The 144,179-nt window shown below is 43.5% G+C and overlaps 2 protein-coding genes across 3 annotated transcripts; both read right to left on the bottom strand.

Annotated features, from left to right (window-relative positions):
* Window positions 1-42,908: 42,908 nt before the first annotated feature.
* On the bottom strand, window positions 42,909-65,738 carry TCAIM (T cell activation inhibitor, mitochondrial). 2 transcript variants are annotated; one of them, XM_084279901.1, is made up of 12 exons: window positions 65,663-65,738; window positions 64,599-64,782; window positions 63,441-63,516; window positions 60,103-60,238; window positions 59,407-59,560; window positions 57,963-58,209; window positions 56,278-56,400; window positions 53,644-53,741; window positions 50,975-51,066; window positions 47,550-47,782; window positions 46,872-47,003; window positions 42,909-43,436 (listed from the first exon to the last, which is right to left on the bottom strand). In XM_084279901.1, exons 3-12 carry the CDS (start codon window positions 63,467-63,469, stop codon window positions 43,211-43,213), a joined length of 1,470 nt encoding a protein of 489 aa, XP_084136027.1. In that variant the 5' UTR covers window positions 63,470-63,516; window positions 64,599-64,782; window positions 65,663-65,738; the 3' UTR covers window positions 42,909-43,210. The 2 variants fall into 2 exon arrangements, with proteins under 2 accessions (XP_084136027.1, XP_084136028.1); XM_084279902.1 differs by lacking the exon at window positions 64,599-64,782 and having other exon boundaries at window positions 65,663-65,730.
* Window positions 65,739-71,007: 5,269 nt separating this feature from the next.
* Window positions 71,008-108,351, bottom strand: TOPAZ1 (testis and ovary specific TOPAZ 1; the record flags this gene model as incomplete). Its single annotated transcript, XM_084260663.1, has 20 exons — window positions 71,008-71,221; window positions 72,433-72,616; window positions 73,555-73,758; window positions 74,194-74,358; window positions 75,645-75,810; window positions 79,673-79,773; window positions 81,286-81,460; window positions 82,452-82,518; window positions 83,810-83,925; window positions 84,176-84,268; window positions 84,409-84,560; window positions 85,608-85,671; window positions 88,582-88,719; window positions 89,401-89,471; window positions 91,648-91,754; window positions 94,015-94,058; window positions 96,016-96,146; window positions 98,473-98,540; window positions 103,370-105,767; window positions 107,211-108,351. 20 exons carry the CDS (start codon window positions 108,349-108,351, stop codon window positions 71,008-71,010), a joined length of 5,799 nt encoding a protein of 1,932 aa, XP_084116789.1.
* Between the last annotated feature and the right edge of the window lie 35,828 nt (window positions 108,352-144,179).

Genomic DNA, 144,179 nt, shown 5'->3' with positions numbered 1-144,179 from the left:
TTTCGCTCTTTCTTCTGGGGGCGTTGGGTTTTTTCCTCTTTTCCTTTAAACCTGTGCTTGTCGGGGGGGAAGGGGAAATTTCGTTTCAGTTCCCCCCTCCACTTTTGCAATCCAGAGCAGCTCTAGGAGAGAGAGAGGCACTGAAACACAGTGGCCAGGAAGACTTCTCCAGCTCCAGTCCTCCCCCGCCGACGCCTGCTCCACCACCGCATGACTGGGGGGTGGGGATGGAAGGCGGCGTTGGTGCCCACCCCACCGACAGAAACTCACGCTGGCGGGACGCAGAGGAGGAGTAGGAGAAGACGGGGGGGCAAGGGGGGGGGGGGGGGGGGGGGGAACAAAAGGGGGAAAAAAAAAAGGGCTCTGGGAAAGGCTCAGAAGAGCGGTCCCTTCTCAAGCGTCCCGGCTCCCGCCAGCCACCGTCCTTTAAGCGGGGCTCCCCCGCGGCGGGCAGCGCCGAGCCCGCAGCGGCCCCGCCACACGCGGTGCCCGGCGGCTCGGGTGGCTCTCCCGGCCGGCGGCGGGCCGGTTAGCTAGCGCCGCGGGCTCGGCGCGGCTCGCACACGCTGCGGCGGCCGGGCAGAGGAGCAGCGGCAGGTCCCCGCCGGCCGCCCTGAATTATTCATGGGGGGTGTATTATATTCGCTCGCACAAATTGGAGCCGCTGTGCAATGCTATCCGAGAGCGCTACGCTCGCCCCCTCCTCCTCCTCCTCCTCCTCTCCGGTTCTCGCTCGCTCTGAGCCCCTGCAGCGCCTAGGATCACATTTCCTTTGTCATCTCGCCTCTTCGCGTGGTGTTTTACTGAGAAAACAAAAATAATATAAAACCCGAAGAGCGGGAGGGAGGAGGGGGGAAAAAACGGCAAAAAACAAAACGCCCGCCTCCCCCGCGATCTGTAGAGCCGGAGCCCACCGGCCCCGGGGGGTGAATTAGCAGGAATTACTCACTGATGCGGCAGCACCGTCCCGGGCGGCGTGGGATCCGGGGAGAGCCATCGCGCCGGGCGCCTTCCCCCTGCCTGGAGGGGTGCGGAGGGGCAGAGCCGGGGAGAGCCCGGCCCTCGGGGCGGGCGCCGGAGGGGGTGGGGTAGGGGGGAAGAGATCAGGGCGCGGGGCAGCGCATGGCCCGCCTCGGCGTGGCCCGCAGGGCTGGCGGCGGCGCTGGCTCCGGCCCCGCTGCGGCCGCCGGCACTGGGGCGGCGCGGCGTGCGGGAGCCTTTTAAGCTCCGACGGCGCGGGCTGACTTCCGCCCGGCTGCGGGGGGCGGCCGGGGGGCGGCGGCGGCGGGCAGGAAACATTCGCCCTCCGCCTGCCCGACCTGCCCCCATCCGCCCGCATCCAGCCCCGCCGCTCCCCGCCGCCACCCCCACCCGCGATTTTTTAATATCGCTCATTTTGGCACCGGGGGACACCCCCCCAAGCCCTTTGGTTTGACGCGCTCCAGCGGTGGTTCAGCCCCGCCGCGTCCCTCCCCTCCCCTCCTTCCCTCCCTAGTCCCCCCCCTCGCCCTTTTTCGGTTTGAGATGCGAGCGGGGCTGCGGGGCCGTGCTTTGAAAGCGGCATCGGGGCGTTAATACAGCTTTAAACATGAAGTCGCTCGATTAATTGTTTTCTTACGCCCAGCCTAAGGGTGAGCTCCGGCTCCTTTCTCCGTCGCTGCCGGGTCTGCCGTGCCCCGGGCAGGGCGAGCCCGGGGTGTTTTGCTGCTAGCCAGGGGCAGACGTTTCCTCTCCTTTAAACTGACGCGATGAAGTTAGCAAAAATCGGCGGCGATGCCGGTTTCCAGCGCCGCGAAGCCGAACTTAAAACAAAACCGCAACAATTACTTCGGGTTATGGAAACACCTCGGGGCCAGCGGGCTGCTGGAAGGAAAAGTTTTAGCCGCGGCACGACCGAGCGGCCACCCTCTTGTTTCAGTGGGGCTTGTGCTAACAAGAAGGGACACATGGTATTTTTTTACCCTTAGCCAGGCGACTGGAAATGCTGAAAAGTTTTAAAAACGAGAAATTGGCTCAGGGGTTGGAAAGCCAAAGGGGGGGTAAAAGAAAAGAGATTTGTGAATGAAAAATAAAAATAAAAGGAAAATATAGCATATTTATGAATGAAAGCATGTGTAAATAAGCAAAATAAACTCAAATTACTGTCAAGTTATGATAATTTTTTTTAAAAACTAAAATACATTAAAAGAACACTGGCTACTAAAATATATTGAATAACGTTCCTCCTTTTTTGGGGGCCACAAATAATGGTAACTTAAATTGTCTGCTTAAAAATAAAACTGTCTTGCTGACAGAGATGAAACAGAGCGATAAGCTATGCCCATGAGGATCTCTTGCCAAAAGCCCCACAGAGAACTGAGAAATTCAGGAGCATTACGGTCCTTACATGAGCCCACACATTGGGAATCACTGATGAAGTCCATGGGGTAACTAACATTAAGTTGTAAACAATCATGAATATTTATTATGCCCCTCAGTGGTATACTCAGCTGGGAACTTGCCTTATGTATCACTAAAGGATTTGGCTGGGGGGCTGTATTCTTTATGTTACATATCCATATGTTCACATTTGACCATGCAGGTGAAACCCACCGCAGCTTTGACTACCAGAGGTTAAGCAACAACAAAAAAAAAAATCGTTGAGCCTTGCCTCAGCTCTGTTTGTTTGTCCCGTGGTTGCTGCAGAGGGTTATGATGCTGTGGAGCTTGTCCTTTTCCAGATTAAGCCAGTTAGTTGAGAAGAACAATAACTTTCCGAACAACAAACGTGCAGTTGATCTGTTTGGTTTTCCCAGATAACGCTTCCCACTCGCTCCCTCCATAGAAACCGTCATCTTCTGCCTTGAGAAATACTTTAATTGGGCAGAAATTCCCAGATGCATGTCTCCAGGCATATGACACCCCTGCCTTCCTCAGTGACAGCTGCTTGCTTTCCAGCTAACTGGCTGAAGAGGGGAATTCTGTGTGCCCATGCTTCAAATGTCTCTAACAGGTTCACAGGGCTACCTATACGCTGCAGAAGGTCCTTTTTGCTGACAGGATCCACTGTATTTGTGCCAAAGCTCCCGAACCTCGTTTACAGCTTATACCCTCCCCGAGCTTGTAAAAACCTATAAGCAATTCACTGTCCCTGAACAGTGTGTCCTTATTCCCCAGCTGTCATCCTCGTATCTTTGAGCACCTCTGTCTTTCTGAATCAAAGTCTTCCTTTTCTTCTCCCTCCACCACCGCGGGAGGAATGCAACATTTCGAGGCTTCCTCTGATTATGGGTGGCTTTCCTTCTTCGTTATGGGTGGCTTTCCTTCTTCGTTATGGGTGGCTTTCCATCTTCATTATGGAAAATTCTGGAATCAAGCTAAAGGGAATACACCACTATTACACTCTGAAACGTTAGCTGCTGGAGCACTTGCATCCTCAACTACACAGCAGACAGCACCCTGCATTTTTCTGCTTAGAGCATTGGCTTGATGGTTTTCTGTCCAATTAACTTGTTCCACAATTAAAAAGCCCCAAACCCCTCAGCTATCCTCAGGCAGAGCAAGGCCTCGATGTATTTCATTTGTTTTCTAAGCCGACAAACACGTGGGTGAATAACAGCGCCAGGGCTATAGGTGAAGTACAAGAGGTTTCTCCTTCCTTGGTAGACAGCAGGATGAGAACTTATTTTTATGATTTTTCCCTGGGAAGCTAATGCTTCACATTTACCCTTTTTGTTTCTTAAAAACAAAAGAACAATAGCTATCCTGGTTAGCGGGGGCTATTGTCCCTCTCTGCCAAATAAATGAAATCTCAGTGCTTACGTGAGCGGCTGAGGCATTTCTCTGCATTCTCTTCGCTCTCCTTTGTGTCTCTCTGCTGTGGTTTCTCCCATTTCTTCCCTTCTCTCCGGTGTTTTTCATACACTTCTCTCATCTTTCTTTTGTCCTCCACTCATACGCTGTTGCTGGTCTGAATTTGAAACGGTGCCGGTTGTACTAAAGGCGAGCCCATCATTTAAGCTGTGTCGAAATCATAACTGTGTCAAGATCACATCAGAACTGTGTTAAAACATTAACCATTAAAACATTCTAACAGTGCTAAAATCTGGGCATGGCTGGCCAGGTCTTCAGAGACACCGAATGAGCATCAAAACAGCTCTGAAGATACGAGCCAACTTCCACCTAGTTGGAAAATACCTGACAGCATTTGTCTGTCCTAGACTAAGTGACCAGCCACTGCAGCTAAACTATGCATTAAAAATAGTGGGATTTTTTTTTTTTCTCTTTCTTTACCCTTTGATTTCAGTAGAAAATAGGACATTGGGGCAGGAGATTGCACCTGAGTCGTTCTCTAGCATCTGCTTCCAATGTCGGGATATGCTTTCCACTGTCTGTACTTGGAAGCTTTGTTTGCTTGAAGGAAAGCATCTGCTTTCCACCAGAAGCACTACAGGACAAACAGAACGGTGTTCCTGCCAAAAGCAATACAGCTGGAAAAGCCAGGGGTCTGGAGGTTAAAAGCTTTGTTAAATAGAACCAGGTACAGTAATTGTGGGTTTGGGGATATTTTACTGTAATTTTAGAGGCAAGCATTCACAGAAGGAGCTCTCCCATATACCACCTGCGTAAAATGGTCCAGCAGCAGCTAGGCTGAAAGCTAAGGCAGCACTCGAGCTCCACGCTCAGCAAGGCTTGTGAACAGAAGTAGCTGGTGCAAGACCCCAAACGTGCATGGGGAACAATAATAAGCATGTATGACTGAACTTCCATGGTCACGGGTGCTGTTTTGCACCTACGGATCCAGGAAGCATTTCCATCTCCAGTCGTGCTATACCAAAGAGGTCCGTGGACACAAAAAGCCAACGGAATGGTGCATCCCTTCAAGTTCTGCATAGTATTTTCTAGGGATTATAAAGACCTAAAGCTCTCCCTGTCCTGTTGCACCCGAGGATCCCTTTCTTTCTTTTATTTGTTAACAAAAAGACAAGAGACACAGCATTGCATCCTGCTTGGGTCTTTGCCTCCCACACTCAGCAATTTAATGGGTAAATCACTGTACAAAGGGAGCACTTCCAACAGTTCTATCCATGGGGGAAGAGCTTCAGTGAGACCTTGACGCTCACATAGTTTTTGGGGATTTTACATTTGTCAAATAGTCCACTGGGGTTAAACCACCCCAAAAGTGGAAGGTTTTGCTGTAGTTTTTTTAGCTTGCTGTTAGCAATTTATTCATTACACTCAGAGGAATTTTTTTATTATTACTTTTTTTTTATTATTTGCTTTCACCACAACTGCACCCTGTAGACAACTGTGCCACTTAAGTCCAGCCACTTTAGCGCTGATTTGTGCGCTTTTTTCCCCCCTTTCCTCATTTTTCCTCTTGTGAGCACAAACTTCTAAATTTGCCTCAGATGCCAAATTTGCCATGCCTGCTCTTGCACACTGACTCTCGCTCAACCGTATATCTGTCATTGGATCCATTAGTAAGTACAGTAGTAAGTTCAACTTTCTGCATGTGTTGCTGAGCTTCCTGTATGGTATGCTGGGTCTTGAGCAGGGTGGAGGGTTGGGGAGCAAAGAAGCAGTATGTGTTGTCCCCACGGCATAAATCATTGGGAATTGGCTTGCTCAGCATATTAATTCAAGCCCTTGACACCCCCCTCCTCCACCCATTCATCTCCCCTACAGCAGGGTCACCTTGAGTTTAAAGATGTGCTTGTTAGGATGTGATGGGATCCAGAGGGGAACAGAGATAGCCTCCCCTCTACACATGTGCAAGTCAAATCTATAGCTCTTGTTGGTGTGTGTCTTTGCATCGCTACACCCTTCAAGGGCTGGCTTTGGGAAGCAGGGACCTTGCACTCAATCAGCTGAGATTACTTTTGACCCTAGAGACAGGACCAAGTTTAGGGACTGATCTCCACTCTCCCCTCCCAGAGAGGATTAAACACCTCTTTTCTTGCCTTACAGCGCAGATATCTACAGGCAACTGATATAAAGGTGTCATTTTTGGGGGTGCCAAAGAAGGGGTGGGTTGGTTTTTTTTTCACTTACATTGATAGTCTCCCTGAGCACTTTTCCTGGTTAAGCCTCACTGTAGCTCTCCTACTTGGTATGCATCTGAGAGGAAACTAAATGACTTTTCTTTTTTTTTTTTCTGTGCATCCTGATTCATTCCTTCTTCTGTTCAAAAATTCTGGCTGAAAACCATTCATTCCTTAGCATGCAGCGGGATTTATCATCACAAGGACTTTTAGCACCTTTGCTTCCCGATGACTGTATCTCTGAGACTAAGTTTGCTCTTCTAGACATCTCAAATCTCTCTCTATTCACCATCTGTTCAATCAGATTTCTTGTTAGACTAAGTACCTGTGTTGGCGTTAATCTCTGATGGTGACAGTGAGACTGTTGCCCTCCAGGATGGGCTCAAGGCCAGAAGATGCAAATGTCTGTTCTTCTCACCCTGACTCTGCTCTAACCCTGTCACAGCTTTCAAACGTGATGCCTAGCATTAAGAATGGTCTAAATCCAGGCTTTGGTCCACAAGAAGTGACTTCACGGACTGGATGTCGTACTCTATGAAACACACGTCAGAACTGATGCTGGAGTAGTTATTAAAGGCTCCCAAACTCACCTTCTACGAAACGTCCCGTCAGATCACGTTTCCCTCCCAGAAGGGCTTGGCAGAATAGCCATGCCTTGTAAACGAGCTCTGCAGGTCAAGAAACACGAGCTCCGAGCAGCCGGAGGTAGAAAGCAGGTGCCAACAATATGGGGTAATAATTGCAAAGGTTTTGGCGTTAGGCTCCTGCTTCCTGACACCGCTGCTGCTCTGATGCCTCACGCCGCGTTTATCCTCTCCGCACGGTTAACTTGGCCGGGACTCAAAGGTCTGCCCTACCTTCATTCTCCTTCACATCCCCAAGATCCTCTCCCTCAGCCGGGGGAGTGCTTTTAACTGGGAGAGGTGGTATACTCTGACGCTTCAGGGAGAGCGGCTTGTCAGCTGCTAACGCTTCCACACAGCTGTGTAAACTCTGGGCGGGGGCAGCTGTTCCCCTCCATATCTGGCTGCAGGACCTGGGAAGCCTGGCACCCTCCGCTATCCGTTCCCAGTCCCTGGTTCAGCCCCTGAGCGGGGACGCGAGAGTGACCCCACCGCGATGGCTGACCTTGTGCGGAGAAGGATGAGGTGCTCCTGCAGCCTGTTCAGAGGGACACCGGTGTCTTCCATCGCTTTCCTTGTTTACAGAGAGACATCGTCTACATCTTCAGGCTATCTGCACCCAAGTGCCGCCCATCCCCTTCTGCCTCCTCCTCATTCCCTGGGGAAACTGGACAGACGGCTCCTCCCTCAGGGCCAGGAGCACTGGCAAACCATGACCCGTGCCCTCAGATGATTCCGTGTCACGTGCAGCACTAATCCTGACGTGTGTTCAGGAGCTGCTTCTCTCCCACAGCTGCTCTGACCAAGGCAGGTTGGTTCCAGGGGTATATGTTGAATGCTGAGAGAGAACAGTGGAGGTGTTTCTGCATGGTCCTGAGCAGTAAACAGTCCTTTAACAACACTGGACGTGAAATGAAGTATGTTGAAACCAACACTGGGCAGTGCAAAGGGAGTACTCTCCTTTACGAGAGAGAATGAACAAGCCAGCAGCTGTGCAGGGTGATAATCAAAGTTTCTGGTTCATTTGAGCATTTATTGTGGTTATAATGGCATTTCCTGTAGGGAAAGCTGTAAGATGGACTCAGAGGAAGTTTTCCTACCTTGCATCGCGCGGTTCCTCCAGACTCAGGTTACAAGATAAGGCTGTTGGGTGCTTGCACAACATGCGAAAGGTTGGAGTCTAAGATCCTGGCTTCTCTGCAAAGTTCCTGGGAACACGAAATGACCCGTGAAGAGGCCTTTCCCCTCCTCGCTGCTCCATGAAGGAGGGAGAAACCCTTCCTTGGACAGCTTTCCCTGGCAGCAAGAGTAGGTGACGGTCTCTTCTCCTATGTGGGACCCTTATGGCAACCCTGTGGTCCTTCCTAAAAGTGGACTTGGAAAAGTAGCCCAGCACTGACATCACAGCCCAGAGCCCCTCTCACATGCCACGGAGAAAACATGTGGGTGAAACCCTTTGGGTGAGAGCCTCCTCCCAGAACATGCACCGTGAGGAGCTGCATGTGCCTTGGAGGCTATGAAACGTCCCTTTGCTGCGTGTCTCCTCTCTGTGAGCAGAAGAGCCCTGTGCTGTCTGGTGTAAATCCTTCCCAGTATACCTCCACCACAGGAACTATAAATAGGCTGGGGGATAAGACAAAGGGAAGCTTTCTTAAAATGGAGGATGCCACAGGCCCTGTTTGCAGGAGTGGGAACTTTAAAGGGCAGGCAGGGATTCGGGGAAATTTAAACACTGTTTATTTGGCTGATGCTGTAGGTCTCAGAGAGGGGAACGCTGTCACTCTGAGGGTCCTTTCCCCTTTTTGCTTCACTAAAGCAGGGTGCTGCCTCCCCTTTCAAGTAAAACCCACGCACGTTTACAGTGACGGATGGCTGCCGGGAGGAGAAGTTTGTGTATCTTCTGTTTGCTAGCTGCAGAGCAGTGGCGTTGCGTCGAGCCTGACAGCCCCTTTTGTGAACCACTGCCTGGCAGTACAGATGCTCATTTGTTTAAAGAAAAGCAGCCGAGGGGCTTGTGTGGTCTCTGCAGTGCAGACCCTACTCTTCCTCGGTGTGTCACAGCTACTGGCCTCTGGATGCTACTGCAAGCCGGAGAAGTGAAAATAAGGAAGGCGGGAGTGAGCCTCAGGAAGCCAAATCAAATGGCGGTAGCGGCATCTCAGGAAGCTCGCCCAAGGTGGTGGGGTGCAGGGCAGGTGAAGAAGATCAGAAGCGTAGGAAATCGGGGAAACAGATGTGGCTGTGCCAGGCTTCGGGGAGGGAGCTCCCGAGATGCGGGGCCGGCATTCCCATGCGTTCCCATCTGGCGGTGAAGGAAATTATGTAAAGTGGAGGGGCCGGGGGCCCCCTTTCTTTTTTTTTTTTTTTTTCTTTTTTTTCTTCTTCCAATTCTTTTCTCCCCTCACTTCCCATGATGCAATTAAACAGCCATTGCTGACATCATCATGCATGCATGCTGAATGCAGCCATTGTGTCTGGGCTGCGGTGCTGTACTATATATAGATTAGTTGCCAATCTCTGCTATGTATCAGCAGGGAAGACACCCAAGGAATTAAGTGAGCAGTTGCAGGACTCCTGGCTTTTGTCCCGTGGCCTTGAGACACGATGGACTACACAGTGGAACTAGAAATAATCGATGAAGAGATTCAGAGACCAAGCCAGGAAACTTTTTAAGGATTGATTTGCAGCAGTGGTAGGAAAGGTGGCCTTCTAGGTTGCAACACGTGCAGCGGGAAGACACTTGGACCCATGCGTGTTGCTAGCTTCTTTTATGCAAAAACAAAGGGTTAGCCAGTCATCTCCCCTCACCCATCTCTGTGCTGGGCAGCATTAGATACCTGCAGATCCTGTTTCCTTGGCCTTAGGTAGATGGGGGGAAGACATCCACCTGGGAATTGTGGTTTTGCCCTTCTGGATGCTTGAGTGACAGTTGGCGACACCCCCCGCTGTGGGTGGTAAATGCGCACCGCGGCCTGCTGTGCAGAGACCAAGCAGGACAGACAGTGCCTGTCTTGGCACAGGCAGTGGCATGTGAGGGTGAACATTTGGGGATGTCTGCTGCTACATCTGCAGCCACCACTTACCAGGCAAGCTCTTCCACACTGAGACTGCACCAGTGATGTTGTCAGCACGAGGTTAGAGAGATTCAGTCTCGTGGATTTCCAACAGTGGGATTTTCTTTTGCAGCCAGACAGCTCCATTAGCCCATTCTCCCTTCCACCCTCCCACCCAGCCCTTTGGCAGGAGGTGACAGGAGGTGGCTAAGCCAATCTGACAGCTCAACACTTCAAAAAGGGGCAAGTCCTCCTCATTTCCTCTAGCTCCTGCTCTTTGCTGCTTGTCTCTGGACACCCTGGGCAGCTGACAGCAGGGGCTGATGAGTGCTTGATCGGAGGAGGTGGTGGGACCAGGGAGTTGGATGAGCAGGAGAGAGCTGGGGTCCTTGGAGGTAAGCACATCCTCCCTGTTCAGCAGGGAGCTCTTAGCTTGACTCAAACAACAGACAGTTTGCGGGTGTAAATTGACCCTGAAAGGAAAGCTTTGATGTTAGGCTTGGGGTTTTTTTTCTTTCTTGTTGACTTCACTCCAGGCTAAATTCCAACTCAGCTGTGGCCACTAGCAGCTTTCTCAATCATTTCATGAAGTCCCATACCAAGGTGATGAGACCAAGTGTTGCCGCAGCCCCAGGCACTCACCTTCCTGCCCTTACCCTGCCCTTGGGCCAGTTGCAGCAGCCTCTGTCCCTGAGAGAGTGTAGGCATTTACCTTCGCTCTGTTGCTTTGGCTCCTGCTAGACATTTAAGAACAAGCCAAGTTAAAATGTTCATTTCCTGCAGTTCCTGAAAGAGTGGTTGTTGCATTGGTAGCAGGTGGAGAAAAGGCTACCAGGGAAGCTTTAAAAATCTTCAGGGATGGAGGTTCCCCAGCCCCGCTGTGTCCCTGGTTCCGTGTCAGACCCACCTCTCACAACAAAGCAGCTTTTTCCCTACATCCAGGTGGGACTTCCTTTCCTGCAACTCATGACTGTTGTATCGTGTCCTTCCAGTCTTCTCAGGCTAAATAAACCCAGCTCCCTTAGCTTTTCTTGACACACAGTTACTGGTTGCTTCTCCTTTAAGTTACTGGTTATGCACTTGGCAATCCTTCTTCTTTCAGTTACAGGTTATGCACTTGCCAGTCCAACCCAGTCTGAAGTTAGCCTTCATCCCTGTGGGACTATGCTGCTGGTGCATGTTCAACTTGTTGCTCACTGGGACCTTCAGATCCTTTCCTGCAGAGCTGCTGCTGGGGTAGCAGGTTCCTGCTGTTTCAGGGAGTTATTCCAGATGAAGCGCAGGACTTTGCATTTGTCCTTGTTGAACTTCATGTGGTCCCTGTTGCCCCATTTCTCTGTTGTGTCCAAGTCCCTCTGAACAGCATCCTTACTTTCCAGGGTAATAACATCCTCCTGCTCTGACACTGTCTGGCAACTCAGTGAGGATGTGTTATCTCCCATTGTGCAGGTCACGGGTGATATGGGTGTAAACCAGTTCTGATCCCTGTATTAACCCCAACACTCACAACTCTTAATTGGCTGCCTGATGGACTCTGAATCCATGACCACTCCTTCTGGAGCCTAATCATCCAGAGAGTTTTTCACCCACCTTCTTGTCCATTCATGCAGCCCATAGCACTACAGTCTGGCTACAAATGTTACCTGAGACCGTGGTGAAAGCCTTGCTAAAGCCAAGGAAAGCAGCACCCACTGCCCTTCTTGCCCCTGTGGAGCGGGTTGTTTGCTTCATCAGAAGGGCAGGAAGGTGGGTCAGGCACACTTTGCCCTTGGAGAACCCTTGCTGGCTATTCTCAGTCACCCTCCTGTCCATGATGCAGACACACAGTTCCTCAGGACTTGCTTCATAATTTTCCCAGGCAATGGGTTGAGTCTGACCAGCTGACCCATTCCCAGATTCTCCTTTCAGCTTTTTGGTGCATCCCTTCTGGTCCCACAGACTTATGCATATGCAGCTTATCTCTGTGGTCCCTAGCTTCACGTTCCTATAGCATGGACAGTGCCTCTCTGTCCCACTCTGTGGAACTGGGCTGAGACCTTGCTACTAAAAGTGAGGCAAAGAAGGCGCTGAATGAGGCTCTTCTGTGTCCATTGTCAAGTGTCAGCTAGGTAGGAAGCTGTGCATCAGGGCACATCACAGCTTGGTGGGGTTGGCCCTCACCCTATACGTAAGCCAGGAAATTAGATGTCATTTAAGTAAGTACAGAGCAGGTCATTACAGTCCTTGCCTGGCAAATGAACTCTGCCTTTCTCTCAGGAGGTGGTTGAATAGTTGAAGGTGCTGCTGCTGAGGAGTAAAAACATCTCAGTTTATACAGACCATGGGCGTTCTCATACTGCAAGTGAGCATGGCACTAGGTGTCCCCCTGCCACTCAGCCCTGTCTTGCTGCATGGACCTGATGGTGGGGCATGGCAGAGCACTCCCCAACATAACTCCAAACTATTCAGCATGTTCCTAAATCTGGGTTTGGGACAGATGAATGCCCTTCACCAGCAGTGGTGTGTGTGCATGTGTACTGCATGCTCCATTGTGGCCAGGTGTGCTCTGCACTTACCCAGGCAGAGAGCCGATACAATATCAGGTTTTGTGTCTCAACAACCAAATCCGAACAGGATGGTACATGGGCTGATGCAGACAGCAGACCTCAAGTAGGGCATCAATCGTCAGATCAAACACAGAGCTTGGTTGAAGCTGATGGGTGTACAAAGCAGCCTTCAAGTAAGATAAAAGGAGCAGGTTAAGATCCCTGTGCAGTGTGACAGCTGCTACTACAGAAGCCATCGCTCAGAGCATCACAGTGAGCATCACACATCCTGTGAGACAGCAGCCCAGCAAAGCCCCAAATACTGCTTCTGGGGGACATCACGACTGCAGTTAAAATTGCAGGATGTTTGTGGTTTGACCACTGACCAATCCATAGTGGTACAGCCTATTTCTCAAAGAATTGAGAAAATCACCTCAGTGGGTTTACAGATGCTCCTCAAGTGGAAGAAGAGGCGTTGTCCCACACCATTGTTACGGTTAATAGGCCTGTGTGTTTCTGTTTCTGCTTCTAGTTGTCAGTCTTTCTAACTGCAAGTACATTGCTGAGTGGATGAGAGACACAAATTTGGATATGAGAATCTGATCCGGTTTAAGTCTTTCTGATGGGGCTGTCTTCACCACTGAAAGCACAAGCAGCATCAGAGCAGCAGGAGAATACTGCAGTATTACTGAAGGTACCGGATCCTGGATGCAAACAGTATTTCTACTTGGTGGCAGTTACACCACAACTCATCCTTCTGTTGTTGTCTTTTTAAATCCCAGATACAGAAAACTTCAATTAGGATTTTTCTTAAACAGGTTTTGTGTTTTATCTTGATACTGTTTGATGCCACACTCTGAAAGCTCCCAGCTAACAGGGGAACTATATTTTGGTTTTAAGATGGAAGTTTTTTAAATTTCCCATAAAAGCACCTTCCAAAGGTACTTTTAATATTGGCCAAAAGCATGGCCAGGGCATGACTGACTACTGACTACTTCACTTTCAAAACAAAACTCCCAGAGCTCTGAGCACCCCTGAGAAACTGGGCATCTCAGGGAAACCAAAACACCCAACCTCAACACCAGGAGCTGATTGTTGAGGCAATATCTGCCCTTCCCTGACTGCCCTTGGGCTCCTTGCCATGTTGGCTCTGGCATGCAGCCACTCTGAACTGTATTGTCTTTTAAGATGAATATTTGTCTTTTACGGTGAAGTTTTGTTGGACTTTTATTCTCATGCTGTGCAGATCCAAAAGTTCAGGAGGAGAAAACCTGATAAAACACCTGCAGCTCCTCAGCAGTGAAACAGAAAAGCACTGCCAGTGATTCTCTTCTGACATGGTAGACCAAGGGTGTCTCCAAAAACCCATAAACAGCTATCTGATCCCGGCAAGAGTGATCTGCAAAGCTATGAGGCCATCTCTGCTTTTCAGGTTTCTGATGCAAGTGCCTTGTGTAATACCTCAGGCTTCCAGGTCCAGGAGCTGTAGCCAGCCCCTAAGGCTGAATGCCATATCTTGTCTACCTTGAGGCTGAAATAGCCTGACCTTTAGATGATCTTCAGAAGATGATGAATAATGTATCACATCTCCCAGAAGGCTGATTTCTGCCCATACAGTAACCGACAGTTTTCCTGACATCAACCGTGCCGGCTCGTGTCTTTTCTAAAAAGGTTCGGGAGTCACCGAGGGGGAAAACCTGCCAAGCAGGGCAAGGACTGCTTCAAAAGGAAGTAAAGAAGCTATTGCAACCATCAGATGGGAGCGAGCCTTGGGACAGCCCTGCCACCAAGCAGTGCCTGCGATGTGGGGATTCTCCTGAGCACAATAACATCTATCAAAGAAGAAAGAACAGCAGGGCTGGAGAGAGACAACAGGACCTGAGGGCTAGAAGAGCACTTCCGAGGAGTTAATTAGTGTTACATGGGTGTTTGTGGGTGAGCAGACTTGTGAGCAAGGGCATACATTTATGACATCATTTAGAAACTCCCAAAGAAGCTCTCTTTGTTGGCAAACAGCACCAGGGAGACAGCACTGACACACAAACTAGCTGAAATGAGAGATAATTTAGATGTCACTTGTTATGGAAAAGGCATTACAGGGTGGAGTTGAAGTCCTTTGGTTCACAAAGAAACCTGCGGGACCACTTCAGGAGCTAGCTGCCTGCCATCTCCAGCCATTTCCTGCTGGGTTCAGGCTGTCCCCAGGAGTCCCCAGGGCCAGTTAGGTCTTAGCAAAATGTCTCCGTGCCAGGGGACTCAGGGCAGGTTGTGGACCAGCACCCTCCTGTGCAAGGAAAGGCTTGTCTCCCTCTGCTCTCCCTTCTCCTGGGGTTGCCATTAAAAAATTCTGGAAACAGCACTCTCCCCATCACGGGTTACCAAAGTGACTTTTAAGCCTAAAAGGGAATTTTCAAAGTGATTTAATGCTTAGAAGTTTACACCTGTTTGGGGATGGATAAAGCTCCTAAGCCCTGCTGTGCCATGCCAATAAGCCACAGATGTGTTTGTAGGGTAAGAAGGACACTGCTTGAATTTCCCCAGGGCTTCTCCCGGGAGTGAGCCCCGCAGAATGCCTGAGCTGTCACTCTCATAGCACAGTGTAGGTGTCATGGCGGCAGGAACAGGCCACCTGTCCTTCTGGTGTGGTTTTTGAGCCACAGAGCTCTTTGATGCTCTGGTCTGCTCCCCTTTCCACCATCCTCTGTGCTCACCAGTGCTCCAGCGGGCCGTCTGCCCGTTTGCTCTAGCCCAGTGCTCGCAGCAAGGCTGGGGTCATCTTAAATGCTGTTAGTAGCAGGCTGGTTGCTATTAAATGAAAATACACCTCTTAAATTAAATTAAATATTTAGATATGGCAAATGCCTTAGCTAAAGGGCTTTTGGGGAACGGCTAAGTTGCTGGGAGCCACGTTTTCTGCCAGCGTAACTTCACTGGAGCCAGTGCAACATGCGCTCCTAGAAAAGCAGGGGATCATATCCATCAGCAGGATTCGAACTACTTGGAAGTAAGAGCACAGACTTCTTTTAAAATGCAATAAAAAATAGTGTTTCTTTCTGACTCACCGCACATGCCTTGTGCTTAAGCTGTCAGCACTCGTGTTCCTTACATGCTTTGCTCAATTGCAATCTTAAGCACTTGTATGATTTTTTAAGACCCAGAGAGCTTGGCTGACTTCACCGGGTGCTGTTTGTGTTTAATGTGATGCTGGGGTTATGCTGAAGGTAAATGCTACAGTCTAACCAGGTAAAACTGCTTTTTTTCTTCACACAAGCATGTTTGATCTCTTATTTCTCTTGGGTTTTTGTCTTTGGAGGTGGTTCTCTGAACTAAGCGTTGCTCTAAGATCTTTTCCATGCCTTTGGTAGATAACATCCATCTTGTTGGGACTTGCTGCTTAAACCACAAGGGAATGAAGGACCGTTTGGCTCGCCAGCCTGCCTTAGGCCTGCTGCCATCCTTTAGCAGCTGGGGTGACAGAGAAGGAGCTATATGGCTTCCAGGGTTTGTGCTGCTCTGCAGAGAAGATGAATGCTTAACCGGAGGAAAGCAGGGGTGAGAGAGGTGGGAATTCAGTGTCCTGTCACTAAGGGCAGCTCCAGAAACATGGCTCTGAGTGTACCCAACAATTACAGGAGAAGACTGCTGAGTGGGGCTCCCCCTGTTCCTCTGACCGGCAGGTCTGTGCTCACACCCCTGAAGTTGGGATGGACTCCCATTTCTCCCTGTGGGCTGCATCCTCCTGGCTGAGCTCAGGCTGAGGCAAAGCCTGCTCATGAGGAGGGATGAGGGTGGACACGAAACCTTTCTCAGCCACTCTTCAGCCAGCATCTTCTACCACAAGGAAAGATGACAAATTGTTTGCTAAATAATTTAAGATACTACCGACTGGTTATGAATTATTAAAATGTTTATTACTTACCATTTGGAGGGCAACTCGGTGCATAAAGTCACAAGCCTTTCAAGAAACTCAAGGCCATCCGCTGCTTGCCAGACATGCCGGGGACCCGGGGGTGAGCCGAGGTGGTGGGCGCAGCAGCATCTGGCGTGAGAAAAGGCACGGCTGAAGCCTGGAGCATGTTGCAGCCTGCGCTGCTGCAGATGGCTTTGCCACCGGTGCTGCAGTCTCACAACCTCCTGTCACTCCTCCCAGTGCTATTTTTGTTTAATATTTGCTTGATGGCAGTGCTAGGGACACCTTTGTGCCATGCACCGTATGAACATACTGCGGAATACCACGGAGACAATCCTTGCCCCAGTGGTTTGCTCCCTCCTGCTGTAATTAAACTATCTTTAGGTAGGAGGAAAAAAAACCCTAACCCCCTCACCCCCTACCCCAATACACTAGAAAGCAAAAATAATCTAATTCTCATCAGCAAATGCATATGTTTGATGGTTTTGTTCTGTTGGAGATATTTGAAGGGGTTTTTTTTTTTACACCAGCCCTTTTTCCCTCCTTTCCAGCCTCCTCCATGTTTGGGGTTTTTGCTCTTTGTTTTAATGTTCCTGTTCCTTGCAGCTGAAATCATGTGCTGATCATTAAGACTTGTGTTCAATGCGTACTTATCCTTCGTGGTCACCATTCAAGAGTCGGAGATTTGTGATCAAAGGACGAGTGTACCTTATCTTCCAATGTTATTTTGAGAAATACAAAGCAAGGAGATAAAAGTAGCCAGTTTGGACATGCAGCTTTGCCTAACAATACCTCAATATGGGTGTCGAGACAGTCAGGATTGGGCGTGTGGTTAAAATATAACCACACAACGGAGCACAAATTCTCACCAAGGAATTCTGACTACTTGACATGGCTGCTAAAAAAATAAAAATAAATGAGGAAAATGTTCACAACTACAGTGTTTTGGCTGAGTGAGAGGGGTTCGATTTGCAGGCACACGTACATCGTGGCATCCAGCATCCACAAGGTAGTCGGTGATGGCTGGAAATCTCTGAAAATGTTTGTGAATCCGGTCAGCTGAATGTGTTTGTCCTTGAAACACACTGTTTCTTAGTTAGTATCCTGTGTTCATTTTTTTTTTTCTCCCTCGCAAACATTTCAGTCAGTCAGCCCAGGAACTGATTAAACCACCCAGTAAACACAGTACAGATGTCAAAGTGAAAAATTCACAAGCTATTCATAACAAGCCATCTGCTGAAAATAATTTGTCTAAACTATTTGGGGAAAATTTACAAAGCAATGAAAACGCTCAGAGATATTTGGGAAGATTCTGATTACCAGGAAAAAAATCAAGAGAAGGACTAATGATATGTTTTGGACTCAACTGAAATCTTTACAGAAATCATTGCAGGATTTGGGATAATAAATGCTCTTTAGCCTGCCATGGTAAGTTCTGGCTGCTCACTTTTGAGACAAGTAAACCTGTTTCATGTTCGCAATTACACTGCAAAAAATGAGCAGTTTAGGGGTGGTCTGATTTACATTCCCAGGATGATAAACGGCCAAACTCCCATTCAGGCTGTATTTGGGCTATATGGGAAGCCCAACCTTCAGAAATCCAAACCACCCAAACAATAACATACAGCTTTGCTCAAGAAAAAGCGTATCTAACCTTGAACAGTTTTCATTCTGGTAAATCATTGCTTCTTTGGCTTTTCAAACTCCGTATCCCAGTTTTCAGAGCTCCCTGCTGGATCCTGGAGACACGCTCTTTCCTCTGCCACAGCTCCAGGAGCATATCTCTCTGTGCTCTACATCTCTTCTTTACTTTGTTTTTACACGCTGCTGGTGTGACAGGCACCTGAGCTGGGCGAAATGGTTTTTATGTATGAAATGCAGATTTGGGTCCCTGGGAGATGTATTACTGTTAAATCAGAGATCTCAGCCTCAAGCCACAAACAATTTCTTGAAGAAAACCTAAAGAGAAACAAGAAAGAAGGGAGAGAGATTAGCATCTTCACTTAAATCATCCTTCCCCATATATGTGCTGAGTAAAGGTTAATCCACACCTCTTCAATACACGCGTTTTCAGGAGGAATTTCTCTGTCTGAGCATTGGCAGCCATGCAGAGAGACATCTCAGAGCTTAATGGCCAGAAGTCAGTAGACACCTAGGTCTGTCAATGTCCAGTGGCTATAAAAGTCACCCAGGGACATCACTGCTGTGTACATGTGGGATGGGGGCTTCCTTTGTTGGGGGGACCATGTGGACCAAGCAGAAAGACCTTTATGAAAGCCTGCACCAAGACGTGGCTGTCAGAGCTTTCACTCTGGGATTAATGGACCTGGGGTCAAACAGGTAGGTGCTCGATTAAGTTTTTGGTAGATGTTACATCTGAAGTCTGTACTTAACTGAGTTGTTCCCTTGTCCTGTTTCTTCTTTTCTTTGGAGACTGTCAGTGTAAATATTCTATACAGACCAAAATGCCCATGAGTACAGCTGGCTGCTGAACTTCACCAGTGACGAACACAGGAAGACTTGTTTGATGCTTGCTGTAAGAACTTGCTTCCCGTGTTTAAGGTGAATTCCGATGCCGACGTCTCAGTTATGTACTTTTAATAGAGATGAGCTAATGCATTTTCCAGCTGCTCTTGCTGCTATCCCGTGTGGCTTGATTGTTGCCCATCTGCTCTTTGCCAGCCCAAGAGCAAACACCCACAAGTAAGACAAAAATATGACAATTGAGAGAATTATCCTGAAGCTACACAATCTGGTGCTTTCCATCTAAAAAGTTCATGCCATTCAAGAAAAAAACATGAAAAAACTACAGTAGCCAGGGCTACCAGAGGGTCAAAATGAACCTGCTTTATGAAAATATGCTGCAAAATGATGCTACCAAATTAAAAGTTTCACACCCCCTGTTACCCTACTTCCCTTTTGGTGCTGGAAGGCTTAAGGTGCTGGAATGGGCTCCCCAGAGAGGTGGTGGATGCCCCGTTCCCGGAGGTGTTCAAGGCCAGGTTGGACAGGGCGCTGGGCAACCTTGTGTAGATCCAGGCCTGGAGGTTGGTGGCCCTGCCTGTGGCAGGGGGTTGTAACTCTATGATCCTGGGGGTCCCTTCCAACCCAGACATTCTATGATTCTGCCCTTTTTTAGCATAATCTAACCACTTGGATCCAGACGGATAGTTGAGCGTTGACCTCTCACTGAATCCAGCAGGACGAAAGTAGTCAAATGCTGTTACAAAAGCTCAGTCTAAGGTTCTCCAGCTTAACCCTGCCAGGGTTTTGGCACATGGTTTGACTCCTAGGCCTGGCCGTCGCTGCCTGGTGCCGTAGCCTGCATTTTCGGTGGGAAAATGGGGGCTGCCGCCGCAGGGCTTTGAGCAGAGGCCCCGGTACCTTTCCCCGGCGCTGGGGCTGGGAGGTCCCGGCCCCCACCGCGATGAGGGCCAGCGGCTGCCGAGCGCTCAGGCTTGTTTAGGGGACAGAAAGCCAAAGCACGAACTGCTGCTGTCGCGTACAGGAAACCTGAGCTGTGAGCCGGGCGATGCTCTCAGGCAGTGCCGGTCCCCGCCGCGTCGAGAGCGGGAATACCTGCTCGTACCGCCTCCCTGGAGAGAGAGAGAGAGAGAGGGGCTGGTGCTTTGCCGCCCATTTCGGCAGGTTTGCTTGCTGAAGGCTGAGGCGGGCGAGGAGCCGGCGGTAGGGACGGCCGGCCGCAGCCCCCCGGGCAGGGCGGCCCCGGCAGCGGCTGCTGGCGGTTCCCTCCTCGGCGGCCGTTTCGGCGGCAGGTTTGGCAGGACAAGAGTGGCACCCAGTGGCTGGTGCCTCCATCACAGGAATGCTGCCCTCGCCCCGCTCCCCGGGTTGCAGAACGGAGGCCGGCCGGTCAGCGTTGCCCGGTCTTGGCTCCCCGGGAGCGGGACGCCGCCGGGCCGGAGCTGGGTCTCCAGCCCAGGACTCCCAACCTCGGGAACGACTCGTAAACAGCCTTTTTTCTTTAAATAAATAAAAGACACACACACACACACTAAGAGGTGGGAGAGGCCTGAGGAAGCCATAGGGAAGGACTGAGCTTGCTGCTCTGCTGATGAGCCGGGGTGGGGGGCAGGGGTGGGGAGGTGGAGAAGGAGCTACACGCTTTGGGACTTTTCTCTTGCTATTACAAGTCTCTGAGAGAAGTGTTCCTTCACCCGCCAGTTCTGTCCTGGGATAGTCCTCCCGAGGTGGGGACAGAGGTGATCCAGGTCTGGTTTGCATGAGGTAAACCTCAACTTTCTCTGCCAACAAGGGAAGAGAAGACGAAAATCTGTCAGACTGAACCCCAGTGTCAGTCAGCAGCGTTTCAGTGGAGCTGCTGAGCTCACCAGAGTGCCTGGGTTGGGAATACTGCACTTCAGAACCGAATTTCTTTTCAAAAATAACCTAACCCAGTGCCTTAGAGTAGCAAAGGCTGCATTAACCATGCCTAGCAAGTGATGGTCTGCACGCTCCAGCCCCAAATCCCTCAGGAAGCACGGGTGGTGTCTGCTGCAGCACAGCCTTGGGAGCCCACGGGCCACCAAACCCTACTGGGAGAGCAGGAGCCAGCCCGTCACTCACCTTCTTCCTCTGGGCCTGATCCAGAAGACAGCTCCAACTGAAATGGTGCCAGGCTCTGCCAGTTTTACTCCAGCCAAACTCCTGGGGCGAGTGGATCTTAACCCTGCCCCTGTTCAGGGCATTGAACGTTGCTGTCTTTGTAAGAAGAGACTGTTGATAAGGACGATTCAACTACGGTTTTGGAAATGGGATAAATAAATGGTGCTCAAGTTGCACTTCCACTGCAATGGAAGTGGAGTTTAGTGGAAAAATATTTTAAGGAAAAAAAAAACCCCTGTATTTATTATTGGTTTTAATCTTTTTAGCATGATTACAGTCTGGGCAGACAATCTACTTTTCTTGTGGTGTAAAAGAATCCTCCTAAATGAATAAAATATGGGATATGTTAGAGCTCAGCTTAAAACCTAGGAAAAAAAGAGGAGGAAAAAAGCAGATAGAACACAGGCGAGTCCCCATCTCAGCTCGCATTGCCATCTGAGAATTCGTGGCTGGGATCCTATGAAAGAACAACCCCTGGTGGGACAAGAATTAAAGTTAGAAGAAGAAGAAAAAAAAATAAAATGCGAAGTGACCCATGAAACCTAGCCCAGAAAGAAGGAGGGCCACCAGAGGAAATGAAGTTAAGGATATGTTTGGAGGGAGTTTGTTTTCTCATAGCCTTCTGTTTCACTGTAGCTGATTTAAAACGAGGGTTGTGTTTCAGTGGGAGCAGCTGTAGGAGTACGAGGGGAGCCTGCTGCCCCGGCCTCTGCTTCGCATGGGGTTGTTTCTGGGACCACCACTTACTGTCTTGAAAAATGGCTGTGGAGGACACTGGAGGAAGCCACCTGAGGCCCCGTGCCAAAGAAGTCACCCTGAGCTGGTGCTCGACACAGCAATTTCCCACAAAGAGATCGGGGATGGATGCAGGAGCAGAGAAAGAAGGGCACAGGCTCCCAGGGCAGAAAGCCAAGCGTGCTGCATGGTGATGGTGGTGAGACAGCTCTGCTCCTGGTAGTGAAATTGGTGTAATCAAAATTTCAGTGTCACAGCTGAAGTAATTTTCTCCTCATGGCCAAGTGTTCATTCAGCAATGCCCTGACTGCCTGTTGCATGCTTTTCCTAAATACATCCAGCAACGGGAGGGGCAGGACACCAAAGCAGGCTCAAAAATAACACTTTGGGAACTTTCTGTGAAAATTTCACTCCTCTGCAAACATACCTGGCCATGCAATGCACTCCGTTCCCCAGGCTGGCTGTTTTCTAAAGCTCAAGGAGTCACAAACCACTAACAGCAGCACTTTTGATCTCAAAGTGCTTCTCCAAGCTGGTGGCATCTGGGCTGCCCTCCACCTCCAAGCAGTCTGGGTGCCCATCACAGACCTCCTTTTCTCAGGACAATCCCACGCCAGCCAGGGAAGCCTTGCTCCTCCTCATGTTACCCCTCTTACCTTCTTAATCACAAAATGCTTCTCTTCTTTCCCATGTGATGAAACTCTGTGGGGGCAGTGGCTAAAATAAATGACACCTGAAGATTTTGTAGCTCATGGCTGCATCAGGAGGCTTGGATTGAGAGATGGTCCTGCAGCAGCAAGGGGATGAAGGTGTAGTGGTGCCTGCTGCTCCATCTTTCTCAGTTGATGGCAGGAGCAGCCACTTTTGCTTCCCAGTGCCCAGGCTCCAGCCCTCCTCGGGGTTGTGATGGGGGTACATGATGTCCAGTGATGTCAGCTGGAAGTTGCTGACCCTGTTAAGCAAACACATTTCAGGGAATGATTGAAATAATAGATAAATTACAGGTAACTTTCTGCTTAGCAAGGATCTTTACACTTGAAATTCCTGTACTACTACGTCTGAAAAGAGCGGTGTGGATAGAGAAAAGTAAATTACACTGTCAAAAGCCAAAGCTGAGTAAATGCTGCAGTGGGGATGTTTCAACTTCATTAGCTCTTTCCAAAGCCATACTTATAGCAAATGGGATAGAAACATATAATTCAGTGGAGGAGTGCAATCCTGCCATCATGGTCCAGAGACCAAAGAGCCTGGTTGTCCCTTGCAGTGGTTGCAGGTGCCTGGGTGCTGAGCTGCACTTTGGAGCACAAAGTCTAACTGCACGTCATGGCTGAGGACACTTTATTGCTTTCTGTCAACACTCTAACACCAAGCTAGGAAGTAATATGTGCTTCTAGTGATGTGATGCCTCAGATGACATTTTAAATCAAACTTCTGTCTGTGGGGAGGCATGAAAGATCCCATGACACCATTTTTATTTCAAGAAGAATAAAGGCATTCATCTCCACAACATTGGTTAGACTCACTGCCTTATCCCAGTAGGGCATCTCCACATAAACAGTCTGGAATAGCAGTCAGGGGTATGAAACTTGCGCCAGAAACTCAGGAACTAATTTTACTTCTTCACTAAAACTATCTGTGTTTTATTGCTCTGAATCATACAATTGTTTAGACTGAAAAGGACCTTTAAGATCATCAAATCATTAACTCTGCACTGCCAAGTCCATCACTAAACCATGTCCTGGAAGCACCACATCTACAGGTCTTTTCAATGCCTTCAGCGATGATGACCCAACCATGCCCTGAGGCAGCCTCTTCCAAACCCTTTTTGTTAAGAAAGTTTTCCTAGTCTAAACCTCTTCTGGTGCAACTTGAGACCATTCCTCCTGTTCTGTCGTTTGTTACTTGTGAGAATAGATCAACCCCCATCTCATTACACCCTCCTTTCAGGTAGTTGTAGAGAGAGAAGATCTTCTCTCAGCCTCCTCTAAACAACCTCCATTCCCTCAGCTCCTCCTCACAAGTCTTGTGCTTTAAACCTTTCACCAGCTTCGTTGCTTGTTTGGACCTGCTCCAACACCTCAGTGTCATTCTTGTAGTGAGTGACCCAAAACTGAACACAGTATTTGAGGTGTGGTCTCACCGGTACCGCGTACAGGGCAATCACTTCCCTACGCTCACTAGCCACACTTCTGAATTCAAGCCAGGATGCTGTTGGCCTCCTTGGCCACCTGAGCACACTGCTGGCTCATACATAGATCCTTCTCCAGAGCCTTCCTACCCTCAGGCAGATCAAGTCCTGCACAACTTGGTGTTATCAACAAATTGACTGAGGGTGCACTCGATCCACTCGTCCAGATCATTGATAAAGACATCAAACACAACTGTCCCCAGTACTGAGCCCAGGGGAACACCACCTGTAGCTGGCCACCAAATGGATTTAACTCCGTTCAGCACAGTTCTTTGGGTTCAACCATCCTGCCAGGTTTCTACCCAGCAACGAGCGCACACCCATCCAAGCCGTGAGCAGATAGTTTCTCCAGGAGAATGCTGTGGGGAACAGTGTCACAGTCTTTACTAAAGACCAGGTAGACAACATCCACAGCATTTCCCTCATCCACTAAATGGGTCATAGAAAGAGATCAGGTTAGTCAAGCAGGACCTGCCTTTCATGAAAGAGAGAAGCTGGCCGTTTTGTAGTGTGACTCCCAAATAACGGTACTATTTGTCTTTGAACTCCAGAGTAAATTTTATTTGAAAGTTGGCAGCTGGTATTTATGTTTTCAAACCCATTCATGGCCAGGAGTGTGAGAAGGAAATCAAAAGCAAGCTCTAACCACTATTTTCAAGGAATCTGGCCAAGCTGTGGAGGTCAAATTTCAGTTTAAAGCTTTAAAATGCAGTTTTAGTTTGAAAAGGAGAAAGATTGCACCAAGGCAACCAAAAGAGCAACAGTGATAAAAATTTTAATATCAGTGGAGATAGCAGATTCGAATTAAGTTTCTTCTCTCAAGACAGACAGCAGCCTTTATATGGGCCACATGTCTGCTATGGTGGAGCTTCTCATGACCATTAATAGTCACAACCCTCCCAGAAGCTGTGCAAGCTTTGAAAACATTATCCCCATTTTACAGATGTGAGACTGTGGCCCAAGACTTGTCCCAGGACATCCCAGAGGGCACTCAGCAATCCTGCAGTTAAGTCAATTCCTAAACTTCTGGGAGTCAGCCCCATACCCTGCCTGCTCACCTCCCTTGTCCCGTGCAAGCATCCTCCAGGCTGGATCTCACCCCCTACTCCTTGGGCTGATGAGAGGCCTCAGACGGATGTTCATGTCCTGGTGAAGACTGGCTCAGCTTCTTTGTTATGAGGGCAGAAGAACCAGAAAGCTTCTCAGGTTGGGCTGATTTCATTCTCCAAGCAGCAGAGAATAAAGATAATGAAGAAAAAAAAGAAATAAATCCTTGTGAAAGGTAGAAAGTAAAGTCAACGAAGGATGAAGGTATTTTTACTCACCACAGCCTACGGTGCACTTAAATAACACAGCAAAGATTAAAAAAAAATCTCAATCCTTTAATTTTAAAAGTAAGTGTTGCATGTGGATGAGTTAATCATGGATGTTATTTTTAGTTCTTTGATTTGTTTACACATTTTGAAAGTTGCTTCAGCCTCTATGGGTCTAACAGCCCAGGAGGACAGGGAAATGCAAAGCACGTTGGTCTTTCATCTTTTCTCCTTTCCACGTTTCCCATCAGCCTGATCTTTCTTTCAAGTGAGTTTACATGATCAGTAGTTTGGAGCTGAGCACATACATCACCACAATGTTAAGATCCAAAGCAGAAAAGCCACAGTTCACTCATCATGGCTACTTTGTAAGCGTACATGTAAGAACCACTTTGATTCTTTTCACAGGCTCAACAGTTTCCCTTGGTACTGGCAGCAACTGGGGATAAAATCTGTAGATGAGTTGCTTCCAACGTGACCTGTCCTATTCCCATCATGGGATAGGATTTCCCTGCCTTCTCTCAGCCTGCCCTTCGCAGAGTTTTATACATAGCATCAGTGTTTCTCCTGGCTCCCAGCAGGTCAGACTGCTGGAGTAAGGGGAGAGCTCTCCGTGCAACTACCTCTCCCTCCTCCCAAGGAGGAGAGGACACAGAAGTTGAGCATCTCCCACCTGGCAATAGAGGTGTTTATGCTACATATCTCCTCTCCTTTTGTCCAGAAAGCTGCATTTCTCTCTCCCCAGGCCTGGAGTAACTTCTGAGGAGCAGAAATCCAATGCTGGGGTGTCCATCCTGCAGAAACTGTACCTTGCTGGAGACAAGCACTGTGGATGGCTGCAGCTGCTCGAGCCAGCTGGGAAAGCAGCTGCTGACCCCCACATGCCAGCCCAGTGGGTCAGGTGTCCTCAGGAAGGAGAGAATTAGCGAGGACTTTAATGCTGGATTAGGCTGCCCCAAGTCTTCCCTTTTTTCTCCTACCACCAGCTCAGGCTGTGGAAGCAGGCAGTCTCCAGTGTGGGTTACAGCCTGGGACAGCCCCTCAGAGTGGCCATGTCGTCTCCCTCCCAGCAGACCTTAGTGGCCCTTTAGGCCCGGGGGACACAGCAACATAAAGTTGTGGCCTTGCTTTCGCGCCGCAGAGGAGTACAGGCCATTCCCACTGTGGTCAGAGTTGCAACCATCAACGTAACCACTAGGAAACTGGAGCTGATGTGACTGGTTGAGCAGTATTTTGCAAGCTTCCTGGATGGATTTAGGTGGCCTGGCAGGCTGCACTTCTACAGCAGTCATGTGGAGAGCCACGGAGAAGATACGGCTATTATACGCTGCCTTTCTGAAAAGCCTGGTCGGTGGCTGAATGTGCTCATGTGGATTTAGGATGAAAATCAGAGTCATGCATTGCAGAAATAAGTATTAAAGAAGGACTGCAGATAAGATTTTTCCATGGGCCTTACAGATTTGTCGAAACCACTGTGTGCTGAAAGCCATGAGGACGTGTAAGGAAAAGACCACTTTGCACTTACCCTGTTTCTCATCTTTCTTCTTTGGACATCTGCCACTTGTTGCTAGAGGGAGGTTTGGGAGACACACCACATCTGACCCACTGTCGTCATTCTTTTTCTTTCCACTACATATCATTCATTTTTTAACCCCAGTTGACTTTGAACAGCTCAGCAAGGCTCATCCACCACCCTCCTTCAAGCTGGCTCTGCACCTTCTGAGAACGCCCAGCTGAGAAGTTTTCTTCCTGAAAATTCATCAACATTTCCCAAAGGTTAATTAAAAAGCTTTTGTTAAAAGATGTCAGGTCTGTCTTACTGGATTGGATGCAGCTTGGAGGCATTAGTTTGCTGCATCGTGGGTTACAAATGTGTCTGCGTCAAAAAAGCCAGAGCATGATGACACTGGTTTGGCTCTCAGTTTTAGCAAAGGTGCCAAGTCCTCAGGAAATGTGTCTCAAAAGAGCAGATTCCTCCACTTTTTTGTGGTCTCAGGTGACCAGTGTTGTCCTCTGGGTGCCTGACATTAGGGGAGAGAACCTCACTTGTGCAGCCTGGGAGAAGGTCCCCTTGTGTCCAGGCTGAACGGCAAAGCAGCAGAAAGAAACTTGACCTCCATGTTTCAGAGGTATCACACGCTTCCCATCAAGCATTGGGAAGAGTTATGCATGCAAAAAGAATATTTGACCCTGGGTCCTCTCTTAAGCACAGTTCAATACCAGATCCTTTCCAGCCAGTGGTCCAACACGAGGAACTAAGTACACCGAGTCATGCTTTAACTTGCTGAGGAAGGGTCTAGGTACCTGAGAAAGCCAAATCACCTTCAGGAGGGCACAAAACCACAGCCAAACTACCTGTGCAAGTTATCACCAATTGAGACCTGGCCACAGACATGTCTCATACACCCCCCAAGGAGAAAACCAATTTAGTGGGGAGTGAGAAGGATGGTACTTCATATTTGCTATGGGTAAAACCAGATGTAGAGGGCTTAGCAGCCTGACTGACAAGCAAGGAAGAATTTGATTGGTGACTACTCTACAGGTAGACACAACCTTGGAAGACAAACCTCTAGCCCCAGAGGTTTGCTTTTGATTTGCTGCTCTACAAGTGCAAACAGTTCAGTAGGGAAACTGCACCCAGGGTGATGGCTCCTGACCCTCTTCCTGCCTGAGGTGCAAGGCAGCAGAAGCCTGAAAATCGTGGTTGCAACACATGAACTAATTGAACTCCATCTGTCCCAGCCACAGCTGTCTGTGCAGCACCACTCAGCTGGTGGGATGTGAAATTTCTCAAGAAGGGTTGGTGCAGAACTCATACTCCAGGAAGCTGGTGGAGCTTAAGGAGTTCACGCCAAGATGCCATGAAGAATCAGTGCTTTTCCACAAGAAATATTCTGAAGCAAGCCCAATTCTCCTTTAGGCAGTGTGATTTTCATTCTTGTCTAAACCAGGCTTCTCTCAGGAAGTTTCCATTTCCAGCACACATTCTTCTTCGTAGGATGAGTACGAGGAGGTGGGACGATCTCATGGTATAAGCCCTGGGCTGAATTACAGGGTACGCCGTGTCAATTCCTATCTCAGGCCACAGACCCTGCCTGTGTGTAACTGTGCCAACTTGGAGCAAAAATTTGAAGCAGATGGGGCATAAGCCTGCTGGGATTCTGTTGAATGTGTCGGAGGCCCTGACACGGGTTTCATACTGGTGCCTGCTGTAATGCTTCGTGCACCAGAACCCACGGCACCACACAGCTCCACGTTCTTGTTCCCCCACAACTTACTCTGCAAAGCTGCTGTTGTGTGTGGGTAAACGCCTGAGGGCCTGGCCAAGGTCAGCCAATGCTGTGGAAAAAATAAAATAAATAAAATTTAAAAATCTCAAGAAAAACATCCGGAGCTCAGCTCGCCAGCGTGGCTCCTCATCTGCCTGCAAAGGTCACGCTGCACATCACAAGGTTTGGGTCCAGCCTCCCCGGGTAGGCTTGGTGCCCCTGCTCAAGCTGCTCAATAGGTTCAGCTAAGGCAGATGTGGAAGCAAGTTTTCCTTGCACAAGCAAGTCAGCTTTTAGGAAAAGCCCTCATTAAATTTCAGGAGAAGTTGTAATCTACGCTCATACAAATCCCCACACTATTTTTTGGACCAGTCACGAGGTAATCCTGTGACGCCAGGGGCGACGCGGCCCCACGCACTTCGGCAGTCATGGCTGACAAGACGCAGTTGGATGGATGAACCCCCGTAACTCCAGCAGGAAGAGTGAGCCCACGACAGCTCCCCCAGCTCAGTGAGAACAAGATTTCGATCCCCAAAAGAACATTCCCTTCTCACCAGCGGCGTGGGGCTGCTGTGCCAGGGCCCGCTATGCCAACACATGTGGTGCTCAAGGCTGAGGGTGCAATGCCACAGTGGCAAACATTTCAAGCGGTTAAGTAGCCATTTTTCGGGGCCCTTTTGCCCCCAAGCCCCAGAGAGGACAGAGCAGCAGCACTTTCCATGCGCAGCAGAGAGCAAGGGACTCTCTTGCCACGCAAGGGGCCGCACAGCATCACCAGAAACCCAGATCCCACCTTTCCCCTCTGCAGAAGAAACGTGTTATCGGAGCTGTGCCCACAGCGATTGTGCTTCACCAGCTCCTGCACCCACAGGCACTGGCCAGGACATGGTGTGGATTTTGTCTGCCTTTGGGATGCATTGAGCTGAAAGCACCCAAGGATGGGGTTTGCTGCACCGTTATGTTCTGCTGCTGCAAGAAAATGAAGCCATAGAGTAAAATGCTCCTGATAAGAAACATGAAGACCTGCAAGAACATGGAGTGGGCTTTTGTTACCATGCCAGCTCGGTACATGCTGGTAAACAATGAAATATGGCGTCTTGTACTGCAGCTCTCATAAATGAAGACTTGCTGCTGGCGGAGGATGCTCTAAGTGGCTCTGGTTGGACCCAGAGGGTGGATGTGTGCTCCTCACTGCACCAAAAGGGGAGACAAGGCAAAGCTCCCGACTCATGCTGGCACAGAGCACATATGCATTACAGTTATCCAATGTTTTCAGAAGTTATTTGAGCAGCGGTAAACCAAAGGAGGATAGAGGAATTCCTCACCAGCTGGGAAAAATGAGACTGTACTTGCAAAGACACCATCTCCTCTGCCCTCCCCAGTATGGTTTTTGAGTTCCCAGCATGAAACACACTGCTGTATTACAGTATGATTTGGACAAAATCAGTTGGACCAGTGTGGCCACGTGGACCAGCCATGGAAACTCAATGCTTGTGGGCTCACAAAGGGGAAAGGCTGCATGCTTCCCTGAGCCCACCTGGCATGGAGTGGGGCTCAAACACCCCAAAAATCAATGCAGCTCTGGCAGGAGCCCTGGCAGGGTGGGTTGGCCTCACGTGGCGACTGCAACAAGGAGCAGGGGTGGAGCCCTCTGCACCCGCCAGTGCTTCTCCCCAGGCGAGGAAGGAGCTGGTCGCAGGCAATAGTAAGGAGGATGGGGAGGGATAAAAAGGAAGAACCCCCTGACCAGAGGCCACAGCTGATGGCCATGCTCAGGGCGTGTGCCCTGGCCGCTTCTGGTCCGGAAACGCTGACGGGAGGCCCAGCAAAGGCAAGCCACGTGGGGAGAAAAGCAGCCTCAGAGCATGTCTAAGGTCATGACACTCGACCTTTTCATTTCTTTTCCTCTTTGAAACCTGATTACATCTATTTTTAGGCCTGTGCTTGGGGAAGAAGGGGGGGAGCATGGGTGCCCTGACCCTGCCCGATAGCACAGCCCCACTGCCTTCCCTCCCCTGCGCATGTTGCATGTCGCAACAATGGCCCCGTGTGCCCATGCATGCAGAGTCACTCAGCACACCAGGTTCGATACTGGGGTGTTTTCACCACCCCAAAACCCCTGTAGACTGATGTCGGCCCCGTCCACTTGGTGTGTGTAGGGAGGGGGATGAGCATGTGCTACAGCAGCTTTGGGCAAGGAGCGGTGCTCAGTCACACTGATGGCTTCCAAGGGGAGTCGGTCTGGGTGCTGGGAAGAAGGATGAGGCTTGGTGGAAAGGAGCACGGCCACTGCCAGATGTTTGTAAGCCTGTGTGTGCTGCTGGGCAGCAAGGGGCTGTGGGCAGGTACTGGAGGGGAGCAGAGGAGAGGCTTGGTGATGTCAGAGGCAGAATGGGCAGGCACTGGAGGGGAGCGGAGGAGAGGTTTGGTGATGTCAGGGGGAGAATAGGCAGGTACTGGAGGGGGTGGAAGAGGCTTGATGATGTCAGAGGCAGAACACAGAACTCAGTGATGTAGAGACTGATTGTTGCAAGCCAATACAGGCTCTGGGTTCTGGGTTTGGCCTTTTTCTTTTTTTTTTTTTTTCATTTAAGATGGGCAAAACCATGCTTGCAGAAACAGGCAAGAGGGGTGAAACGATCATAGGTGATACTAGCAAAGCTGGCTCCCAAGAGAACACCCCCTTCACTAAGCATAATGTCTGTTTTACCATTTTCATTTAGCTGAGCCACCAGAATATAAAACCCCTCAACCTCATAACCTCCCAGCTGACTATTTTTCCAGGCAGATACTGATTTTCTCCCACTCCAGCTACATGCTTGCCAGGAGCAGAGCAGGACCTGTCAGCCCCCAGTGGGGGCTGGGGTCTCCCTCCCCTTCCCCAGGGTAGGAAGGACCTGGGCACATGTTCCTTCACCCACTGAGTTTTGTACCCTGCTTTTCCCTCATCTCCAGCCAAAAACAAGCTGGGACCAGTGGTGGTGGGAATGAAGCTTTGGGTTTCCCCAGGGTTTTGTGTGGTTTTATACATCAGCATTTTGGAAAAATAAAACCACCCCAAAACCATCTGGAGGCCACTTTGGTGGCTACTGGCTGGAAGAGGAGGGACTTGGATGCCCAGGAACAAGCCTCCATGACTATCAACATGCATTTTTTTCAGGGGATGCAAGATCACAGCCTAAAGAGACCCTTGCAAACCCAAGAAAGCACTGTTTGGCCTTGCTGGTATGGCAGAATCATTCTCTTTCTCCCTTTTTTTTGTTTATTTTAAAGCAAACGTTATCCTGCTCACCTCAGCCCTGCCTTGCTCCACACCACCCATGCAGCACCGCCTCACAAACATTCAACAGGGGGAAAAAAAAACAGTGAAGGTCTCCATGCTAATATGATATTTACACAGTATTTCATACTCTCAACACACACAGAGCTTTCTGCTTTGGGTTTTTTTTTTTTACTTTTGGTTTTTTTTTTTTCCTTTTTTTAAAAGGCCCAGGGTATGGTCAACCAATTCTCTTGGCTGCTTAGCAACAGGCAATTGAGACTGCCTATCAATTCTCAGTTTATAATAACCTGAGGCAGACCTAGATTTTTGTTTTCCCCTGAGCTTTTGTCTTCCCTTCCCTCTATAATAAATACCAGAAACGTCGGGGCAGCGTGTGTCAGAAATCCCATGGCGGAATATCTTTCATCGCGCTCGCGGGGCTGCTCCTCCGGCAGGACAGAGCTCTGGGTCTCACATGCCCTGTCCCCTTTGCTAAAACATTTTAGAGATTCATTCTGCATTAGGCCACACCTTGCAGCGGAGTTATCTTTAAGACAGAGAAGTTAAAAATTGGCAAATTCTATTTTGCATTAAAAAAGAAGACCCGGGGTGTTCGCCTGGACAGACTTGAGTGCAGCCCTCAAGACATACAAATAACCTGGTTATTTCTGCCTTTGAATGTGCTATTAAAAACCCAAAAAAAGACCAACTATCACCCATTTTACTGGCTAATGGACCCCAGAATGGTGCATCCGACACTGTGATTCAGGGGGCTGGAGCTGAGGGGCCTGTCTGTGCTCCTGGGTGGATGTGGCAGCGTGTTGGGAGCCTGATACTGTCTGTGGCGAGTGCCAGGGAGCTGCTGCTTCGCGTTTGAGGCGGGCAGCACATGGCAGTGGTGGAGACATGGGGTATTCAGCCTGTCCCAAGAGCTGCCTGGTGGTCAGTGGAGAAGCATGACAGGGTTTCTACGAGCAGCTTTGCTGCTACAGTATGCTTTCTCTGAAACCCTTTTGTCCTCCACTGGTTGCACCTCAGGGATGCTGCTTGCTGACTGTCGCTGCCCCTCACCCCACCAGGACATACCTGCTCACTGTAGGTCCCCAGGATCTCCAGGCTTTGCCAGTCCATGACCCTCAGCAGCAGCAGCAGATGTAACATCAGATGTAGCATCCAAATTGCAGATGACCGCTGTGACCAGCAAGCAGCACTGTCCCTTGTAACCAGGCTGTCTGAAGGGGACCTGCAAACAAACTGCTGCAGTGGTGACTAAAACACTCACTTCAACGAGGTCTCCACAAGTCCTGCAGACAGACTCTGATCCTTACCTGATCTCCATTGTGTATACATCATGAGACCAAATGCTGTTTCTCCCCAGAGCTCATGACCCAGACACTGGTCAGAAACTGCAAGCATGGAGGTGGTGACAGGGAAGGAGGAGTGGTGGGTCTACACAGTCCCAGCACAGCCCATGTGCTTACAGCCCTTCCCTCCAGCTCTGGAATGGAGCCTGCTGACCTCTCCTGAGGTGTTGCATCACTTAAAGCCATCACTCATCATTCGTTTGCTGGAAAGTTAGCAGAGGATCCAACTATTTGAAAATCAGGAGGCCTGGAAATGAAACATACATAAAATATACATGGGGACTGACCTAGGTGTCCACTTACCCCAAGGGTCCTGTTGTCCTCACAGAAACTCTTTCACCTTGGGCGATAGGACGTGCTGCATTCATGGGTTGCATGGCTTAGTAAGGTATGATTAGCAAATAAGCACACACATATTCACGTATGCCTGCAGTGTAAAGGCACACCTGGAAAATATGTGTGTGTGTGTGTAAAAGCAGTACTTGGGGGGCTCCACTTGGTCTAAAAATGACTGGTTTTATCTCAGCACGGGTTAATGAATTAATCATAAGCAAAGCAAGTAGAGGAGCTACCATGAGCAGGACGTTCCACCTCCCACCCGTCAAGAGATGGTGATTCCCCCCATACAAAGAGCAGGAGCATTTCTAAAGCCCGAAGGGACAATCTGGCCAGGAGGATTAAAAACTCCTTCCCATTTTAAAAAATGGACATGGAAGGTGGGTGGTGGGGCTTGTCTTGCATCATACCACCATCAAATATGAGCCTGGCTTATCAAAGAAAATACTGGTCCAGAAATCCAGAGCTTCTCCCAGCAAATCCACCTGAGCAAGTCATCTGGGAAAGCTGCACCCTGCCATCAACCCAGCCCTCCTGCCCTTGCATCCATGACAACAGCGGTTGGTCGGCTCCCCTCAGGCCTGCAGTACTGTGTCACCAGCTGCTCACCCGGTGCAGGCCCATATCAGCGGGGCTGTGACTAAACGGGTTTTGGAAGTATCAGTGAGCAAATACCCAGCGCAGACACGAAGGGAAAGGGCTCAGTTCGGCGTTTGGCCATTGTGAGCTCCTCTGCCAGGGGAGAGGCACATCGCTGGGAACGTGAGCAGTCAGGACCTCTCTCTCTCCAGGAGAAATCCTGCAGGAAATCCCCGCATCTCCACGTGACAAGGACAGCCGAGTGACTGCCGAGGTTTCCAACAGCAGTGCCTGCCTTCACAGTCAGAGATGGACAGCGTGAAGTTTGTGGCACAGTGTTTCCTTCTGGGCTGTCCTGCAGCGGGAAGGAAAAGCCACGTTTGCTTTTGTCCAAAGTTGGGTTGTAGCTCTGTCAGAAGTATGAATCGGTCTTCTCCCTACAAACCTCTCCCTTGGCTTGGCCCTCCTGTTAGGGCAGGAAAATCCCAGGACAAAGGAGGCTCTGCCCTTCAAAATGAGAAGTTAAAACAGAAGAAAGAGGCGGGGGGGGGGGGGGGGGAGGAGAAGAAAAAAATTATGGGGTTTTGTTTGTTTGTTTGTTTGTTTTTAACAAACTGTGAATTTAACCAGTTCATAGCAGGAATTAAAAATTTATAAAAAGAAATCCAGGACACTTGGTGCCCCATTGTTTGCGATCACTGAAGCCATGCAAGAGTTTGTCATCACAGAAGCGATGGCATTATCAAAGAATCACAAAACGATAGAGGTTGGAAGGGACCTTGGAAGATCATCAGGTCCAAACCCCCCTGCCAAAGCAGGTTCCCTAGCACATATTGCACAGGTAGGCATCCAGACAGGTCTTGAATATCTCCAGAGAAGAAAATTCCACAACCCCGCTGGGCAGCCTATTATAAGTGTACATTTAACTTGTGGTGACCCTGGTGTAATGTCCTGCTGGGAACCAACTTCTGGAACAATTAACATATAACTCTTAGCCATCAACAGACTTCAAAAAACATGTTTAAGGAAATACAACCACCAAAAAGAAAAGGAAACACTAGAACAAGTATCCATACAAGAAGCTACAGTGTTTTAACCATCCTGAATTTAACTCCAGCTCCCAAACTGGTGACATTTTCCCAGTCAGACCTTTCCCAGAGACCCAGCTGCACATCTGATGTGTCAGGTGGGACAAGATCCTTTCCTGCAGCGATGACGTAGTGCTGGCAGCTCCATAATTAAACAGCTTATTTGAGGAAAACAGGTTTGCTTCAAAAAAACCACCTCAAAGCCCACAAAAAAAAAACCCCAAACCATCAACAATTACAAAGTTCAAACCAGAGTAACATCGAAGAGAGAAGAGACGTAATCGCGAGTGCAAAGAGCTGAGTAAATGGGTCTGGCATAGGAGACAATTAACCATAATGATAATTTGCATGTTAAACTATTTATTATGCTCAGGCACATGGTGATATATTAAAATTCTCGTTGGCAAAATGTCCATCCGAAATTAAATGATGCTTTAGCCTCACCGTGAGGATTTTCCCTACACCAACTCATGTTTGCAATAAACTTTATTAAATGCTATAAAATATGACACAGTTCAAACAGGGGAACCCACCGGGGAAATCACGGCTGTGTCTGTTAAACAGAGGAGCAGAGCCTTGCTGCTGGCATTAGGAGAAAGGCTCTGAGCTTCGCCAGGGAGATGTTCTAGAAAATCCCTGTAGTTCTTAATGAATAATTGAAGATGATATATAACCAGGGCACTTGTTTGCTACCTCCAGAGTTGGATCCTAGAGGACCGTTAAATTAATTTTTAATAAGGTATCCTACAGTTAAAGTTATGGGGGACAAAATTTCCCTCTATTCTTACTGTATAAAGGATAGTGCCAGGGTTACAACCCGGGTATAGCAGGAGGTTTGCAATGAACTAATACAGCAGAGAGGGAAGCATTAGGAGAGCTTACAGTGACTCAAGTTTGGTTTTCACGTGACGCTCGTTCATGCCTCTTACCTAAAGACATCTTCCATGACTTTCAATAGTGCACTGCAATGATAAGGCTGGAGTTCTCCAGCACAATTCTCCTCACTTACAGGGCCACTTCTTTTCTTTTCTCCTCCAAAGTCTAGGAGGAGCAGCCCTGTGAAGCGTGCAGGCTACGCGCAGCAGCCTACCCATTTTCGCTATTTGTCACACGCGGCCAGCGAGGAGCCAATTTCTGCTGCTGCCTCAGGGCGATGCTGAGTGCGTTTCACAAATTCATTATCGGAGGAGAATTCAGTACAATAAGTTGTCTGCAAACGAAATCTGCACAGGGTAATCATTAGGAAATCCAGCCCATTTCCAGTAATTGCTAACTGCGCCTAAGTGACCATTAATCATCGCGTAACAGCGTTCCACCTACTATTAACTCTCTCCCCAAGAAGGCCAGGTTTATCTTTGGAATCAACGAGCATCCAACACCAAGGTAGCAACAAAGAATGGCAAAACAGCACATACCTTAAAAAAACCCCCACAATAGAGCAGTTACCAACAGCCCTGTGCCACGAATAACCCTATAGAACAAGCAGCACGTACTTAAACACAGGTTGAGCTGAGCCATTTTGTAATGCTGTGATGGAGCACAAGGGCTTAGGACACAGAGTGACAGCCTGTACCCAGTGAAGCTTTTATTTCATCAGGAGGAGAAAGCAGTTTTGGAAACCTTTCTTGCCAACCTCCTTGTCGCCATTGAAGCCAATGGTCCATGCTGGCTCGAGATGGAGAAGCCTTTGCCCAATGCCACTAGTGCTTGAGACGACAAATGGAGAGGAAGGAGGAAGACAAAGATGTTCTCAACCCCCAAATCCCTTCATGTTCTCTTCTTCACCACTTTTGAACACAAAGTCAAACCAGTCTACCATTTGTACCTACCCAGAATAACCTGATGAAAGAGAAATACAGGAGACACAGGTACCTAGCCAGAACAGCAGTCCTTTTCTCTGAAGTTTGTTGCGCAGACACTCCATGCTCACTATGCAGCCTTACAGAGTTTTACTTGGGTAAGAGTGTCTTTTCACAGGTGATTTCCAAAACAAAGACATAACTAAGTTTCAAGGCTTCTAAGAGAGACCAGCGAGATGAGAAGGTCTGTTAGGACTTGTTGAAGACATCTGAAGGGCAGGAAGGTCTCCATGGCTTTCAAAGGGCTGCCACCCAGGTAGCCACCCACTCCTAAATTATACCTAGAGATCTCAGCTGGAACCTGCTCTTAAGATCAGTGGCCATTCAGTATTGGCCATGACAAGTGTGTTAGGAAGGAGGTGGGCAAAAATTGAGAGTGCCAACCTGCAGCAATCCTGAACCTTGTTGTTTCTTTCCCTTATTTATAGACTAGGACTTAAATTGTAGCCAAAATGTGGTTCTTACCAGATTAGTTACAGTTTCCATACCCAATGAAGATGGAATAAACCATACAGTAGTGATATATATATATATATTTTTTTTTTTTTCAAGTTCTAGTCTTGTCCAGGAGAGGTTCAGACCTTTTGTCCCACACATTTTTCACCATCTCAAAGTTGAGGTGGGGCATCTTGGGTTTCAACACTGATTTCTGGCTAAAACCAGAATGCATGCATATCATCCAATTTACAGAAGAGGCTCTCTTTCCTCCAAAGTATTTCATACCAGGCCAGCAAAGATCTGATCAGTGAAAAAACATTTGCAACTATATGGACTTTTAATTTGATTTTTTTTTGGTGTGCAAGAGACTCAGCTAATTCCAGGCATCATCCAAATACCGACCAAGACAAGATTCCCTGTTGCTAAAACCTTTCTGAACTGGTTAGTCACATTTAAATGAATGCTTTGTGACCTTTGGAGAAAGGTCTCACAAGATCAAAGATTAAACAGAGAGGAACGTGATTATGTGATACACCAATGGCCCCATCTTTAAATACCACCTGGCTAGAGGGACTGTCCATTTTGAAGACTGCAGCATCATTCTCCAGGAATCTTCTCATACTTGAAAGGTGCAAAACTGGACCAGAGAATTGGCTCATGGCAACACGAATTGTTGCTACACCCTCAACACTGCTACAAAACCAGGTAAGAGTTTTGGAAAGGCCATTGCTCCTTTCTGGTTTTGTGGAGGGGTTGGGGTTTTTTTTGGTTGGTTGATTGTGGAGGTTTTGGTTTTCTTTTGTTTTTATAAACGAGCAGGGCTTCTCAGACAGCCCCCACCAGAGAGGCCGCCTAGGCAGGTTTGATGAAGACAGTAACAACTCAGCCTTGGTAGTTGTGCTTCTGCAAGCCATCTCCACCTTCACAGACCCTTGCTGGCAGGGTGAGCCCCAAATCATGCAGACTCTGTACAGCACAAGAGAGAAAACCAAGGTTAGCTTTATTGCTCCCTGCTAAGTACTTTCTAGCAATTGTGATTAAGTGTGAAATTGAGGTATTTACATTTTTTTTTGTTTGTTTTTGAGCATTGTGTGACTGTGTAGAAGTTACAGCTGCAGCTCAGTGGACCACCTGAAACCCACACAAGCTGAGAGCAGGAGTTACCCATCCATGCCCTCAGGTTACAGCCCGAGCAGGACTCAAAAACCCACCGACTTAATGAACTTGAAGCATCCCGTTACAAAAAGCAACGACCCGGGGGGAGAGGTTCTCAGGGGCATGACAGACCGAGGGGTACAATAACATGTGGGCTGGACAGAGCGGTACCAAGGAAACACCTTGATCTTGGACTGTGGCTGCCGGATCACAGAGTGGCCTTGAGGGAGGACATGAGGTTCTCATCCGATTGCTGCTGTTAGGAAATGGTCCCAGAATATCCAGTTACAGCAGAGGGTCTGTGCAGCTACCACAGGCGTTAGCTGACTGCTCAACTATGCCCCTACAACATATAAAAACCAACTGGCAAAGCAGACGATTAAGGAGGGATAATAATAAAAAAAGAAATTAAAGCTGTTCTCTTAAGTTACATCAAATCACCTTTCATCCCCCTGAGCAGGTAGGTAGGGGTGTTGGAACTCATTTAAGAAGAAAATTGTAACCCTGCTCCTTTTATCTAACCCCGACATTAAACACTATTTCATGTTGTCATTGCAGTGGTTACCTTTGGCACAAGCCTTGGCCACTCTCACTTTCCCAAAATCCCCGCTAAAACCCCAGAGCAGTTTTACAAGGGGGTTAGCAGTTCAGTTTGAGGAGTGTTTGGGCTGCGTGTCCGTAGTTAGCACAGTTCCCAGCACAGATGGGGCTAATTTAAACCTCTGCTCTTTTGCTAAATGCATTTGGAGAAGCAAGAAGCTTCAAAAAATCCTTCAACTTGTTAAAATACAGTCACATGATCACCAGAAGCTATGGAAACAGAAGACTTAAAGAATGTAAGTGTGAGGAAGAAAAAAATTGTAGTTCTGCTAAACAAAATCTCTTCCAAAGCTCTTTTTTGTTTGGTTGGTTGGTTTTGGTTGGTTTGTTTTAAAGACATCACCGAGATCCTAATCAATCAGTCTGGCTGCTGAGACATACAGCGCCCCGTCGGAGGATTTAGCAAAAATGAAATACTAAATTATTCAGCATTTCAGCAATCGTGTAAGGAATACGTGGCTGCAAAGGACAAACTGCAAAACACAACCATATTTCTGTCACTTCAGTATACACTGTACTTTTAACAGGCCTTTCCACAGAGATATCTTAGTATTTTTTTCTTTTTTCCTCCATGCCCAGAATTGAGATCCCAGTTTTTAATCCCACAGGTTAAAACCTAAACATTTTTCTTGTGTTTACAGCTTTCTCTTTCCCAGCTAGCTCTTTTGTTTGTTTAAGGCTGCTCTGCTGTTAGAAATCCATGTGTTTGCTAAGCTGATAAAGAAACATGAGGGAAGTCTCACCTTTGAAATACATGTACTACACACGTACAGCACCTGCGTACGGCCAAGGAATCACAGAGAGAACAGTGCTTAAATACCACATGCTCAGAATGACAAATTTAAATTAATGAGCTTTTAAAAAGTGTCGTTGTTTCCTCAAAAAGTGTGTGGGTGGGTTTGGTTTTTTTAGCTGCAACTAACACAAAATTGATGTTCTCCCAGAAAGCTTCCCATGAGTTTTAGATATGTTTTGATAGGTGAACTCCAATCTTCTGGAAAATTCTCCCTTTTAAAGTCTTTCTTAAGGCTCGTTATCAACATCTCAAGTGTCTTACAAAAACACAAACACGAGGGTATTAGTCCCTGAGACTGTATCACTGCAGTTAGCGGCCAAAAGAACAGTGACAAACTGGGCATTATTTCACACAGTTTCGTACAACTTCCATACACAGCTCTATGAATTAAAAAAGAAAACAATCACATAGCAGACAATTAAAACACAGGCAGGAGCTCACAGCACTGCGATTCATATAGAGCTGATGCTTTAAAACATTCTGCCGACATCGGGCTGCTGTTTGCCAACGCGTACAGCTCAAGGACACAGTATTAAACAGCATCAAAATAACTCATTAAGGGGATAAATTCTGGTGTGAGTCCCCATCCCTTTCATTCTAGCATCAAATCTAGCATTCAATTTCCTTCTGGCAGCTGCACTAAACCATTCTGAGAGGTTGAATGACACGATCTTGGCATCACGGTTTATTGACTCATGACGGATGACCAGCGCACGCTTCCAGCCTTTGATCGCTGGCAGAGACTCTGACTTACCTTTCAAATGTCTATGGCAAATTTCTAAGCTCAAATCCAAGCCAAGCAAGAACGATTAAAGCAGTAAGACATCAGCTCCACCCAGTTCAGCCTTAGGATTTGTTTTTAGAGAGAAGGCTTTTCCAAACCCCGCACCGAGCGCGGTTTTGGTTGCTGGCCACTGAGCGAGCAGGAATCCTGTACTGAATGAAACTGTGCTAGGTGTTAATTTAAATCGATCTCCCCAGAGAGCTGGCAGCATAGGGTACATTAAACAGAATTGGGGCTGTTCTGCCTTGTTTAAAAACAGACAAAAGTTTAGAATTCTTCTCCGCTTCCACCCTGGCACAGCGATAAAAGGCTTTCACACAGCTCTATTATTCCCCTGTTCATTAAAATGTCACAAAGCAAAATAATTCTGACAGATTTAAGCCATCTATGGCTACCTAAATGGACAATTCTGTTACTTTCAGGACTACTCCAAACAAGACAAATTGACAAAGTAAATATCTATACTGCACACATTGACCATTCTGCAGTAAAAATGATTTACACAAAGTACACAGCAACAGGACTCTATGAGCCGTGCTGAATGACTGAACTATACGCAGCCTTCGCTTTCATATTGCTCAATTTTTGAGCAGCTTTAGAGATTCTGACACGCATCTTCTTTGGAACTTGTGAAAACAAACCCCACAGCCTCACAGAAAAGGGAAGACACTGCCCCCCCCCACCCCTGAGCTGACCACTTTCTGGTGGGAGTTTTTGGCTTATGGCACAGGTTGAGACTCCCAGCTTTGAAGCACCTGCCACAAGAGCAGGCTGCCACACCACCCTGAGGGCTGACACATTTTGTCAGAGGGTTTTGGCTACCTCCCTGTTAGAAAGTATGGTGAGACCCTTCAGCTCTATCCCAGACTGGACGTGTCTTACACCTACTTACTCCACTACTCCCATACTTAACTCACCTGCGCTCCCCCTTGCCTACACCTATCCCCGTTCTGCGCTGGGGTCCCCGCTGCCCCCTTTTACTTGCGGAAACACCCCTGCTCGACTCCATAAAGGCTCCTTACAGCTTACATCTCCCTCAGCAAATTCTAGTCTTCTCTGCACTGCAAAGAGTAAGGTCCCTAGGTCTAGCTGTAGCTTTCTGTGACGCGTCAGTCCTCACCATCACATCAGACTCTTGGTCAAGGCTACTCACCTCCATATGTTTTCTCTCCTCTACCATCAAACTGGACAGCTGCTTCTTGCCTGAAGAGCTGTGAGGGGTTATTCAGGCCAGGCAAGAAAAGAAAAAGACTCCACTCACCTGAAGCCGCAGTACTTTCAGAGCACTGATACAGGGAACGTTGCTGGGCTCCAGCTGAGACAACTGGCTCACTTAGCACAACTGGGGATGGACGGTATCAGCAGTGCTAGATGGAGCGAGGGGAGGCCACATTAATGACTTAGAAAAAAGCCTACCAACTGACCTTCAGAACCTACACAGCAATTGGTAGAAAGTAGGCTGAATTAAAGGCCTGAGAAAGGCACAGCTTCTGTCTCTGTGTTTTAAAACAGACTTGTTTGAGCTAACACCGAGGGGGGTTTGTTTTAAGTTTGGCAACACAATAAACACCTTGACACCCAGCCTTTCACCAGGGGAAAATGGAGAAACACAGTGATTTCCCTGCTCAAGACAAATGTAAATACAAGGCAGCTAAGCGCTTGGTTAGTTACTTTTTTCGGGTTATAGATATGTTGAGAAACACAAAGCACTTGGTTCTTCTCAAGGGATATTTTGCAGAGTAGTAACCCAAACACAAGGTGCATCCTGGCACATATTACCATGAGAAAGACTTGACATACAGTCACACTTTGTATCGTTTTTTTCAAGGAATAAGGAACCAGCAAAGATCAATGTGCTTGCTGCACTGCAAGCTCCTTGCTTTCACTGAGAAGAACTTCCTCTCACAGACAACCCCACACAAATCAATGACCCTTTTCCTTAGATGTCACATTAAACTACTCAGGTTTTAAGTATGCGAAAGGGATTTGCAATCCGTTGTAGTGTAAGTGAAGAGGATTGGCTGTATTTACAGAGCAAATGCCAAAAAACAAGGAGAGAATGACATCTCCTCTAAAGTAACTGCAGGCAGCACAACTGGCAGATTTTGAAATTCTAAGGCAAGGATATCTGACCATGTGAGTTACTGTACTGCCGCCTTCTGCAAAGTAGGAATACTCCAATGTTTTCCACCCCCTCCCCACCTTTTTTTAATTCAGTAACAGGTAGTTGTATGGAATGCCAGCAGATAGCTTACACACTCAACTTCTGTGTTCAGCAAATCCCTTAAGATTCCATGTAACACTCACTGGGTTTCAGCAGTGTCACTATTTAAGATGATTGATCTGGCAGTATCTGTGTATATTAAAAAACCAAGACACACATTTTTGCAACTTGCAATTTAATATACTCTAATAATTCACTACAAAAACATGGTTTCACAATTGCTACCGTACACTGGGACTCCTACAGTAGCATGGAGGATGTACAGGTGTCTCTCCCAGAACTGGCAATACTGTGCAAATTGTCCAGGAGACTCCAATCCTTTCTGAGCAGCAGTTAGAAGAAAATTTGCAGGTTGAATACTGATATCAAAATACAGATTTAAATAATTTACTCTTAAAAACATTCATATTTATAGCCTCTTACAGAAAATAAACAATTCATCTGATTATCAGGTATGTCCTCAGTTTTTCCAGTTCCAAGGTATACACAGGTCTCCATCCTGCAGCACAGAGTAGAAGTGGGAAACGCAGAGGTGCATGCCTTGTAGGTATGGGAGTGATTCTTCCAGCAGTCGCTTACAACAGTCGATCATCTGTGCGCTGGAAACACTGGGCTCCTTGTACAGCCGATCCAAAGACAGCTTTTCAGTGGAAGTATCAATGAGCTCCTTTTCTGTCATCATCATCCTAGCGAATGAAGACAACATGCAGTGACAAAATTAGAACTTAATCTAACTAACCCCCCCCCCTCCTTGAAACAAGCCCACCTGCGGGATACAGGCATGTAAACAAAGGTGTCACTTCACGTACAGCTACGGCACAGTTGCGATTTTTGGGCTGGTTAATACCCATGGCCACGTCAGAGGTGAGACTGAACGTGCTTCCGTGATCATGGGCACGAGTCACACCTGAAAGCCTGCATCACGTTTTTTGCTCATCAGGTAATAGGGGAAAATCCCAAAATAAAAATCCTACTGGGCTCTACTTTTCTTGCCAGGGATGGAAGTACTTAAATAACCCTAAAAGCACAAACTTTAGGAATAAAATCATGTTAGTTACTAACATGTTAGTCAACTTACTGTTAACTACTGTCTTCTTGACAGTTGTACTCTGCATGTCATCAAAGGCACCAGGTGACAGCTACTGCCATCTAATGCATATTAAATGTGTTAATTACTAATTGCAGGAAGTATATGGACTATTGGATTTATAACTAGGATGATTTTTTCCATTCACCCCAGACAAAGTGGTAGGACACCACATGGCAAACTCAAGCTACTCAGAAATAAATTTAAGGGGCAGAATTACGAGTCACTGGAACTGTGTATGATCTGATGCAGACATAGCCCAGGTTCAGCAAGACTTACTAGCTCAGGCACCTTGCCACGTGATCACAGCTATGTGTGTTCCAGATCCAGCCTGGTTACAGGAACAGCACTATCGCTGCCCTACAACACAGATCCTGAGCTAACAGGGCTCTGCAACTCCAACCTGACTTTGAGAGAGGACCTAGGAAGCAGCAGCACGTTTGCAGAGCCACTGGGCCATGAATCTGCTGAAGCAGAGTACAGGCACAGCTATTTCACTCACACAAAATCTCTATTGAAGGAGCTCAGCACCGCTTTTTCTCAGGAGTTGTTTGGGATCTCCATGTACTACACTGCTGAAGCACTCAGATTGCTGGTAGTCAGGGCTGAACCAAGTCAGTGAGTTAACCTGGAGCAAGCTTGCCCTCTCTACTGACCATGTCCATGCCACCCTGCTGAACATCATCTCTAACCCCTGAGCACCAAGCTCTCCCATTCTGTGACATCTCAGGCTCCCCGGAAGGACAGAAAGCAAGCTGCACAAAGCAAGAACCATGGGTTTATTTCTAGTCACTTCCACAAGGAGGCTTGCACCTCTACCACAATACAAACCTGGGGAGGGAAAACCAGATTCCTGATAAATCCTGTGTCACTGGGAGCCTAACATTATCCACACAGATAAGACTACTTCCTAAAGCAGCAGCACTGGAGCTCTCCAGTGCATCATGTCATTCCAGTGGCACTATGCTACTTAGGGTGTGAAACGCTCATCTGTCTGCACAAAGTAAATCCAGCACAACTCCAAATACTTTCCTTTACCTCAGGGCTCCTGCAACAACCACAGGAGGCTAAGGAAAAGCAGAAGCACAGGACAGGCTCTGTCTAAGGAAATGTTAAGTGAAATAGGAATTTTCAGCTTCAATAAAAAGGCAACTAAGGGGAAATACAACGTATCCACAAAAACACACAGAGGTGATAGAGAATGACTTTGTTTTTCAAACAGCACAAGAACTAGAGAATGCCAAATGAAATCAGCAGGCTGTGGGTCTATACAACAAAACACACCTCTTCCCTCCTTCATTTACACATACATGTAATTCAGCTGTGCAGTAGGTTGCCACAGGTTTTGGAGTCATAAGGTGCAATCTGGCTCAAAATTAGACAAGAGGGAAAAAGGACATCTATTGAACACTCTGAAGATGAGATGTTTCCAGCTTCAAGTATTTTCTCAAGTGCAATCAGTCAGAAACAGGGAAGAGGTAGAGTAAAAAACCCACCCTATTTTTTGCCTCACTCAGTCTTTCCGTAAGCTGATGGATGATGGGGTGAGACCCACAATAGCGGTTCTTTACTATTTTATACAAACCAGAAATCATCCAACACACAAGAGAAAAGCAAAGATACTTAGCTTGGCTCTTACATTCACAGAATCACAGAGTTGTAGGGGTTGGAAAGGACCTCCAGAGATCGTCGAGTCCAATCCCCCTGCCAAAGCAGGTTCCCTAGCACAGGTCACACAGATAGGCGTCCAGACGAGTCTTGAGTATCTCCAGGGAAGGAGACTCCACACCCTCTGGGCAGCCTCTGACAACACAGATGCTTATACTCTGAGGGGAGCCCCACAGTTCTTTCACTGCTAGTCTAAAGATGACATGCTTCTTGAATTAAGAGTCTTCATAACACGGTGTAGCGTGAGGGTTTTTAGAGAGAGAGTTACCCAGCCCTCTCAACCTCTACAGACAATACTTTCTCAGCTATCACATATGGGCAACTAGGTAGTGGGATATTCAGCAGTTATTGTATGGCAAAAATATCTTGACTTAAAAGCTGGACTAGGGTTATGCAAGAATTCCAACCAACCTCCCTGTTTTACCAAAGTCCACATTGAAAATACATCCTCCCAAGTAATCAGATCTTAAGAGAGCTCAACCTATAAAGTCTTCAGTAAGACTCTCAACTAAAACAAATTTCACGAAACCACGCCCACACTTATGCCACCATGTTATTTCAAAAAAACACTAACAGCTTTCCAAAGCAGAAAATCTACCTTGTAGTAGCAGTGTCTAAAAGGACAGTAATACCCAGTTACCTACCACAGTATTTTATTCAAAATAAAGCCAGTAGCTCTACTCCATGCTCTTAACCAAAGACACGTACAACACAAGGTCAAGAACAACATCTGCAGTTCTGAAGGATATTACAAGTCACAGACAGCATTAATTATGGTGCTGTGACTCACTACTGTCATCTCTCTCCTCTCACTCACATCTGTGAAAAAGCACCAAGGAGGTATTTCTCTCACCATTCTACCCCATTTTTTTCTTCTTCCCTTTGTTAAGTGGTAACCTATCTTTTCCTAACTGAAGACAAGCATAAATAACAATTCTCTAGTGGGTCTCAGTTATTTTTAGCTTAGGTTTTACTGTTTTCCTGTCACAATGTTAGTAACATTAATATAAGTCTGTTGCTTTTCTTATTCAATAAAAAGATCTGCTCCTTTAAAAAACAACCCCTCACATTTCCTTTGGGGAAGCAATTGTAAAAAAATGACGTAATTTTGCCTTGTAAGCAACCATCTTTAATTTCTGAATTAAGTCCAACTGTTTCTACAAGGTGAAGGATGGTATTTCCTAACAACTGCTTTGTTCACTGAACACTGAAATTTTAAACTTAAAGCTGATAAATTCTGTTTTATAAACAGGAGTTTTTTCTACCACAAGAGCAGGAATAAATTATTCAAAGTTCTCTTCCTCCAAATAAAACATTAGGCAAAGATTTTTATGAGCTAAATGCATTTAGTCACATAAACACTTACTCTTCCTTTCTCTTCAGATTTTCTCTTGCTTCCTGTGCTTTGGCAAAAATAAACCATTGAAGGGTTGCTGGGTCACAAATTGTTGGGATCGTGAAGTGTCCAAATTCGTGTAAGCTCGGTGCGTATCTGTCGCTAAGAAACATGATGGAAATGAAAACCAAGGTATGTATATCTTTCTTAAAAATACACATATTTACACAAATTACTTTCAGAATTAAGATTAAAGAATAGAAAATAAAACCTCAGAATAAATGGTAAAAAATGAATCAAGTTCAACTGGTAAAAAAGAATACAGAGGTCTCACATAAAGCTTTTTTAAAATTACATTTCAAATGCAATTCTGTTGACAGTTCTAAAAAAAAATATAAACAGGAGCACCATCACACACATCTGAGCACAGACCCTGCAGCATAGAACCTTTAATTTAACGCTGCACAACACTAGGATAAAGACAGAACTTTGATTCTAACTTGAAGAGGCAGATTTTCTTCATTCTGACTTCTTTATAACCCTTCAACGACACTTAACTTTTAGAAACAAAAAGACTTTGACATAATTGAAGTTTGAGATTATATTAGTTTCTTTCCTTAGTGAAAACAATAATCAGAGTAACAAATAATAATAAAAAAGAAACAGCAAAGCCTTTAAAAGGAAGAAACCTTTCCTGCAAACACCTACCTTTCCAGAATCATCTGCAGGCCTCGCAGACTGCGGGGATGGAAGGGGAGTCTGCTGTCACGTAGCTTGTTATAGAACGAGTCCAGAGTCCTGTAGTACTCTTCTAGAGTCAGGAGGGGTTGCAGCTCTTCGATATAGATGACTTGTATGCCTCCCAGAAGTTGGCTGATCCGATCTTCCAAGAACAGCAGCCTCTTTTGGAGCTTGTAATAATTTGGCAATCTCTCAAAAATCTGCACACACACACACACACACACACACAAACATTTCCTATGTTAGAAAGCATATAGCTTCATTTTAAGAAAGGAAAAAATAACAAGAAACTATAAGAGAGACACTTAATGCAAACTTTGAACACATGGGGAAAAAAAATCAAACAACTATCAAGTATATGTATGTTTAGGGTAGGATATAACAGAGTAAGATCAAAGGTATTTTCAGTACTTAAAGGCACAAGAGAGTCGTAAAAAGGTTGTTGGATGTCCTTTATCTCTCTATATACAGAAGTTAATAGTTCCAGATTTAAAAAAAAAATAATCTGAGACCTAAATAAAACATTTATCACCACAGTTACAGCAGCAGACCTACTCCACATACAAAGGCAGCTTAATTCTCTGTTGCTGGAACAATTTCTTTCCAAGGGCTTGGGTGACAACCTAGCTCGCCTAGCGTCTGAAGGGAGAGGAGAAAAGGGGGGCAGCACCAGACCTCTCATTGACAAAACCTACCCCAGAAGAAGTTAAGAAGTGATCAGACTTCTAAGTTGAGACATAGACAGTGTGATAGGGGCAACGCTGAAACAGGGCAACAGGTGAAAAAGGAAAAGCCTGCAGTAACAGTCACTACTTACTATCTACCCAGTTATTACTAAAACAGTTTTCCAATACAAAAAATACTGCTGCTGGAACAAGCCAAGTGATTTCAGAATTCTTTCTTTAGAAATCCAAAGCAATAGCAGAATCAGAGCAGCTTTTAACACATTTGTTCAGCACTTTAAAGACTGACTTGGACACTCTAACATTGCTTCCTTTTCTAATTAGTAGCAAAAGTACTAGCACTTAGGTCTGCTTTCTAAAATGGGTTAGAACTGGACAAAAATCCCTGCTCTCTAAGAACCAAGTGGCTAACCAACCTCACCAAGATTTTCACTGACTTTTGCTGTGTATCAGTTAACACAGACTCATAGATTCTTTGAGGTGAGAAAAGACCTCCAAGATCATCAAACTGTCAGTCCAATACCATCATGTCAACTAAACCATATCCTGAAGGGCCATGTCTACACATTTTTTGAATGCCTCAAGGGATGGTGACTCCACCACCTCTCTGGGCAGCCTGTTCTTATGCCTGACCAATCTTTCAGCAAAGAAAATTTTCCTGATACCCAACCTAAACCTCCCCTGATGCAACTTGAGGCCATTTCCTCTTGTCCTATTGATAGTTACTTATAAGAAGAGACACGCACCTGGCTACAACCTCCTTTCAGGTAGCTGTAGAGAGCAATAAGGTCTCCCCTCAGCCTCCTCTTCTTCAGGCTAAACAACCCAAATTCCTTCAGTTGCTCTTCATAAGGTTTGTGCTCCAAACCCTTTACCAGCTTTGTTGCCTTTCTCTGGACATGCTGCAGCACCTCAATGTCCTTCTTGTAGTGAGGGGCCCCAAAGCAAACACAGTACTTGAGGTGGGGCCTCATTAGTGATGAGTACAGGGGCACAATCACTTCCCTAGTCCTGCTGGCCACCCTATTGCTGATATAAGCCAGGATGCTGTTGGCCTCTTTGGCCACCTGGGCACACTGCTGGCTCGCATTCAGTCGGCTGTCAGCAACACCCCCAGGTCCTCTTCTGCCAGGCAGCTTTCCAGCCACTCCTCCCCAAGCCTGTAGTGCTGCCAGGGGTTACTGTGATCAAAGTGCAGGACCTGGCACTTGGGTTTGCTAAACCTCATAGAATTGGCCTCAGCCCATCAATCCAGCCAGTCCAGATCCCTCTGCAGATCCCTCCTACCCTCAAACAGAAGGACACTGCCATCCAACTTGGTGCCATCTGCAAACCTACTGAGGGCACACTCAATCCCCTTTGCTGAAGATATTAAATAAGACTGGCCCCAAGACTGAGCCCTGGGGGACAGGATCTTCAGTGCATTTTAAAGCAAAATGCCCTTGATTTCATGTTCAAATACGTGCCTCTCCTCTGTCTTCCAAAGCAAATGCCATCACCACAAACAACTCTACACACTCTCCCATCTGTACAATACTTTGTGCAGACACAGGACTTCTTTAGAAACTCCCTCAGCAAAAGTTAGAAAGGGGAAGCATTTATCTCTTTTTCAAAGAGTGGGTTTTTTAAGAATTAATCAGAACTCCACTTCTATTCCAATGGCTATCACCACTCTCAAACCCCCAAGTAGAGAAGTTTTGCATTGAACACTAATTTCTCAACTTAAGTTCTTTGTAAATCGTTTGCATTAACAAACCATTGTTTGCTTTCTCCTTCAGTTGCAAAAATTCAAGCAACTGCCAGAGAAAGCTTTGGATCCACTGCTAAATTTTCACATTATTAATTGACTGGAATACAGAAACAGAACATTCTAATATTCCATCCAGGTGAAATTCCCCAACTATGGAATTCCACCGATTATCTCCTTTAGAAGTAAATTATTTTTGATAGAGGTATCAGTAACATTTCAGCAACAGAGATTCAAGAAGATTTCCTTAAGTGAGATGCTGATACAGCTACATATATTGTGGCTCTTTGCACGTAACACTTTGCCATTTAGGATGCCAGAAAGCTTGTCAACTCCAAACTTTACACAAGCAGCAGCATAATTTCACAGAATCAAAGAATGTGTGAGGTTGGAAGGATCCTTTAAAGGTCATCTAGTCCAGTGCCCCTGCACCAAGCAGGGACACCTTTAACTAGATCAGCTTGTATAGTCACAGATAACTTCTGTGCAACATCCACATTACCTGCCTAAAAGAACGAAGCAGAGCGACAGGGTTGGCTAGAAGCAATGACTGAAATGATCACTTGACAACTCCCTTAAAGTCCTATTTTTAGAAAAAAAATTAATAAAATTCCAAAATCCTTCATGGGAACAAGCTCTTTATGGATAATAACATGCCCTGCCAGTGCTCATTGTGTAGACTGGAACACTGCATCGCAAATTAGTTTTCTTTGTTGTCTAATCAGGGGTAAGTCTGATTTGTTAGTGAAAGCAGCAGTAAAGTTCTGACAAAGATTGATGTTAACAACAGCGTATCACAGGGTTAAACTTAAAATGCAACATATATGGTTATGCTAAACACAGAAGCTATGCATTTGCTTTAAAATACTCATCAGCTACCTGCACCAATTAATAGTTTGGTTATAGTTTAAAAAAGGGTGTAGTAACAAGAGGCATTATCATTTCCTTTGAAATCTTCTTACTTTGGTCCAGTGATGGTGAACATCCATGGTCCCCAGCATTATGTGGCCTGCTGCACTCATACCTGAACGGTCTGTAAATACCACCGTGCGTCCTAAAATACAGAACAAAGCTCTTTAATTTGGGTTATTTCAATTATTCCCATAGTTCTTTAAAACTTAAATGTGCTATTAACATGTCACAAGCAGCACAAACACACGGGTAGTTGCTTCTGTTACTCTTAAAATCTGAAAGAGTGTTTCTTGAAAACTCCAGTTCAATAATTTTTCAATACAAACCTTCCTTCTGTTTAGACTTGAAAAATTTTTAGTTAACTGGACTGTTTTTTACTAAGATTACTTCTCAAGTAAGAGAAGTTCTTTTAAAGTTTCTCTTACTTTTAAAGGAAGAGAAAAATCCCAGCAGACAGCATTTTCAAAGAATCTGTACAAATCACGCATACAGTAGGAAATACATGCTTAAGGTATGTATCAGGAAGGTCAGGGCTGGTCAAAGAACACAGCCATTCAACAGTGCCTTCTGCAATATGCAAGGCATAAGAAGTGCATTCACATGAGGTGTTTTGTTTTTAAACAAAGAACAGACACTATGTAAAAGGGTAATACTAGGCTTGGTTTTTGGGAGGACAAATCAGGTTTGAGTCCAATTGTGGGGTAGTGTTTTTTTGTCAGTGGGTTTTTGTCTTCTTGGTGGTGGTGGGTTTTTTTGGGGTGGGGTATGTGTTTAAAGTGCATATCCTTGTTTAGTCAGGGATAGTGTTAATTTTCTTCCTAAGGGCTGGTATAGTGCTGTGGTTTGGATTTAGGATGCGAATAATGTTGATAACACACTAATACTTTAGTTGTTGCCAAGCAGCTTCTCATAATGCTCCACTAGCAAGAACACAGGGGTTACCCAAGAAGCTGGGAGAGGACACAACCAGGGCAGCTGACCCAAACTAGCCAAAAGGATATTCTATACCATATGACATCATGTTCTGTATATAACTGGGGGGGTTGGCTAGGAGGCAGGGAGCTCAGAACTTTGCTGAGCATCAGCTTCAGGTGGTAAGAAATTATGCTGTTCAACACTTGTTTTGTACATTATCTTCCTTTTCTGCCTTATTAAACTGTCTTGAATTCAGCTTTACTTTTTTTTTTTCCCCACCCATCTTCAATTCTCTCCCCCATCCCACTGGGGGCAGGAGAAAGTGAGCATAAAGCTGCGTGGTTGTTTTAGCTGCCAGCCAGGTTAAACCATGACAGCAAAGTACAAAGACTCTCAAGGATTCTTTAGGGTGAAAGCACAGACAATTATTTATCAAAACAAGCTTCCACAAGAGTCTTCAGTGGTATGTATTAATCTACAAGCCAAGACTTAATAGAAAGTCCTGCTCTCAGAAATCAGTTTTTCAAAATCCTTAAGAAAGAGCAACACTGACTTTAAGGCATCTAGTCCACCCTTGAAGCCTAAGGCAAGATCAATTGTACCTGTATAATTACTGACAGGTATTTGTCCAGTATATAATTAAAGATCTTCAAAGATGGGGACCACAACAGGTTCACAAGACAGACTTCTCTGGCACTTTAAATCCTTAGCATGCTTAGGTAAAGAAACTAATTTGAAACTTGATACAATTTAAAACTACTACTTATTGTCCTATGCACTCTGTCTTTTCACAAAGGATTAGGTGAAATGAAAGCCCCTCAAAACTGAGTATCTGCAGACAGGCATAAAATGCAGAGTTACTATTATCACTAAAAGCTACTGCCACGAGTTAGACAGCTGTAGGAGAAGAATGGTAGGTCAGGTTTACAGAATACTTTAGTTTTTCCTGAGAAGATACAGACTTCAGTGAAGATATTTTATGGAACATGCAACTGAAGACAATCACAGAATCACAGAACATTAGGAGTTGGAAGGGACCTTGAAAGATCCTCTAGTCCAACCAGCTGCCAGAGCAGGATCACCAGACTAAATCACACAGGAACAAATCCAGGAGGGGTTTGAGTGCCTCCAGAGAAGGAGACTCCACAGCCTCTCTAGGCAGGCTGTTCCAGTGCTCTGTCACCCTCACAGTGAAAAAGTTTCTCCTTATATTCACATGGAACTTCCCATGCTCCAGCTTGCACCTGCTGCCCCTTATCCTATCACTGGTCATCACTGAGAAGAGTCTAGCTCTGTCCTCCTGACTCTCACCCTTTACATATTTATAAACATTAATAAGGCCACCCCTTACGATCTTAATCACACCAATATGATCTTAAGGGTATTCTACTAAGTTCTCCTTATACTGGCTCTTTAAGAGAGTTACTGATAATTTTGTCTTGAATCTACCAGGGGTAACAATTTATGATTATCTCCAGACTTTGAGAGATTCAGTCTGGATTTTCTACTTTCATTGTTAATACTAAGTCTAGTGCCTTCTAATCATTCAGCCTGCATTTACTGAGAAGTAAAATAGAAGCCAAGTATGGTGAAGACACTGTTAAGGGAAGGTCACTTTAAAAAAATACCCAGTAGCTTTTTAAAATGTATGTTACCACCAGCTTTTCAGTAAGTCTGGCTGGGGGTTTTTTTCAGTTATCAAAAGCATTAATGACAAACACTACAGCTCTCTTGTCATAGAAGACTCATGTTCATCTCTGAATCAATGCTGTATTACGACACACGAAACAAGCAACAGACATACCTTTAACATTCTTTAATACTTCAGGCCTCTGTTGGACTAAGCGACCTAGACTGTGTAGCTGGCTACAGCGGTGAGCAATACCCCAGCTTCTCTGCCACCTACATAGAAACACAATTGAAAGCACTTCATTCTCTGCATCATTAAAAACAAACACAAAACCAACTTGAACAAAGCAAGACTTCTTCAGCAGTAATAAAAGAGAAGGCCTACTGGAAAGCTATCCAGCTTACACACTATTTTAACACATAAAAGCTGAAATAGAACTTTACCATCTCCATGAAAGTGAGTGCAAAAATTAAAAAAAGGAATAAACCCAGATATTGGAAAAATAAATACAAAATGTGGTAGACAGAACTTGGAAATTTATTCAAGAAGGCGGTTAACAAGGGAATAGCAACAGGCAACCAAGTATCTGATTCAGTCACATGGCATGCAGTGTCTGTTTGTACACTGTGTAATATTTCTCTAGAGGAGCAAATACTGTATATAAGGACATCGTCAGTCCCTCCCCTTTCCAACCCTTTCAGTTCTTAGCCAAACCATTACTGCTATACTTCCTATCTTGATATATATACACATAAATAATATTTTACATTGCAGCAATTTTTGTATCTATATTAATATATGCTAAACCATATAGGAGCCAGGTATTACATTGGTGACTGTATAGTTTTGGTATGTCCTCCATCACAGACAGATCAGACAAACTATTAACTACAGTTCAAAAGCATTTAAATTACAAATTTGTCCTGGTCTACTGAAAAAATAAATTATTATACAAACTCCAAGCTGATACAGAATTTTCTCATAATGGGGAATATTACCACTCCTTTATTGTACTGGTCTGGCTGGGATGGATTAATTTTCTTCATAGTATCCTCAGGCTTTTTTTTTAGTAAAATAGCATTGACAGCTCTTGGCTATTGTGCAGTGCTGGCACAGTGTCCAGGTTTTGTCTTCCCCCTCACCCCCATCTGCAAGGGGGCTGTGATGGGCAAGAAGCTGGGAAGGCCTGCAGCCAGGACAGGTGACTGACTGACCAAAGGGATATTCCAGACCCCATGACATCATGCTCAGCGATAAACTCAGGGAAAGGATGGGGAAGGAGACCTTTGTGGTTATGGCATTTGTTTTCCCAAGTGACCATTACATGTGCTGAGGCCCTGCCTTCCAGAAGTGGCTAACAACTGTCTGCTGAGAGGGAACAGTGAATAGGTTCCTCCTTTTGCTTTGCTTCAGCGCACAACTTTGCTTCTCACCTATTAAACTTCTACCCTGATCCATGAGTTACCTTGCTTTTCCTGTTCTCTTCCTCCCATCCTGCCGGGGGTGTACAAGCCAGCAGCTGTGGGACAACCCACATCACCTCAGTTTGGGAAATTTAAAAGGCAAAACCCCGCTTTGGGAGGCAGAGAACAGGACTGTGCCACGGCACTTACAAGGCAATTCAATCTATTATAACAACTATTTGCTATTACCTAGCAGTACTGCTTTGGCTTTCAGGAGCACCAGGCAGGAATGTACAAAGGTGGCTTACAGAGCTTCTCTTCAGTTGTCCTGAGCCTGTACATGGAATAAAGCTACAGGCCCCATTATTTTGCAAACCTCTGGACACTAGTGTTAGGCTGCAGGATCACAAGTAGTACTTTCCTGTTATGATACTTGCTTGCCAGATTCCCAATACACTATTTTCTGAATCACAGTAACACAACTCTTGGAAGGCTAATAACTTTTCATGGAACACATTTTGGTGTATGTTAAAAGCACAAACTATAAGAAAATTAAAGCCATGAATAAAACCAAGCTCATGCATTTAATACTGAAGACTGTTTCAGAAACTAAAAAAACCCCAACAACCAACCAACCAGTTGCAGAGGATTAGAAATTGTGTTCACAAAAACTGGCTCCAGCTTAAAGGAAACCAGGGTCTTTCACAGGGTGAAAGGAACAAAAACATGATTTCAGAAGCTCTCTTTCCCTGTTAAAAGGAATTAACAGACTAGTCCTTGAAATAATTCTCCCTGAAATAACGTTGTTGAATACCCTCACAACCATTTTCCCATCCTGAATATCCCACTTCCTAACATCCTTGTTTGAAGGAACAAAATTTACTAAGAATCCTAAATTGTTTTGTGAAGAATCACGGTTACTAACTGTACTCAGCCCTTTCAAGCAAAAAAATCTCCTCCACTGGAACGTGGGAAACAAGAGACTAGAAAGAACAACATGGAGCCTTCCCAGAATGTCAATATGCACCATGTGCAAAGCTGCATTTCACTGCCAATCTCATTACCTTTGTAGATAGTCACTTGAATTCAGGAAGAGCAATTTTATCCAGCGAAACATTCAAAGCAATAGACACGCTCAACTTTTATTTCAAGTGCCCAAGTGTTTACTTCAGCTGGAGCCTGTGTTATTAGTTACAAATACTAGGTCTTTTTGAGCAGATTTTAACAGTGAACATTTGTCCCAATAGAATACTTCTGGAAATATATTCTGTGCAATAACATTTTTACGTACTGGAAATAGAGCTGTTTTGCTGGAATAAGTCATTAAAGCTCACAGCATAGGATTACATAACACCTCCTTGCTTTGACTGTCTTAATTCACGTCCAGTTGATCTATATTTATTACCTGATATCCGAGAGCTGGAGTTGATGACAGAGTTCAAACTTTAAACGTTCGAGTTCTTTTCTAAGTGGCAGACTCTTTTTCAGCTTTTTTACTGCATTTGCTTCATTATCATCTAGCCAGGATCTGAAAGAGGAGGAACAAACAGTAGAGCCATGCTGTATGATCTTTCATGCAAATGGCACAACTAACGGAATTCTTACTATTTACACTAAAATGTTTTATTTCAAGTTACCAGGTACAAGGATTTTTTTAATTAGAAAACAGAACCTGAATTTGCTAAATGCTTCACTTTAAGATATGTGGAAGGGCAAACCTGGCACTTACTGTCTTTGGGGGGGAATAGGGAATCAAACTGAATCAAAAGACAGTGACAGTGTTACAACTGTAAGACATTAAAATGTGTGAAAAGTGTAGAGGAGCAGATTAATGACCTTTAGGGGCACAGCTTCAGAACTTAGTGCTGTAATTAAAGAAGCCCCTACCTGTCTGCCTTTAAAAGAAACCCCACCCCACAACCAAAGTGATCATAAGAGACTATCAAATAAGGGAGGTGGTATTAAAGGGCCAAGTTAGGTAACTGTAATCTATGTGCATCACAACTCTGCAAGCCAGGTCAAAGTTTTACAGTTTTGTCAATAATCACCACCAGGCAAACATGACTTAGGACATCTAAAACTTTCAATAAATGGATCATTTTATTTCTAGGTAAAAGCCACTTTAAGACGCTTTTGTTTCTGTTCATAGCATAAACTTATTTTTATATTCCATTTTACAAATACTTCCTTTCCTATACTGTATTCTGAGCAAAAAATAATTCAGCCTCAGAAGCAAAAAGAGAAGCTCAATGCCCAATGACTAGAGACCGTTAATATGTAACTGTTTGTGGCATTTCTTGTAAATGTGTAAAAATAAGTAAAAATATTCCCTATTATATTAAACCTCGGTTAGGTCTTTCACAGGAGTATTACAGTAGTTTTATTTACAAGGTGTTAAGCAGGACGAGGGGTGCTCTTTGCTCTGAAGATACTAACCACTACCATTCTGCATTTATTCCAAACAGCACCTATGTCTTGTTCTTAAAAAAAAGGTTCTTTCAAGTCAGTGTTTTTTGCCCTTCCCCCAAATGAGCACATACAGGGCTTACAAACACCCTACTTCTAATGCACAATATGCTGCATTAAATGCAAGTTCAGTATTTGTAACTGCCTCAATTTAACTATTAAGGTTGGTATGCTGATCAAGGCAGAAGCACATCACTAAGATATGGGGCAAATCAAAACACTCTAACCCTATTATCGCTCCCCACCCCAGACAGAATGTGATAGTGAAATACCAACAATAATGTTAACAGCTTCAGGGTTTTGTGCTACAGAAGCCCTGGCACATGTAAAGAGCTATTTGGGGCAAATGGAATCTTTGCCTCTTCTGAACCACCAACAATATTCCACAAAAATTAATAACCAGATCAACCAGAATTAGATTGGCCAAAGATGAATACTGGGCAGAGACAAGAATGCATCTGCTTGGCTGGTACGATTTGAACTAGGATTATAAGAAAGCATGAAAATTACACATTGGACTAACATTTTGTGTTGTTCAGAATGTTTACTGACTGCCTTTAGAAAACTCAGCATTTAAAACCGATTTAGATTACAAAAGATGAGTTAAATAAAAGCTATACATACATTAAAGTTGTTTCCACTCTCTGGGCTTGTTCTAGTTCCTCCTCAGGATCTCTGAATCCAGTAAATGAATAGTAAGTCTTATCCCATTTGATAGGCCTGTTCAGTGTGCTTTTTGCTTCCTTGTGAGGCTGAGAGTTCACGCTCAAGCTCTGAACATGCTCCGTAGATAAACTGCAGGAGTTGAGAATATCTAGCACTGTGCTCAGGAGATCCCTAGTGTGTAATGTAAAACTGACTGCTCGAAACCCTACAAAATACAAGTCCCACAAAATCAGTATTATTTAATTACAATTATCTTCAGTGCATTCGTATTTCTCCCATCTTAGAGGAACCTAAACAAAGCATACACAGTTGGAACATGTTGTATCGTTACCTTAATAGTCACTGCAAAATTCACATAAAGTTTAACCTTTAAAACTGTTGTGTGCACACAAATATAAATAGGGCTGTTTCAGCTACCTGAACCACTGGACAAATTGCTACAGATGCAGCATAATTTAAAAAGCCCAATGCTTTTGCTTTAGCAGCAGCAGTTTTGTCCAACAACCATGCACAATTCACATGATTTCTGATCATCACTGTGGATATAGTCTACCTTAGGAGTGCAGAACTACAACAGCTCTTCACAGGCTACATCAGAAGCTTCAGAACAAAACATTACATTTGCACACTGGCTAAAATTAAGTTGCAGCACTTGGTTATTGGGCCTAACTACCCCATTATAGAGCAGGCTAGTAATACACTTACAAGCAGACTACAGCTGCCAGTGCAAGTGTTACTTTAAGTGGACTGGACATAACGCTACTATTTTCTTGAAAAATGGTATGATTCTGTTTTCTAGCACTAAGGGTCCCTCACAATTTGTTCAAGTGCTTTGACTAGCAGGATGGAGAACACAAAACTCATTTGTCAGGTAAGGCACGTTGCTACAGACACAAGCATGTAGAATAAAATTAATCAAATCAATATTCCAAGCTGTTATATTTTCTGTCGTCTCAAAGCTGTGAGATGACATGGTAAACTGGAGCTTCAGATATTACACAGCTTCTGCTCACACAATCACTTCCTACTGATCCTACAAGCACCCTGACAGTGGGTATTACACATTATCTGCAATGAAAACAAGAATCCAAAACTGTTGTTTCAGTTAAATGTGACAATGAGGATTAAAAAGCAGAAAAATTATCATTAACATCAACCTATGTTTTTTATCTTCCTCATACTGTAACCTGACCTCAACTTCACAGTTTCTCATTCTTCCAATACTTTTTAAAGCTTAAGATGTTTAATTACTTGGGATGATCCTCGCTGTCAGATCTAATACATATTTTCATGTTTGACAGGATCTTATTCAGTTGAAAAGTCATTGTGACTACACAACACTCAATAATGGTCTGAAAGAATTTAAATACAGGAAGATACATTCTGCACGATGTAAAAGCACCTGAAGCACTGAAGGATTCTTGAACATTAGAAGAGTTTGGTTCTCTTTCTCTTACATAAAAAGTAAGCTGAGTTGGCTTAAAGGAGCGAAAGCCTGGTTTCTGTAGATTCTCCAAGTAGCCATTTAACCTCTTCAGAGAGTTTTCATTTACTTCCTGTAAAAAAAGAGACAAAAAACCCCACAACATTACAGATTCTGAATTTAGTTACTTTCCAGCTAAACTTTTTAATCTTACACACAGAATTAGTTTTTACAAACTGCCAGCTCTTAGCAAGTAGTGATGCAGTTCATGTAGTCACCATGAATGCATAGTTACCTTGCATTAATAAACCGTATGATGTACATACTTGTGCACTCTGAAACACCATCTTTAAGGCTCTCAAGCTTCAAAGAAATCAACTGATCCAAATGCATGGCATTTCAAAGTGATAAAGCAAGTAATACGTATTATAAATTAGATTGGAAGGACTCAGCATTTTCTTTATAACAAACAGAAAATATGTCTAACAAATAATGGGCACTTAAGGGATCTATCCTTGTTAAACATAAAATGCAGCTTTTTCTTCTCTGCTGACAACCACATTCCATTCCAGTACTACTTTTGTTTCTCTGACAGCAGAAAACCCAGAAAATTTCCACCCTTGTAATATGACATATTTACAAAGAAAGCACACAAAGAATTTTTTTTTTTTTTACCCTCTCTTTAGGATGCTGGCCAAAGAAATCTGGATGCACAGCAAAATAGAAAGGTCTGAGAGCATTGATGGCATCAGCTCCTGACAAAGTTCTTGACTGAAGAATGCACTGTAGCGGAATCTTCTCCAGATATAACCTAATAAAGTAATAAAACGTTATGCATGATGCAACCGATCAAGTGGTAAACTGATGTAATTTACACTAGAATGTGACAGAATGGAGTAAACATTCACAGTTGCAAGTCTAACCATTTAAAACTGGTATTGGAAGCCTGAGTTCTGGATTTTTTTCCCTTGGGACTCACAAAGCTGCATTTATACGGAGCAAATCCAACACATTTGAGAGATGGCAGATGCTTATTGCTGATTATGACGTAAATAAATACAATTCTTTTCCCTCTACCTTCAGAAAACAGGGTAAAAAATTCCACAGTCAAGTAGTTCAAATGATATAGACTGGCTTTAGTGGTATTTTTTGTAGCTTTTGCTGAAACTGTTCTTAAAAGCCAGCCCTTACTTACTGTTGAACCTCCAAGTCAAGTCAAACTCAGTATTTTTTCAAGTGGTGACAAAATAATATTAAATTTTACCAGGAATAATCATCGAAATTCAGGCAAAAGAAGTTCTGCATTAGTTTCTGAGGTCTACATACGTGTGTCCATCTAAAAAATAAAATACCTACTTTCCCAGACATACTCTTTTTTAAAGACATCAAGTCTTTTAGAAGACATCAGTTTGACCCTTTAATATTCACTGAAATAGAAGAAAACATGGACAAAAAGAAATTTCAGGGTAGGAAAACAAGATCAGGAGGAAAAGTTGAGGAAATTCTGGGAAGTTCAGAAAGTACCAAAGATCGAATATTTCCAATTATACATAAATTAAGTAACTGTTCTGCAAAGAGCATGCTTGCCTAACAAGAACCTGAAATTGAAGGAAAAACAAGTTCCAAATTAAAGACCACCAAAATTCCCTGCCACAGCTCAAGGCTGACATCCATGATAGCAAAGTTTTTAGCAAGAGACAGCACACAAGAGTAGCAAGAAAATGTGATTTTTAGAAGTATTTAGTAACAGATTTCTCCTTCAGCTGATTTCACAGGCTAACAAATTCAATGGGTCAACTATTTCCTCTGTGGTTAATGTTCATTTTAGTTGGCAACACTGAAGGGTATGCATTCTGTTCTGCGCTGCTTCCCTCCTCACGGTACCATTCAAACTGCAAGCCCCAAATAGGAAAGCATACAGTGGACCAGAGGCAAAACTGCTTCCCATTCACACAAAACTTATAACTTTATTAATAATAGTAAGCAAGACTGTTTTACAAAGAGCTATTTGTTTAGTATCCTAGACCACATAATCGTACTGGACAGAGAAATTGGTGAGACTATTTCCTGACCACTTTAGTTAAAAAAACCCCACCAAACCCAAGTCCCAAAGTTTATGCTTAGACAATAAGCAGTATTTTTCATTTTGGCAAATGGTAGAGTAAATAACAGTTCAGCTGTCAAGCAGATGCAACGACCCTTACTTTACCTTTTCCCTGTCAACCTTTTTCAGCTCTTCCATTAGAAACGTGCAAGTGGTTAAAGCTAATGTTTTCTAAGAGGTGGGCAAATATTTAATTGGTAGGCCTTAAAAAGACAGCTTGCTGAAAACAGGAGAAGTTTTCACGGAAAAGTGGGCTGGAAAACCTGCAGCGTACAATGATGAAATCTCAAACTGTTGTGACTAAAACCAGTTTTCATGTCTGTGGATCAAATGGAAGTTTAAACAACAAGGTGAAACGCATTACCAGCAGCACTTCTACCTCCTTGAGGAAGACTCTAAGAGTAGTCATCACTACAGCCTACGATCCTACTCCAAATAGCACGAGATGAAGTACCACATCAGTATCACATCTTTGTGGAGAGTAAAAGCTCTCAATGACAAGAACAGGCTCAGTGACAAAGGAGAAAAAAAACCCCTTCTATCTGACTTGGCAAGAAAGGAAGCAAAGCACACTACATAGAAATCTGCTTGGACACATGCTTTACCATTTTGGATCTGGAAATACCAAAATAATTGCCTTGCTGAGGGGAAAAAAAGTAGCAGATACTGGGGTTTGGGTTATTTTGGTATCAAATGGACACTCCAATAAGGAGTGGGAGAGAGGGAAGTAAATTAACCAGCTACCCATCTGCAGGCAGCTTTGCCTAACTGTCATGCAATAAACCCACATTCTCTTAGACCCAGCTGCTAGGAGGAAGGAGTGCAGTTCTCTTTTCACCTTGTTCATTCACCACTGCCCAAAGCCACTCGAGCTAAGCTGCACATCATTTCCAGTAGTTAGGAAAAAAAAAAAATCTTTCAACATTCCAACATACCTGGGAACTATCAATCACAGTTCCAAGTTTATTAATCATAAACTTGGATCTGGTATTCTACCAGAAAAATGGCCAAGTATGGCTAACTTCAGTTCCCTTGTTTTGTATCTAAACAACACTGTCATCTTTAGTGGGAAGGCACAGGATTCAAGCCAAAAGTCTATTTTGATCTTGCTTAAAAGAGAAACACTCAAAGGCCAGAATTAATCTGCGTGGCAGAAGGAAGAATTCATTCACTGAAGGTGAAAGACAGAACTCTGAGGGATCCTTCAGGTGAAGCAACAAAGTAAATATATTAGAGTCAGAGGAAATGCAAGGAAGGTGTTTATGGCTTCCCTTACAAGGAGCCAGAATTGTTCTGTGAACTTTGTTTTGATCTGAAGAGCAAAGAAAGGCTTTGTGTTAAAATCAAGGTCACAGCTACTTCGAGGACACAGTCCTCTCCATGAAAGATGTGAAACACAATCCCCACCAGACCACACTATGCAATCATACTCTAGGACTGATTCAATTTATTGATTAAATAATTCCCTTCAGCTTTTTTACTTTTTTCTTCACATCTCTCTGAAGTTTAACTTTTTGCCTTATAGCTTTGGCACTGAAAAGCTTTGTTAAATTAAGCTCATTATTACAGATATAGTCACTCATTTTCAAACACCGAGCTTCAGTAACTCAATAACGCGGTAATATGTGGGATATTATATTCAGATTTAGACTACCACTTTCTCATAATTAAGCTATTTTAAAGCCTTTGTTTTGTTGAGAGCCTTTTTTAGTGTCTCGCTCAAGGACAGGCATGTGGCTTTTGGAGATTTTCAACTGTGGATGCTGTCTTGAAAGCTTCAAGCTGTAAAGATGAGAAAGCCAAAGAGGCATTGAAGAAAAATCCCAAACCAGTTTTACACACGTGCAAGTCTTAAGCAAACATTTAAACATATGCTGAAGGTAAACAAGGTCACAGCAACATGCCATACCTTCTCACGGCTCTCAAGCAGCAGAACATTTCAGCAACTCAATGCTCAAGCCAACTTTCAGCTATCCATTAACTCACTTAAAAGAAAGAAAAAAAATTCCCAATTAGTAATGGACATGAGTACTTTCCCCTGTTAGTTATCAGTACATCCATTAAATAGCTTTTAAAGTCATCACTTTAAAAGTGACAACTTTTAAAGTCACAATACAGAACTGAGAAATCACACCTAAAACCTAAAGTTTTGCATAAGAATGTTTTCGGTTTCCTCTGCTAACAGCATCTCTTACAAATATTAAGAGCTGTTACAATCCTTAGGTTTTAAGGTGAATATTTAAAGACGATCCAGTTAGTAAAAAGTCTAAGAAATTACTGAAAATGTTTTTCACTCTTCCTGATGTTCAGCTTTTGTCTTAAATATGGAAACAAAAACGGAGCTTTCTTTAAGCACCACCACATACCAGCTTGTAGGAATCCACATAAGTTTTCACATAGTTTAGTCCAAAACTTTCCAACAAATTACAACACTTTAGAATTCTTATGCCAGGTATTTTATGGGGGCACAACATAAAACTAAAGGGAAAAAAGATGCCTTGAAATCTTTTATCAGAAGTTTGCTGGCATTCATTAAAATGAATCAGCAATCTGTGCCAATAACTTCTGCACTAGGCAACTGCAATCGAGAGCTTTCCGACAGGAGATAAACAGCTTAGTGTGGCGGCCCAAACACACACCCACTTATTGGGGATTATGAGGGAACTGGCAATGTTTTCTTGCACTTTTTCCTATACTTCCCCCTCCCCCCCCCCCAATTTTTCAAAATAAGGTGTTTCTACCAAGTATGGAATTTTCCATCACCTGGGATGAGCAGTTTTGCACCCCTGTTGCAATGAAACGGGATACTTTCCGTGACCTGTTTTGCAAAATGCTTTAGGGGCTTTAGCAGTGCATCTTACCAATGCAAATACACTTAGCTAAGAACATAAACTGTTTACCCAATACCTTACTGGACGCACATGGGGCGGGGAATGTTCTAAGCTACAAGATCCCCAAAATGCTTTGTAATTTTTGCCTTCTGCTCTACATCAGGGCAGGCAAGGCAGCGACGACTTCGTTTTTAGCATCCCTCACGACTGTCCTGTTTGTGGGCTTAGATACCTACCCGGCTCTCTGGTAGGAGAGCAGTTTCCTCTCTCTCCGCACTTTTAGCTTCGGGGATTTGGACAGAGGACGGGAAAAACTCCAAGAGCCTCACTAATCTGCGGTGACGCTTTATATAACCGCACAAAAGCACCCTTGTTTCTTCTTTCAAATGCTCTAATCACCGCTCAGACGTTGTTACGGCGCTTGGGTTAAAAAAACAGGGTTTGAGTGAGCTTCACCCACCCCCGAGGTACACCTGCCGACACAGAACAAGAACCTGACGCCGCCGCTGATGTGATTTTGAAGAGTCCTTCGGGAACCCGCCGCCGCAGACGCCTCACCGCCCAAGCCCGGGTCACCTGTGCCAGAGGCTTACCCGCACTGACCCCGCAGGCAGCACGAAGCCAACACGCCGACACTGACTGACACAGCGCCTGAGGGGCGGCAAGCTCCGGTGGTGCAACCGCTAACAGCCTCAGCGACGGGAGGCAGAGAGCCCTGACCGGCTCGCAGGCTGCAGCTCGCTGAGGCAGGGGCGCGGGCCCTCCTCACAGCTACGGTGCGGCGCAACCGCCGGCCACGGGCGCAGCGGGCCCTCCCGGCCCCGCTGCTGACCACCCCGGGCCCGTACGCTGCGTACCCAGACAGGTGCCCCGCGGCTCAGCTGAGCCGCGGGGACCGGCGCCTGCCGTGCCGCTTTCCCGAAGGAGCCCAAGGAAATCCCGCCGCCGGAGGAGCCGAGCGCGACGGCCCCGCCGCCTGTCCCCCGCCACCCACCTGCCGGGCCCGCGCCGCTGCCGGCGGCCACCACGCGCGTGCCCGCGCGCACGTACCACCACGAGCGTGGAGGTGGGGGGGGGGGGGGGAAGGGAGTTCCCCCCTCTCCCGGCGCCCGCCCCGCCGCCGGGGGACAGCGAGAACCCGGCCAGCCCCCTCCCACCCCAGACTCGGCTTCGTGACGGCCGACTCAGGCCCCAGCGGGGTCTCGCTGCCCCCGCCCCCTCCTCTGCCCCCGCCCTTTCCTTCGAGCCGGTGTCTCCCGCCGCGGAGGCACCCGAGGTCTCCTGTCCGGCTCTCCCTTACCGCCGCGGCCAGACAGCGCCCGCCGGGACTCGAACCCCATCGCCTGACACCGCCGCCGACGGCCCCGGAGGCGGCGAGAGGGGGCGTGGCAGCGCCGCGACGGGCGAGGGAATTCCCGCCGGGGGGCGGAGCCGGGGGCGGTGGGAGGGGCAGCGCGCGCCTGCGCTCCCGGCCCTGGCGGGTCCTGCGCGAGCGGTGGCTCCGCCCGTGGCGCTCACGTCGCAGTCGCGGGGCCTCTCCGCGCAGGCGCTGTCGGCTGCCGTTACCAGCCCCTCAGGGCTCCCTGCCCGGGTCCCTCGGGCTTGGGAGTGGAGGTTGCGATCTCCGTCTGTATCCAGCGCTTTCGCGAAGCGCCGGGGTTCAGGCGGAGCGGGCCCGCTGATGTCAATGTGGCTGCTGCCTGTGGCTGCGAGAACCCGAGCGGCGGTAGGGCCGCCGCTGTCACGGGCCCGGCCCGCCGCGGGGGCTGCCGCTGGCGGTGCCGCGACAGGCCCGAGGACAGCGAAGGGAAATCCCCGACGCAAGGAGCAGCTGCCGTTCCGCGGGGAGGGGCGGAGGGGCTACCGCGCTGCCTTTGTTCCGCAGGTGCCCTGCGGCCCGGCGGGGAAGCGAAAGCTGGTTCCCGGTGCTCGGCGGGCGCTTGGCCGTCTGCTGCCCTGCCAAGGAGGCTGGGGTCAGGGGGCAGCCTGTGCAGGGACAGGCCTCGGAACAAAGGGAGATTAACTGTTGGGGATTGGAGTTTCCAGGCAGAGGAGGTTAAAAAGAGGGCTGGCGAGGTTCAGCAGCTATCTGTGGCTCAGTGAGGCTTTAAATCACGTTAACACTCTCACAGCCCGTGGGGGATTTGCATAATATCCATCCTGTGCGGCCTGTTTTTTGCCTTCTGATAGGAGCCATCCGTTATGTAAGCAAATTGGTTGCATAATTATGCAGATGGGAAAATAAATTTAATTGATGCAACAGAAGAGCGAGCTGCTCATTCCGCTCGGGATTTCTGCTAACTCGGTGAGGAGTAAAATAAACGGGGAGAGGTAACCAGCAGGTGACACCGGCAGATACCGGCTGGAGTGTTTGTAGGGTGCCCGTTCGCAAACAGAGCCACAGCAATCTGCCCCCCTGAGCACAGGAATGAATTCCTCCTACTTTGTAACTAAAGGTCTCAACGCTTGCTGCTTATCAGCATCACCACAATATTCCACGGGAGCAGCACTGAGGCTTTATCTGGTTTTGTTATTCCTATCAGCTCCCAGGGTACATCCCCCCACTCCTGGCTCAGCAAGAGCGGCACAGAAGTTTCCAAATGGAAATCTTGTTTTATACCAGATAAAATGAACATCTGAAAAGCTCATGTTTTGACTACTTCTTGTCCCTAAGCAGGGAAGAAAATTTTAAGTATCACTACAAAGTTGTTACAAGCGGGAAGTGAGCCATTTTCTCCTTGCTCTTTTGTTCCTGTTCTGGTCCCAGGTCTGCAGGTAGTCAAAAGGTGGCATCAATTTCTCCAGTCCCTTTGTAAACAACAGCCCCAAAGCTCTGAGGCCAATAATGTCAGCAATAGTTTTTGATGCTACTCATGAGTTATTTTTAGAAAAGAGTTACACAGAAGGGGTTAAGGCTGGAAAACACAGATGTGGGATTTTCAAGAAAACCCCACCCAAACAAACAAGAACCCCCAATACCCAAGGCAAAGATGCAGAACGCACCTGGAGAATGTGACAGGACATAAACACAAAGGGATGATTGCTCTTACTGTGGCTGTATTTTACCAAGCTGCGAAGTATGGCGTTGAGATTTTGGTACTGAATAGTTTGATTACTACATGAGTGACATTTACTTTTGCTATGTCTCCTCATGTGAAACCCTGAGTAACACAAAATTCTTCAGCGGACTGAGCATGGCCCCTAGGCCTCGCTGTAGCCTCTGCTCAGGTCTGTAGCTGAAGTTGGAAGCTGGCCATGTCCACAGCTGGGAGTTTCAACCCAGTTTATTCATGAGCCTTTGCTACATGATGTGCCACAGCGTGGTGAAAAACTGCGTGGTCTGACCGATTTCACACATTCTTAACCTCCTCCTGCAGCGTTATCATACTCCAGATTCTTGCAGCAGTTAAGAGATACTAAAACTCTCCACTTCTACTTTGCCACTTGCCCACCCTCCTGCGTACCCAAGAAAAGCAGGCATCTGAATGGAATTAAATGACAACACCGACTCACAGGATACTTCATAGAAAGAGTAAAAATGTTTATTAAACATCTTAACAACTCCTCCAAAGCAATCCCAATCGGCTCTTTACAAAACACCATAAAACTCTCAAGCTTCTCCTTTCTGCTTCTCCCCTCCGCGTTAAGAAACTATCAAAACTATCAATGCTTTGAAATGAAATTGTGCTGTGTTCCAAACAGCATCATTCTGGTTTAGTTACAAGAAACCCTCTGCGCCTAACAAAGGTAATCTTTCCAAGAGCATACCTTGTCACCAGTGAAAACTGAGGAAAGCTTTTAGTTTCTCATGCCTCTAATAACATGCTGAAGGAGCACAGCGGCTGACCAGACCTACTGAGCGCAGCACAGGGAAGGGTTTGGGGTTTTTGCACATTCTTGTGCCTCTCTGCAAACAGGTAAACAGGTATTTTATTTCCTATCTGAAAAAATAAAATATACCAAGTGAGTTAGTAATGTCAAACACAGAAGTTTTTTCAGCTACTGAGAAACAGTAACCTATGCTTGGGGAAAAGCAAAAATAGGGATGTAGTCTACTGAGTGGCTGGGTCTGCAAAGCCACATTGTCTCTGCTGTATTCTCTGGAACATTTTTTCATCCTTCCAGCCTTGTTTCCATTCCACATTGGAGTTTTGTCCTGTTTAGCACATGGAATTTCTGTCAACAAAATTGTACTGAGAATGTTGCTCAAGAAACCTTTCTGGTTTTTGATACACGTGGACCCAGACAACACAAAAATGTGAAAGGCAGGAACAGTAAAGTTATTTTACCTGCCTGCTGGCTTATCATGGTGATAGGGAGAAATACTGTATTGGCAGGAACACCTAATGCACCAGTTGTAGCAAGACTTTTGTGGGGAGCTTGCTTTGCTTGTTAATATCAAACACAACGGAGATTGCATCCTATCAGCTGAAGATGATACTCAGGAGATGGAGCCAAAACATTGCACAAATTGTACACCATTCCAAGTTAAGCCAGAAGGTCAATGATTTACCTCTGCTGGGAAAATAAAGCAGCATTTGGAAATTTTTTTCTGGGGATGACTGAAGTGAGAATTCAAGGACGCTTACTGCAGAAAAAATAATGCTGTCTCTAGAACGTCCTGAGCTTTGAAGCCATACAGATTACTCAGAGAATTTTGTCTCTCAAACACAGTATTAGTCACATCTGGTACTGCTTACAGAAATGTGGGATTTAGCTGAGGTTCAGATAGCCTCTGTCTAATTCCAAGGGAGATTAAACTACAAAGGATCTTACACAGAGTAATTAGCAAAAATGACTTAGCTTCTCACTGCCAGTCCTAGTTTGTTGAAACCTTCCAAAATTGCTCTTGCCACTAATGCTGGAGCAGCTGGAAGAACATCAGTTTCGATCCCTCATCTGAAACGTGATCCCTTCTTACCCAGTCTTCCAGCTACTTGGAAACAAAAGCAGCAGAATGCTACTGGGTTTGACAAGGTGGATAGTCTTAGAAATGGCAGAGCCATCTTGGGGGAATACCAAGTGATGGAACCCAAAGCCTGTTTGAACTAGTGCCAACTGTTCTGCATGAGAAATGTTGAGGTAAGGGGCATCTAAAGAAATGCCATCTGATTGATGGTACTGAATCTATGACTTTTTAGCAGGAAAGCAGATGAGATCCCTACAGAAGAACAGTAACCCTGTGAAAACACAAGAGCCTCTATCCTTGCATTTTCTGTATAGGTGGCACAGGAGGAAGGCAGTCATCCTGGTGGTCATCAGGTTCAATCCTCTCTCTTGCAGTAGCAACTCCCAGACTGGATGAGCGGTGGCATCAAAAAGCTGAAGAAAGTGAGGAATCATAAGACCTGTCCATCAGATGGAAAAAAACCCCAACACTGCAACCCTCCAAAACATTCCACAACTGTCCAGCACTAAGATCTTGATGGCTTTCATGATTCAGAGGTGCAAAGGACACCTGCAGTAATGCTGCTGGAATCGGGAAGAGACTCATGCTGCCCCAAAGGAGGGCATTTTAATCTTACTTACAAGGGAACAGCCTTAAAAGCCTCATGAACTTCTATACCTAAGAAAGCAGAAAGTTTCAGCACAAAAAGCACTGAAGGGGATGGAGAGGGGGACCAAAAGAGTTGTATTGTTTGCATGTTTGTGAAGGTGGAGAGCTAAACTGACATCTAAACTAACAACACTACAGAAGTGGGTAGCTCAGGCAACTGTCAACTTTGACAGAGGTCCCACTGATTTGCCATGAGCGTTTTCTGATATGTAATGCGGTTCTCACTCAGGCTGCAGATCAGTATGTGAAGCGTGACTTCAGTAATTCATGCTCCAAATCTGACTCAGGATCTCCAAGTGGATGAAAAGAATTCCTGAAGAACCATGAATGCTACAACCAGTCTGGTAGAAGCCTCCATCTCATCATGCAGTTGGCAGAAACTGAAAACAAACAAAAAAAATAGAGGGCAAAACCACTTCCCTCCAAGAGCACAGTGAAAGGAGAAAGCAAGTTTTCCTTTTCAGTGGAAGCATGCATGTATACAATGTGAAGTCACATACAAGTTATTACCAAGATACAACCGAACCTTCTGCTGTGAGCAACTTCTGCAGACTCGCTCAGTTCCGTGAAGGAAGGTATCCCAAGTCAGGCATGTCTCAAATGACTCTGAAATTGTTTTATTCTCAGTACTTTTTACTGGGTTTTTGGAGCAAGGAAATGAAGATTTCTAAGGGAAACACGGATGAGACAATACCCTCACAAGATACCATGAGGAAGACAGAAATAAACAGCGTATGAAGCAATGTGGAAGACATCTCACTCAAGAGCAGCAGATACACTCCATCAATGCACTTACATACTATCACCTACCAGGAGAAGAGTCTAGGACTAGATTGTTAAAAAAGGAGAATGTAGGTTCTGAGACTGCAGTTTCCTCATTATCTAATGATGCCATTACAAAACATCTACGTAAGTCAGTGTGACAATCCATATAGTTAGGGAAAAGAACTGAAGCTTGAGTTTGAAGCCTTGCTGTCATCAGTAAGGCACAGTCCGAACACAGGGGGAACTGCGTTTATTCATTTGTATTATTTTCAACAATGATTGTTTTAACCATTAAAAAACCAAAAGTCTTTACTATTTAATGACTACTGAAACAGCCAGACCTTCCCAGCCCATTTCATATTCTCCTTAAGCCATTTTATAGCAGATGTAAGCTCCAAGCTGTAAACTTCTTCCAAATTAACATTCATTGTCATGTGCTTGAGAAAAAGCTTTGGATCAGATACACGAGCAGCCAGGATCAGTCTCTTCACTGCCGCTTCATAGTCACCGTTATTCTGACCTGTCTGATCTTCACATCTGTAAGTGATTTTTAACAAATACAAAATCATGAGTCATACAGGTCCCTGTGTGTGATTGATATATACTGGCAACAAGATTACAAACCCATAGAAGATCATGCTAATTTCCAGACAAATTCTAACTGATTAATCTGAGGAATGAAGAAGTTCAAAAAAGTGTAGTTTAAACATATTTTACAGTAATAAAAAGTAACAGTATTTCATATCAGTGTAAAGTAGGTCTGCAATATTCACAGCACATTTCATGAAGCAATATTCTACTCTGGGCTGGGAAATTCAGTAAAAGAATGCAAACCATTTCATTAACTGGATACAGGAAGAACTCATGTACATGCTCAAATCTAAAAGGATTACTCATTTTTGGCATATCATCTCTTTTGTTGTTGCAAAAGCAGAACTTACTCTTTAAGCAAACAAGCAGATGTACAATAGCACACACAGGAAAACAAAGAGAGGAAAACCTAATTTATCAAACAAACAAAATTAAGTGCTGTATTAATTGGGAAGAGTAGCGGGGAAGTAATATACAAGTACTCAGGTTTGAGTACATCACTCTTAACAAATGTAGCTTTTCTGTGCAGTTTCTCATTTTGACCCTGAGCCAATCTCAGAGAAAATAGGATCTTGAAAAATAAATGACAATCTAGTGACAGTGGTTGATGGTTTATAGAGAAAAGGGAAAAAGCACAAAAGACATTTTTATCTGGGGGTATTAAATCTCACAGAAAGGGGGAAAAAAATCTAACAAATTTAATACTGAGATATCCCCTAAAAAAGAGAATCAAGTAAAACAGTTTCATATGTTTTCCAGAAAACAGCCAAGAAATGTTGTAATTGCTTTTTGGTAAGAGTAACATTTTGACTGTGCCATTCTACTGCACTGCTTAACCACAACACAAGAATCTATGCACCAAGACATCAAACTATTGTCCTCTGAAAACACAGCCCACTCTTGGTGCAGTAGACACATTCAGTTAGGGAACACAGGCCAGTATCACTCAGGAACAACTACTCTTCTGCCACACATACAAAAAATAATAATGACAATAAAAAAGCCACAAACATTCACTGTTCTATAACCAGTTTAGAGAGAAAGATTAAAACTAAGTTTTAAAACAAGCATTTCCTTTCCCAGACAATGGAAAATAAGATCTCTCGTTAATTACATGGATTAAGTACAATTAGAACGGTACATATATGACAACAAACCTTTTCAGTATTATTTGAAGAGTCTGACTACTAGCCATTGGACTTTGAATATTGCTGGCATTTGAAACAAGAAATATTTCAATGGCCAACAGCATCTCAACCTCAGACAGGTAAGATGGAATCATCAGTACTCTGTGATACAAATTTTCCTGTAGGGGAGGGTAGCAACCCAGTGATAAAGCACCTAAGAGTAAATGCAGAAATAGAAGGAATTAGGATTACCAGTACTGGAAGTAGAACTGGATTTTACTATTTCACCTGTGAAATGGCCTGACTTAAGAACACAGCAAATGATATTTACACATCATATTCACTGTTATTTTTATCAATGTCTATTATTGGTGATGATTAAAAAGGTCTGTCAGAAATACAAGGACTCCAAGTGCATAATAACGCCAAGTACAGTTTCGGACAGGACTGAAAGCAGCTTTATTAACTGTGATCACAGTGAGAGGACATTTGAACAGAACGTTTTCCTTTGCTCCCCTACCTTCTGTCAAGTGATCCCACAGATGCAACCTATACGGCATGTCAGACCCCACCCCTAACCCCACCAACCCCCTCAAAAAAGCAGAGGAAACAGAATCATTTCAATGTTAACAATGCCAGGTACCCATCCCGGGTGGCAATACAGGGACCCGGCTCTTGGTGGGCCCTATTGGAGTGGCACACCCAGTATTATCTTAGCTCAGATGTGGGGAGTTGAAAGCAATCACAGACTGTTAGCTTTTAGTTGAAAAAACTTCTTAGCCAGACCTCTCAAATCTTAAATTTTACCACCTAAGCAGAAGCGTACAGAAATCTAATTTGCCTAGATGAAAAAATGAAAATTATTCACTTTTTCACAATTGCAGGGTTCACATCTCTGGAATTCCAATACTGTAGGTAAAAAAAAATAATTTTATCAGAGTTACATTTATTTCATGCCAGCTAGCATGCACTGATTCATATTTTCAACTGTCACTATTTCTTAATAAACATTTTTGTTACAAAAGATTTCCTGATAGTGACACAGAAAGTACTGTTCTCTTCAAAAAAAGTACTAATTTCTTCACAACATGCTGAGCTGTTAGGAGCATGTTACCCAAAGAATGGAAGGATATTGTTTAGGAAGCAACTTACTTTTGTAATAGGTCCTAGCTTTAGACCACAAAGAACTTCTTCCCAAAGCTGTGATTAATCCTCTAAGTAAAAAAAAATCAATAGCTATGTTTTTTGAAAGCATGAAGTCTACTGCAGCAGATGAGACCCCAAGGTTCTTGCTCTCAAAACAGGCATTTATCAGCTTGTTAAAAAGGCAGCTGTACTGAGAAACATTTATAGTACCTGAAATGAAATTAAGAATATTAATGACTGAATTAAGTCAAATGCAAATCTAACTGAAGAACTGCTTCTTTATCAGTAGTTAAATCAGGACTCATGCTTCTGTCAGCAAAATGGAATGAGGATGAGATAACTTATGATAATGCTTTATTCATCAAAATCTTTTCATATGGATCATTCACATTTTGTACATTTTGAAGGAGAATTCTGTGTTAAGGTCCAGTAATAATTTGCAGCCAAACCCAACAGGATCATTCCTGTGTAACTGAGCCAACTAGAAAGAGAGGACAAGGATATAAACTCTGTGTGTGTGTGTGTGTATGTGTGTCAAGAGCTGCAGAGTACAATACATATTTTAATTGACACTACACAAACAAACAAAAGAACTAAAAGAACATACAGAATCGTCTGTTTCATTTTTAGGTTTTTTTTACTTACCAGAATCATTTTGAAAACCTGGTAAGTTCTGCAGAACTTCAAATGCCTGCCTGTATAAACTCCTCCTCAAGTATTTCTGCACTAGTGTACATAACAAATTATGTCGATTGAGGATGTCCATTTTATCGCAGGGCCACAGTGGTGCATTTGTGGTCCACTCTGACTCTGTAGCAAACAACAGCGCAGAGTTATTTCTGTGCACTGAAACTGCTGGACACTGAGACTTTTGGCCATTAAGAACACACTCACTGTAGCAGAAAGCAAATTTCAGAATTTCACAGAAAATTCAGTTCTAGTCATTAGCAGAATCACTGTATGGTTTGGGTTGGAAGGGACCATAAAGCCCATCTAGTTCCAACCCCTGCCGTGGGCAGGGACACTCTCTACTACACCAAGTTGCTCAAAGCCCCATCCAACCTGACCTTGAACACTGCCAGGAAGGGGGCAACCTCAGCTTCTCTGGGCAACCCGTGCCAGGGTGTCACCAGTATCTAATCTAAATCTACCCTCTTACAGTTTAGACCTATTGCTCCTTGTTCTATCACTACTCTCCCTGATAAAAAGTCCCTCTCCAGATTTCCTGTAGGTCCCTTTAGCTACTGGAAGGCTGCTGTAAGGTCTCCCAAGAGCCTTCTCTTCTCCAGGCTGAACAACCCCAAATCTCTAAGCCTGTCTTCATAGGAGAGGTGCTCCAGCCCTCTCTGAGCTTCTCTGGACCATGTCTGTGGGTCTCCTCTGGACACACTCCAACCGCTCGGTGTATTCCCTTAGTAATCAATTCCTTATCACCAATACTACTCAAATGGATTCTCAGAATCTTTATATAGTAAATAACCCCTTTCATTAAAAATCATGGCAGTAAAATGGACTGTCAGTGGCATATATGTGTGTGTATACATATATGTATGTATCTATGTACATATATAAAATTGAATAGCAAATTTTAGCTGCTTGGTATTACTTTATAGACCGTCTATTCTTGTTTATAGTTCTATGTATCTTCTCTTTTCAGCAGATCAGAATTGCAAAAAGCCAGTAGTCATTATGTGCTCTCTAACTGCAGAAATACGGTACTATTCTAAAGCTGTTTTACTGTGAGGGCAAAACACTGTATTGACCCAAGCCTGAAAATGTTTTGACACTGAGTGTCAGCTGGCTCAAAGAAAATCTACATGAGAGGCAGGGTCACTTTCCAAGCTGCACCCCTCCCTTCTAGGAGCTTTTGAGTAGAATGGTGTTGATGTCAGACTACTGTGAAAACTTTTCTGAAAAAAATCGTTACCAGTCATAGTATTTCTTATACATATCCAGGAAGATGGATCGCATTTTGGTTTTGTTGTCCCAGTAATAACTTTATTTAATAATACAGACAAGCTTGTTTGATCTGAAATCTGTCATAAAAGGGGACTGTTCAAAGTCAGAGCTCAGATTTTTTTATAAGATCAGCTTACCTTTCAATACCCACGTTGCTCCATCCAAACTTGCAGTTTTAAGAAAAATTTCTGCAGCTTTATTAACAATTTGGCATCTTGATGCTAACCTCTCTGCACCTATAAGTCCTTTCAAGACTGTAAAATCTATCTGTAGCTCACGTAATTTATCCAAAGCCTTCCTCCCCTAGCGTAAGAGTGAGAAGGTCAGAGAAAGCAGTGGTGTCAGTGAACACAGAGTACATTTACAGCAGATTTAATCCAATGATATGATTTACAGGCATCAGTTTAGTTATCCAAAATGAGTCAGGGGTAAAAAAAACAGTTAAAATTTCTAATGAATAGTAAGGGTTTTTGATTGTGTAGGTAAAACTTGCCCTCAACTTATTGCTAAACAGTTCCCAGTGCACTTTTCCCATTACTTATTATTTCTACCATGTAATGTTCCTATAGAGTATTTTTAATATACTTTGTAATTAATGTGTATGTGCTTACTCTTATTTATATTCTTTTATTCTTTTTTTTTCTCTATTTTGCTCTAACTCAACCTAAACAATTTCAAAAAGATCACACAGGGAGTTTTCCTTTTGCAGCAGAGGCGTAATTGTTAAACTCAAATAATTATTCCAGCATAAGGCATAGAAAACACTGATAGTTGTAACCCAGCAGGGCCATTAGCTGGAAAAAGCTGGTTCTATCTCACCAACAGTATAACCAACACCTTTGTCATCGTATTTCAGGTTGGTATTTAGGAAGCTACAGAGGCTTCCTTTTAGCAACTTTTTTTTGGCATTTTCAGTCAAAGATGGAAGAAAGATAGCAGTCTCAAAGATAATTAAGATCTAACTAGTCTAAAAAGAGATGATGATTGTGTCAAGGTGGGATATGATATTAAGATCCACAGAAAGGCAAGGACAGGAAGGATTCAACGTGTCCTGTATGGTTGCTCCTTGCTGGTCAAGCAACATGAATGGAAGACGATTTTCAGCTCTTGCCTAGTGGGTGCATCAAAGAGGAGGTGGCTTGTTAAAAACTCTGGCCATGTGTGTGCACACATTGTGGTGACAGAACAGCAGCTGTGGAAGGACAAGGAGGTTTAGGAAAAGACAGAAATCGAAACGTTCTTATTATAAGAAGCTCATTTGTTGAAAATGTTTTAGGAATATGCACGTATAGACTGTGGACTGGCATATGCTCAGAACTGGAGCTTTTTGAAGGCCTACGGGTATCTGCAATGGTTTATCTCAGTAGAGATAACAGAATACTAATTACATCATTGCAGTTAACATTTAAGGATTAAAGAACTGTAGATGTATGTGGTTGAAGGGAAAAAGGTGTACTAGAAAGATTCAGATGAAACTTTGACAGAAAAATAGAAACTTGAAATCTAAATGCCATCCAGAGACAAAATACAAAATTAAGGAGGATCTGCATCTATTCCCTCCTTCTAGCAAAAGTGGGGGCCACTGAGAAGTGGGTCTTGATAGAAAGATGGAAAGCACGCAGATCTAAGCGTAAATGATCTATAAAGGGCAGTCACCCAAATAAACCGCTGCTGTGGAATGAGATCCTTAATTAGACAAGAACCTGTGACCAATCCTCTGAAGTAATAAAAAGTTGGGCAAAAGGAAACCATAGCAAAGCCCTTCAAGATGGTTGAAATAGGAAGTGGATGAAATAGTTGCCAAAGGAGCACTAATGTTGTAGGTTTCTCTACAAGTAAATACCCAAAATGTAGCCTAGCATTGCTTAAGGAGCTGTCTCCATGGAAGACAGGCCTATTCACGTTACAAATCTGCATGGGTTTTTTTGCAGTACCTCTGTTTTATGAATTTTCCTCAGCTCTCCCAAAGAATATTCCCTTGAGGATGAAGGAGCACATATATTTTACCCCACAAAGCCACCAAGCATCAAAGCTATGTAATAAAGAGGTCTGAAGTTCATGAAGGAAGAGAGATCTCAAAAGCCTATCTAGAGCTTTAGGCAGTCCAACATATTCATAAAATGGCACAGGGCTTGTCCTAAGGCCAAAATTAGTTTGGCACAGCAAGAAGAACAAATCCATCACTACCTTATTTTCTTTGGAAGAAACAAGACATGGGATCAAGCAGATACTAGCCATTAACAGAGAATTAGGGACTTAGATCTGACACATAAAGTGGAATGAAACGGTTAGGAGAGAGGCAGGAATGACTTCTAATTCATCCCCGAAGCAGAGATCAATTTGGGATCTACCAGTTCTGATAAAAATTGAGAATACAGCCTCATTCACACTCCCCTACAGTCAACCCAGGCTGTCTACAAGGGATCTTGCTGAACAGTCTGTAAGAGGTGGATTTGATACCTAATGCAACATTCTCAAAGCAACAATGATCTTTTGGTCTAAACATGAAAATACCCCTGTAGTATCTATAAGAACTGTACTTTTAGTAACTCCTGTATACAAGAGAAACACTACACATGCTTTTGACAGCCTGCACCTCTGAAATTAGGAAATGAAGATGAATCTCCTTGGAGTATCAGAGTTCCTGCAATCCAAATATCAGGATCTCCTTCAAGACTGATCTGGAAAACATATAAAATGGATGAAAGCATTTCCCTACAAGCACTGAATATATCTGTCTCTGCTGAAGATGACAAGGAAGACCCAAGCTAAGCTAAACTCTTGGAATTTTGCAGAACAAAAATCCTTAAAAAAGTTGTAGTGCACTATTGTGAAAGTACTAATGCAAAGATCCTCTCACCTTCCCTTTGCTCCTGAACAGTAGCACTCTGTGCTGCAGCTTGACAGGGACCTGATACCATTCAATTGAACAAGCTGATTCTGCAAAATTAGTGATTCATCAAGATGGGTGTATTGCCTCTAAACTAAGCACCTCTATCAAATGTCTCCTGGGATGTGAGCTGGCCCTGAAAACAGACTGAGCAGCGCACCCCTGAAGGTTATCCGCTAGATACAACAGTACAAAAGGCATTTTAATCCTCTGATGCAAACTAGAAAGGGTTCCTCTATAATTCACCAAAAAAACCCCAAACCTGAGACAAAAGGGAACAAGGAGAGTATTTGCTTTTGTTCATAAATACACAGGCTGGAAATCATCTTGCATGGGATGAGGAATACAGCATAATAGAGCATAGTTATAAGGATCAGGCCCACTGGCACAAAGGGAAGTTCAGGATGTGATCACTGACAAAAATACACTCCCAAATCACTGGTGGTTTATATTCTTTTTTATGTTGTCTCAGGTCATGTACTGTACAGGAGATCCAGCTTAGTGTACACTACTTCCTTCCAGGAAGAAAATGACAAATTTAACACTTAAAAAGATCTTGCTGCCATGGACTGTGATCAATACTGTATGAGGCCTAAAGAGCATAAGACATCCAGAGAAACATCTAGTGCCTTAACCCGGGTCCTTTGTAATATCTGACAGTAAAGAAAGGGTTGTAAAGGGTATTTCTTTGTGAGGTCTGACTCTGCAAGACTCACAGAACTTGGAACCCTAGATTCAATGGAAGAAAAGCATTTCTAGTGACATTCAGGGGAATAAGCAGTTGACCACAGCAGCCTTGCTATGCTCTTCTGTCTTCCTGGCCATACCCATTCCACTGAAGGTCAGGTTCAGAAGCATCAGTGAAGGAATGGGTCTGCTCAAACTTCTGCAAATATTACTTGAATACAGAACAGAGCCATATTGCCAGATGGAAGAAAGTGACATATCTGGGAAACAATCCCAGCAGCACCTCACCCCAGAATCTCAAGATCTCTTAATCTGGATTCATCCTTAGCTCAGAGAAGTCAAAAGATGAACCTGAACAAGCAAGTTTTTAGGCTGCAAGACAAAGTTAAGAGGGGCTCCACAGAAGGCTACTGCTCAGAAACACACAATGAAATGGTTAGATCCAGCTGGGCAACTGAAAAGTTAGTAAAATGGTGGGGAGGCAGGTGGTGCATTGACCCATCCAACTAAAGAAACACAGTTTAACATCTAGAAAAGAAATAACTCATTCTTTTCCTTCCAGTCAGGTATCTATATAGTCCATTATACCTTTGTCCACTGTTGTACTTTGTGGTAAGAATACATTACATTTATCCCAATGCTTCCAAGAACTATTCTGTCTGCTTCATTATGCTGTGATGCTTTTATTACTGGAAAAAAAAAAGGTATTTTAAAAAATATTTACATGTAAATGCAGCTTAAAGGAAATAGCACCCTTCAAACCACATTTGTTGTGAAATTAAATATACTTCTAAAATATATGGCATTAAAAGTAGTAACTTCCTAAGTCTTAACACCAAAACTTGGGTAAGTAACTATAGTTTATTCAGACGCTACTTCATAATAGTGTCTAAATTTATCCATAAGATACTTGGACATGAAATGGCATAATTTAGTAATATCATTATTTGTAAAGTAAGCTTTGCATTTACTGGCACCGTGAAGAAATACTGGCAATTATAGACCTGAGTAATTACAAGTTTTTCCAACCATATTATACAACAACTTTGGAAGCACTGTTGGTATTCTACAGTGGCCTCCAAACTGGGGTGTGAGAACAACAATTCATCCAGTGTGGGAAGAAAATAAATTTTGTACCATCAAAATTAAAAATAATTCAAAATATTTTTAAAAGCAGTATTTGTTTCAACTTTACCTCATATTTTTAATTTCTGTTTTTGTGTATGTTTTATAATGTACTTCACATATTAGTCTTTCAGTTCTTGTATATAATTTATAACTAAAGAAATGAATAAACCAGGGGTGAGCACTCAAATTTTTTTTCCTGATAGAGGTACCTATCAGTACTTATAAGAGACCAGTGCTCTAGGGAAGACAGACTAAGTTCCAGGCTCCACCAAAATCTTCTGTCTGTGGCACAACTGGAAGCTGTGATAGCTGTTTTACAATGTGGAAGCCTGTGGTCAGAAAAGAATAAATATTCATCCTGTTTTAGTAGTTTATATAGGTTGAAAATGATCTGAGCAATTCATTATAAACTGCTTTGATATCCCACTGACGCTTCACTGAGCATCAGTTTTCTGCAAACTTAGGAAGAATGATCAGGTATGCAAATGAAGGGGCATAGGGAAGAAAGGGGTAAGAAAACCTGGAAGAACTACTAAAAAGCCAGAAGGTGTTTTTGGACATAGCCCTTGCATAAAGTCTTTTTTAAGAAAATAATTATGAAAATCCAAATTACTTAAAAAAAAAAAAAGAAAAAAAGAGTACAAATTATATACATAATGTAACCCTGTTTAATGTGTTTTGAAATATACAAATATATAGAGCTGCATTTACAGCTCTACAGGTTATGTCTGTAGGAGTGTTACACATCACATGACAGCACTTAAATGTGTTTGCCCTTGTCCTGAGAATAGGAAATTCTTATTAAAAGACCACCAATTTTGCTTTCCCTTCCTGATTTCACAAAGCTCCAATGTTCTTTCAGAACCTTCTTTAACTGCAAACACTCTGGATGTTACTTCTACTAGAAAATGGTTTCTATTGAGCATTTTAGCTGATTGCATTTGCATCTCAAGAAATCCTGAATATTGTCACATAAAATTAACTAATATTTGGAAAACAGTACGCAAATGTCTTTTAAAAACTCTACAAAGAATATGGGTGAGCAAAAAGCATTTTTTGCATATGAATTTTACCTGCATCAGCAAAATCACAGAAAGGAACTTCTGGTCTGTCTGTCTCAGAATCTCTGGTTAGTATTTTAGCAATACAAAAGGACAGTTTCTGAAGATCATCAAAATGCTCACATCCAGTTCTCGCACTAACATACAAAGCTCCCAGCTTGGTCCAGTCGCTCTTCTCTCTGCAGTGCTGTGAAGGCAGCAAGGGGCAAGTGTAAGGAAACTGGCTTACAGAACACCAAACAGAAAATACACTGAAATCCAAGAGATACACCTGGGGTTGACAACCTGGGGTTGACTTAAAGCACAAAAAAGATGTAGGTGAAACGCCACTGCTAAGAAGCTCCATGTTCAATATGGCATAGTTCTATATTGCCTAACTTGCAGGGATTGCTGATCACCTTTGTCCCTCAGTAAATGAAAATCGCTTTTCCATAACTTACTCATCCTATCTAAGAACTGGCATTTATCCAGTATTTTACTGTCCCTCTTTTTTTCCCATGAGGCATGCCAAATTGATGGTTATTTTCTGTATGAATTAAGTCTTTTGCTTGAGCGATCATCTGATGACTTTGGTGTCAGATAAGCAAAAAAACCAGCCCTGGTTCTTTCCTTCTTAAATTTTGGTCTCCGAACCTGTGCAGAAAGTGCGATAATATATTTTAATCATGTATAATAAGCAATCTGCCCTTGGATACGAAAGATGCAAGTGTCCAATTAAAGCATTTTTACAGTATTTTCTTATTCTTTAAAATACATGCTTAGTTTTGGCAATTACTGCCTCTTACAATTGTGCCTTTTAATACTAGATAATTATTCTATTGGCTAAATAATATATTAAATAATTTGTTGGTGAAGAATGATGTAGCACTACCAATTATAAGCACAACAAATACAAAGCATAGTAAATAATGACTTAAAATTATCAAATCTTTTAATTAGGTGCAAAGCCAAGATAAAGACTACAAGTATATAATACTTGTAATATATAATGACATCACAGAAAAGCCAAAGACAACTTTTCGCTGCATAACTTTTCCCAAACATGGCTTTGCAAAATATACTTTATCATCATCTCAACATACCTAGTAATAAAGTCCACTAATTATAAATCATGTAGAAATTCCTATTCATTGTAGCTTTAAGTATTCCAACAGGCTCAAAGAATGCACATAGTGTACCTGAATTTCAGCTACTGCCAAGCTGAAGTCAAAAACCCAGTCCTTTTCAAAATGTCTTTCCTGAAATCTCCTGTAAAAAAAATAAGCCCACAACTTAAATTTAACACATCCTGAACCATGCACTAACAGAAGGTGATAAATGGTTTATGATAAATGAACTAACACCTGATGATTTCTGATCGTATCTACTAGACAGTATGTAAACTAGACATTGAAAACAGACATTTACAATCATGCCAAATGAAGTCAGTACATGTGTTAAGCAAACTACTGAGCAGAGCTGTTTTCACAGAAAACATCCCCTTGTCTCAGTAGAAATCTAACTGAAAAGGTTTGAATAAGACTCACAATCCATTAAGTAAATGCAGAACTGTGTTGTACGTGTTTCTGGCATAAAGGTTAAAGGAAAAGAAGTTAATTACAGGAAAGAAAGTACTACTCAGCTTCAAATAGCTGGGGGCATAATGCTTTATTCTGATGCTGCCACTGACTGAAACAATGGTAAAAATTACCTCCAGCATGTGTGGCAAGTTGTGCTGCTAAAACACCGAGATCTGTGGGTGAGAGGAACTATATATACATATATATATATATGAAAAGCAGCAAATAATTTCTACAGTGCTTTCAGTTGAAACAGTGCTGACTTCTTGTTCCACAGTAGATGCTGCATATCTGGTTACCTCTGAGAATCAAAGGTTACTTTATGAGTCGCAAATTTAGTTTCTCAACTTGTGTGTGCATGTATGATGCAGATGATATTTAAAAAAAAATAAAAATATCACAATCTTGTGCAAGTGATGGGGAGACGTCAGTAGTTTTGGAACAGATTTGGGCTGTATTTTCACATTTTCTCCAGCATAATCCAGCAGTACTTAAAAAAATGACTCTCCTTCCTAGTTGTGTTGTCACGAGTATTTATGTGGTCGCACTGTAACTGAAACTAGGAAACTACTTCAGATTATAACTAGTCCTCTTATTGCCTAGAAGGGTTGTTTATGGCAGAAATACTGTTTGCTTATGCAGGCCTAAATGTTATATTAAAACATGATGTTTCTAATTTGACTAGAGTTATATAAGATCAGCACAGCTGGTAACAGATTGTACAGTGATGATCAAAATGGAAAAAACTAATCATAACTGCAGTCACAATCTAAGTTTTGACTTAATAATCCTTGATCTTCGAAGCAGATTAAAGCAACAGCACTTTAAAATACAATTAGGCATGATATGATAGCATTCTCATCCAGAACACTACATTTGCATTTTCTAATTGCCTTTAAAAGGTTTTACATAAATGTATAAAAACAAAACGTGAAAAAGGAACTAGATAGATATAAAATAGCTCCTTAAAAACATACCTGGATTTTATGTTCAAAACAATATTTAATTCCTGATTGGAAACGTGCAAGTGGTGAAGGAACTTAATAATACGGTCAAAATGTTCAAACTCAAGGAACATACCAGCATCAATGAGCTGTAATAGCAAACAGGAGGAAGGAAAGTAAGAACACGAAAAACTGCGATCACTTATGTATCTCCAGAAGCAAGTGGCAAACAACCATGGGAAAAAGGGATAAATGGAAAATCCTCAGCCAGAAATTTGGCTAGTCACAATATAGTTTTATAAAAATACTACTGAAGTAATATTAGAATTGGTATGTTTGATTTTTCAAAGAGGCAAGGTATTGCAGAAATTCCAGCAAGCAATAGAATCGAACTCATACCTTACGAAAGATACCAATTAAAGTAGGCACAGCGTCTCTCATATTCAAAGAGGCCACATGCTCAAAGACTTTCAGAAGAACATCTACAGATGGCTAACATAGACAAAAAAAAGCACAATCAGTTTATTTTTCCCCCAAGATTTGAGTAAAAAACCTCAGCTTATTACTACAAATTACACAGTAATAAAAAACCCAAGAATCTGAAGATTTAAAAATATTACAAGGTTACCTACCAGCATATTGATTCGTACAGATACATTCAGTATCTGAAATACTTCCTGCAACAAATGGTTCTTGAGCAAACAAATAAGAAGATCATTCAGCACTTGAGAATCAAATTCCATACCAGGAGTAACATCTGTGTAATATTTCACAAATATTTTGACTGAAAAAAAAACAATTAAAATAACTTCACTTTGGGCTGATGCTATTTAAACAAGTTACATCCTTAAATTTTAAATGCAGCGTAATAACACGTAATTATTCAGAACATTATGGGACAGGAATATGGAGAGAAATAGGTGAATAACAGTGCTTACCTTACTAGACCCAGTGTGACTATTCTGGAATATCTCGTGTCATTGCACTGCACACCATAAGCTTTGTGGGTTTCAAAAAAGCTTAGTTGATTTGGTGCAGCACAAGAAAAATGCACAAAACGACACCAGATTCACCTCTAGTATGTGAAATACAGTGTTATCATGGAGGATGTTCTTACTAGGTGTTCACTGCTAGCCTTGATAGATAGGTACTATAGCCTGCTAGTACCCAGTATTACCTGTGTTACAATGCTCAGTATTTCAACATGGGAACAATGCTGCACAGGGTGCAATGGGATCCTGTGCTGCACTCTAATAAGCTTTCAAAAACGTAAGACTACTCTGGATAGGTACAAAAGGAACGACTGTCCAAAATAAAACGTACCTCTTCTGATTGAACTGAAAAGCTCAGATGGATCTGCATCAACTACAGTCCCTAAAATGTGTTTATCACAATTGTTTGCATATATGGTACTGTCAAAGGACTAAACTAAAGCTGTTTGGGTGCTGTTGCAGCACTTTATTCTAAGAGCTTAATTCTAAAGATTTTGGATTTGTTTGGCCAGGTGTTCGAAAGTGCCTTAACAAAACTTTGTTTGAAACTTGCCTCCTGCCCCAATTCCCAATGTCTACTCTCAAGCCTACTTCCATTCAGGCTGAGTTGATTTTCTGTGGAAGTAAGGTTTGTAACAACCTCCTGAGATCACTGCCTATCTAAATACCCAGCCTCAATTAGAAACTGGAACATGAACACACATGGATTGGCTGATATTCCTTTGAAATCAGAACTTCTTATTCGCAGTTGAAGTGGCACCCATTTCTTCCTGACAGCCCATTTACCTTTAAATAAGCTGAGCTTCAAAGATACATCAAAAGCTATTAACATATCATACCTGCACGTTTTAGAAGGCCTGATTCTTTGATACTAATGTACGTCCTCAGTATTGCCATGCAAACCTAGAGAGAGAGGAAAAGGAAATCCATAGTCAAATGTTACCTCAGCTTATGCTAAACAAAAGTACTCACAAGCTCTGTAAGGAAACAAGCTTTACATTGCTTCTTTTAACCCACACAGATTGACAAATCATACAAGAAGGTAATTGTGCCTGTAGTCAAAGGCACCATCAGGTGGAGAGCAAATCAAACAGAACAATAATGTAGTTGAAATGTTTGGGAAAGGAGCTGCATGTGTGTGTATGTGCGTGTGCACATGTACTCATAGCAAACAAACAAACAAACAAATAAACAAGTATTTGAAAATACAGTTACTTTGGAATTAGTATAGATGTGGCAGGCTGTAAACAGACAGAGAAAGGGAAGCAAAAAGTAAACCTGAAAACACAATAAACAAAAATTAAACCAATGTACCAACTAGTACACTGAAAATAATCTCGCAATGAAGTCAGTAACACTGACCATCACACAGAATCACTCATAAAGACACAGAAGAAAAACTCAGAACTAACTCAATTTAGTGAACTGTTTCACCTCAGACCCACTCAATTAGACAAAAAATTTAAATTCACATCTGGATATTTTAGTACGTTATTTGGTAGTGGAACATTGTCTTAACATCTTAAGCTGTCAGCTTTGTGATACTTACACATTTGCTCCATCTCTGCAGATGAAGAAATATAGACTACTGAGATTAAATCTTAGAATTCAAGTTAGGAAAAAACTAACTATTCTTTCAGATACTTTGTCACTTCTGGAACTTTTACTGTCTTTCTGCACAACAATGTAAATGGGTTATATTTAATACTATTTTGTGAAGTAAAAAAAAAAATAAATCAAGGGACACAACTCCCCTCTCAATTAATAGTGAGGTTATGAGAGAAGTGAGTTGGGTTTATTTTTACATGCAACTTCAAAATTAGGCAGGATCCACTTATGGAATTTTCTACACAGCGAATTAAATATTATCAAAGCAGAAGCTACTGACTTGTGGCCAAGAAACCTTTCTTTCCTTACAACTGTTAACCTGTTCAGATCACCAGGTCAAACACCACAAGAATTGTATATTTATTGTTTTAAATCAGGACATTTCCAAATCAAACTTTAGCACATGCCTATAGTATGCAAATTATCTTGCTTTCTTTTGGTATCTGTTCTCCTCCTATGGACTGGCTTCCCCCAAAAAGCCAAGATTGCCTCTAAAGCTCTAACTGATCCAAGTCTCATTTCCTTAAGAATCCTGATTTAAAAGAAACAACCCACAGCAGAAGCATATGCCCAAGGCCCTGAAGTGTCAGGACAACATTAATGAAGAAAAATATCTTCCCATTTCATATTCTGTTTGTTTCCAGTTAAGAGATTCATGGGATAGAGGAAAAGGACAGTAAGAAGCCACAAAAAGTAAACTTTTCTTTAGTGGATACAACATGAGTCCAAAAAAGTTAAACAAAGATAAAATCAGACAAAGAAATACAGTTTGCACAGACATGTTTTCAAACCACTTCTTTGTTGTGACTGTGCAATTATCATCTATCCTAAAGTTGTGTCATTTGAGCCAGTACTACACAGTACAATTACGCTGGTAAAAACCACAAGCAGAATCACTGAATAGCTGAGGTTGGAAGGCATCTCTGCAATCAATCCAGTCCAACCTTCTGCTAAAAGCCATGTCAAATAGCCTAGGTTGCCCAGGACCATGCCTTGCCAGCTTCTGCGTGTCTTCAAGGATGGAGATTCCACAACCTTTCTGACCAACCTGTCCTATTGTCTGACCACCTTCACAGTAAAAAATGTTTCTTCTTACACATAACCTAAATTTCCTGTAACTTCAATGTATGCTCACTGTCTCTTGCCCTTTCACTGGGCACCACTGAGAAGAGCCTGGATCCATCTTCTTCAACCCACCATCAGATACTTATACATGTCATTATGATACAATTTTAAAATACTTTGGGTAGTATTTAAAACAGTCTTAATAGTTTTATTTAGTTTGCCCAATACAGAACAGATTTCATTCTGTGAAATCAAAGGCAACTTAAAAAAACAAACCCCAAACATCTGGCAGCTTGCAGAGTATACCAATTTTCAAAACATACGAATCAAATCGCTGCTGTGTCGTGGGATTAACAACTGCAAAGAGTACTAAATCCTGGTAGGTTATGCCATAAAGCTTCAAACAGTTACGTAATAAAAAGATGGAATTTCAATTGTGGAGAAAGCTACTTCCCTTCAGAAATTCTCTGAACCGTCATCACTGAAAACATGACACCAAGCAAGTGGGTTACCAGTCTGCATAACAGTTCCTAGAGATACTTATTTCCCCTGTATTTGACTAGTTGACTGTGTTGCTGCTTTACCTGCCTTCCATTTATGTACTTTGGTGCCACCATGAGGTGCTTGGCCCACTATCATTTTAAATGGACAGTTCTAAAGAGAGAAGTAAATACCCAAACAAACAAACCAATCCCAAACTACATTTCCAGACTACCAAGAAAGTTAGACTAGGTCTTGGTGGGCAGAACAGTTAAGTGCACTGCAGTGCTGCACTGGAAGTAAAATCAAACACAATGTGTTTTTAATAGTTTTAGGCAAATAATTTAATTCTTAAATGTGACTGTAAACAATGAAACACTATATATAAACTATGATAATTCACACATTCTACTATTTGTGCAGCCTAATTCTTGCTCTTTCAACGATGTCTGTTCTCTTAAGTAGTCTGATAGTTCAAAATTCTATTATTTTTTTTAAATAAGAACTTTAAAAGAGAGGAAGAATTTCAGAACTTTTTTTTCATCCATTAATCTTTGAAATTTACTCCCTTTCCAAGTATAAATGAACAAAGGAAATGTCATTTTGAATTTAAAAAGTGTTCACACTTAATCTGTTCCTTTCTTCAATACATCTCTTTACCTTTTCATGCCCTTGTTCAGGAACATGCCAAAACCAGCAATTTGGTTTTTTACACCCACGCAAAGTCATGAAATAAAATCTGCAATATTTACGAGGCAATTCAATCATCTCAAGGATCTGCTGTACTGAATTAGAAGCCTAAAATAAAAGAAGCAGAAAAAAAACAGCAGATAATATTTTTTGAAAGCAAACATGCTTTGGGAGAATTTCAAAATACCTGTGAATTCTAAACAAAAACAAAAAATGTGATCTACAAGTAAAGTTCTGAAACGACCCTGATTTCTATAGTCTATCTGCAGTGTTTCAGAGCAGATGTAGATTAATCCCTTGTCACATGTCTTGTGAGCGTCTAGCACAACAAAGTGTGTCTTGCAGACCAGACAGACCGAAATACATAAAGAGACAGACAAACAGAGGAGGAAGAAGGTGACAAACTCCTCTGGATAACAATCCGAGAATTCTGGGACATCGATTTCCTTTTACCCTTTTCCAGTCTTCAGCATAACGGATAACGCAGTCTGTCTTAAATGTGTGAAACCTTGTCTGCAGTTCTAAAAACCCAACAAACCAAAAACTTCTATTCCATTTTGCTGAAGCTGAAAGCAGGTATCAACAAAGCTCCACTGTGAAAAGCTCTCCCATCATAACTGATTTTGTTCTCAGAAATGGTATTTATTCAGCAGTAGCATCTTTAGAAGTGTAGAAACATAAGCACACATGGATCTGTAATTTCTGACTAGATATATGGAGACCTGTCTGAATATCCATAACAAAATCAATGTGGAAGGATCAGAAATCATTAAGGGTTTAATAACTCACAGTTGCAGTTTTTAACACGTTCCATGGCTCAGAATCTCTGTAATTTTGCAATGGCAGTGAAGGACTTTTTCCTGAAAATCTGTAATCTAAAAATTAGGATGAAGGCAATAAATGGATCATATAATAAAATGAATGATATCAAAACCATTCTTGTTTATTTTCCTATAGCCACAGCAATGATTAATGAAAATTTGATTAAACAATCTAATGCCAGTAAACTAAGTCACAGTTTTCTTAACAATCATAAAACTGAGACTTTATACAAATGTCCAAGAAGAAACACATTTAAATTAAGAACTTCACTAGTGTATCCAAGGTTTCCAATCTAACTTATGGAGATAAGAAAAGAAATGGAATAAAAATATTAAGAAGTTTTAATTTCAAAAGGAAAAACCCCACTATGTTACATTATCAGTAATCTTTGCATTCCCATATCATTAGCCATAAATTTAAACTCTTTTTCCAAAACTGAAATAAACACTTTAATACCCTATGTTTTAAACAGACAAGATAAGAAACCAGTAACTTAATATTGAGCTTAACAATGAAACTTGGTTTTAGAACTAAATAATTATTATTGGTAACAGATTTCTTCCTCTGAAAATAATAGTATTAATGGGAGGGAAAAAAAAAGTTCAAATTTTCAACTCTACATCCAAAGAGAAATAAGAGCTTTTGAATGCCTTGCTTTCTAGGCCTCCTATGTGGCGCCCTGAAAACAGTGGGTATTCAAAAGGCAGAGTGGTTAGCCCTTCCTGACAAAGTACAGTTACTAAAGAGCATGCAGTAATGATGTATGTTTGACTAGAGACTTGCAGTCGGTACCGGGATCTTAATCTGCATGTCTTTCTACACAAATAGGACTATCACAGGATAGGAAGGAGAAATGTAATGCAGAACAGATAAATACCTAAATATTATGGACTGTCACAGCTGCATCATTCGGTGCAGTCTTGGAGGTCAATTTGGTAAATTCAGGATTAGGTAAATTTAGTGGAAGGCTGCGAAAACTGTCAGCCACTACCTGCAGAAACAAGTCTCTAGGAAGTTGAGCTCAGATGTTTTTCCCCCTAGATTCTTGCTGTTCCCACAGCATGGGGTTTCTGACCAGGTCCTTTCAACAGTGTGTATTCTCCCTGATGACTGTATGTCAGATTTATGGGGGAGCAAGCACTAAAGTGAAATAGCCAATTCTGCCTGCACAGTTCTGGGAGGGGATGAAAGGTGTTTTGTCCTCTCCTAGCACAGAAACTCTTACTTTAGTAACATTTTCAAATTATTTTAAGAAGGCCAATTTAGAACAACTCTTCAGAAGGTGTACACACATTTAAGACCAAAGACATGAACAATTTCAAAGTACTGTAGTCTAGAGACATATTTCACAGTTGCTTTTTATAGCATCTGTGTTTCTTGTACTTCCTGAAAACACTGTTAAATGACATGATGATAAAATCATTCTACAAACTCAGTTTGGCAGTATAATTTGAAACTAAGCAAGAACCTCTACCACTGATCTCAATTCAAGAAATCCATGTTTATAAACATCCATATTAACCACTAATTCTAAAAACATTAATTTCCAAAACAGCTGTGGCAAAGAAACAAGATGCAGTACCTATCCATAAGTAATCAATTCCTGCTGTATGCAAAATAAAACCATGCATTCACTTAAGGTTAAATGTCAGAGTTGTCATGTGCAGAGAAGAGGAGAAGGAAACTGACTACACTTCCATTACATTAGGATTTCTCTGGTGGCAGAAACATTTACAAGGTACCTGTCCCAGTTCTGAAACATACCAGATCAAAATCAAGTGCTGCTTATTTTAAGTGCTAGATAATTTCCTTCTTCTAGTCTAGTGGCTGCCTCACAAACATTTGAACCGGCATAAACAAGAAGGTTCTCACCTTTGGCAAGGTGGGCAAATCCCTCAACCAAGTTTTGCCAACAGATAATAAACAGCCAAGAAAGCCTGCAATCACCTTCTCTGACCACAAGTAAAGAAAACCAAGTAACCTGCCTAAAATGTGGCTCAAACACCCTGTGTGTCAACAGATACTGAGACAGAATGATTGCTACATGACCCTACCAAACAGGATTCTGCTAAAACTCCAATCCAATTAGAAAACCCCACTAACCTATCACATTAGAGCTTGCATTTTTGCTTCTGTGCCTGAAAACTAAATCAAATTCCAGTCAATGCCTGTAAAAATAAAATCTGGAGGGTTCACCAATGTAGCATATGATACCAGTTGTCCGTGGTTTCCTCACTGTAGCTTCACTGAGGACGCTGACGTTTGGGGTGTGCAATTCTGACAGCAACTCACAGTTCACAAGATCATTGTATTTACAGTCACTGTTGAGTATTAAAAAACAGAAATCTGTTTAATCACAACAGTCACTTTAAAAAGTGCTTCTCCCATATACTAAATGCCTAAAAAGGGGGATTAAGTGTGTAAAAGATGAGAATCTCATCAATAATTTATGCAACACTTAAAAGCTTGCCATAAGTCCCCAAACCTTTACTTTCATTACTCTCATTTCCTGGTCCAATCTGATTATGATTTTAGCTGAGATTATTCTGCCCTAAAGTATGACTATACAAAATTCAATAAATAGAAAAGGCACCTATGAACCACTTCTAGTTTTTTTTTCCCATTATGCTAACAGGAAGACTGAGATGATTTCTGTCGCCTCTGAAGAAGCATCTACTTTACAGTAGTTTGTGAAGTAATATTCACCAAAGAGGTAATCCACAAAGCTTTTGAAAATTCATTTGAAGAGACAACTGTTTTCTTTCCTAATAACTAACACTACTTGGCAGATGATTTAGGTAATTTCAAAAGGAACTCCAATTAAAAACTGTTCTGCCTTTAACTATTCCCAAATATGTCCATTCCAGATAAACAAACTACTAAAATGTGATGTTTTCTAAAATAAGCTATTATTAGTAACTATCACTAAGATACATAATGAACTTTCTCTTATTTGTAAATAAAGCCACAGGAAAAAAAAATCCCTTTTCATGAGATCTTCCTCTCCCCCATCAATCAATAATCTTAAGTTCAGTACAAAGGATTTCAGCCCACTAGCTGTCTGGAGACAGAAACAGACTTGCTACCCCTTATGAAGGGCACTTTCTAGTTATTTAATACTTCTAAAACCCTGGATAATTAAAATCTTTCTTATATCACAGACTGGTTTTAATACAGTTTGAAAGAAAAATGCTACATCAGAGAGGAAAAAAAATCTATGTAATATATCCAAATTCTCCACTATCAATCTTTATTTTTATTATAGTCAATGTATTATATTGGTCACCAGATGAAAAAGAATCTGCAAATCTAGTTGCTCAGAATTTCCAAGTTACCATGTAGAACTTTTCTTCTGCTTCCTTGTGATGCCAGCCTCAGGTCTGACATGAGATTTTCCTAGCAGTTTACTTTCAGGATAATAACATCATCTTTCTTTTTAACCTAGACATGAAACTACACACCATTTTGCCAGGAACTGTAAACTATAAAGCTCTACAATCAATTTCTTTTTTTAAGTAACAGCATTGCTAGAAGTTGAGCTTGCTGTGTGAGAACAGTAACTATGTTTTCTTCCAGATGAAACTTTGCAGTGATAACATTTTTGAGTAAAACTAGAGAAAACAGTTTGACTCCAAATGAAGGAATAAATGCCTTTTCTGTAACCACAGTGTGTGCTGTGATTCAGCTAAGGAAATGAAGTAATGCAGCATCACTTGCACAAACGTATGTTGTTTGGCATAATCTATTCACTCTATAGCATAAGGAACTGTTGATGCTACTAAGGTAAATTTTAACCGTGAGGAAGAGCTTGGAGCTCTCTAGTGGATTAATGAAAAGATGCAATACTCTCCATTTAAGAGACTTCTGGTACACTTCAAGTCTGCCACAGAACATGATTGGTGCTGGAAAAAAGCAATATCCTCTTCTGTGACAGCCAAGATTTCTTTGGTATTGTGAACATTACTCGAAATATCTGTTATTTCTCTTCTAATTACCCAAGTATTCCATTAGTTAAGCATGTCCTCTTCTGCTTCACTTTTGGGCTGATGTTGAATGGAACCTTCTTAGTCTGACACTTTAAGTTGTATGTACAATAAACACTGTAAGCACAGCTTGAAGCTAGCAGAACAGGAAAGCACATGCTTAACTCCACATGCCAAGTTTTTAAGTGCCTTTTTCTACTGCTGTTCAAATATTTGTCAGCCTGAATTTGAATGAGATCTTTCAATTCTTTCATCAGTTTAGAAAGTCCCAAGAGGCAGAAAAGAAAGCTGAAAGTTTCATTGATTTTTTTTTTCCCCCTTAAAAAGTTCTGGTAAGTGCTATTGTGTCTGGAAATGCGCCTTTGGCTACAGTCCCATTCAGATGACAAGGTGAGACACTGGCCTGAAGTGGATATATTCAGTCACCATCCCGAGGACAAAATAACCTCTATTGTCCTGTCAGGTTATGGGTACACTTGTCTTGAACTTTGCACAGTGACATTATATTATTTCACATAATATTTTGGTGAAACCAGCATACTTCATTTGTACAGTAACTGGAGAACATCACAGGTTACACAAATATACATATACAGACCTTTTTTCAGCTTCACTCTTGGGAACTCCATCTGCAAAACTGATCTGTGAAGATATTTAAAGTGAACTTACAGATACAGCAAAGCACTACTAAGTCCATTACCCTTTACATTACATGCTTAAAACTGTTAGTAATCATTGAAAGGTGTGATAATGTAGTCCTGACTGTAAAAAATGTAATTCGGACTGTAAGGTTACTCTTATGCCATATTTTTAAATGGACACACTGCTGTTGTGCTCGGCAATCTAGGGAATAATGATTTTTTTAACTGGATAAAAGGTGAAATGATACTTCTCACTTCTCTTTGCTCCCACTGATAATCCCAGCAATTTTGAGGCCCACTGCCCAATTTTAACTGCATCTGAGAGATGTGCAGAAACCCACAACAGGCATTCCATCAAGTTTAATGAAAAATTTAAACTGTGCACCATGCTGTATAGGTAAAAATATCCCCAAAGATACAGAGAAAAAAGACCCCTAACATATTTCGGAGCGAGAATCTGAAAGGACTGATACGGAACAGTCATGGAATCCCAGCTTTGCTTTGTCCATTTTTCATGGAGTAACTTGAACTTCACATTGTATCACAGGTTTACAACAGCAAAAGAATGAGACAGAGCTATGCACTCACTGTTTTTTCAAACTTTGTTTTACCAGTTTTACAAATATGTTTTGGATTTTCTCTACAGTTAGCTTTTGTATTTCTTACAACATTAGTTGGAAAAGCCATCAACAAAACAACCCCCCAGAATCACCCCACATGTTAGAACACTTGCATCAAACGTTGCCATTCCACTCCCTCCCCAGGATATCGCACAGCTAGTTTTCCGTTCACATACAGGAATAGGTTTAGGGCTGTAGTATGCATTTTGTGCCTTAAGTCTGGCTAAGTCTGAAGTTTGAGGGAGATTAGTTGTACATATTTATTGTTGTGCAACACAGCACAGAAACACAAATATTAGGACACTGATTTTATAAAGCCACAACAATATGAAGTAGCCCAAGTGGGCCCATCCTGGCAATACTGCAACAAGTACTACCCCTTCAGTAACCTATACTATATAACAGACCCTTTTACCTTCTCTAAGAGCTCAAGGAACTAGGCAATGCTTTTCACTTTGTGAATCAGATGTTAGTAGCCCCAGTTCCATCTGCTGAAGGTAATGTTTCTATTCTGCTTTTAAGTAATGATTTTGCCAGGGAAACCGAATCTCTACCATTTAATACCTTACCAATTACTTACCAGTTTTTAGCCATATGAATTTTACACTTTAACTTATCCACTTAAAACCATTATCCACTCTTGAAGCAGTGGAAAATAGTAAATGCTATCAGCAGCTATGTCTGAGTGGCAGGGATGTACATTCCAATCCATTATCAAAGAAGTAAACAGTATAAAACTTCAGCAAGTCTTAAAAGACCTAGACTTATTTTCTAGAGGAAGGAGGACAGAGATTAGAACGGTCAGATAAAGTCAGTGAGCATGAAAATGTCTTAATGTTCCTTCTGAAACTGCCAGGAAGTCAGTATGTTAATGTAATGGCCCTTCTGCCTAAGTAAGGAGCCACCGAATGATCCTCCTCAGATGCATGACGGCTGCACAGCTCCCCAGCTTTCCCCCCCACCCCATCCTTCCAAGCCTGCGTGGTGAAGAACATTTAACAGCAACTTTTAAAACTAGGTATGTTATGTAAAAATGTCACATACTCTTAGGTGTTCTCTGGAACACTAGCTTTCACACGGATGGTAATACGGAACTACTGTAACAACTTATGTTATATGTAAGTGCACCTTGCTTCGTTTCAAATTTGAAGATGAATTAATAGTGACAAAGTAAAAAACCCAAGTTCTGTCAAGTAAGTAATCTGTGAAATGCTAATATTTTATTACAGGAAACTACAAATTTTCTCAATAAAACAGTATTAGTAATTAAATTTATCCAATTACATGAACTGTCATTTCTTAAACTGTTTAGTGACAGGAAACGGGATTTCTCAGTACCTTTTCATCCATGTCAAAACTCTTTAGAAGTTCATGTAGTTCTGTCAGGTGCCCAACTCCAAGACAGTCCTTATTAACACCTCCCAGAGGACTGCTTTCTCTGGAGGAGTTCTGGCTTTTAATATTTTTAGCTGAAAATGTATAAACACGTTAGTTTATGTTTCCTATGCCACAGGACGACAAAGCTTGTATTTCCTAAATATTACAAAGCCTTAATACTAATGACATTTAAGAACTCCTAGGACTTCCTAAATGGGAAATTTATATGTAAAATTATTTCACCTTTAAAGCACAACCCATTTCAAATGAGTATTAAACTGAATCTGCAATTAAAATTTTATCCAAGCTGTATGTTCTGTAATAGTCCCTGTAGAACAGTACAACAGGTTTATTTATATAATATTTAACTCAGTATTTTAGAAATAAATTCAGTTAGGCTTTGATATTAAAACACAGCCAAAGATATTTATGGTAATTTGCTAAGCAAATAAAGACTTAGTCTTTGCTGGAAAAGGGGATAAGCTAATCATAATGCCATGACGCAACCCTGAACTAAATATAGGTAGCTCTGAGAAACTTCAAATTCCTGTAATACAGTAAACTCAATGAGAATTCAGCGTCAGGAACATTCAGCACCTTCTGCAGATGCCACAGGCAAGGACTGCAGCATTCTGAAGCAGCTGTTTATGTAGACTATAAGAGCTCTGCATAGAAAAGGAATTCCCTGTTTCATTGGATTGCATGAATGAATTTCAGGTGCACTTCATTGTCAGGATACAGGAAGAAAGAATCAGATTATTACAGGAAAGGCTTTTATCTTATAGTCACTGGTCTCTGTATGATCACAAGTACAAGACATATCTGTGTGAAGACAATGTATGTTATGATTTTCCCTTGAAAGATGAAGAGGATTGATGTCATCTGGAATACCTTAACTGCAGTATTTGTTGCACTTAGACTGTGAAGCAATTGAGACAAGAAGGCATGACCTCACTACTTAACACAAGACACCAAAGCAGTAGTAAGTATTTCTAAATAAATACATAGTATCTCAGTAATTACCAAAATCAGACACCTTTCTTTTTGTCTGTGCAGATCTTTTTAAGAAGTCATACATTAAACATAAATTAGCATGTGCACATTAATCTGAGAGTGTGGTATAGCCCTAAAGTTCTCAGGTCTGGAAAGAAGGACCTATTTCAACCTTTTTACTTTAAGCATCACAAAAAGACTGAAAGACTTTTAGTGTCAAAAATCAGAACATGAAGCAAAACAATCAACAGTCCGAGAAAACTTAGAAGACACTAAACAGTACAAAACTTGCTCCCAAGTTTGGTTTCAATCAGCATGGTACAGCAGATACCATGCACAGGCTCCTCTGGTTCTTTCTATCTCCCGAGGCCTAACTATGTACTTCTCCCTGCTGCTCCTCAGGGAACTTGTGACCATTTCTTGGTGTCTGAGCTCTTAAACCCTCATTACCTTTTATTTTGCATTCTAATCGCTGAAGCCTGAAACTTTCTCTCCCCTAGATGGTCACTATTCACTCTGTTTTCTCCAGAAGGCTACATCTGCCCAAACCACTCACTCTTTCTACATGAATATAACAAGTCACATCCATTTCTCAAGCCTACAGCAAAATCAATACATAATGGCAGAGCGCCAGATTAATAGCAAACTGACACTGGAAACACTGAGAACCTTCAAATCAGGCTGAGCACTCTGTGCCTTCTCCAGTATGTCAGCATGTCTGCTCAAAGTCCTGTTCTTCCAACCTATCTAAGAGAAACTTCCACATCAGGAATACCTTGCATAGTATGTCTGTATGCAAGCTGTAGGAAACAAAACAAATGACATTCAGATGCTGCTTAGTTGGACTGTTGTGCTTAAAATGGGAAGAACAAAATACTAAGTCAGGATTACCCTCTTAAAAAAAAAATCCTTCAAAACCAAAACAGCTTGTCAGAGGAATGGGCATAGCATATGCAAAAACCCAAAAGTACAACCTGGAAAAAGCCCTGTTATAAAATTCTGTTTGCTGATGAACACAAGAGAACAATCAAGTGAGATTATGAGTCAGACTCCAAAGCAGTTATCACAGTACTAAGTGTCTTACTTTCATCAACTAACATAATTATTTGCTTAAAGTATCAGAGAGATGTGAAAAACCCCACAACCAAAAAAACCCAAACCAACCACTCCAACACCCACCCCACTACTACCAACAGACAAGTACCACAGAAACCTAGATGTTCCCTGTAAAGCTCAGCCTTGTACCATTTCAAAATACAGCCTTTTCATGTGCATTAGGAAGCAAATCACTGTTACAATAGAAGATGCTACCAAACTGACAAGTTCTCATTTTAAGCAGGCAGTAGAAATCCTCGGTTTTGTCACCGAGCACCTTTGTGGCTATTCCTCTTGATTACACATTCCAAACTCTCCAAAGACTCTTACCTTTTAGCACCCTATCACAGGAATTTTCAGTATCATTGGACATTCCAGAGTCTTGCACAGCAAAGTGTCTGTTTTGAACAAAAAGTGTATTTAAGATTTCCATCTTGCACAAATTCAGAATTAATCTAGCCAGTTACATAAAACTAAAGTTCTCAGTAATACTTTTAGCTATGAACAAAATCCTTCCTTACAACATCCCATTTTAAGACTGCTATTAACTCTCTCTTCCGGCTTTCTTATGTCCATCCCTATAGATACACACCTAAATATGTTAAATAAACCCAAGACATTTCAAATCCCAGTAAAAGCTCATTATATTGTTTCACCTCTGCCTAAAATACTGTGAAGGGAAATCTCCATATAGCAAATTATGGAAATACTGTGCTAATGAGCCAATTCATCAGTTTCTAAAAAATGTGATTTATAGTAATTTTATATTCAAGACAATTTGCATAAAAATGAGTCTCAAAGAGAATAAAATATTTTTCATAGAAATTTACTTCACCCATTTTAAAGATAAGTCGGGAAAAAATAAGTATTTCTCCTTAGAAATGCTCCGAAGGTAAAAATACATATTAAAATAGTATATGTAGACTCTATAAACCAATGTCATAATCACAGATTTTGGAAGATGAATGACACCAAGTGAAGTAACAGCAAGCCTAGTAAAACTGCCTGGTAAAACTGAACAATGGAAATTTGCAACAACCTATTGAAAATGAAGAAGTTCCCCTGTATGCCCAACTTGGAACTATACAAACATTCAGGCACAGGTATCTATGTATATACAAGATACATTAAGAATCAGAATTTAGTAAGTTGCAGCAAAACTGTAAAGACAAGAAGGATTTTTTTTTAAATTATTACTATCAGAGGCAAGGTCTCTGTAGGCTTATTTCCTTGCTCTCCTGTATTTTTTATGTGAAATGCAAAGTTTGAGTGATTTGTCCCACAACTATTGACTTTTGGTTTTGTAAAACCGCAGTGCAGACTTCCAAAAAGCTGTCATCTTCATAAACATTGCTTGAAACTGAAAACATTTAACAGCCTCAGGAGACTGAAATGTTAAAGTTAAGGGCAAAAGCCACTTCCAATTCTTTACCAGGTTCTACTAATTGTATAGTGTAAAATAGTTGCAGTAGCAGTTTGTAAGTTCTTGTAAAGAAGGTGCCTAAAACACAAACAGAAAATAACATTTTTTACAGTACTCGGCATTTGCTCACCAGCCTGACAAATCTAGGACCACTGAGAGAACCAGAAATCAACACATTTTAGAGATCCAGAAATGGAGACAGACCAGACCATGTCAAAATGTGGGATGTTCTTGCATGCTGCTGATGATTAAGTTTAAACAAATCTCTCTTTACAGCACAAGTTACACAAACCACAGCGTTCAGTTTGCTATTTTGCATATGAAAAATGGATTCAAGTTTAGGCTTTTTAATCAAAAAGGAAAACAGTAAAATGCAAAAGTCTCCTAAAAGCAACAATGGCTGTTGATGTGCTTTCAAAAGCATCCACTGAACTTACTACCAACCTTCTGATGGCATTAAAAGACAAACCAGATGCTATTTAGATTTAAGTGTCTAGATTTCCTAAATGAGAGTAAAGAAATACATCAGGTGATTGATTCAAAAACCTGTAATACTGGGTGTCATGCAGGGGTAGGTGACATAAAACAGCACACAGAAGCACATGTGAAAACTGAGTCTCGCTGCCCCGTTCAGGCTGCAGGCCCAGAACCCTTTCCTGATGACTGACAACTGATACCCAGAAGTGACCAGCACTCACTCTCCTCTTCTTACAATGCAACCACCAGAGGAATAACCGGTCTTACTTATCCTAAAGGTCAGGGCACGCTAGCTGAATCAAACCATTCAGGACATACACACACAGGGTCTTTTCTGAATCTTCCTGGATTAAGAGACCTTCTTGTCCTAATTAAACCTACTTGTTCAGAAACATCAGTTCTGGGCACATGCACAAGCACAATTACAGCAGTAGGGAAATGTTAGGTGCCTCTTTGGTTGTTGGGTGCTTTGTTAGTTCGCTTTAAAAAAAAAAAGAAGGAAAAAAGAATTTAAAAAAGAAACAAGCCTTATTTGAATTTTGGGTGGCAATCTCAATCTCTGTTGTGCCCAGTATGTTCTACTTTTGAAGGACATGTGCTTTCATTATCTGAAGTCTGGAAACCAAAAATTATCATCCTTGAATTTTTGGAACTAGGGAAAAACCCTCCAGCTTTTAAGAGTCACAAACAGTCAAAAATGGAAAGTGTCACTGACTAAACACATCTGGATGAGTGGCTAATAGTTGTCACTGAATACATGTCAGTTACTGAATCAACCAGGTACATCCTTCATACAGCTTCAGTGCTTTGGTTTCACAATGAAACTTGAATAAAAAGTTTTACTTCATTACTGCATTACTGCAACTGTCATTTTGACAAGCTGCTCAATCTCATATTTTTGTGGTCGGAAGATCATTACAAATTAAGGCATCAATTGTTTTCTTTACAATTACAATTTAAATACTATTAAACTCTTAAGTAACACTCAGCACATTTTAAAACAGCTTTTCAACAACCCATCTATACTTTCAAAATAACTCACTTCAAGTAGAACTAGAGTTCTTACTGCAATGTACAAATGCTAGCCTAGAATACCAGTATGCAAGAGGTAAGGTACTGAAGTCCATCCCTGTGCATACAGACACTGAAACAGTGTCAGCAAAGATCCAGGTTCTTTCTCTGCCAGGTTCTTTCTCTGCCCGCTCTTACTACTCTGAAGGGAAATCCTGACAAAAGCTGTGCATTGATACAGCTAAAGGAAGCATTCGGCAGCCACCACCATGCGCAGCCATTGAGTACTTGCACTGCTCTTCTACTTAAAAACACCTAAATGACAATTCATCTAGAGCATAATGGCCAACATTAATCAAATGTTAAACAAAACATGTATATAAACTAGTATTCACACAGGTTAGAGATGGTTTACAATACTGCAGTTCTGACTTGCTGTTCTATGCTGACAGATTGAAGTGGCATTACAAACTAGTACTGCAACAGAGCAAAACTGAGTATGCGTAAGAAGCCAAACAAGAAAACTTACAAAATATCCTACAATATCTCTAAATAAAAAAAAAAGAGGGGGCACTAACAAACAGTGGTTTATTTTACAACATGTAGTATATGATTTGAACGTAACTCTACCAGCCTAATCACTTTTTTTTGGTTGGCCAAAGCTGAAGTCTCAGTTGTATCTGGTAAATACTAATAGAAAAACCAACAATATGAACAAGCCATTCTTAATATTAATGTAGTGATATTATGAGCTACCTGATAAAACTCTGGTATGGTCTACTGCCTTATTTTAATTCATTTCATTAGTATGTTCCCGTCTGCTACCAACTATGATTAGTCACCTTCTAATGACCTTTGCATCAAACTATGAGAGCTAAAGAGCACAATCAACAATTTTGCCTGCTGCTTTAACAAATTAATAGGAAAATCTAAGAAATAAGAACTATGCATTTCTATTTTCCTTGGAAAATTCTGCAGATACCAGGAAGAAAGTTGAAACAAGACTTCAAACAAGTTCAGTTTTCATCTATCTAATGGTTGTGACAATGGTACTCTAGCTTCATGTCATTACTAATTAAAGGGAATATTTGCCTTCCCTACAAAGTACTTTCAAGATCCAATACAATTTTCAGCTTATATTTTTATAAATAGCAAACTTAACACTCATGTATTTGTTGTAGTAGTAAAGTGCTCAAAAGTTCCGAAATTTACAATGATACAGCTTCTTAGGAAGTTGGATGCTCCTACTAAAAAAACTGTTCAGCACCTCAAAGAAGATTCCTTTCCTCTTGCAAAGAGGTTTAATAAAGAGGAAAAGATGCAGAGAGCAAAGACAGAAAGAAAAGCTTGCATTTATAAGATGGTGCGATGCTGAAAGTATCAGTTATTTAAAATAAGGATGATGTAAAGCCATCCAGAAAGAGCAGAGGAAGAAAATTAAAAAAACCCTCCCAATAAAAAGACAGTAACCTTCAGAGGAAAATCTTATACTATTCCTATCTAAGCTTTATGTTTTTCTTTGCAAGATGAAAAATTTATTGTTAAAACTCATATATCAAACAGAAGTATCAAAGCTTAGAGAGGAAACAAACCAGACAGTTGAGGAGTTAATCTATCCCACAAAGGTCTACCACCTCTTTTACAAAAGTTTGTTTCCACTTCAAACTTCTCTTCCCTTTTCAGTGGCTTTTATTATAATAAAATTATAATAGGAAAACATTATTGCCTAATAATTTACACCAGGAACTTTCTGAATGAAGATGCAGGACCATAAACATCTATAACATGCTATCCAAATTACAGATTTGGAAACTACTCACAAGTCTCTGGATAGGAGAAAAGCAGGGAAGAACGGCTGAATTGAATACCACTGTATTCAGCCATTTACTCATATAGATCCAGCAAAAGCATGAGGTAGAAGTATTTTTTACTTTCTAAGTGTTAAGCATTACACCACTTTACAATTTAAAAAGCTACCCTCAAAAGGACATCTGCTGTATCAAATCAAGTCAGATATTTATAAATACCAAGTAATTTTCTAAGAATGTTAGTCTCAGTGATTAGTTCTGTTTATACCTCCGTATTTCACCTCACTGGTTCTAAACCCATTCTTTAGGACTACACCTCCCTTTGATTCAGAGTTTATCCTAGAACAGATTAATTTATTTGCATTCAGAATACTGTCATACCTCAAATTTTGACCAAGAAATCAATCAAATTCTGTAAGGAAGCCTGCAAGGACCACTACCACCAAAGCATGCTGGTATGAGAACAAAGGACACAGGATTATTGTAATAAAATAAATTATAGGCATACCTAAAATTATCATCTACTGAATCTCTGTTTTCGGGGATAACAGGATGTTCAGGCTTTATGTCATCAGTGCAGATGCCAGCAAAGGATGCCTCTACAGGGCAGCTTGCACAGTCTGCAAACGCAACCTCCTCTTCATTACTGATTTCAAAAAGGTCCGGGTCATCCTGAATCACATCAATAAGAAGAACATCTTCTTCGTAAGCTTCAAGAACATCTGGAAGATCGTGCCTTTTGCGTTGGGAAAGATTCCCTCTTGATTTGCTATCATCATTTATGCTGCCATCATTGCAAGAATGATCAGGAAAATCAGTACCACAGAAATCTGGCACAGATGGCTCTACTTGTCCATCAAGAAAAGGATGTGGATATAAAGAAAGATGTTCAGGGAGCACAGGTATCTCATTTGCAACGTTTTCAGGGCTATTATGCGTAAAGTCCTTACTGTTGATGTCAACCCCATTTTTCTTCACGGAAACTGCAGGTGTAGCATCACTTGTGACAGGAAGAGGTTGCTGCTTAGAATTTACCAAAGAAGTCTCTTCACCCGTTTTCTGTCTTTTTGAAACACTATTGCTGTCAAGAGGCTCTAGTGGACTACCGTTTTTTCTTTCAAATGCATAGCCAGATTCCAGTTTTCTGGATTTAGCTTTGCTTCTGCATAAAGAAATTTTTAGATTTGTTGGGTTTCCAGTACTGATCACTTCTGTTGGCTTTAAATCAGAACAGGTCTGGTTCACTACTGATGCTTTATGGCTGAAGCTTGATCTCTTTTTTTTACCGGTAGATGTACCATTCTGGGCTGTCACAGACAGGTTTCTTTTCATTGCAGCTCCTTTATTTTTATCTTTTTCTTTTGTTGTAAAATTTAAAGTTGCTGTAACTTCCTGGACATCATCATGGCTAAAAGCCCCGTCAGTTTTACCCATGTTAACTGGTGATTTCACATTTTCATTGCTGGTTCTCAGAGTCTCATAAACACCCACAGAATAGGACTCTGGTGTTTCAGGTGAAGTATGTGGATCTGTTTTATATGTAGACTCTCTGTTAATTTCTGTCAACGACGTATGCAAATCCAGCTCTTTCAAATTCTCCATCACAGCACTGTTTGCTACAGCTTGAACACTGCTTTTACCAGAGGACTCTTCAAATGCAGCCCTCAAATGTCTTTTTCCTTCTGAGATGGACCTACAGTTTTTATCAACCCATTCAGAACACCTGGCACAAGATTTAAAAAGCCAAAGATTTTTACCAGTCATAGGTACTGTTCTTTGACAGGTAAACTGCTGCAACTTCTTACTAACTTTATTCAATTTTTCATCTGTCTTGCTTTTGTGACGACTGGAAACGTCCTGAGCTAGCACTCCCAGGCTACCCGAGGCAGCAGAATGACATGCCACACTGTCTGAATTTTCTCCTTTTGCTATTAAAGAGAGCTCAGGTGTCTTCTTAAAGCCACCTTCAAATGCAACCAATTTGGTACTATTCTTTCTCCGGACAGCTACATTTTCTGCTTCATGAGGTTTTTTCCCCATATAAAGATTTGATGTATGATCACATGAAGCTGGCAGAGTTATTTCTTTATGATTTAGTCCTAAGGCTGCAAAGGGGCTCGACACAGAAACCGCTGCTTCTGTTTGTAACTCGTGCTCACCGCATTCATTAGCCGTGTCTGCAAAAATATTCTGTGCTGATTTGTTAGTGATTTTCATCCTTTTTCTAGGTTTTCTACCAATATGCCACTTTTTTCGCCTCAAACACTTACTGTTTTCATTCTGAGAGCACAAAACCCACCCGTTTCTGTTGTTAGCTGCTGCATTTTTATTAAAAAAAACACCTTTAATGGGTGAGCTCTCAATCTGCATTCTACTAGTGCTGCAATTCTTATCACTTTGTTCTACAGTACCATCAGGGAAAACAAGCTTTTTTTTATCCTGGGCTGCAAGGAGGAACTCACTTGGTTTGTAACTGCTGGAATTCCCACTGGCTGAAGACTCCACCAACGTATGGATGTAACTACAGGCCTCTAATCTCACAAATGGATTCTTCTGTGTCGCACAGAGCAGGATGTTACAATGGTTTAAGGTATTTCTGCAATATTCAGCATCACCTTTTGCAGATACACTTCTCACTTCTTCAGCTGTAGTCACACTAAAAGTCTGCAAGCACTTGGTTTGATCAGTTCTGGGTTTCCTTGTTTTACACTGCACACCAGAGTTTTTTGTTACAGGATGGCACAGGAAGCTCTTGCTTTGAGTCCCACCTAATGTAGCAACCGTAGGAGATGTCGAATAGTGAGGTTCCTTTTCCCTGCAATCTTCTGATCTGTTTCCATTTGTCTTACATCTCTTCACTGCCTGTGTACTGGAGACTTGCTCAGTTGCTTTCCATGTTTCCTTTGCTGATTAAAAACAAAGAAGCATCATAAAGAATACACGAAGGGAAAAAACAAAAATCTGCCCTATTGCAATGTTTCATAAAGAGAACAAAACCCCCTCAAGGCCACTGAAGAACATGACCCTGTGCAAGACAAATATTTCTGCAAAGTTTTATCATTTTTTAAAATGAAGACTCTTAGCAGACTTACAGTAGTAAGTGTTTTGTCTTCAGAAAATGTGAAGATGAACAGAACCTCAAGGTGTCAAAAGGACATCGAAAATTGTGCATTCAAAAGACAGGTGGAAAACAAATTAGAGAAAGTCTGGTAAGAAAATGCAGATGTTCTTTGCACACTCAGTCTTAAAATCTTTTGTTTCTCTGTAATAGGAAAGCTTTTATATAAGAATACAGTGATTTATTTCAGATACACATTCCAATCAAATGCATCAGACTAAGAAGATCCTTGAAAACTGCAGGTCTTGCGTTTTTATTAAATATTACTTTTTATTTAAGAGCAAATACTGATGATGTAAAAAACTGCACATCTGAAAATGACACCTGGAGAATGGAAACAAGAATGTACTAGCAGGACGTTGTTAGTTTTAGATCTTAATTTTCAAAGTATGAAAGATGCAATTTTAATATGGCATTTTTTTCAGAATATGGTTTTCTAGATAAAATATTTATCAGTAATCATATACAGCAAATATTTGAATGTACCCACTCTGAAAGTAAGAAGAACATCTTTTAGGCAATTTTTCTGAAAAGAAATGAGACTTTAAAAAATCCTCTTTCAAAATTGTTCCAGTTCAAAATGCAATCTTTGTTACCATCCTCTAAGGTTTATTTTGGAGAATAACAACTAAAAAGCAGTAAGTTCTGAAAACAAAACCCAGCATTCTATAAAGGCAAGCATTTAATACAAGGCAGCATGATACATAATTAAAAAAAATCAAATAATATACAGATGAATGAAGAATTTACTATCTTTTCTTTCTGCTTTGCTGAAACTACTGGTTCCTTTCCTGCCTGAGCCTGACCTTCTACACATAAATGAACAGATGTTTTTGAGGGAATTTTTTTTTTCTTACTTGGGGCCTGTGTTGCCCCTACCCACTCCTCCCCCACCCCCAAAAGGGTATCTGTTCCCCTTTGTGCAAAAGAACAGCTTTTCTCATTCAAGAAAAGCTTTCCTCTTAATAAAAACCCATTTTCTTCTAAGATTGGTTTCACAGTACTGTAAAGCAGCCCTATTTCTACACTGCTTGAGCTAAGTTAGCAGGCGCCCACTTTGAAATAGGGTATATGCCACTCTTTCCTGCCCTCATGACCTTGTCACACAGACACATCTGCAAAAGAAAACTTATCTCCTGTTTTTTCACTTTCTAATGAGGTCTTGCCAGTCCTTTGTCCCTGGGGCTCAGATTCTGTACCTGCACTTCTACAATGGGGCACAAGTGCTTACCGCTTTCCTCCAAGCTGTCTGTTCCTTTCTGAGGGTTTGAGCTCTGCTGCTCTTCTTTCATGCAACACTTCTGCACCTTTCCTCCGGTTACTGTCTGTTCTTGGCTATTCAGATCCTGCAGTGACCGTGATACCGGTGCATTTCTGCCCCTCTTCTTCAGACTCACAGCTCCTTTACTGGGCTCTGGACACTGTGCATGCAGCTGTAGCGAGGCAGATCTATTCCTCTCTCCAGGTCCTTGTAGTTTTTGCTTCAATGAAGATGTCCTGCCTTTTTTGTTCAAGCATCTCATTCCTTTCTTCTGTGTCCTTGGCCTTCTTGATCCCGTTAAAGGACACTTATCCAACTTCTCTGGTTTATCTATCTCTTCCTGAGGTTTTGGTTCAGACAAGCATTCCTGATTCCCCACATTCTCCTGAAGATCTGGGATTTGCATCTTCAGTACCATTATGGAGTCAGTGCTTTCCATTTCAGAAGTACATGTGCCCTTTCTAGGTTGCAGCACCTCTGGTTCTGGCAAACATGAAATGCCGTTCCTCTCTGTGCTCTCAATTTCCTCCTCTGAGGATGGGATTTGTAATTTTATTTCCATAAAGGAGCTCCCTGAATTATCCTGTAAACCTGAGAGGTTCGGTCCTTCCAAGCTGTGTCCTTTCCTTTCAATCCCTGCTGATAATTTATTTTGCAAAGTAGTTCCAGAGAAAAATAGATGTTGACCTTGTCCTGTCCCTCTCTTTACAGTCTCTTTCGAGCACACTGCTGCAGCTGAGGTTGCTGCTTGCTGATCTTCACATACTGCTGTATCTGAAATTGACACAGCTACACCCTTCTTCCTTCTGACAGCCCTCCTGCACTGTACCCTCTTAGCTTTTTTACCTGGGAGTCTCTGGCTACCCTCACCTTCCTCCTTTTGCATGGGCACAACAGAAGCAAGTTGCTCAGATGAAATGCTGGAGAGCACAGCAGGTTGCAGACAGGAAAGTAAGAGCTGCTCAGGTTTTCTCTGTGGTGCCAGGTGAGGACTCTGCTTGACTACCAACTTCTTCTCCAGCTCACATCCTACCCCCACACCCAGAGAGCATGGGCTGGTGACCATCCCACTAGTGGAATTCACCACTTTGCTTGACCGTAACTGTGGCATCACAGGAGCCTAGAGACAGTGACAAAATCCCCAAAATCTTCTCACGGCTGCAGCTTCAGCAGCACTCCCGACGCCCAGCGCCCAAGGCGGGCACAGGCCGGAGCAGGCGGTGGAGCACAACCTCCCTAAGGCCACCGCCTCAGGGCTCCAGCCTGACAGAAAGCCCAGGCCGCCTGGGGAAAGCCCACGGCCACCAGAGAGCCACCCCTACCGCCCCCCCCACCCCTCACCCCCACCCGCGGCCCAGAGCAGCCCCTCACCGCGGAGGAATAAGGAAGAAGCAGCCTCGCACCGCACCTCCCCCGCCTAAGGGACGGCACCTCGGCCGCCCCTGCTACGCACCCCACCGCTTCCCGCCGCACTGCCACGACCACAGCAGCTACACAACCCCCCACCACCCACCCTCGCCCCTCGCCCCGTCTGTCGTTCACCGATCCGTCCCTCGACGCTTCGGCGAAACCCCGCCAGCGCCACCTGCCCGCAACGCGCCGCTGCCAAGGAGAGACCGCAGGCCGCCGCCGGCAGTAATGGCGGCGCGAACGGCGCAGGCGCAGAGCGGGAGGACGGTGGCGTGAGGGAGGCTCCGTGGCGGACGTTCCGTGGCGGACGTTCCGTGGCGGACGCGTGCGTGGCCCGGCGCGGCGGCACCTGGGGGAGCGACAGGGCCTGGCGCCCTGCTGTGCTCATCCTTCTGACGGGGCAAAGGCGCTGCCTTCGTGGTGGAAACCCCTCTCCTGAAGTGGGGCGGAGTGTGGGTCCAAAGGCTGCTCTTTGGGCGTGGGCGGCAGGGCACGGCTGGGTGGCTGTCGAGTCGAAGCCCCGTTCTGCAGTGGCTGTGGGGTGAGCTGTAGCTGCAGGCTCAGCGGTCACCCCAGGTCCTGTGTGGTACAACCAAACCTTCACCTAGCAAACATTCACCTAGCCCAGAGCTGGGAGTCTGGCAGAAAAAAACCCAAGAAGAGAGTGCCCAGCCGGCATGTCACCCACCTCAGTGAAGCAGCCATTGCATCCTTTGTCCACAGCACTTAGGAGACTCTTAAAGCCTGAGGGGCGATAGGCTTGTTTCCATAACCACAGCTTATGTAAACTTTGTCTTTCAAATAGCAGTTTCTCAGGACTAGAGTTAGATAAAAAAAAAATAGCTCAGGAAGTCCATATAGTCAGAAACCAGCGAAAGGTGGTGTTAGGGCTTCAGATGTAGAGGCAGTCTCAACGCAAATGGGAGACACCAAAGCTTCAGGACTGTTCACAGCACGTTATCCTGAACACCTAGAAGTTATCTTACAGAAACAATGTTGTACAAAGATTGAATCTGAAACGTGAATGCTATGAAATCATAAATGATTAAATGTAATAAGGCGATACTTTAATGCCAAGAATAGTCAGCCGAGTTGCGCACGGTCAATGAACGACTGTGTCCTACAAACAGTCCCTTTCTGCTTGCAGGTGGTCTCTCAGAGATGCAGTGCCTTATTCATTGCACCTTGACTTAGTACTTGGCTGTGTTCACATTTCAGGCATCCTAGTTTGATACCTGTGCACAGAAATAAAGCTTTTCATCTCACGACTTTGTAGACTTGCAGTACTGTGGATGTAAGACTGTAGCTGAAGGGTAAACGTGTATTTTAACAACTATTGTTGGCTTACTATGTGACTTCAGCACATGTTATTGATTTCATCTCTGTTTCTCCATCTATAGGTAAAGATAATGTTATCCAAATAAAGACAGACAACACTGGGGTTTTGGTGAAAGTTCTCCATAGATAAGTAAAGAACAGGCAGGATGGGAAGCCATTCACTTTCTTTTGCTTGTCATCTTCTTAGGTTGCATGTATGTGCTTAAGTACAATAAAAAAGGCAGCGAGTGGCTAACTAAACATAGTCAAAAAAACCCCCCACAGATTTCTTGGGCAGTTTCTCCACCAGTCTAGTATTGTGCTTCAGGTCCTTGGGACAGAAGAAACCCAATAAAAAGGAGTTAGCTACACAGCATTTATCATCCTCAATGTTCTCTGCAAGGCTAGTTTTACATAAAACATTCAGCTCTGGCAAAATTTAACCTTCTCCAGTTCAAATATAACCTTCTCTAGTGTGTAACACAGTTTTTAAAAGTTTGATAGCAAGACAAGAAAGAAAAAGATAGGCAGAAAAGCAGCAGTAAAGTTCTAAGATTGGTGTATGAATTATCTTACCACTCTCCAGTATAATTTTAAAGATTTGAGTATTTAGTCAGTTATTTACAATGACAAGAACTCTACCCAGACCAGATTTTTATGAAATGAATAAAAAATGTAATTGAAGTGAATGCTAATTAAAGACATTCTTCGTGAAAGTCCTTTGAAAAGAAGGGCTAGAGCCTCAGAAAGGATATTTTGAAGCAGCTGTGGATTATGTTAAAGACCGGATTGCATTCAGTTTACAATACTGCTAAAAAGAGGTAGCATAAACATTGTCTTGCAAAGTGGATTAATTTAACCATTTTTTAAAAAAAATACTTGAAAGAAGAGAGAATTTTAATACATAGACATTTTATTTCAAGAAATTCTGCAAAGTCTCAATTCTGCCATGGTGGTCAAGTGCGTATTTAAGCTGTGGGTTATTAAAGTGGAAATAACTTTAAAAAAATAATCTAAACAGTTTAAGGGAGGAAAATGAGCTATTTACATATTCCAACTACATTCAAATTTGTAATACTACAAAGAAATGTTAAATTTTATTTTAAAATTGTGTTCTCTTGAGTTTTGTTAGTCCTATTTCTCAATGCCATATCTAAAACAGAACTAATTCAACTTTTGCTGATCTGTTGTTTTGTTTCACTTGTTTCTAGACACTTGAACATAGTAATAGAAATATGAGGTACGGAGCATCTGAAAGTAAAAAGGGAATCCACTGCCTGAAACCATTATCTTTTTCCCCCAGAATAATCAGTACACTCAGAGATACTTGGCAATTTCCAAGAAGTAAAAGGAAATCATGTCCTTTAAATTATTATTTATTTCTTCTAAGAAAAGAAGAAGTGTGTGCACTTAGCCACCCAACTAATGTAGTTTGCATTACCAGTGAGAGAAATAGTGGCTGCAGATCTAACAGTGATACATTTAAGGAACCTTTCAAAAAGTCTGAAGATTTGAAATTTATAAACATATAAACCAGCTACATAGGTGAGCAAATCACCTACATTTTTATGGGGCTGTATTTTAGACTTTGCTAATACACTCACCTAGCAACAGGAATTAAGTTTTCTTTTCTAGCTGAGGAACTGAAAAGAACTTGAAAATGAATTGGGTTTTTTTGTGAGGCAATGTGAAAAATATCCCCCTAGACCGCTTCTTTTTGCGCTGCTTACATCTTCATGCTTGGCTGAGGGAGAGATTTGTTATCTCTAGCAAACCAGAGTGGAAAGAGCTTGTTGGCTGGGCTGTAATAACCAAGACTGAGCTCTGAAGAATACACATAGTCTGTTACATTCTTAGAATGAGCCAAATTAATCCCTCAAGTAGTACAACTAAAGGGAAGCAGCGAGGAGTTTTAGTCCAGGATGTCTAAGAAACTATCCTTTTATAACTCTGAGGATTTATTTATTAATAGTTCTGAGCTATTGGTTTTGCAAAGGTAGCACTCAAAGCTAGTAAATACTGGTATGATTGTTAAGTAACTTATTTAACCCCTGCCTTCTGTCCAAATACATGGATGTTTTGGAAATATGTGTATTGCTAATCTGTTGAACCAAGGAGTTTTGTCTCAAGCCATCCATGCACGTCCCTCTAAAACTGCCTTTGCTTTCCATTCCCAGGCACTTAATGCAGGAGTCACCTCTGACATGACATCTAATGAGAAGCGTGCTAACTGCCCTTGTTAGGCCTGAGGTACAATGTACGCATTCAACTTATGTCCTTAGGGGTCGCTCAAGTATGTAGGTGTTGATCCAGTTTGCTGTTTGCCTGCTTGTCTAACCTGACACTATGAACTCCATTAGACAAGAGCCACTATGGTGTTGAGAACAGAGGTACCTCAGTGGAACTCTGTGATGTGTTTTCTAAGAAGCATCATAATGGTAGAATAGGTGAATCCAGGGAGTAGCTGGAAAATCTCGACCTTTATTTTGGTGTCTGTTTTGATTACAGAGCTGTACAGGGTAGATTAAAGTAACTTCATTTTCCACCAGTTTGAAATGAGACGTCGGAGGAAAAAGGACAGCTGGTGTATTTCATAATGGACCATCTGGCATTTCTTGGTAGATCTCTGATTCCTAATTTACTACTGAATTGTGACAGCATGAAAATCAAAATTATTGATTGCGTGAAATCAGTGTCTCCCTCTGGCACATTTTGTGCTCCTTCAGTTTCTGTCAGAGGACAGTCATAGGAGGGATAAGAACCACTCACACGGAGCTTTGCAGGGCTTGGAAGTCATCTATACCATGTGCCTTTTCCTTTTTGTCTGGTAGTCATGCTGCTTGACATTTATTCTGGAAGACCGACTTTCCAGATGATCACATCTGATCTGAACCTTACAGAAAGTGGCAGTAATCGGTTTTAAGGTTCCACAAGGGAACTCCTGTGTTAGGTTCATATTCTGCTTTATTCCCTTTCATTTATGGCTCTTTTTTTTTTTTAAACTTCCACTGCTAAAAGTTTAAAAAATAAAGTAACTAGCTAGCTGGAATTCTAGGTTAAAGAATACATTTGCAGTAGAGGATTAACTAATCAAATAGGAGACCACACATTCAGTCTCAATTTATTTTAGAGGTCTCTAAATAAAACATGTATTTGCTTTAACTAGATTGTACATAACCATGTACCTACCACTAAATCTGTCTTTAGAATCAACTTCTTTCAGTGGCTGAATGAAAAAGATGCTGGACTTACGAAGAAAGCATTTATACACCAGCAAGTACACCTACATCTTGCTGCCAGAAAGGATTATGAAATGTGATGTCTAAATGAGAAAATTACAAAAGAAAAGAAAAGACGAAATGGAAGTTGAAGAAATCAGAGCTAGAAAAGGCATAGAATTAGAAATGGTTGAGGTGGGTAAGATACAGCCAGAATGTGATAAAACAATCAATAAACAGGGAAAACAGTGCTAGACAGAAACCAGACAGAAAAAATGGCCAAGTGCTTCAGAAAACCACCCTTAAAGAAAAGGAATGGAGAGATGAAGACAAAACACGGCAGTGGGAAGCTTCTCTGTGGTTCAGACTGATAGAAGAAACACCGGAGGATCCTCTTCAGTAATACACCTAGGGAAAGTAAAGGCAGCCTTGAACTCTGAAGGGTGACAGTCATCAATCACAATTGATCAGAATCCAGATCTGAATCCTAATTAATCTTGCTGTTAGGCATTGAACAGTGGTTGGCTCCTGGGTTCAATTTCTCATGCTGTGGTCATCCATTCAGGTCTTGCATCTCTCTGCCTGCTTAATAGTGTCAGGGTGGTTGACATACGAAGTGTGGAGCCTCAGAATAACTTGCTGTGTCTTTTCTTCCTCGGGTGATTCACCTATAAGCATCAGCTCACTCCACATCCCCCAGTACATTATGTAGGTTGTACATGTAGTTTTGAACCTGGTGGGTGTATTTGTGGTAACTGTGTATTTTCAGAACTCGAACGTGAGGTTTTTAGAGCTGCAAATGTAGGAAATGGTTACTCCTTAGCTTCTTCCCCCCACCCCCTCCACCCCCCCAGTCAGTTACTACTCTCTAGCAATGAAAAAACCTTTTATAGCTGATGAAACATAATTGTGTCAGCCATCCTGACCATATTGAGCAATGGACTGACTATAAAGCTTCCTGTAACCAAAGCAGCACACAAACATTTTAAAACACGTGCTAACTTTACCACTGAACATTTTCCCTCTGGCATATACAGGGTAATCTATGGGAAGAGTTGCATGAAAGTTGATATTCTTGGTTCATGTGTGCAGAAATCGCAGTGTAGGGAAGAGGAGAGGAGACCAGAGATTTACCTACTTTTGCATTTCTCTGCTTATGTCCTCATGTGTAATTAATGATGCTGTTTGAAAACAACAGAAAATTATATTCAGATAAACCAGGCACATGCTTGGTGCTGTAGCGTGGGTTTGAGGTAAAATTCAAAGGCAGGCACCCATTCAGCAGGGAGTTGTATCCAGCACAAATTCTTCAGTTAATACTGACATCGCTTGCATAGCTCCATACTGTGATGAGCTGAGTGGCTGGGTCTTAACCTCTAAGTGGAACCTCAGCTATTTGTATTTGAGTGTGAGAAGACAGGTTCATTTAAAATCTGTATACTTCCTTGCCTGTATGCTCTGTATGCTCAGATAATTTTCATCTCTTCACCTAGATAATTTTTCTTCTAATCAGCAAAAGGATTGTTGAGGTGTTTGTGATGTCCCAGATTCCATACAGGAGCGTCCACCGTTCTGCTCGGCTGTGATCTGGTGAGTCGGACTGAGCACGTAAGTAATTATGGGAAGCCTTGTTTCTTGAGTCAGTGTCCCACAAACAGCAACTCTGTGGCTGCAGAGAGCTGATCGGAATGTCTCTGCACTTGTCAGGTGTAGAGAAATATGTAATTACTGAAGAAATAGGATGTTTCACAGTTAAAGAAGGAATTATTTGCTGGACTGCCCTTCAGCCTTGCCACTTTCTATGCAGAAGTACCTTTCCAGTGTGTCAGGAGTTTCTCTTTCAGAAGCTTACTCACCTGTAGTCAGGCTGGCAGTAAGAGATAATGCTCAGTTAATAGCAATGTTGTTGTCACCACTGAACAGGCAAGTCAGGAGACCAAGGCTGTCTGTTTCCTTCTTGGCTGTAATGGTGGTGCTGCACTCACTGTGTGCCTGCTTGCGTCCTTCCATGCCTCTGAATAAGTATCAAACATTGGGCAGTTTCATCAAAGTTTGTCTGTGATGGGATAGAGACCACAGAGCTATTAACTTCCTGCATATTTCATGAAGATGGACATACAGAGATGAGAAACTGTGGAAAGACTCACCCTTTGTTAAGCATCAGAGAATCCTCATAAAAGAGAGGTTTTAGATGCCAGGTCTTGTAACCCTACTGCTTACAGAGCTACTGTTTATAAGCTCTTGAACAGGGTTTCAGGCAGGACTTGCTGCCAGTGGACATCTTGCTTATCAGAAGACCTGCTGTGGGAAGGGCAGCTTCCTTGGGAATTACACTTGCTAGCAGGGCTTCATGACCACAAGGCCCTAAATATTGTTCTTGAGGGTTTCATAAAGATAGGGCACAGAGGGGAGAAGCTGAAAAGCAGTTATAATCCATATGTGGATTAATGTTTCCATACATGACGCATCAGAGTAATTTTTTAGGACTGTTCACGTGAGCCTTCATCCATGTGAATTTACAGAAAAATCATTTTTATATCTAGTTTATATTGTGTGATAAAGCTAAAAATAAATGTAAATAAATTATATCTTCTGTTTACATTAAAGTATCTAAGTTGCTCTTGTATTTATGCGAATAGCCATTTATGTTTGCATTATATGTTTCAGTGTCCTGTTTTGTTTTGCACCTTGAAAAGAGCTGGGTAATGATTTGTATTCATTTTGCATTCTCAGCAGCCTGAAAAGAGACAAGTGAAATCAGTCAGTTGCCGTATGTGAGCTTAGAATGATGCCGCCGGGGATTCAGGGGATCAGGGCCAGGCAAATGCTGTACTGAAACCCACCTGTGGGGCAGGACAGAGGGTTGGTACCTTGTCTTTTCCCCAGCGTTCCATAACATTTACATTTCAGGTAGTGGTTTGTTACATAAATCTACGCTGTGGTCTTCCTGGTAGGCATTATCTGTTGTTCCTAGTCATTGAGGGAATGAATAGATGTAACTAAAGACAAATAATTAATCCTAATCAGGAATCTGAGTATTTATAACTAGCTTCTTTACTTGGGTGTAGGTACAGACTTATGTGAATACAATACGTTCCCTTACTTCACAGGCAGTATTTATTAAAACAGAAAGATGAACTAACGAATTGCTGCCCTGTTAAAAAAATCAGGCACTGGGTACAGCATCTATCTTTGAGGCTGCTTTTTGAGAGACCTGTTTTCCAACACCCTCTTCTTCCTATTCTTTTTGCCTAGATCAATGTTTTTCCATGGAGTGAGGTGGGAAGGAGGTTACAGTAAATACTTCACAGGCTGCGACGTGTCCTTATGCTTGCTTTGGAGTTTGTCAGTGCCGCTGGACGTGCTGTGCTGCTGAGAGGCTGTCTGTGGGCTCATGGAGAGCTTTGTGATGGGGATGTTTTTGCTGTTGAGGAACGCCAGAGGAATAACCAGGAAACGGTCCCCGTGCAAGTCGCAGCCCAATCTCTTTGTAAAACAGCCTTGCACATGAGTATCCCCTTTTGTCCCCAGCAGTCCTGAGCAGTGGGACCAGGCAGAGGCTGTCATTTCAGTTGGATTCAGCTGGATATTATTAGCAGGACAAAAACCAACTCCAGTCTCGCTAAAACGCGAAAAAGGAAGCAGGACCCTCAGGCGCCTGTTTCTGGCAGGTGCAGCCCTCTTGTACGAGCCTGCTAGGGAGCTCTGCTCTTGCTTCTGCTGAGCCCCAGCATCAGGCTTGAAGCCTCAGCCAATGTCTTAGCTCACCCTTTGTTTTTAATGACTGCCCAAGTTCCTGGCATTTGACCACACTTTTCTCTCACTTAAGTGATGCAAGGATCAAAAGATGGCCTGGTAGCTGTTTGAAACCAGTGTCCAGCTAACAATTTCCCTGGTACCCATGTCTTTTACGCATGAGGAGGAGGTAAGGACATACCGCAGTGTGAATGAAAACCGGTGTTTTTACAACATATCCCTCCGTGGCAACACTGGCACGCTGGAACCCTCACCTTGAGTTTTCTATCTATTTTGTTCTCTTTCAAATAGATAGCTAACCACCTCGACCAGCATGCACTGGCCCTGTGAGCTGGAGTTTGTACTTTGCCACCACCTCCAGACTTCACACCCCTACAAACGTTTTGGGAGGAGAAGAGAACGGAGAAGCAGGAGACTTTGGAGAGAGAAATACTGGTGTCCTCTGTGGGGGCGTGCCGTTTATTTTCCTTCCTCTGCTCCCTGCTCCACCATGCGTGAAGGCTTCGAGCTCTATAATATGGATTAGTACATAGCCTATGTGAAATAAAAGCAAACTTAAATGAGCACACCTCATTAGTCAGGTGGAGATTCAGAGATACTGTTCTGAGGATGAGGAGTTCCATGCAGGGCAGTAGCATTCGCTGGAATACACAACCTATATGTTTATATATTATACCCTCTGATATAACCCCTCATTTATGTCACCGTCTTGGGGAGACTTGCCTTTGAAATTGTGGACTTCTGGGTCAGGGACCATCATTCTGGGTGCCTTTGACTTGCAGAGCGAGGCACTAGCTGGCGGAGTCTGCAAGTTGCTGCTGTGCACTGTACACGTGGGTAACAGCAGTAATGTTTGCAGGGGCAACCTAACGAAAAATTTTAACATATATGGCCTTTAAATATTGACTAATTGATTTAGCACTGGAAAAATATTTGGGGCTTGTGGATTTGTCTACTAAAACTGTAAATAGCTACTGCTAGCAGTCTCCAGCTGGATTTGGAGAACGCTGTTGGTGTCACAGTGACCTTCCCTCCTGTTCATTTTTTGTTACTAATAGTAGTTGGAAAAAATTAATCAGGATTGTCATTCAGATTATTCAAAGCACAGTAATCTTTCTTAAAATGTACCTTTTGTGAAATGAAACCATTTTCATGAGGAAACTAAACTATGTTGAACTAAAGTGCCAGAGATTGTTACAATTAGGTATTTTTACAGATTTATATGCTCAGTTTTCCCTACTATTTTATGAAATTCTTGTTATATAAATTGTTTTCCAGAATCATAAAGTGGTTTAGGAGAAATACAGGTTGTGGGTAGTAGATTGGATTTTCCAGGAGTGAATGTCTGCTCTGCTTGCAAATACCATGGGTGGGGGGGGTGGGGGGGAATGACACAGTGGCGGATTGAATTTGCAAAGCTGTAGACAAATAGTGCTGAAAAGCTAGTGATATTTTGATACGTTAATAACTGTAAACAGGAAGTGTTTATTTGGAAAGCACAGCGGATGGCCCTTTCTTGATTGCTAATCTATGGTGATATTCTCAGTGAATCAAAAGTTAGTTCTCACTGATGGTCTGAACACACAAGCAGATCTGCCCGTGTCCACTCAGTCCACGGGGGTTACCAGTGAGAGTGGAAAAGAGAGAGTAGAAAAGAGTTTCTTTAACAAACTGGATGAATTGGCTCTCCTGAGTGAATCTGGTCTCTAAATCTTGGATATATTTTGTCATCTTGAACCACTTTACAGCATGCACGACTGGTTAGCTGATACTGAATAATGCCTACAGCTCTGTCAAGGGGTTCCTGGGCGTTTTTCCTGGAGTATCTTTTACTCAGTGTAAAGCTTATACCCTAAGATAATATAATTTAGTTAACTCACTCTTACCTACATTTTACTAAGGGGTCCTTAGCTCTTGGAGGTTTTGTTTTGCTTTTAAAGGAGATCCAAGAATTAAGATTTTTGCCAAAAAAAAAAGCCCCACCCTAAAACCGCAAAACCCTCAGGAGTATCACCAGATAGGGTGTTTCCTTCTCCAAGCAAAAGGTTTGGACATGTTTCAGTAATGTCTTTCTCACTGTGCTGGTGCCCCACAATTGGGTGGGGTGAGGAGATCCCTGAGGAAGGACAGAGATCCTTCTTGCAGCAGTATGGTTGTCTTAGTGTGTTGCCTATACCCCTCACTAGCCCTTCTGAGGGTGCAGAAATTCTGTCCTGAAGCACCCTTTTGGGGAGAAAGCTTCCTGATTTCCATCAAAGGTTCGGACGCCTTCAATGGATGTTTTTCTGAGCAGGAAAAAAAAATGCTGAGAAGGGAAAAAAAAAACCCAAACCTGCCAAAATTTTCCAGCTGGCCCTTGCTGTTAATGTGGGGAGGATGCATAGTGTTTTTTCACAGCTAATAAAGATGTTGATGTCCTACTTTGTAAGGAAGCTTAGTTTTTACTGTGGAAATGTGACTGATTCTTCCACAGGTTTCACACTGGCAAGGTAACTGCAGTCAGGGCTGTGCTCAGTAGGCTAGATCTCTCACCTGGCACCACCTTCTCTTGAATTAACCCTCGCCTTTTCTGCCTCATTTGTGAATGGCTGAAACCAGCTTCCTTGGAAGGGTTGAACATCCAAACCCATTGCTCAGCCTCGAGTCCCCGGCTTCATTTTGGCATCACTAGCCTGTACCAGTGTCCCAGGAATGCCAGTCCCTGAAGTTAGCCTGCAGAGATTAGAGGTGGCTGTAGTGAAATGACTTCCCAGATCGGACCTTAAAATGCAGAACTTTCTGCAGGCTGTACTGTGCTTTTTGCCAAGTCCTCTGAGCTGCCAATTACTCAAGGAATGATCTGATTAACTCACCGTGATTAATCCCTTCACTTTTGCTGAAAAAAAAAGAAGGGTGAGGAAACCGGAGAGGTGGAAATTTTCAGGCCAGGTTTAGGAAGGCGGATGGTGACAACCACTGGTGCTGGAAAGATTTGTCCACAGCATGTCTGTTCCCAGCAGATGGTGCTGCGCTGGTGGCCATGAGCGAGGGAAGAGCCTACGACTGCTCCTCGTCCCCGAACCAGCTCTTGTCCAGCGCTTTGTGGCACACGACTTGAGACAGACAACACATTTGTTGAGGGAAAAGGGATTCCAGGACACTGGAAATCGACAGTGATTTTTGCTGTCCGCCTGCAACGTGGAAGCAACCTGTTTACATGTGTGAATAGGTGCTGTGTAATCCGAATTTCCCCTTGCGTTAGTCTTCAATTCATTTGGCCTGTACCGTGTCGCCTCAAGGTTTGCATAATCTGTGTGAACATGTGGCCTACTTCTGGGGCTGGAAATAATGTTAGTCCTTTTAGATGGACAAGCACAGTGCTCCTCTCCCGTTCTTAAAGAATTACTGAGCTTTTTTGGTAAAAAAAAGGAAAAAAAAAATCTTTGTATCACTTCATACTCTGTTTTGGAGTGACTTGTAAATGTAAAAAGCACTTAGGTGTTGTTAGGTAAGAAAAACTGCCACTTTTACCCGTTTACAGTTTTGCTACCGCAGCAGCAAACACTCACTTCAGAGTTGACACTGAAAAATAGGAGAGTTCACTAAGCTCTGGCTTGCATTTCTCAAACAGGAGGACACGGGCAGCAGTCAGAAACAATTTTGCTCACGTACTCCTGCCTTACGGAGGAACCAGTTGCCTGTGGCCCATGGAGTAGACTAACAGGGGACCAAGGTTCTGGGGAAGAGGAGAAGGGAACCTGTCAAGTGATCTCATGGCATGCGTCGTGCCTCATCTAAACACATCTCCCAGTGCTCAAACGCTGTGTTTTAGGTATGTGGGAAGGACACAAAGTACATGCAAAATGCTGTGGATTACCCTGTGCTTTGAAATACCATTTGATTTTTAGAGACCTTATTACAGAGGTCATAGCAATGATACATTAGAACCCTTAAGATTATTTAGTAGGAAATTTTTAACCCCGGAGTCAAAAGACCTGATTATCAGTGCTGAGTGTAATCGAGTAGAATGAGCATATAAGAAATCTTCACAAGCAGCACAACAAAGCGTCTCAGTGTTGTTTCCCTTGCGAGGCCATGGCCTTTTCATCACGTTGGCTGTGCAGATATAGCAGGGCTTGCAGTATTTTCTTCCCTGCCTTTGTGATTATCACTAAGCAACTGGCCCCTCACTGTTTCTCTGCTTAGAACTGGTTTAGAGAGATTTGCATCATTTCAAACTTTTTCTTTTTTTAGAAACTGTACGACAAATTAATGGACTAAAGGGAAAGTGCCTTAGATGAGTGACATTTCTTTGTTGAAGAATTATGGATTACATTATCTTCTCTGGCCCCCTATAGAAAGAACACGAAAGGCATCTCTGCAGCCCCTGCAGCATCCTACTGCTGTTGAAATCTTGTGGGTTTGGAGAAGGCGAATTTTGGAATTGCCTGCAAACAATATACCAAATGTGTGTGCTGGCACATCAGTGTCCTAGTTCAGCAGTTGAGTAAGTCATACGCTGTTGATGCAATTCAGACAGTTTGCTACACTGAGGCACAAGGCACAAGGTATTTCTGTGCAGGGGCCTGGTTTATATAACCTGTTTCCATTCTGAAGATGAAATCTTCTGCAAAAAAAATCTTTCTCTACTACCTCTTGTAGGTCATTTCATGGGGGAGAGGAGATCTTTATAATCACAGAGGTTGAACTGGTTGAAATCTACTTTTCTGGCCCACTCCCAACATGTGTGGCTGACACTGGAGCATCACTCGTTAACTACAGGAGAAATATTTTTTAGAGGAACATCTAGATTTTTCATTCTGAACACCAAGCTTAAAAGTGAATGCAACGACAAGTATGTGCCTGTACACTACCTCCTGATCACTGAATCTGCTTAAAAAGGGTGGTGGCTTTCTCCAGAGATGGTAAGCTCTTAGAAACTGCATCACATATTGTTTGGGATATCATCTGTGTAAAAGCTTTTATTAGCCTCAATTTAGGGTCAACAAAGACAGACAAGAGAAAGGGATGTCTGTTGAGATTTTCCAGTGCAGACTTAGTGCCTTTTTATTCCACCATGAAACGAAAAGACACTCCTGAAGGCACCACATGTTTCTGATATGGGAGGCATTGGGATGCTTTGTAGTAAAGCAGCAAGATGCAGAAGAGATGGGCAACCCTGCCATTTCCAAACGATGTACGCACTGTGTTTATACAGTGGCTGTTGCTGACGTCAGTTACCTGCTTAGTTCCTGGCTGAAGCTGACCACCTTCCATTTAGAATCAAGTGCCTGTCAGCTCCCCCTTTTTGCTGCTTTAATCTACTTCAGAATGTCCAGGAAGCATGTGGTGGTGTGTACTGAAAGTATTTTTAATTCAGGTTTTAATTCCATAACTGATCAGGATGCTTGGTTCATCCTTATAGTGGACTTCCATTAGTAAGTAGTATGAAATTATCTGAGACACTCCATTGCTGGATATGGATGATTCAGGCAAGTTAATCGCTGGTTCAGAATTCTCCCTGTACAAGTAAAGATTCAGAGAGCCTGATGACACAGGTATGAGAGGACACTGCTTTTCTTTGAGGTTAGCTGTCCTCCATTAAAGACCAGTTTTACAACTTCTCGTATGGGAAGTTTCATTTGAAAAAAACCCCTAATTTTTCTATGTAGATAAAGGCCATTCTGTTCTTTTAAGACTGTACAGGAGGGAGGATGCATCACCTCGTGAAGATGCTTTGAAAAAAAGAAATCCCCTTTCTGGACTGCGGGTGTAATGGGAAATGCCATTCCCACACTCAGCAGAAACACCAAGGAAAGCATGCTGCTGCCCCAGACAATCAAACCTTTAAACGTAAGGCTAATGATGATTTATTGCAGCCTACAATGTGATTATTATTTTATTTTCCCCTGGCGCTTACTCAGAATAGCCAGATCTTTCCCCTTTCCATCCCTCTGTTCCCCGCACACTGTATATGCAGCGGACTAAGGTAGCTGGCTCATGCCTGGAGTCACAAAACTTCCCCTTCCAGCAACCCAGCAAGCCACCATTTATTTTTAATTGCTCCCCACCGTGTAGGCCAATTAAGGATGAAGCCAGCAGGGCAAGGATCACTGGCAAAGCCTTTGAAGGGAGCAGACCCAGCATTTGCTTTGCCGGAAGGCTGCCATTCACACATTTGTGCAAGAATGCAAACAATTGGACTCACTCAGTGGGATCAAGTGCTATCTAGTTCAGTGCCGACCACTTTCTAGTGCAGATGGCACTGAGAGTGGCAGCGCCACCGAATATTATCCCCGGGGTTAGAAACTTTGCAAATGAGATTTACATTCGCGGCCCTCCCCGTTTCATCAGGAAACACCTGCTAAAGCAGCTTTAGGAAATGCCTCTCATTAGCAGCTCAGGTTTTCATAGCCATTGGAGTTCAGCAGGCTTAAGAACTTGATCTTTTGATAATATGAAAGGGGAAATAGTAGAGGATAGTAGGAATGGGCTCCGTTTTTGACTCATGTTTCCCGCTACCTTAATTATTCCTCTAATATCCTTGCCTGACACATTTATTTTCCTAGCTTTTGGACCTCCCAGAAAAGAGGGTCGCTGGGTAGTCTGAACAGCATGGTCATTTCCAGAAAATCCTAGATGGAGGCTCTGCTGGGTAGACCAGAATTAGCAACCAACTGGTTTTGGGGTACTTTGGGAAAGGAGCAAGTCTGCAGATTTGGTGAGGAGCACTGCAAGTGGTCTGTGCCTTCCTGCTTCCATGGAAGAGAGATGGCATTTACATCCAGTTTCACTTAGGACTGTGAAGGGTCAGTGCACGTAAACCCAAAAAGTCCCGAGGAAAATTGGGAAACCAAAATGGAAACAAACCAGTTTTATCCTGGGGAAAGTTTTGTACTGATCCATTCCAGGATGGCTCACCGTTCCTTGGCTCACACATCAGCATTGTGTCTGCTTGGCATTGGGGACACATAGATGTTGGGATTGGGAGAGGTTTGGTGTCTCCTGAGGTCTGCATGCACATTATGCAGGTAAATTTTAGTCAAAATAAGCCCAAATCCTGCGTTGCACAAGGAACGTGGTGTTTGCCATGAGGTAGTTCCCCAGGGGTGCCTCCCAGTTACACGCTGGTCAGGATGGTGAAAGCAGCTGGTGCAGCCAGCCTTTCTAGTTATTGACACTGTCCTTCCCTGCTGTTTGCACATCTCAGTAGCACTAACTTCACAGTTCTCAAATTTTTATTTTTAAAAAATTATTTAATTTATAAATCACCCCCTTTTTTTTTTTTTCCCCAACAAGGAGGAAAATGCCATATGAGAAATCTCAGACTATTACAACAAGCCTTGCTTGAACTGCTTAAAAATTCCAGCCACGGCTCATATCTGTGCACAGGGTCTCTTTTTAGACAAAGATAGTCTTGAAACATCCTCCTTATACCCCTTACATGGGCATTTGTTTCGTCATCTGTCTGGGGAAGCGCTACCTGCTTGCAAGGGCCGGTGGCTGGGTTTAATTTCTGTTCTTTCCACAGCAGCAACGCAGAACGATGCAGCTGAATTGAGGCTGCAGTTCCATCGCGCGTAGGCAGGTTTAATTTCACATGTACGCCACGTAGCCTGGTTTTGCACGTTACAGACAACGGATGCTCGCTGGCTTGTCTGTAAATTGGATTTTCCCTGCAGAAACTCCTGCAGACACCTGCGATGCAGAAGGCCTGTGTGGCTCAGCTTATTCCCAGGTGCTCCCCAACCTCCCTGGGCCCCCCACAGCGTATCTCCCTTCTCCGCTCCCCGAGCTGCACCGCCAGCACAGTCACTGCATCCCAGCCTGCAGAAAAGAGGAGGAATTTCCTGACATGCTCCAAGCCCCCGGGAGTGCCCGTTTCCCCGAGATGCTGAGCGCTCACTGATGTGGCTCCGCAAGGAAACATTGATGCTGTGGGTGAGAGAAGGACTGGCACGCCTCTACTACTAAAATAGAAAAAAAATGAAAATAGAGCTTCTGGGGTTACTTTTGTTCTGATCCTGGTTTATCTCTCGCTGTGTGACTGCTTTTTAAAATTTCTCTGCCTCTAGACTTCTGGGGACACCGCGGCTTTCTGTGCCACATGAAGTCATTGTGAAGATCAGTTAGCGATGGCTGCTAAAGCAAGCTAGCTATTAACATTACTAAGGGCATTATTTATTTTTTGCGGGGTTACATTAAATGTATTTCAGCAGTAATGTAAGATTTTAATTAAATCTTATCCTTCCCAGCACCAAGAGAAGCACTGTTATTGTACAAAGTGTTCACATCTCTGATGGGTGCAACTTTGTCTGTATTTTTAAGCAGCTAATCACTCCATACAAAATATGTATAAAAAGAATCACCACATTTGATTTTTTCCTTCAGATACCTGTAACTTTGCTATATTGTAAAGATGGAAACTCTGTCTTTTCTCAAAAGAAAGCAGATGCTTAAAACTGCACAAATAATATCTCAAAGGAGACGTATTTGTGCTGTCCTGATAATGGAATAATGTGGAGCCTACGTATGTTTTAATCCAGCATTCGGTGACTGCACAGCATGGTGATAGAACAGTCATCAGATTTCAGCACCCAGAGTCAGGAGTAGATGCAAAATAATTTTCAGCGTGGTAGAGAAATGCAGTGAGGGAAGAGACAAAGCTGTCCGGTGTTAGTCAAAGGTTTATCTCTCTGATTGCCAGCAGTGTACATTTTCTAAGTTAGGATGTGACTGAGTATCTTTTTATATGGCTATTGTGGAAATGTATGTGTGTGTGTTTGGGATGTGATTTCTCAAAAGCAAGCTGAATGCACACTCCTGTGTGTAGTTAATCATTTTACTGTGACGCTTGTATCATGAAAGCTCAACAACTGTGTTTCAGAAAAAACCCCAAACCAATATTGTGATCGTTTGTCTTGTTTTCCCCCATGACTGATAAATTCTTGGAGCACCAATACATCCCAAGGAACTTTATATACTAAAACAGAAGCCTGCCGTATCAGAGAGAAAATAAAAACGTTAGATAAAAGGAAACTGCTAACTTGCATTTAGTAAGACAGCATCCAATTCAAACCAAAAGCCATATCCTGCCTTGCATCAACTATCTTATCTCAGGCTGGAGATTTGACTTGTTTTATTTGCCTCCTGTGCTTCAGCAGTCAAAATCTTTGAAAGAAAACTTGTGTTCTGGTATCTTACCGAGGTGAGACCCACATTTCAGTCAGCAGAGAGCAGCTGGCTCTGCATTTGCTGCAGTAGTTTGGGTAATTTCAGTTAGAGAAAAAAAGCTTATGCCTGAGGTCTAGAAAGTGCTCTGTTGCTTCTCCATAACCTGAGCGTTTGTTGGAGCAGCTGAAATGAGAAGGCAGAAGAGTCAGTCTACCACAACTATCATGCTGCTAAGACACCATGCGGAAAACACACCCGGGGTTGGAGGCATCGGGTATTGCACCCGTGGCAATTGAGTCACTGCTCTCCCAGGAGGATGAGGAAGGTCACAGGAGTGCAGGCAGGTGTCAGCAGAGAGAGAGGATGACTGCACTCCAGCAAAGTGGGTGCAGATGGAAAGAACAATCAGATTTTGGAAATAAGCGATGAGAAGAAAAGATGGCTTTAGCTGAAGTGGTGAGCAGACATCCCAAGGAGCTGGGCCCCATGTTTGCTTTGGTTTGTGCCCTCTGTCATCGAGGGTCAAACAACTTTAATATTTCTTGGCACTGTCCACAGGTACAAGAGAGGTAGTAGTGGATCTGCACATAGTACCAAGAGGATGAGGAGTTATGCGTAGTTGCAAATACAATTGAGGTAACCTCTCTCCTTAAGGTGATCATAATATAGAAAGGCTTTCAGTCTGCACACTCCAAAGACCTATGCGTCCTTCTTTCTTTAGAGATACTTCCCTAGGAATTCCCCTGGCAGAATTCTGGCCAGTTCAAGTCCCTACCATCTTTCCCAGCAGCTGTCTGTTGCTTTCAAAAGAGGGGTTTGTCCTGCTCTGGCACAAATATTTGCTTTGCCGTTTTCATCTGATTTCAGAATATGGGCAACACCCACTATTCAAGAAGTGCATGTTCCTTGTTGCTAAATGAACTGCTCTTCTTTCCCCTATTGACATCAATCACAGGAGCAAACATCTTCCTGACCCTGCGCTTGGGTTGTGAAGCTGAAAAACCAGCACCACAAAGGAGCAAGGACCATCTGAAGCCAGAGTTGCCTCAACCAACCTCTCTGGCCTTTTGCCTCAGTTGTGAATCCATACTGAGGGGAGAGGGCACAAAAATGGACTTACTACATCTCAGCAAGCACCCGGAAAAGCACAATCAAGGATGTGCATTTCAGAGGGCACCCAGAAACATGTTTGTTGGAGGTGAATGGATCTTTCATGGTCATACTGAGAAGCAGTTGTACAGAGAATGGCCTCACATCCATCACGTGCTACAAGAGCAGCCCTTTAAGATTATTTTTTTTTGTCTGTGTGTTTCAAATCACCACTTTTATTACAGAAACACTTTCAAAAAGCATTATGCCCAAAACATTAGCAAAACCTACTTTTTAACCAAAATTATGGTGGATTTTATTCTCCTAGTGCAGCCTAGTGTCTGTCTTATTAGCCCAAATTTGCATTTGATGAAACTGCGTGCCATGGATTTTGTCACCAATTATCATTCTTTTCAAGGGAGGATGTTTGTGATTTGGGCTGAAATATGCTAATTACTGAAAACCATCGACACGTGAAGAACTCAGTATTTCAGCCTACTCCCCCCACACCACCAAGAGCAGTGAATGTGAAATACCACCTGTCAAGCACTTGCAGGGGATATGGTATACATTCTGCGGCGTCCCACAGAGTAAGAGAGATGTGGAAAATACAAGTGCCTGAGGATGCGATGCTGTCGCTTGCCTCTGTGGATCCCTCGAGGGGACCTCACTGCAGCCTTCCAGTACCTGAAGGGAGCATACAAACTGGAGGGGAATCAACTGTTTAAAAGAGTAGACAATGGCAGGACAAGGGGGAATGGATTAAAGCTAAAGGAGGGAAGGTTTAGATTAGATGCTAGGGGGAAGTTCTTTACAGAGAGAGTGGTGAGGTGCTGGAACAGGCTGCCCAGAGAGGCGGTGGATGACCAGTCTGTCCCCAGAGGCGTTCAAGGCCAGGTTGGATGGGGCCCTGGGTAACCTTGTGTAGATCCAGACTGGAGGTTGGTGGCCCTGCCTGTGGCAGGGGGCTTGGAACTCTGCAGTCCTTGGGGTCCCTTCCAACCCAGACATTCTATGATTCTATGACTGTACATGGAGCAGCCTGGTAGCGCAGTGTGGTGGGAATTCCTCAGCCAGGGAATGAAAGGCGGCATCGCAGCGAGCTGCTGAGCTCAGCAACACTTCCTGTACCAAAGGAGGGGGAAAAAAAAAAAGTTTTGCAGGGGGATATTTTTCTTTTCCCCTTCTTTAAAAACCTCATACTTGCAAACCAGCAACTTACACACAAGAATAACACCCAGGGTTATTTTGAAAGTGCTTTAAAAAGACTGCGAGAGAAGGGGACTGCTGATTGTTCAGAGCAACGCAAAGCTGTTCCTGCCTATTCATTCCATTCATTCCAGATACCCAGCCACAGTTTAATTCCTAGATGTACTGTATGCCCTTTTGTATATAATCAGCCTAATTTGTCTTCAGCTGCAAGCAAGTGAACCAAGATTCATTTAGTTAAGCAAGCTAAGCAAAAACATTCTTTGCTCACAGATGGGTAAGCCAGCTGATATCTTAAGATAAATGAAGGGAATTTTGTTTTCTTTTCTTAGCTACTGTAAGGAGTCCTACGGACAGAAGAATGACAAAACAAATTCTGTCCCTCCGTGTTTTTAATTAGTTAAACAGGGAAAGACTAATAGATCTCATCCTGGAATCTGGAATCCTAATTTGCAATATTGGACGTTGTTTTGACTTCAACTGGCACTTTTAACAAATAGACTTTTCACTAGAGGTTTTCAGAAAGACTGCGTGTAATATTAGATGAGAGGTACTTAATTAATGTAGGAAAGCGCCAACAAACTATCAGCCAGCACTGACTTGTCTTGGATTTGAAATAAAAGGTATTTGCTCTGTGCTGCCTGCCTAGCAATTACCATTAAATGTGTGTGGATTTAGGCCAATTCTTAATGAAAAAGGGGCCAGCTCACAACAAATGTCACCCATGTTGTCTTGGGTGACGCTGATAGCGCGATGAATGAATCAAACAAGCTGCAAGCATTAAATCTGGCTGACCCCAGGGTAGCTGGGGGAAGGCAGAGATTGGCTATGAATCCCCTTCTGCCCTGTCTAAGGGTACAAGTCAATAGCCAAATCTGCCTGTAACTTCTCTCCCAGATAGCAAAGGGGTTTGCAAAATAGCTGCAGTAGGACCTTGTCAAAAGAGGATACACACAGCAGAAAGCACTGAAAATGAAAACCCTTTTCATCCTAGCCATCGTGCTGAATAGCAGCAGGACTTGCTGGTAGGAGAGCCATACAACCATTCTTCAGATACACCCTTTCTCCTTACTACATGCAGGTGAAAGCAGACGGGGGGGGGGGGCGGGAAATGCACTTTCTGGCACAAGCTCTGGCTTTTTCTTGAGCAAAGCTCAGGAAAAGTTGCAGGTATCTCAGCCCTGCATCTCAGTCTTGCACCCTCAAAGGGCCAGAGAAAGTGAGCTCAAGCCACCCTGCTGCTTATCTCTATCTTCCCAGGAGAAGTTCAAGAAGGTGCCAGGAGCAAGGGAGGATGTGTCCCGTTCTACCCTCCTGCCACCATGGGGGCAGTGACCCCCTCTAACTGGGGCTGCAGGGCCAAGTCACACAGTTTGCTTTACAGTCAGTGGAGAAGGAGACTTTGCAGAGAAGAGGTCAGTTTAGAAAGGGAACACTAATTTTCTCCAAGACTATATATAGGGAATCCAGAGGTTGTAAAACCCATAGAAATCTTGTCAGACTTTTGCTCATTAGTAGGCAGGGTTGTTGTCTTGGCACCAGTAGGAAATGGAGGAGCTGGATCCCACTTCTCTGTCTCCCACTCCATATCATCATGAACCACCACCATGAAGGCCCACTCCATGATTCCTCACTTGTGTGCACCCATAAGCCCAGTGGGCAGCAGGGAGCAGGATAGCAGCTCCCATGAGCTCCAACACATGAGAAGTAAAAAAACCCTAGTAATTCCCCAGTTTAAGGTCTCAAGTCATCATCATTACCTTCCTTCTCTTCTTTTTGAAGAGTTTCTGAATGGCAGCAAAGGAGAGGATTCTCTCTGCCACAGTCAACCATTTTTCCCTGTCCTCTCCCTGTCTTCACCTGCTCTTGGCCAAACTCTCCAAGAGATGCTTTACACATGCACTTTTCTAATACCAGCACTGTACAAAACAGATTTTAACCCTGCCTGGGGTTGGCTCTTTGCATGTCCTGCTCTTGGGCAGAGATTCTTCTCCATTCCAAGCTCCTTCCAGTCTTTGAACTGCTCCCAGAGCAAATGAAAGCCAAAGTGTGCCCTGTGTATTGCTCCCCCCCAAAAAAACCCACTCATACTACCTGAGCCTGCTGTGAAGGGAATACAAGGAGGTAATGGTGGGCTGGCAGTGCTCACCCCAAGAGCCAGCCCAGGGTGACCTCACCCCAGCTCCCAGAAGAGTGACTCATGTGAAGGTTGCATCATTTTGGACTGACTGTTCTGTGGGGGAACTGTCTCTTTCACTTGTCTCTCTTTTGCCTGATATTTCTGTGATAACCACTGAAGTTTTCTGGCAAGCCACATCACTGGGTGGCCCCAAACATGAATAAAGCAATCTATGAGCTTCTGTCTGTGACGGTTTCACCACAAACAGCAGCTGAGCACCACACACCACTTGTTCACTCCCAGACAAAAAAGACACAGGGCCTCTATAGGTTGGGGTAAGGGCAGTTTACTGACAAAAGCACCATGAAAGCAGAACAATATCAGCTAATTACACTCACACCTGGTGATAACACAGCATATATTACCAACCCAACAATTACAGAGTGCTGCACAACAAAAGAATGGACAGACAAATAAACAAACCAACTGACCTGACATCCCAGCCACACTCAGATGGTCCCAGAGGCAGCAAGCCCCTACCTATCCCCATCCAGCTCCTTTTAAAGAGAAGTGATGTCAAGTGGTGTGGAAACAGCCTGGGCTGACTCAGCTCACCTGTGCTGGCTTCTTGGGGAGGTTGACTGTGGCCTGGCCAGAACCAGAACCCTGCTTTGGGATGCAAAAGAGAACTTCTGGCTCCTTGGAGGTTATGCTTACTATGGTTCATTAGGTAGCCTCTGAAATTGAGAGGTCTCATCAATAGGTTGGTTTCCCTTTCTCACATCTGTTTCTTCGGGTGCTGTCAGGTTGCTCTGAGGCAGGTGGGCTCTTGAAGGAGATGCTGAGTCCACCATGAGTGCCATCCATGGGAATTGTCCATGCTTACCTTGAAGCTGGTAGAATTACTTGCTTGGAAAATTCTGTGTAGAGAAATTGCTGTTTCTTTAGGTCAGCCAGGCATGGCAGCCAAATGAGGATTTTCCTGCCATAATCTTCAGAGCAGAAGTGTGGAATAAGCCGCAATTATTTGGGAAGGGCTGGTCATAGTTTGCACTAGCCACTCATTGGTGTAATCACACCTTCAGCCTTGCAGCCCTGAGCTTTTCTGAGGTAGTGGTGCTTGGCAAGCTCTTCTCTTCACAAGCGGCTTCACACGCTCTGAGGGAGCAACCTTTGGTACCCACCTGCAGCACCAGTTGCCTCCGATTAATCCCTTCTGGCCCCCCCACCATTAGATGGGCAAACTGCTGTTCTTTCTGTTGTTACTTTAAAAAAAAAAGGGGGGGGGGAGGGTGGGGAAAGGAAGCCATCAAACTGCTAATATATTGAGCGACTTTTTCAGCTACCTGGCTGTGTGCGTAATTGAAGGAAGTGGTTAATTTTTTGAGCGCGGTGGGTTATTCGCAGCGCTAAAAGGAGTGTTGCTTTTGTTAGGCCAGAGATCCATTTGCTGCTAACACAGTTAAGGCACAAACCTGTAGTTATATGAAAGATGAAAAATGCATTGATTGACCAAAAGCTTCTGTGCCACTGAACACTGTGCAGCAATCTAACTAGCGGTGAAACAAATAACTTATCGTGGCATTGGAATTACGCGCACGTAGCGGGAAATTCTCTCTCTCTCCTTTTTTTTATGTTCACAAAAGGACTTGATCACACGCCATTATTCGGAGAGTAGCTGAAATCTCTGCAGGCCTTTGCTCTGTAATCTAAAAAGCCCTTTGCTTTTTACTATCCTAGGCTTTGGCAGCTACAAGAAAATGCAAAATGATGGCTGTGCTTGTATCGATTATCATCCTAATTCTGCTTCCAGTGAAGTCCATCACAAACCTGCCCCGGCCTCCCGTGGGAGTGAGTGCAGGCTGTGTATAATTGCAGTTACTTTAATACAGATTTACTTACTTGACACTGGAAATTCTGCATTCTTGCTGCAGTTATGCTGTGAGCGGCATGAAATTAACTGACTCCCAGAAAAGGGCTGACACGGTTTGTGCTCACCTACCGTCCTATCTTCTGCTGGAGGGGTGATGGTGCCCTGCCTGCAGCGGGTCCTGTAGCAGCACAGAGCTTTTTTTCAGCTTCCCCCTTGTCACCTGTGAGATTCCTCTGACATAGTATGTCTTTGTGATGGATGTGCTGCCCACTGGCAATTGCTCATTTTGATGCTCTGCGTGATGTCTCTGCTTCACATCTGGTTCCTTATCTCATTATTTATTTTATGACCTCTCTACCCGTTCTGATCTTCAGTCACTCCAAATCCTCTGTGCTGCCTACTTCTCCTGCTTGGTTTGCTCAGTTAGAGTCCCTGCACCTGGTTTTTGGGTTGCAGTGAATGAAGGGGCTGTGGTTGAATGCCTCCTTCTTCAGGTGGAGAAGATGATGACATCCTCTAATAGTTCTAAAGCTATTTGGTGCCTTTTATCAGTTCTTTGCATTGTCCAAGCGCAGTATGTATAGCCATTCAGCTTTGCCAGTGGGGCACCTTCCGCAATAGCTTTAATTCAGTCTGCACAAGAGGGGGCTCACGAGGCCATGGCTTTATCCAGAGTCTATTTTAGGTTTGTGGGTTGGGCGGAGAAAGAGAAATTTAAGAGGTGCAGTGTAAACATGGACATCCCTGATGCTGTGCTAGGCAGAGGAGCCAGCACCCGTGAAGATTTGCCCCATCCCAGCTGCCCTGTCAGTGTGTGTGTGGAGCAATAACCCACAAATTCTCACATTCACAGAATTATAGGGGTTGCAAGGGACCTCCAGAGATCATAGAGCCCAACCCCCCCATCAAAGGGGGGATAAATTGATGATAACCTATGAGTTACCTGCTCCTGCTTTGAGTCTGGGCAAGGTTAGGACCCCAATTTAACCTCATATTAGATCCTAGGTGCCTCCATGCCCCCACTTTTTGCATACCAGAATCAGCATCCTGTGCTACTTAAACCTTTTACTTCTGCCTGCAGTTCACCAGCTGCCAGTCAGTGTGATGTCCCGATTCAGTGGAAGAGGAGTGTATCAGAGCTAATTTGGTCTTCCTTTCAGAGAAACATCTCTACACTAAAAGAACTGGAATCCCTCAAAACATCATTTACAGATGTTAATATGGAGAAGGCTTGGTACCAAGTGGGTGCAGGCATCCACGTAAGTTTTCAGAAAATGTCCATCCCAAAAATGGAGAAGTCTCATATTTGTGTTCTAGTACCTACATCTACCCTATTTCACTTCTGACCTGTTGCAAATGTATACATATGATAAAGATTTCCAGCTAAACACCAGCAAGTTATGGCTAGCCCTTAAGGACCTAACCTTAAGGACTCTGTAACTGCTTTGGGAAAGGACCGGGCAAGCCCAAGATTGTCCAAAACTGTGACCTTGCAATGGGCCTTTGGCTCCCTGTCTGAAGACGACTTCACCACATCTCCTCCATCCTGGAAACAAAGACCACTGGCTGGAGGCAGCTCTGTAGTAGGAGTTACGCTAAATCCCAGCTTAAACAGGGAGAATGCAGGGCATAATTTGCACCAGAACATTTTTATTTCCTATGATGGTAAGCGCTACCGTCCTGTGAAACAGAACTTCCAGCTGTGCAGGCTCAGAAGCAGATCCCCATGGACACCCAGAATATAGCTGGTTTGCACCCTGGACTGGTCCCGCTGTGCATCACACCAGGGTGCACTAACACGTGCTTCAAAGTAGTCTATGAAAACTAACCTAGAGGTTTCTTTTCCTTCCTACATACCATTATATCCCCCTTGCAGGTGATTAAATACGTGTATTCATTTGACAAGACACTGCTTAAACCTGACAGGGGAAAAAGAGGGTTTGAGTGCAGGTACCAGCTTTACTGGGACAAGTTACAAGCAGCTTCTGGTTGGCAGCTGAGCTCTGGAGACTGCAGGAGGGTTACAAAGACCCACCCCCCCCATAGGGCTCTGTCCCTGCAGAGAGTCAGGAAAAGAAGGAAGGGCACATGGATGTGTAAAACTTGGTGCTTCTATGATCAGGCTGGAGTTTTTCATGCATGGCTAAGTTGCACAGAATCCATGTGTGCTGGCATCTGCTGCACATCAGTGATCGTACAAAGCACTCTTAAATACAAGCTCTGACTTTCCCCCCCCCCGCCAATCATGGAATAAGAATAAGGGAGTGGCAGAAGACACCAGCTGAAATACTCTGATAAGATCCTGTCCGCTGGCTGCCTGCACTAAGGAGCAAGGCAAGGGCCAAGGGCTGCAGGGCGAGGGCCGGGGCCTAGGCTCATAGGGGTCTTTGGTTCCTGCACAGCCGATGTGTCTTCAGGCCTGTAGTTGGGCACTGTAGAAATGACCTGTGCTTCTGTGGTGGCTTGGCAGGCAGCATGTTTTATTCCTCTCTGGAAGTGAGCTAGAACTAAATTTACCTGCCGTTGCGCAAAGGCAGGGGATTTAATTCGAGAGAACAAACTCATGGTTGTGAGTTTTTACCCCCCCCCACCTCCCAAAACATCGTGCTTGAGGACCAGTGTCCCAGGTTTCTCATCCCCAGAGCTCAGGCATTGACTTGTCCATAGAGGCTGAGGCTGGAAGTGCAGCTGATCATCTGTTGCATCCAGAGAAACTTGTTGTGGTTGAGACTTTTGGGCTTTGTTCAGTTGAGAAACAGGAGTTGTTTGAAACTCATTTGCATTGCAAGTGTGCATTAACATGCACGAGGCATGTAAGGCTGGGGCTGGTAGAAGAAAAATGTGTGCAATTTGTGGAAACTGTGGATTGTTATGACTCCTGAATTGGCATATTTATATGCTTCGTTGTTCTCAGAATTGGGATTTTCTGTTTGTCAAATCTAGCGTGTGTGACATACATACCGTGACAGCTTTTTCTTCATTTTTCTTTCCCTGCAGACCTTTAAAAGCAGCCGGTGTCATAGCATAGCCATGACTACTGGGCGATGACCCAAGAGACATCCCATCCAGCCTGTATCATTCCCTTCCAGGAATACACTTGCCAAGATAAGATACTTCTTGAGGATTCATCATGCTACAAATCACAGTTGGGGAATGAATACAAATCCTGTGTGATGTCTCCAACTGAGGCGGTATTTTAAATCCTCCTTTCTCAGTTGTCTAAACGCAGTAAAATTGAAGGCAAGATTAAGACCTGTTACGCAAAGGATTAAAAAAAAATGTTTCCTGAAACATAACATTAAGGGGTGTTTTTTTGATTTGTCAATCCCAAATGTTTTCCAGCAGAAGTGCAGAGCTGTTTGGAAATGTAGTGTACACAGACATGGACCGAATAAGAGACAAGGTCTTGAGGGACTCATGGAGGAACTTCATAGAACCTGCAAAAGCTTCAGACCGCAGGTTTTGAAGTCTTAACAGGTTTCAGAGTCTTAACTTTATTAACTCTAGCCAAACCCAGAACACCACTTTTCATACGCTGCTGTATGTGACCAAGAAGTCATAATATGTCACAGCATGTAAAATGTCACGTCACCAATTATATAAATTGCCTTTCTTCTGGTCTAACAATTACACAAGTTACGAGAGTGCATCGCCAGTTGGATATTCCCACATAACATAACAGATATTACTTCTCCGTTAGACACATTCAGCATTCCTCTCAGGGAGAGGCCCTTCCGATCCCCGGAATGTTGCGGAGCAGCCTCACCATTACCTCCATGAACTCTGCAGACCTCCACTGTTCAGATGTGCATGTTGCTTGGGTCATGGTTGCAACTCAAACCATGGGGCACTGAGGTCATGTCCTGGGAATATGGTGGGTGCAGCAGAGCTGCAGCTAGATGGAGGAGCTGGGGATGTTGGTCCCTTTTGTTAGCGCTGCTCTGAGTGAGAGGCCAGAAAACTGGCATCCTCTGGTGTGACAGAGGTGGTGACAGAAAAGGCCTGTTTCTCATGGGGAGTAACATAAAGAGAAGTTGTACAGCTTCAGGCAAGAACAAGCTACCCCAAAAAAACCCCAGGGGAAAATACAGTATATTTTTAATGTTTGTGTGGCACTTTGAAGCTAGAAATTGTTATGAGTGCTAAATATTATGTTCCCTAATGTGTAAAATGGTGACTAATACTATTACATTCTGTCATGCAGAAGCCCTTGGGATGCAAACACAAAGAGGCATGATAAATAACCATAACATTAAAAAAAAAAAAAGAGAACAAACCCCCTCTTCCCATTTCAGTGCAAGTGTGCTGCTTGACAGCAGACCTGTGGAGACATCTCCCCTCCCTGCTTGGGCTGCAAAGCCCAGACCCTGCACAGGGAGGAGTGGGATGCTTGCTGAAGGGGTAGTGAGCACGTGGGGCTGGCTGGCTGTTGCTTCGCAGAGCAGCTCTGCAGGCAGGGATCCGTCCCTCCTTCCTCCTACGCTTTGCCTGCATTAATTTTTCTTTTCCCTGAGTTTTTGCAGCATTTGTGTGTGTGCTGTTTCCAAATGAAACTGCTGCGCTGCGAGCAGCAAAGGGGGAGGAAGCAGGATCTTGCTGTGGTGAGACAATGTCCGTGGTGGCCAGGGGGGTGGATGCTGTCAGTCCCTGCTTTAGCAATTTTTCTGTCCACGATATTCCATAGTATCCTTGTAGCCAAATGTGGTTGTGAGATGTGGTTTGGTTGTGAGTGGGTCAGTTCTGGGGCTGACCCAGTGTCCTGGTTCTGGTCAGGACAGAGTCAACCTCCCCAACCAGCCAGCACAGGTAAGATCAGTCAGCACAGGTGTGCTGAGTTAGCCTGGGCTGTTTCCACACCACTTCCCCATAAAAGGGGCTCATTGGGGTTGGGGCACTCCCAGGTGCCCCTAGAGCAGTCTGAGTGTGGCCAGAGTATCTGGTCATTGCATTGTGCAGCACTCTGTAATCCTAGGGTCAGTAAGGTACTCTGTGTACACTGGGTGTGAGTGTAATTTGCCATTATTGGGCTCCCCTCATGATGCTTTTGTCAGCAATCTGTCCTTATCCCAACCCATGGGGGCTCTGTCTCTTTCTGCTTTGGGAGTGATGGAGCGGTGTGTGGTGCTCAGCCACTGTTTGGGGCTGAACCACCACACCCACCTCAGTATTTTTACCAGTGAGCTGTGCAAGGCTCAGCGCAGGCCAGTGACAAGTTCCCGATGGCGCTCTGACAGTTGTCAATCTTAACAGTTTCTGCTGTGGGAACGGCCCCAGCTCAGCTACCCCCAACATCCTGTGCTGTTGGTGATGCCATGTGGAAGTCCCAAAGCATTTGCAGCCCCACAGATCCCCATGGATCCCACCAGTCACTGCTGCCGGCTGGCTCTGCAGAGGAGCAGGGTGCTGGAGGGCACAGGCAATGGGGAAAACCCCACCCAGGAAGAGAGAGGAGGAAAAAAAAAGCAAGCCATGGGATTGTTTCCCTAAACCCAGATGTAATAAGCAGAGCTTGATGGAATGTGCCGGGTGAGCGTGTCTTCGTGTGGCTGTTTCTAGGGGAGCAGGTTTTTTTTTTTTTGCTTTTAATTAGCCAGGCTTAAATTAGCAGCATGTACTGTTGATATTCCTCTGTGAACAGCTAGAACACTTTCAATCAGGAGCCTTATTAATATGCAAAAAGGTGATTTGTTTTGATTTCAATCTGGAAGGGTTTTCCCCCCCTCCCCCTCCCTGAGTTTCCATTTCAGGATCTTCTGCTCTGAATGAAGGTGAAATGACTGTTGTGGCCATACAGGAGAGCTCAGGTTATCTGGGGGAAGAGGAAAGATTTGATGCAGAGCTGCAGAAACTCTGACCCGGGTTAGGATTTGTCTGCTGTATTTTTCTATGCTGAAGCAACACCCTGCCACGGGATAGCCACAGACTCACCCAAGCTGCTGTGTTCCCTTACAGGGTAATCAAAATGAACAGGATCTAACTTGGTTTATTCTTCCCAAAGGCACTGGGACTCTCTTCAGCTACCTTGTGCCCTCCCAACCTCCAGTTTTGTATGGGAGGAAGGTACAAGATTTTTTTTTTGTCCTTAATTCCTCAGTCACTTCACCAATATATTTCTATTACTATATCCTTACTGCAGCTGACTGATGCTTATCTCTGCATAGAAACATGGCCCTGCAGAGCTGCAGAGGTCTCCTCCCCACCTTGCAATAGGGCAGTTGGGTTTTGTCAGCTTTGTTGTGGGCTCAGTCCCTGTCTGTAGACTGCAGGCTCTTTAAATCTGCTTCTGAAAGACACCCAGATGTGGAGGGCTGGGGCTTTTTATTATTACTTGTGTGAAAGTTTGGAAAACCCTGCTGTGTGTCACAACCCCACTGCCTTATGTGCGATCCATACACAGACAAAGCTGGGGAAATGCTGGGAGAGAATCTGGAAAGGGCTGAGTTTCCTGGCCTTTTAAGCCCCCTTGTCCCAGCAGGAGTGGCAGGAGGAGAGCTGTGCCTGCCCACCCTACGTCCTCGCAGGGGTGACTGGGGCACCCGGACCCTTCCCACCACACTGTGGGGAGAGGCCTGTGTGGGCAATTAATGCTAATTTTATAGGAAAAAATTAATTTTCTTACAGTTTGGATTCCCCCCCCCCCCCCCCCCCCCCCCCGAGAAAATCCCAGCATTTGTCACTGTTAATCTGGGTTATGTTCAATAGCTAAGTGTCTGACTTTTTCAGTTTAACTGTTTCCAGATATGGGATTTTTTTCCCTCTATGGACATATGGAGAAAAGCAAGAGTTGGTTGTTTTTTCTCAACCAGATCTAACTATGAAACTCAGTGGACTCCAGCCTTGTGCTTATATTAGAAGAGACCTGATTCTTCAGATGTAGGTTAAACTGATTTGTGTGTTCACAACCGGGTTGTGAAAAACAGTGATTTACACAGCATAATTCATCTGCTCTGGCACTATTTGCCTTAAGCCAGTTGTGAAGTTACAAGTGTTGAGTAAGGGGATGTTAGCTGATGTTCTCACCACCTCCCCAACCAGGTGCACCTCCCAGGCAGAGACATGGGGGTTATATACTCAAGAAGAAGGAGGTTATCCCCTGTTAGAGTGAGAAGAGGACCTTAGCAAGGGAGGGAGGGCTCCTTGTACCCCTCAAGCAAGGGGTGACGCCTTCAGCTGGGGACCTGCCTGAAAGGCCATGAGCCAGGCAGAAAGTCAGTCACTGAACTGGGGTTTTGAGTAACTTGGAGACAGGACTGATAGGGCAGACTGATGGACTGACAGAGGCTGTGGGACCAGCATGTAGAGAATGTGCTGGGGTACTACGGCCCTGGCTGTGGTTTATGCTCAGGGATCATGTCATCTTCAAAAAGCCTGTGAAGAAAGGGACCTGGATTTCCCCAAATATTGCCCGTGAAAGAAAGAGTCTTGTCCCTGCAGGGGATAGCAGCAAAGCCTCTGAATGGCATTTGCTTCTGTGGTTGGAAGGCCAGACTTCTGATGTGTGTTTTCAGTGTGCCTTTCTTCGACTGCAGTTCCTCCTGTCCCCGGGGAATCGGAGCCCTGCGTGTCCCTGGAAATTAAAACAAAAACTGGCTTCAGTGGTATTTCCTGAAATGCGTTTTCATCTCATTGAATCTGTCCTAACAGCAGCCCTGAAGCATCCGAGATTTCATTTCATCTAGTAGTGATCAAAAGCAACATCAGCAAGGAATAAATACACAAAGCCATACTGCGGGGATATTAATTCACATGACAAGGCACTGCAGTTTGCTTTATTAAAAAAAAGAGAAAGCTCTTGTGGGGGTTTTCTTGGTCACTGAGTGTTTTACTCTATGAAACATCTGTATTTTGCTATATCTGCTGTTTTCCTGGGTCTTGGCTTTGAGTCTCCAGCTGCTGCGAATGAAGTCGCAGCCCCAGTGATGGTGCCTGAATTTGTGACATGCCTGGGACATGGTCAGCCCAAGGCAGGGGCTGAGCAGGGAGCTCAGCTGTGCCATGCTGAAGGCATCTGCATTAATGGTTGGAAAGCTGCTTGCTCATCCTGGCAGCGATGGAGAGGCTCCTAGGTGAACATCTACCTCCCTTTTCCTCAGCACGAATTGGACCACTTTGTTTACAAAGGCAAACCCAGCATCCCCCAACTAGGTGGGCTTTCTTTCAGCTGCGTTTGAAAGGGGCCAACCCCATCCACAGCTGCCCAGGACTGAGCTGCCAGTCGCAGAGAATGGGGACAGCTCAGCCCTGGGGTTATTCTTGCCTGGTACGCACCACCTCAGCGCAGCGTTGCCGGTGCGCGGGGACTTCGAGGTTGCTTTTCCCTGAGAGCAAACGCTTCTCTCTCATGACAGGATGAGTGATGCTGTTCCCTCAGCATGTGCTGTTGGGCACAGTCACTGGCTCCGCTTGCCTTACCTCGTCATTAAGCAGCAGCGACGCTGCCGTTTTGAATTCCAGGCTTGAAGACAGTATGCTTTTAATTCACATTAATAAAGCTGGCAGGGCTTCTTTGGCAACGTGGCTGCCAGAGAGCGACTCGATACTTTTGGGTTTAAACTAAGGGAAAGTGGGAAGAGATCAAAAACCTGTTCCTGGAGGAAAAGAGCTGGTGCTTCTCACCAGAGAGCTCTCACATGCTGCAGCTGACATGGGAGATGCTGCCATTATGTTAAGGGTCTCTCTGGAGGCTCCTAAGGTAGAGTAACAAGAAGATTTTATTTGGAACAAAAAAACCCCCAACTGAATATATTGAAATCTAGGTTATGGAGGAGTGCTTTCACTGGAAACACCCTGCTGATGTACAACACTTCCTGGGACACACAGGGATTCTTATTCTCCAAGAGTCTTCTGTAGCGTATTTCTGGAGTTGGGGTAATTGCCGGCCCATGTGGCTATGGAAACCAGTATTTTTAAATCAGGAAAATTACTCATGGAAAAATAGCTCTGTAGGCTGTCAGTGTTAAAGCCTTTTGCCAGTCAGCAAGGAGTAGGGCTGCTGGGCATACAGGGAGAGCAGTACCTCTTCCAGAAGACTGTTCTACCTTTTAGCAGTTGAGGATGATGGGCACCTACTCCTATTTCAGCCATCAGGGCAGGTTTTGGGTAAGGGAGTAACTGGGTGGGTACCCAGTAAAACCAGCACAGACCTCCACCACTTGTGGCATCTCCATAGTTATGAAATTCAGCTGGAGCTTTGGAAATGAGATATAATTTGCAGTGTTATCAAGCGCTTCAGTCTGCAACTGCTGGTCACATGGAGGAGCTGCCGGCTCTTTTGGAGAGCCCAGGAATACAGTATGTGACTGCAGTTGCACATCCTGAATGGCAAAGGAGGCAAGGAGACTAGTTTGGAAAGAGTTCAGGGTATGAGACCCCTGTGTAAAGGAAAGAATTAAAACACATGTTTAATCCTCTTAATAGGCACTCCACTAAAGCCATACAGCGGACAATATATTCAGATACTGTGTTTTTGACATACAAGAGCTTTCTTCCAGAACTGGGCTACCAAACCACCACCATTTTTTAGCTGAATCAGCAAGATATTAAAAATACTAATAGAAACCTCAGGTCTCATCCCAGTTCTGCTTTTTTGGCCTGTCTTAGCCCAGAAACAAACCGCATTCTGAGCTGGTCCCCCCGCCCCGAGCTCTGCAGATGGAGCAGTGGGGGACAAAGTTGCGGGGTGGGCACCTGGTCTCAGCCTCCCTCCTGGCACAGTGCCTCCGCGCCCCTGGGAGCACAGGAGGTTTCCTGGTGTGAAGTGGACATTGGAGAGTGGCTGACTGGGCTGGTTTGCACATCTTTTTCAAAATGGTCTCTGGTGGCGAGCGCTGCGGGCAGTGACCTTGCACACGCAGGCAACTCTCCTTCCTGCTAACGCATGGTTGGTGACCTAGGTCTAATCAAATGCAATGCAAAAGCTCATTTATTGAGGCACACATAGTTAGTCTTGCTAAAGAACAGAGGTAACTATTTGTTGAAGCAGCGTAATGATTTTTGCAGAGTCCTGTATGCATGAAGACAAGGAGTATGACACAGCAGTCTCTGTTGCTTTGGCTTTTAAGCATGGAGAATCTCCTTAGAAGATGGGTTATAAAACTTCTCAAAGTAATTTATGTGACCTTCAGAAGCTGCTTTCTCTCCCCTGTTGCTTACATCAGCCTTTGAGTGAAATCGTCCTTTAGCCTTACCTCATGATTCTTATGCTCTTTGTGGTGCTGCTTCATTGCACAATAGGAATGTTTTGGTCCATTTTATGCACATGCTGGAGGCCCGACTATAGACTGGGAGGACTCTGATTTATTTATTTACTTATTTATTTAAAATACTTATCTAATATATATATACTTGCATTTGAGAACTGTAAAACCCCGTCAGCCATTCACGGCAGGGTGACAAAGCTGGGCATCAGCAGGCATGCTGCATGGCAGAGCTGTCACCTTAAAGAGATGCACGCAGGGCTGTGAAAAGAAAGCACCGAAGTAGCAAGACGTCTCTGCTGCCCCAATACCTGCATTTCACACCTGCCTTGACCACAGTGAGCTCATCACCCACTCGGTGCCGTCAGCTCTCCAGCTCATCGTTTTGGCATTGCCGTCCCTGCTGCTGCTGGGGTGGGCGGCTGTAGGGAGGCAGATATCTCCTTCCCTTCCAATTCCTTCTTGTTTGTTCATTCTTGCCTTTTTCCCCCCACCCCGATTTCCTGCTTGCTTTGCCACCAGCCATCTTTTTGTCACGTGCTGGATAAAAGCACAAGTCCCATGGAAATTATTTCAACGTACCAAGTTCAGAATAAAGCGATGGGAGTTTCACAGGTTATTTAATCCCACCAGCCTTCCTATTGAAATCCTCCTTTGGTTTTTAAAACAGTAGCTGTAGACAAGCCAGTTTTCTTCCTCCTTAGCATCGCCCCTTGCTCGCTGTGTTAAGGTGCCTAAAGACTGATTCTATATTTCCTCCCTCCTACTGAGATGCTGTTATAGCACCAAAATAAAACCTGACTCAGGTTTGCGGGTACCAAAATTCAGTCCCACCTACTGTTTGCTTTGCAGTGCTGCCTGAAATATCATTTTAATTTCATATTAGTTGCTTGCCAATTAAAGAGGTGGAAAGGAAATCCATTAATGGCACTTTTCACGAGCAAACCCCCTCCCTCCCCCCACCCCGGCCCTGATAACAAAGCAGCGTGCGCGTGAACATGGGAAGTGAGAGACGCTGAGCCTACTGTGCCTGTCAGCTCAGCTCTTCGCAGGGGAAAGAGAACAAAATTTACAAGGATGCTACTCTCTGAAGTGCTGTGTGCTCTGCTGGTGAGCCCAGGAGGGAAACAAAGACCACCAGTTGAAATAACTGAAGAGCAGCCGTAGTGCTAAGTGGATGTGCTGAAAAAAATGAACCCGTCACGTTTGGATTTTTAAAGGGTTCAAAGGCGAAGCGAAATGCTAGTTGTTTAAATACAAAAAGCACTTTTGGAATGAAAAAATACAGTCTCACAAGACATTATAGCCCAGCATTTCAGCTTTCAAGAACTTTGCTCCTTTTGTTCTCCAAACACAGTGTTTTATTAAGATGATAAAACAAGGCCTTTCAACAGTTCTAACGGGGTATTTTGGGGGGTAAACTATCATTTTTTGGTAATAGTACTGAAGTAGGAGGAAGGATGTGGAAAGCACCAGAAAGCTTCCTGAGTATACCCAGAGGGTCTTCTGTGTTGAGGGGGCCACCCCCCGTCCCCGAAACCCAGCAAGCCCATGTTTTCCAGCTCAGCAGCCAGAACTGGGGTTGACATGCACACGAAC

The sequence above is a fragment of the Gallinula chloropus genome (genome assembly GCF_964237585.1).
Source record: "Gallinula chloropus genome assembly, chromosome: 2".
Lineage (NCBI taxonomy): Eukaryota > Metazoa > Chordata > Aves > Gruiformes > Rallidae > Gallinula > Gallinula chloropus.
The sequence above is the reverse complement of the archived record's forward strand: the minus strand, read 5'-3'. Positions and strand labels throughout refer to the sequence as shown.

What these genes read in the sequence shown, in the direction of transcription:
- TCAIM (XM_084279901.1), bottom strand. Translation starts at nt 63,469, where the DNA reads ATGTTCTGCTGCTTGAGAGCCGTGAGAAG. An exon ending in GCCAGCATCCTAAAGAGAGG is followed by an intron (nt 59,561 to 60,102) that starts GTAAAAAAAAAA and finishes CTTTTTTTACAG; the next exon opens with GAAGTAAATGAAAACTCTCT. An exon ending in TTCACCATCACTGGACCAAA is followed by an intron (nt 47,783 to 50,974) that starts GTAAGAAGATTT and finishes GTGTGTGTGCAG; the next exon opens with ATTTTTGAGAGATTGCCAAA.